The sequence below is a fragment of the Lepidochelys olivacea genome, assembly GCF_965140295.1.
Source record: "Lepidochelys olivacea isolate rLepOli2 genome assembly, chromosome: 23".
NCBI classification, from domain to species: domain Eukaryota; kingdom Metazoa; phylum Chordata; order Testudines; family Cheloniidae; genus Lepidochelys; species Lepidochelys olivacea.
The window spans coordinates 15,161,246-15,277,414 of record NC_140433.1 but is presented as its reverse complement, the minus strand read 5'-3'; the positions used below and the strand labels follow the sequence as shown (position 1 = coordinate 15,277,414).

The 116,169-nt window shown below is 67.4% G+C and overlaps 6 protein-coding genes across 9 annotated transcripts; all 6 read right to left on the bottom strand.

Annotated features, from left to right (window-relative positions):
* Window positions 1-18,729: 18,729 nt before the first annotated feature.
* On the bottom strand, window positions 18,730-29,843 carry BGN (biglycan). The gene is made up of 8 exons (XM_084612296.1): window positions 29,685-29,843; window positions 24,277-24,524; window positions 23,962-24,074; window positions 22,071-22,284; window positions 20,481-20,591; window positions 20,014-20,107; window positions 19,463-19,601; window positions 18,730-18,944 (listed from the first exon to the last, which is right to left on the bottom strand). The coding sequence occupies exons 2-8, from the start codon at window positions 24,515-24,517 to the stop codon at window positions 18,747-18,749; spliced, it is 1,110 nt and encodes a 369-aa protein (XP_084468422.1). The 5' UTR covers window positions 24,518-24,524; window positions 29,685-29,843; the 3' UTR covers window positions 18,730-18,746.
* Window positions 29,844-38,296: 8,453 nt separating this feature from the next.
* LOC311511884 (extracellular matrix protein 2-like) lies at window positions 38,297-45,294 on the bottom strand (the record flags this gene model as incomplete). Of its 2 annotated transcripts, XM_084612813.1 has the most annotated exons (9): window positions 38,297-38,542; window positions 38,984-39,310; window positions 39,433-39,572; window positions 39,952-40,109; window positions 41,179-41,299; window positions 41,506-41,621; window positions 43,102-43,323; window positions 44,509-44,766; window positions 45,069-45,294. In XM_084612813.1, the coding sequence occupies 9 exons, from the start codon at window positions 45,292-45,294 to the stop codon at window positions 38,371-38,373; spliced, it is 1,740 nt and encodes a 579-aa protein (XP_084468939.1). In that variant the 3' UTR covers window positions 38,297-38,370. The 2 variants fall into 2 exon arrangements, with proteins under 2 accessions (XP_084468939.1, XP_084468940.1); XM_084612814.1 differs by lacking the exons at window positions 41,179-41,299; window positions 41,506-41,621 and having other exon boundaries at window positions 45,069-45,258.
* A 3,059-nt stretch (window positions 45,295-48,353) lies between these two features.
* On the bottom strand, window positions 48,354-60,170 carry LOC311511585 (protein bicaudal D homolog 1-like). The gene is made up of 9 exons (XM_084612295.1): window positions 60,135-60,170; window positions 58,847-59,110; window positions 57,214-57,426; window positions 54,823-54,975; window positions 53,987-54,397; window positions 51,263-51,946; window positions 49,976-50,127; window positions 49,626-49,818; window positions 48,354-49,082 (listed from the first exon to the last, which is right to left on the bottom strand). The coding sequence occupies exons 2-9, from the start codon at window positions 59,057-59,059 to the stop codon at window positions 49,077-49,079; spliced, it is 2,025 nt and encodes a 674-aa protein (XP_084468421.1). The 5' UTR covers window positions 59,060-59,110; window positions 60,135-60,170; the 3' UTR covers window positions 48,354-49,076.
* Window positions 60,171-61,733: 1,563 nt separating this feature from the next.
* TKTL1 (transketolase like 1) lies at window positions 61,734-73,168 on the bottom strand. 3 transcript variants are annotated; one of them, XM_084612643.1, is made up of 14 exons: window positions 72,787-73,168; window positions 71,886-72,003; window positions 71,026-71,139; window positions 70,148-70,245; window positions 68,076-68,267; window positions 67,872-67,999; window positions 67,137-67,330; window positions 66,847-67,011; window positions 66,622-66,778; window positions 66,271-66,401; window positions 65,589-65,672; window positions 63,502-63,598; window positions 63,307-63,426; window positions 61,734-62,607 (listed from the first exon to the last, which is right to left on the bottom strand). In XM_084612643.1, exons 1-14 carry the CDS (start codon window positions 72,891-72,893, stop codon window positions 62,435-62,437), a joined length of 1,878 nt encoding a protein of 625 aa, XP_084468769.1. In that variant the 5' UTR covers window positions 72,894-73,168; the 3' UTR covers window positions 61,734-62,434. The 3 variants fall into 3 exon arrangements, with proteins under 3 accessions (XP_084468769.1, XP_084468768.1, XP_084468767.1); XM_084612642.1 differs by having other exon boundaries at window positions 72,825-72,984; XM_084612641.1 differs by lacking the exon at window positions 65,589-65,672 and having other exon boundaries at window positions 72,787-72,991.
* Window positions 73,169-80,473: 7,305 nt separating this feature from the next.
* On the bottom strand, window positions 80,474-94,361 carry LOC311511897 (red-sensitive opsin; the record flags this gene model as incomplete). Its single annotated transcript, XM_084612829.1, has 6 exons — window positions 80,474-81,492; window positions 84,749-84,988; window positions 86,236-86,401; window positions 88,523-88,691; window positions 91,088-91,384; window positions 94,253-94,361. 6 exons carry the CDS (start codon window positions 94,359-94,361, stop codon window positions 81,376-81,378), a joined length of 1,098 nt encoding a protein of 365 aa, XP_084468955.1. The 3' UTR covers window positions 80,474-81,375.
* A 9,240-nt stretch (window positions 94,362-103,601) lies between these two features.
* Window positions 103,602-109,280, bottom strand: LOC311511555 (blue-sensitive opsin). Its single transcript, XM_084612239.1, has 5 exons — window positions 108,807-109,280; window positions 108,307-108,475; window positions 107,399-107,564; window positions 104,218-104,457; window positions 103,602-103,914 (listed from the first exon to the last, which is right to left on the bottom strand). The coding sequence occupies exons 1-5, from the start codon at window positions 109,189-109,191 to the stop codon at window positions 103,786-103,788; spliced, it is 1,089 nt and encodes a 362-aa protein (XP_084468365.1). The 5' UTR covers window positions 109,192-109,280; the 3' UTR covers window positions 103,602-103,785.
* Window positions 109,281-116,169: the final 6,889 nt, after the last annotated feature.

Sequence of the window (116,169 nt, the reverse complement as noted above, 5' to 3'; positions counted from 1 at the left end):
ACCCAGCTAACAGGTAAGGTCCAGGGACTCTCATCTTCCACTCTCCTCGCCTTCCCGCCCTGCTGACGAGACACAGCCATCAGCTCACAAGGCTGCCTAGGCTCATCCAGACTTTCCTTACCCAGCACCTTGCCACTCCCAACAGATGCCCTGCCCTGCCTGTGTCTCCCCCCACTCAGCTGGGGCTCAGCTCCCACTGTGCTCAGCGCTGCCCTTGCTGTCCCAGTGGGGGTAGGCAGTGAGCTCCCTGCTTTCCTCACTGCATCAGAGCCAGCGTGAGCCCCCTCTCCCGTGTGCACGGGGGGCAGGGAGCCCCAGGGGTCTGGTCACAGGCAGGCAGGTAGCCTGGGCCTAGCGGCTCCTCCCCGCTGCCAGCCAGGTCATCTGCATTTTCACTGACCATTTCCCTCTCTGCCGATTGCTTCCCTGGAGTCAAATTCAAACCCTTGGCAGTTACCAGAGCAGGGCCCGGATCTTGTCCCAAAGAGACACAGTCACCCCACAACAGGGTCTGGCAGCTGGTATCCTGGAGAACCCCAACGACCAGCCAGCCCCACCCCTCCTGGGTCTGCACAGGGATCTGGGCCATAGGGAAGGCGAGGGGCTTCGTCCCTGGGACCCTCACCCAGCTCACACAGCCTCCACCTTCCTGGGTCTGACCTCGGAGCATTCAGCCTCCTCTGCCCCTCCGGGCGCTTCCCACAGCGAGTCCACCCAGGCGGGGTCCTGGGGAAGCCAGAGGGTCCTGCCCCCCAACTCCGCAGCCAGACGGGACTCTCAGCCAGCCAGTAAAACAGAAGGTTTATTAGACGACAGGAACACAGCCCCCAACAGAGCTTGTGGGTACAACCAGGACCCCTCAATCATATCCTTCTGGGGGAGCAGGGAGCTTAGACCCAGCCCTGGGGTTCCCTGTGTTCCTCCACCCAGCCCCAAACTGAAACTAAACCCCCCCAGCAGGCCCCCTCCTGCAGCCTCCGTCCACATTCCTGGGCAGAGGTGTCACCTCCCTCTCGTCCTCCCACTCCTGGCTCAGGTGACAGGCTCTCAGGTCTCCCCTCCCCAGGGCACAGTCCCAGGTCAACACTCCCCCCCCCCTGCTGAGTCACATCCTCACAGAAGCTCACACAACTTCCACCATGCTGGAGCTGACCTCGGAGATTCAGCATCCCCGTCCACACTGTGCACTTCCGCCCGGGCGGGCTCCTGGGGAAGCCAGAGGGTCCTGCCCCCCAACTCCGCAGCCAGACGGGACTCTCAGCCAGCCGGGGAAACAGAAGGTTTATTAGACGACAGGAACAGGGTCTAACACAGAGCTTGTAGGTGCAGAGAACCGAACCCCTCAGCCGGGTCTGTCTTGGGGGGCAGGGAGGCCAGAGCCCCATCTGGGCCCCCCTCCATTTCTCCAGCCAGTCCCAAACTGAAACTCTCCCACCCCTCCTCTGGCCTTTGTCCCTTTCCCGGGCCAGGAGTCACCTGATCTCTTTGTTCCCCAGCCCCTTCAGTCGGCACCTTGCAGGGGAGGGGCCCAGGCCACCAGTGGCCAGGAGACAGGGTGTCGGCCATTCTGCGTGCAGACCCCATCATACTGGCCCCCTAGGGCTCTGCGAGAATCACCCCCCTGATCCCACCACCTAAATACTTAAGAAAGGCCTAGGGGAAACTGAGGCACCCACCCAGTATTCAGAGAAAACATTAAGAACAGTCCAACTTCATCACAGCTCCTCTGCGCCCTCTCCCGGGGACTCTCACGTGCGAGGGCAAAGTACAAGAATTTCTGCCCCTTGCAGGGGGAGACAGAGGAGGTGGAGGAGCTGGGTGGCTCCATCAATCGCCGTGAGCCCCCGATGGGACGCGGCTGCGACACGCCAAGGGAAACCGGGACGTTCGAGTGCCATGCCTGGAACCCCATGTCTGAGACCAGCCCAGAGCGGGCCGGGTGCAGAGAACGGCGGGGCCGGGAGCCGATCTCCCGAGGGGGGGTTCCTGGGTTGGGCTGAGAGGGGCTGGCCGCCCCCCAGGGATACGGGGGGGGAGTTAAGGAGACGCTGGGATAAACTGGCCAGGGACCCGCCGAGGCCAGGACCGGGAAGGCCAGGATGGGGAAGACAGGTCTGACCCTCAGCAGACGGGGGAGGGGGGACAGATGGACCTAGGGCAGGTTAGGGAGGGGACAATGCAACAGGAGGGTCTGGGAGAAGCTCCCCCGCACGGCCCAGGACCCTTCCCCCCAGTGCTCCAAGCTGGGAGGTTTCCCAGCTGGTTGGTTCAGTTCCATTGGGAAACCGCTCGTAACCCCCACTCTGCCCACCACCCCCAAATCCTTCCAAGGGCTTTGCTAGGCAGCCCCATGGAGAGAGGCTATGGGAACACAGCCCCCTGCCCCAGCCCCGCCGGTGCCCCTCACTCCCGACCCGCAGCCCCTGCCAGCCCGGCCCTGCCCCCCAACGCCCCGCCAGTGCCCCTCACTCCCGACCCGCAGCCCCTGCCAGCCCGGCCCTGCCCCCCGCAGCCCCGCCGGTGCCCCTCACTCCCGACCCGCAGCCCCTGCCAGCCCGGCCCTGCCCCCCACAGCCCTGCCGGTGCCCCTCACTCCCGACCCGCAGCCCCTGCCAGCCCAGCCCTGCCCCCCCCCCAGCCCAGCCGGTGCCCCCCACTCCCGACCCGCAGCCCCTGCTAGCCCGGCCCTGCCCCCCGCAGCCCCGCCGGTGCCCCCCACTCCCGACCCGCAGCCCCTGCCAGCCCGGCCCTGCCCCCCGCAGCCCCGCCAGTGCCCCTCACTCCCGACCCGCAGCCCCTGCCAGCCCGGCCCTGCCCCCCACAGCCCCGCCAGTGCCCCTCACTCCCGACCCGCAGCCCCTGCCAGCCCGGCCCTGCCCCCCGCAGCCCCGCCGGTGCCCCTCACTCCCGACCCGCAGCCCCTGCCAGCCCGGCCCTGCCCCCCGCAGCCCCGCCGGTGCCCCTCACTCCCGACCCGCAGCCCCTGCCAGCCCGGCCCTGCCACCCACAGCCCCGCCAGTGCCCCTCACTCCCGACCCGCAGCCCCTGCCAGCCCGGCCCTGCCCCCCGCAGCCCCGCCGGTGCCCCTCACTCCCGACCCGCAGCCCCTGCCAGCCCGGCCCTGCCCCCCGCAGCCCCGCCAGTGCCCCTCACGCCCGACCCGCAGCCCCTGCCAGCCCGGCCCTGCCCCCCACAGCCCCGCCGGTGCCCCCCACTCCCGACCCGCAGCCCCTGCCAGCCCGGCCCTGCCCCCCGCAGCCCCGCCAGTGCCCCTCACTCCCGACCCGCAGCCCCTGCTAGCCCGGCCCTGGGCTCCCCCCAGCCCTGCCGGTGCCCCCCACTCCCGACCCGCAGCCCCTGCCAGCCCGGCCCTGCCCCCCGCAGCCCCGCCAGTGCCCCTCACTCCCGACCCGCAGCCCCTGCTAGCCCGGCCCTGGGCTCCCCCCAGCCCTGCCGGTGCCCCCAACTCCCGACCCGCAGCCCCTGCCAGCCCGGCCCTGCCCCCCCCCAGCCCTGCCGGTGCCCCTCACTCCCGACCCGCAGCCCCTGCCAGCCCGGCCCTGCCCCCCGCAGCCCTGCCGGTGCCCCTCACTCCCGACCCGCAGCCCCTGCCAGCCCGGCCCTGCCCCCCACAGCCCTGCCGGTGCCCCTCACTCCCGACCCGCAGCCCCTGCTAGCCCGGCCCTAGGCTCCCCCCAGCCCTGCCGGTGCCCCCCACTCCCGACCCGCAGCCCCTGCCAGCCCGGCCCTGCCCCCCGCAGCCCCGCCAGTGCGCCTCACTCCCGACCCGCAGCCCCTGCTAGCCCGGCCCTGGGCTCCCCCCAGCCCTGCCGGTGCCCCCCACTCCCGACCCGCAGCCCCTGCTAGCCCGGCCCTGGGCTCCCCCCAGCCCTGCCGGTGCCCCTCACTCCCGACCCGCAGCCCCTGCTAGCCCGGCCCTGGGCTCCCCCCAGCCCTGCCGGTGCCCCTCACTCCCGACCCGCAGCCCCTGCTAGCCCGGCCCTGGGCTCCCCCCAGCCCTGCCGGTGCCCCTCACTCCCGACCCGCAGCCCCTGCTAGCCCGGCCCTGGGCTCCCCCCAGCCCCGCCAGTGCCCCTCACTCCCGACCCGCAGCCCCTGCCAGCCCGGCCCTGCCCCCCGGGGCTACATTAGACGGCGGGGCGGGGCCGGGCCGGGCCGGGGCAAACCCCAGAGTCCATCGCACCCTGTCCCCGGCGGGCAGAGCGCTCGGCCTCTCCTCCCCCACGGACCCCGCCGTCGCTGTCACTCACGGCGCAGCAGCCAATGGGAGCCGCGCAGGGGCCGCCCTGAGCCCGCCCCCGCCCCTGCAGCTGCGAGTGCAGCCGGCCGGAGCAATGCGGCAAAGCCGGGGGTGGGGGCGACGAGACCCCCCCGCGCTCCAGCCACGGACCCCCCCCATCCGGCCCCCCGGCTCCAGCCACGGAGCCCCCCATCCGGCCCCCCGGCTCCAGCCACGGAGCCCCCCCATCCGGCCCCCCGGCTCCAGCCACGGAGCCCCCCATCCGGCCCCCCGGTTCCAGCCACGGAGCCCCCCCATCCGGCCCCCCGGCTCTAGCCACGGAGCCCCCCCATCCGGCCCCCCGGTTCCAGCCACGGAGCCCCCCATCCGGCCCCCCGGTTCCAGCCACGGAGCCCCCCCAAATCCGGCCCCCCGGCTCCAGCCACGGAGCCCCCCCATCCGGCCCCCCGGTTCCAGCCACGGAGCCCCCCCAAATCCGGCCCCCCGGCTCTAGCCACGGAGCCCCCCCATCCGGCCCCCCGGCTCTAGCCACGGAGCCCCCCCATCCGGCCCCCCGGTTCCAGCCACGGAGCCCCCCCAAATCCGGCCCCCCGGCTCCAGCCACGGAGCCCCCCCATCCGGCCCCCCGGTTCCAGCCACGGAGCCCCCCCAAATCCGGCCCCCCGGCTCTAGCCACGGAGCCCCCCCATCCGGCCCCCCGGTTCCAGCCACGGAGCCCCCCCAAATCCGGCCCCCCGGCTCCAGCCACGGAGCCCCCCCATCCGGCCCCCCGGTTCCAGCCACGGACCCCCCCAAATCCGGCCCCCCGGTTCCAGCCACGGAGCCCCCCCATCCGGCCCCCCGGCTCCAGCCACGGAGCCCCCCCATCCGGCCCCCCGGTTCCAGCCACGGAGCCCCCCATCCGGCCCCCCGGCTCCAGCCACGGAGCCCCCCATCCGGCCCCCCGGTTCCAGCCACGGACCCCCCCCATCCGGCCCCCCGGCTCCAGCCACGGAGCCCCCCCATCCGGCCCCCCGGTTCCAGCCACGGAGCCCCCCATCCGGCCCCCCGGTTCCAGCCACGGACCCCCCCCATCCGGCCCCCCGGCTCCAGCCACGGAGCCCCCCCATCCGGCCCCCCGGTTCCAGCCACGGACCCCCCCAAATCCGGCCCCCCGGCTCCAGCCACGGACCCCCCCCATCCGGCCCCCCGGTTCCAGCCACGGAGCCCCCCCATCCGGCCCCCCGGTTCCAGCCACGGACCCCCCCAAATCCGGCCCCCCGGGCTCCAGCCACGGACCCCCCCCCATCCGGCCCCCCGGCTCTAGCCACGGAGCCCCCCCATCCGGCCCCCCGGTTCCAGCCACGGACCCCCCATCCGGCCCCCCGGTTCCAGCCACGGAGCCCCCCATCCGGCCCCCCGGTTCCAGCCACGGACCCCCCCCATCCGGCCCCCCGGCTCCAGCCACGGAGCCCCCCCATCCGGCCCCCCGGTTCCAGCCACGGACCCCCCCAAATCCGGCCCCCCGGTTCCAGCCACGGAGCCCCCCCATCCGGCCCCCCGGTTCCAGCCACGGAGCCCCCCCATCCGGCCCCCCGGTTCCAGCCACGGACCCCCCATCCGGCCCCCCGCGCTCCAGCCACGGAGCCCCCCCAAATCCGGCCCCCCGGCTCCAGCCACGGAGCCCCCCCATCCGGCCCCCCGGCTCCAGCCACGGAGCCCCCCCATCCGGCCCCCCGGTTCCAGCCACGGACCCCCCCAAATCCGGCCCCCCGGCTCCAGCCACGGAGCCCCCCCATCCGGCCCCCCGGTTCCAGCCACGGACCCCCCATCCGGCCCCCCGGTTCCAGCCACGGAGCCCCCCCATCTGGCCCCCCGGTTCCAGCCACGGACCCCCCATCCGGCCCCCCGGCTCCAGCCACGGAGCCCCCCCATCCGGCCCCCCGGTTCCAGCCACGGACCCCCCCAAATCCGGCCCCCCGGTTCCAGCCACGGACCCCCCATCCGGCCCCCCGGTTCCAGCCACGGACCCCCCCAAATCCGGCCCCCCGGCTCCAGCCACGGAGCCCCCCCATCCGGCCCCCCGGTTCCAGCCACGGAGCCCCCCATCCGGCCCCCCGGCTCCAGCCACGGAGCCCCCCCATCCGGCCCCCCGGTTCCAGCCACGGACCCCCCCAAATCCGGCCCCCCGGCTCCAGCCACGGAGCCCCCCCATCCAGCCCCCCGGTTCCAGCCACGGAGCCCCCCCATCCAGCCCCCCGGTTCCAGCCACGGACCCCCCCAAATCCGGCCCCCCGGTTCCAGCCACGGAGCCCCCCCATCCGGCCCCCCGGCTCCAGCCACGGACCCCCCCATATCCGGCCCCCCGGCTCCAGCCACGGAGCCCCCCCATCCGGCCCCCCGGTTCCAGCCACGGACCCCCCCAAATCCGGCCCCCCGGGCTCCAGCCACGGACCCCCCCCATCCGGCCCCCCGGCTCTAGCCACGGAGCCCCCCCATCCGGCCCCCCAGTTCCAGCCACGGACCCCCCCATCCGGCCCCCCGGTTCCAGCCATGGAGCCCCCCAATCAGGGCCCCCGGTTCCAGCCACGGACCCCCCCCATCCGGCCCCCCGGTTCCAGCCACGGACCCCCCATCCGGCCCCCCGGTTCCAGCCATGGAGCCCCCCAATCAGGGCCCCCGGTTCCAGCCACGGAGCCCCCCAATCCGGACCCCGGGCTCCAGCCACAGACCTCCCCCATCCGGCCCCCCGGTTCCAGCCACGGACCCCCCCAAATCCGGCCCCCCGGTTCCAGCCATGGAGACCCCCAATCAGGGCCCCCGGTTCCAGCCACGGAGCCCCCCAATCCGGACCCCGGGCTCCAGCCATGGACCCCCCCATCCGGCCCCCCGGTTCCAGCCACAGAGCCCCCCAATCCGGACCCCGGGCTCCAGCCACGGACCCCCCCCAATCCAGCCCCCCGGTTCCAGCCATGGACCCCCCCCAATCCGGCCCCCCGGTTCCAGCCATGGAGCCCCCCAATTAGGGCCCCCGGTTCCAGCCACGGAGCCCCCCAATCCGGACCCCGGGCTCCAGCCATGGACCCCCCCCATCCGGCCCCCCGGTTCCAGCCACGGACCCCCCCAAATCCGGCCCCCCGGCTCCAGCCACGGAGCCCCCCCATCCGGCCCCCCGGCTCCAGCCACGGAGCCCCCCCATCCGGCCCCCCGGTTCCAGCCACGGAGCCCCCCCATCCGGCCCCCCGGTTCCAGCCACGGACCCCCCCAAATCCGGCCCCCCGGGCTCCAGCCACGGACCCCCCCCATCCGGCCCCCCGGCTCTAGCCACGGAGCCCCCCCATCCGGCCCCCCAGTTCCAGCCACGGACCCCCCCATCCGGCCCCCCGGTTCCAGCCATGGAGCCCCCCAATCAGGGCCCCCGGTTCCAGCCACGGACCCCCCCCATCCGGCCCCCCGGTTCCAGCCACGGACCCCCCATCCGGCCCCCCGGTTCCAGCCATGGAGCCCCCCAATCAGGGCCCCCGGTTCCAGCCACGGAGCCCCCCAATCCGGACCCCGGGCTCCAGCCACAGACCTCCCCCATCCGGCCCCCCGGTTCCAGCCACGGACCCCCCCAAATCCGGCCCCCCGGTTCCAGCCATGGAGACCCCCAATCAGGGCCCCCGGTTCCAGCCACGGAGCCCCCCAATCCGGACCCCGGGCTCCAGCCATGGACCCCCCCATCCGGCCCCCCGGTTCCAGCCACAGAGCCCCCCAATCCGGACCCCGGGCTCCAGCCACGGACCCCCCCCAATCCAGCCCCCCGGTTCCAGCCATGGACCCCCCCCAATCCGGCCCCCCGGTTCCAGCCATGGAGCCCCCCAATTAGGGCCCCCGGTTCCAGCCACGGAGCCCCCCAATCCGGACCCCGGGCTCCAGCCATGGACCCCCCCCATCCGGCCCCCCGGTTCCAGCCACGGACCCCCCCAAATCCGGCCCCCCGGCTCCAGCCACGGAGCCCCCCCATCCGGCCCCCCGGCTCCAGCCACGGAGCCCCCCCATCCGGCCCCCCGGTTCCAGCCACGGAGCCCCCCCATCCGGCCCCCCGGTTCCAGCCACGGACCCCCCCAAATCCGGCCCCCCGGCTCCAGCCACGGAGCCCCCCCATCCGGCCCCCCGGTTCCAGCCACGGAGCCCCCCCAAATCCGGCCCCCCGGCTCCAGCCACGGAGCCCCCCCATCCGGCCCCCCGGCTCCAGCCACGGAGCCCCCCCATCCGGCCCCCCGGTTCCAGCCACGGAGCCCCCCCATCCGGCCCCCCGGTTCCAGCCACGGACCCCCCCAAATCCGGCCCCCCGGCTCCAGCCACGGAGCCCCCCCATCCGGCCCCCCGGTTCCAGCCACGGACCCCCCCAAATCCGGCCCCCCGGGCTCCAGCCACGGACACCCCCCCATCCGGCCCCCCGGTTCCAGCCACGGAGCCCCCATCCGGCCCCCCGGCTCCAGCCACGGACCCCCCATCCGGCCCCCCGGCTCCAGCCACGGACCCCCCCCATCCGGCCCCCCGGCTCCAGCCACGGAGCCCCCCCATCCGGCCCCCCGGTTCCAGCCACGGACCCCCCATCCGGCCCCCCGGCTCCAGCCACGGAGCCCCCCCATCCGGCCCCCCGGTTCCAGCCACGGAGCCCCCCATCCGGCCCCCCGGTTCCAGCCACGGACCCCCCCCATCCGGCCCCCCGGCTCCAGCCACGGACCCCCCATCCGGCCCCCCGGCTCCAGCCACGGAGCCCCCCCATCCGGCCCCCCGGTTCCAGCCACGGACCCCCCCAAATCCGGCCCCCCGGGCTCCAGCCACGGAGCCCCCCCATCCGGCCCCCCGGTTCCAGCCACGGAGCCCCCCCATCCGGCCCCCCGGTTCCAGCCACGGACCCCCCATCCGGCCCCCCGGTTCCAGCCACGGACCCCCCCAAATCCGGCCCCCCGGTTCCAGCCACGGACCCCCCATCCGGCCCCCCGGTTCCAGCCACGGACCCCCCCAAATCCGGCCCCCCGGCTCCAGCCACGGAGCCCCCCCATCCGGCCCCCCGGTTCCAGCCACGGAGCCCCCCCATCCGGCCCCCCGGTTCCAGCCACGGACCCCCCATCCGGCCCCCCGGCTCCAGCCACGGAGCCCCCCCATCCGGCCCCCCGGTTCCAGCCACGGACCCCCCCAAATCCGGCCCCCCGGTTCCAGCCACGGACCCCCCATCCGGCCCCCCGGTTCCAGCCACGGACCCCCCCAAATCCGGCCCCCCGGCTCCAGCCACGGAGCCCCCCCATCCGGCCCCCCGGTTCCAGCCACGGAGCCCCCCCATCCGGCCCCCCGGCTCCAGCCACGGAGCCCCCCCATCCGGCCCCCCGGTTCCAGCCACGGACCCCCCCAAATCCGGCCCCCCGGCTCCAGCCACGGAGCCCCCCCATCCGGCCCCCCGGCTCCAGCCACGGAGCCCCCCCATCCGGCCCCCCGGTTCCAGCCACGGACCCCCCCAAATCCGGCCCCCCGGGCTCCAGCCACGGACCCCCCCCATCCGGCCCCCCGGCTCTAGCCACGGAGCCCCCCCATCCGGCCCCCCAGTTCCAGCCACGGACCCCCCCATCCGGCCCCCCGGTTCCAGCCATGGAGCCCCCCAATCAGGGCCCCCGGTTCCAGCCACGGACCCCCCCCATCCGGCCCCCCGGTTCCAGCCACGGACCCCCCATCCGGCCCCCCGGTTCCAGCCATGGAGCCCCCCAATCAGGGCCCCCGGTTCCAGCCACGGAGCCCCCCAATCCGGACCCCGGGCTCCAGCCACAGACCTCCCCCATCCGGCCCCCCGGTTCCAGCCACGGACCCCCCCAAATCCGGCCCCCCGGTTCCAGCCATGGAGCCCCCCAATCAGGGCCCCCGGTTCCAGCCACGGAGCCCCCCAATCCGGACCCCGGGCTCCAGCCATGGACCCCCCCATCCGGCCCCCCGGTTCCAGCCACAGAGCCCCCCAATCCGGACCCCGGGCTCCAGCCACGGACCCCCCCCAATCCAGCCCCCCGGTTCCAGCCATGGACCCCCCCCAATCCAGCCCCCCAGTTCCAGCCATGGAGCCCCCCAATCAGGGCCCCCGGTTCCAGCCACGGAGCCCCCCAATCCGGACCCCGGGCTCCAGCCATGGACCCCCCCCATCCGGCCCCCCGGTTCCAGCCACGGAGCCCCCCAATCCGGACCCCGGGCTCCAGCCACGGACCCCCCCAATCCAGACCCCGGGCTCCAGCCATGGACCCCCCAAATCCGGCCCCCCGGTTCCAGCCACGGAGCCCCCCAATCCGGACCCCTGGATCCAGCCACAGACCCCCCCAATCCGGCCCCCTGGATCCAGCCACGGACCCCCCCAAATCCAGCCCCCCGGTTCCAGTCACGGAGCCCCCCAATCCGGACCCCTGGATCCAGCCACGGACCTCCCCCAAATCCAGCCCCCCGGTTCCAGCCACGGACCCCCCCAATCCGGACCCCTGGATCCAGCCACGGACCCCCCCCAAATCCGGCCCCCCGGTTCCAGCCACGGACCCCCCCAATCCAGACCCCTGGATCCAGCCACGGACCCCCCATCAGGCCCCCGGATCCAGCCATGGACCCCCCCAATCCGGACCCCGGTTCCAGCCATGGAGCCCCCCAATCCGGACCCCGGGCTCCAGCCATGGACCCCCCCCATCCGGCCCCCCGGTTCCAGCCACGGAGCCCCCCAATCCGGACCACGGGCTCCAGCCATGGACCCCCCAAATCCGGCCCCCCGGTTCCAGCCACGGAGCCCCCCAATCCGGCCCCCTGGATCCAGCCACAGACCCCCCCAATCCGGCCCCCTGGATCCAGCCACGGACCCCCCCAAATCCGGCCCCCCAGTTCCAGTCACGGAGCCCCCCAATCCGGACCCCTGGATCCAGCCACGGACCTCCCCCAAATCCGGCCCCCCGGTTCCAGCCACGGAGCCCCCCAATCCGGACCCCTGGATCCAGCCACGGCCCCCCCCCAAATCCGGCTCCCCGGTTCCAGCCACGGACCCCCCCAATCCGGACCCCTGGATCCAGCCACGGACCCCCCATCCAGCCCCCGGATCCAGCCACGGACCCCCCCCAAATCCGGCCCCCCGGTTCCAGCCACGGAGGCCCCCAATCCGGACCCCTGGATCCAGCCACAGAGCCCCCCAATCCGGACCCCTGGATCCAGCCATGGACCCCCCCAAATCCGGCCTCCTGGTTCCAGCCACGGAGCCCCCCAATCCGGACCCCTGGATCCAGCCACGGACCCCCCCAAATCCGGCCCCCCGGTTCCAGCCACGGACCCCCCCAATCCGGACCCCTGGATCCAGCCACGGACCCCCCATCCAGCCCCTGGATCCAGCTTCTGCCCCCCCAAATCAGGCCCCCCAAATCCAGCCTTGGACCCCAAACAACCTCCTGGGTCCATCCTCTGCCTCCAGCATCCAGCCCCCCGCCAAGATCCAGCCCCTGGCCCCCAAACCAACCCACTGCCCCCCCAAGTGCCATCCTGTGCCAAGTGCCCCCCCAAGTGCCATCCTGTGCATCGCAATATCCATCCATCCACGGCCACCACAGCCCATGCCCTGCACTCAGACTCCTCTGGCCCTGAGGCCCCCGGTCCATCCATCCGCTGCCCACCCACTGAGCCAGCCACCTCCTGATCCCCAGACACCCCCCATCTATCTATCTATCCTCAGAAATATTCCTCTATCCATCCACCCACCCCAATACTTTCAACACCCTACATCCATCCATCATTTAGAGAGTCCAGTGGAGGGCAACGAGAAGAATTAGGGGGCTGGAGCACACGACTTATGAGGAGAGGCTGAGGGAGCTGGGATTGTTTAGCCTGCAGAAGAGAAGAATGAGGGGGGATTTGATAGCTGCTTTCATCTATCTGAAAGGGGGTTCCAAAGAGGATGGCTCTAGACTGTTCTCAGTGATAGCAGAGGACAGGACAAGGAGTAATGGTCTCAAGTTGCAGTGGGGGAGGTTTAGATTGGATATTAGGAAAAACTTTTTCACTAGGAGGGTGGTGAAACACTGGAATGCGTTACCTAGGGAGGTGGTGGAATCTCCTTGCTTAGAAGTTTTTAAGGTCAGGCTTGACAAAGCCCTGGCTGGGATGATTTAATTGGGGATCGGTCCTGCTTTGAGCAGCGGGTGGGATTCGATGACCTCCTGAGGTCCCTTCCGACCCTGATATTCTATGAGTCTATGATTCTATGATTTATGCATCTAACTCCTAAATAATCCTCCATCCATCCATCCACCTGCATACTTATCTGTCTGTTGATCTATCTGACTTTCTAGTGCTCATGCATACCTCTCTATCCATCCGTCCATCCAAGCCCATAAATTCCTATCTATGCATCCACTCATAGATCTGTTCCCACCCACTCTCCTGCATCTATCCATCCATCCATCTACCCCATATCCATCCATCTATCTCTTCCCATCCATCCATCTATCTCTTCCCATCCGTCCATCCATCCATCATCCATCTAACTGCTAAATACTGCTCCCTCCATCCACGGCCACCAAGCTGACCCATCCATCCTGCCTAAGTACACCCTATTTACCGTTCCATCCCACCATCTCCACCTCTCTCCCCACCCAATATACCGCTCTGTATTTATCCCTCCAGCCATCCCAGCCCAACAATTCCCAACTCATCCATTCACCCCCACACCTCTATCCATCCATCAATCCAAATATACCCCTTCCTCCCTCCCTCATCTGTGTACCCTCATACTTAACTCCACCTCCATCCATCCCCCCATATTGCTATCCACCCATCCCCCATACCTCTATCCATCCATCCATCCATCCACCCATCCACTGACACCATACTTATCCATCCATCCATCCCCCATACCTCTATCCATCCATCCATCCCCTGATCCCTTTATCCATCCATCCCCTCATTGCTCCATACCTCTAACCATCCATCCATCCATCCACCCATCCACTGACACCATACTTATCCATCCATCCATCCATCCATCCATCCATCCACCCATCCACTGACACCATACTTATCCATCCAGCCCCCATCCATCCATCCACTGACACCATACTTATCCATCCATCCATCCATCCATCCATCCATCCATTGACACCATACTTATCCATCCATCCATCCCCCATACCTCTGTCCATCCATCCATCCCCTCATTGCCCCATACCTCTATCCATCCATCCATCCACCCATCCATCCATTGACACCATACTTATCCATCCATCCATCCATCCACCCATCCACTGACACCATACTTATCCATCCAGCCCCCATCCATCCATCCACTGACACCATACTTATCCATCCATCCATCCATCCATCCATCCATCCACTGACACCATACTTATCCATCCATCCATCCCCCATACCTCTGTCCATCCATCCATCCCCTCATTGCCCCATACCTCTATCCATCCATCCATCCCCACACCTGTATCCATCCATCTCTCCATACCTCTATCAACCCATCCCTCCCTCCCTCCATTCCAGGGATTCTCTGAGCCCAGTGGCCAGAAAACAATGGGGTCTCATTTTGTGGCAGGCCCCCAGAGCCCTCTCCCCTCTCTGTGGCTTGCACTGGGGGTGTCGGGCTGAAGCAGACCCCCCACCCTCACTGACTGCAGGAGGCTTGTGCTGCAGTGGGGGTGGGGCGGGGAGACCCTCGCTGGCTAGGAAACACCGCTGCCCCCCCCCGCGGTTTTCTGCAGCTCCCCCCCCCGCACGGGCCAGGTGAGCCCCCCCGAGGGTGTCTCTGTTCCCTTGACACCCCGGCCGGCTTTGCCAATAATGCTCCGGGAACGACCCCACTGCGCGGGGGGGTGGGGGGGCCGCTGGCAGAGCTGGGCGCTGCGGGAGGGTGCGTGTGGGGGGGAATGACATGCAAGGGGGAGCAGGTTGGGAGAATTATGAACTGCGGGTGGGGGGGTCAATGCAACCTGCCGACCCTTGCAACAAGGGGTTTCTGTCCACCCCCCGTCAATAATCGCTCCCCCCCGCACATTCCTCCCTGCTCTGCCCCCCCCCAGCCCCCTCCTGCAGGCAGCTCTGCAGTGAACAGCCCATCCCCCCCAATACACAGCATCTCTGCACCGGACACGGAATATGGGCGCTGCGGGGGGGGGATTTTCTCCACCGTCCCCCCCTCCAGCCCCTGCAGATCCATCCATCCTGCCAAGCGAGGGGGGTCCCCAATCCGGGACCCCCCCCAATCGCATCCGAGAGAAGCATCGAGAGCTGGCTACTTACCAGGCCATGCTGCAGCCGGCGCGGGGCGGGGGGGCGGGGGGGAGGCTCCCGGCTTCCCCACGGCCGTGGGGCGGGGTCCTGTGTGGGGCCGAGGGCGCGGCAGGCTCCGGGATCCCCGACTGGCTTTACATGGTGCAGCGATGGTGCGGTCCCCGGGGCTGGTCCAGATGCTGAGGCGGAGATGGGGGGGGCGGGGGCGCGGGGGGAGGAGCAGGTGACAGCGGCAGCGGAGAGGCCCGGTGCTTCCTCCTCCCCCCGCCCCACCCAGAAGGGGCCCCCGTCCCCCCCCGGAAAGAGAGGGTAGGGACCCCCCAGGCACTCCCGGCGCTGGGCCGGGGGCGGGGGGGCGATGGGAGGAAGGATGCTGCAGGAGGACTGGAGGCATCGCACCCCCCCGACAGCAAAATAGCGCCCCCTAGTGTCCGACACTGACCGCCAGGGCAGCCCCCCATCAGCCTGGGACCCAGGGCACCCCCCATTAACCTGGGACCCGGGGGACCCCCCCATCAGCCTGGGACCCAGGGCCCCCCATTAACCTGAGACCCAGGGGCCCCCATTAACCTGGGACCCAGGGGACCCCCCATCAGCTGGGACCCAGGGGCCCCCCATTAACCTGGGACCCAGGGGACCCCCCCCTTCACCATGTCAAGTGCGGCGAGCTCCCCGCTCTGGAGAAAGAAGGGGCCTTGGGGCACCCCAGAGACGGACACAAGGACGGGAGCAGAGGCCTCCGTGAGCGGCAGCCCCGCCTGGGACGGGGGACGGGGCAGGGGGAGCAGAGGGGGCAGATCCCTGAAGGGGGGAAGTTGGGAAATGAAGGTGGGAGGCGGATAGGAACTGGGAAGGGACCATGGGGCAGGACAGGTGTCGACGTATGGACAGACAGACAGGGGTGTGTGCGGCGGGGGGGTGGGTTAGAGAGCGATCGGGATAGGGGGCAAATGGAGGGAGGGAAACAGGGCTGTGGGGGGAAGGACGGATGGGCGGAGGGGGGATGGAGGGATGGAGGGGGGGATACAGGGCTGTGGGGGGAAGGACGGATGGGTGGAGGGGGGATGGAGGGATGGAGTGAGGGATACAGGACCCTGTGGGGATGGAGGGATGGAGGGAAGGAGACAGGGCTGTGGGGGGATGGAGGGATGGGTGGAGGGGGGATGGAGGGATGGAGGGAAGGATACAGGCCTTTGGGGGGATGGAGGGATGGATTCAGGGTTGTGGGGGATGGAGGGAGAGATACAGGGCTATGGGGGATGGAGGGATGGAGGGAGGGATACAGGGCTGTGGAGGGAAGGACGGATGGGCGGAGGGGGGATGGACAGAGGGATACAGGGCTGTGGGGGGATGGAGGGAAGGAGACAGGGCTGTGGGGTGATGGAGGGATGGATACAGGACTGTGGGGGGAAAGACGGATGGGCGGAGGGGGGATGGATACCAGGGTCGGGCTGAGCCGTCCATGGCTCCAGGCCGTCTCCTGGCACCGGGCTGGGTCCGGGCCGGGTGCAGAGGCCCGAGGAGCCGGGTTCTGTGGGTCCTGGGGCCGGAGCCGGGTTCTCCCAGCCTGGGGCGCAGGCGGGCCTGGGGCCGGAGCCGTCCGGCTGAGCAGCCGTGGGGCTGGGCGGGGGGCGCTGTTCCCTGGCAGGCAGGGACGGGCTGTGAGGAGTGGGATGGGGGCTCTGTGGGGGGCTCTGTAGGGGGTTCCGTGGGGGGCTCCCTGGGGTGGGGGGCTCGGGGAGGCACTGTGGGGCGGGGGGCTCGGGGGCGGTCTCTCTCTCTTTCTTCTGGTCCCAAACCCCGGCACCCGGCTCCATCTGCCCTTCGCGCTGGTTGCAATTTCGATGCTCGGTTCCCCCATCCCAGCGCCCAGGCCCCCCATCCTGGAAAGGTGGGGGGCTGGATGCCATCCATGGAGACCTGCCCCAGCCGGCCTGGCCCGCCCTGGGGCCGGGAGGGAGCCACACCCCCCCAGAGAGGCCAGGCCCCTGCCCCACTCCCTGCCCCCCAAGTCGGCCAGTCCCACCCTGGGTCCAGGGGGGGAGGCGTGCCCCCCAGAGGGGCCTGGCCTCTGCCCCCTCCCGCAGACCCAGCCACGCCATGCAGGGGCGCAACAGAATCCGACGCTAAATAACTTTTATTCGCCGCTGTTCTCGGCGTGTCTCTTGCACACTTTACACACACACAGTCACTACCGCCGGGGGGGGGCTCGGCTCGCAGCTCGGGGGGTGAACTCTGAGGATGGCAGGGAGGTGCTGGGCACCCCGTCCCACAGGTACCCGGCCGTCCGGACCCCATCTTGGGGGGCGCCCCCTCTCCACGGCCCGGCAGGCCCTGGCCACCGCTGCCCCAGCCAGAGGGAATCGGGCCTTGACATGGCTGGATCAGGGCCCCAGCTGGAAGAAGGGAAAACCCAGGAGGCCGAAAGTTGGTGCAAAGCAGGAAGTTTCCTGTCCCCGCGGGTCTTTGAAGAAGCAGGGCTGTAAATCCGCACCCCCCAGCAACAGCTGCCCCCCATGAGTTCCGTGGCCACCCCCGTGGGGGCCATTCGGGGCGGGGGGCCAGCGGTGCTCTGCTCTCACAGGGGGCTTGCGAGGTGAGCGCTGCGGAATCGCACGGGAAACGTTTGCACTAATTCGTGCAGAACGGAGCGAGCTTTGTGTGCAGAGGGTTTGCCACATGGGGGCCGGGGGATTATTTTGCACCAGCTTTGCACGATCTCCTCTTGTCTTTTCCACGTTTTTGCCTTTGCCAGATTTTCACAAGCCGCTTTGCGCATTTTGCACGATCGGCGGCCCTGTTTTCTGCAATATTTTCAGTGACCGTTTGTGACGTTTGGGCCAGAATTTGCCATTATGTTTCTTGTCAATGGTTACAGGCTGGTTTTAATATTTATTTCACCAGCTGTTTTCCGGTTTCTTCATGACTTTTGGGGGTGCCATTTTGTGCAGATCTTTGAGAGTTGGTGCAAGTTTGAAAATATTTTTAAAACCAATGTTTGCCCTTTTCTCTGTGACGTTCTTGGGTTTTATCGCCAAGTTGTCACTGGTTTGCAAAACTGTCAAGCATTTTCACACACATGCATTCACTGTATTCAAGACTTTCTTCAAGCCATTTGCCATTTCCTGCGTGACAGCGTGAGCCATTCCCCCTTTCTCATCCAAATTTCTACGTTTTCTTTTGCAATTTTTCCAATGACTTTTTTGCAAAATACTTTTGTACTTTACTGCAAAATTTAATTTTTCGGAGGTAAAATTTTCTTGGATTTTCACTCACAATTACGGGGGGGGTTGGTCTGGTTCTTGTAGCGAAGCTCATGCATGTGTACGCAAATGTCCGATGCACTTTTTGCACTTTTCTTCCTGACTTTCCTTTTTTTCAATCTTTTCATGCAAACGTGGCAGGACCTCTTTTGCAAAATTGTTACAATTTCCTCCATGACGCTTTTAGGGCAAAATATTCATGCAAATGTGTGTCCCCAAAATGTGCAATATTCTCCGTGGCTTTGGCGTGCCAATTTCCTGGCCGCTTCTCAGCAATTTGCAAGGAAGTCAGCCAGGAAAATTCCCCTGCAGGCTGGTGAAGGGCTTTGGGTTTTGTTGCCACAATTGTGACAAATTTTCTCCATTTTTCACCCTCCATTTTCTCCCTGATGGTTTCAAGATTTTCTTTGTCAATTGGTTTGCAATTCTCTTGCAAGATTTTGTCACCTGCGGGGGCCTTCCCCCGCCCCCGCCCAAGTTGCAAAATTGTAACTGGTTTGGGGCCAAACCCTCAACCTTCCCATCCCGTTTGCATGACTTGGGGGGCAAGCGGTCCCGGGGGTGCTTGGGGCGGGGGGAGTTGGGGAACTTTCCAAGGATTGGCAGTAAGATCCCAGTGGCCCCGATCCTGCCGTGCTTTGAAACTACATGGCCGGGTCCCCACCTGCCCCCCAGCCCTCCGTGGGTCACCGAGTCGATGCCAACGGGACAATGCAGAGCTGCTGTGGGGGGGAGCTGAGTTAGAGCCGCTCCCCGTGGCACGGAGCCCCCCAGCATGGCAGGTAATGGGGCCACAGTGCTGGACCCAACAGGCCTCTGGTTTCCCCACTCCCTGCACCCCCAGGCCCCCTCCTGCCCCCTTCTATTCCCCCTACAGCTCCCCCAGCCCCCCTCCCCACTGCACCCCCACCCTGCCCCCTCCCCACTGCACCCCCACCCTGCCCCCCTCCCCAGCCCCCTTATTTCTTGTAGTTGCCGAACTGGAGGGCCAGGCGGCCGGTGACGCAGCGGAAGGTGGCCGGCTGCACCTCCCAGTAGGGGACTGGGTTCCCGAAGAGGCTGATTCCACTGTAATAGGCTCGCTTCACCCCGAACCCCACGGGGCAGAAATCGTTCACCCCCACCTGCGTGATGTCATTGGCGTGCAGGTATACCACCTGGGGGGAGGGGAGACGGGGGGTCAGGCAGCACCCCCAGGCCCCCCACCCATCACCCCCCCAGACTCCCTATCACAGCCCCCAGACCCCCATCATACCCCCAAACCCCCATCACAGCGCCCCAGCACCCCCGTCTCATCACAGACCCACAGACCCCCATCACATCCCCCCAGACCCCCCATCACAGCGCCCCAGCACCCCCGTCTCATCACAGACCCACAGACCCCCATCACAGCCCCCCCGAACACCCCAACCCTCCCAGCCCTACTCCCCAGAACCCCCAGCCCCCTCAACCCCTCACAACCCCTCAGATTCCCCCCACAGCCCCCCAAAACCACAGAGCCCCCCCCCATAAACCCTCTAATGCCCACCTGGGGCAAGGGATAGTGGGGGCTGAATAGGAGAGTTTAGCCAGCCCCCCTCAGAGCCCCCAAACCCCCCATCAGAGGGAGCCAGGCTTGTGGGAAGGGAGAGGGAGATTTTCCCATAAGCCCCTCTGCCCCCCGTGTCGTTCCCACCTGCAGGAAGCGGAGGCCGGGCAGCCCGGGGGGCACGCGGGAGAGCCGGTTGTGGTCAAGGTGCAGCTCCCGGAGCGCCGGGACGAAGGTCAGGCTCCTGTTCTCGATCATCCGCATGGCATTGTGCCCCAGGCCCAGCCTGCGGGAGAGTGGGGCATGGACGGACGGACGGACGGAGCGGGGGGTGCCTGCGGGCTGGGGGCTGGGCAGAGGGGTGGGGTATCTACGGGGTGGGCAGAGGGGGTGGGGGTACCTGGGATGTGGGGGGTCGGGTGGACGCAGACGAGTCACCTCACTTCATGCCGTGGGGCTCTGTGGCTCCCTCTAATGACTGGACCATGTGAAGTTACCTGGCCAGCTTCCCGTAGCGGATCGGGGGGGGCCGGGGGCCGTTGGGGGGCTGGGGGCAGTTACCTGGCCAGCTTCCCGTAGCGGATTGGGGGGGCCGGGGGCCGTTGGGGGGCTGGGGGCAGTTACCTGGCCAGCTTCCCGTAGCGGATCGGGGGGCCGGGACAGTTGGGGGGCTGGGGCCGTTGGGCCGGGGCCTTTACCTGGCCAGCTTCCCGTAGCGGATCAGGTCTTCCTGCTCAATGGCCTGGATTTTGTTGTGGTCCAGATGCAGCTCGTTCAGGGTCTCGGGCAGGTCTGGGGGGCAGAGAAGGGGATCAGGGGCTGGGAGCCAGGGCAGGTGACGTGACGGCCGACTCAGGAGGATCCCAAGGGTGGGGGAGTGGGGGGAGCTGGGTTCGATCGGGGGGGATTGCTGGGGGGCCACAGTGCAGGGGGGCTCCGAGGCCCTGACCTCCAGCTCTCCCCACCCCCCAGGCAGAGTGGTGAGGGGCCTCAGCACTCCGGGGAGTGGGGGGTCCCGGCCAGAGTGGGGTGTCTCTGGACCGCGGAGTGGGGGGTCCCAGCCATGGAGGGGGTGGCACAGGGGGTCCCCAGACACCATGGGGCCAGCCAGCGGGCTGGGGGGGCTGTGGGGCAGATGGGGGGCTGGGAGGGGCTGGGGGGTCACCTTTGGGGATCCCCGTCAGCTTGGCCTCTGAGATGCGCAGGTAATTCAGCTTCAGGCCGTCGAAGGCGCCAGGTTCAAATCCGCTGTTCTCCAAGGGGTTGCCCCCCATCTCTGGGGGCAGAGAGACCGGAATCACTCACAGCTCATCCAGCCCAGGGGAACTCTCCCCCCATGGTCAGGGCCAGGTGCTGGGGGGCACAGGGGGTGGGCAGTGGGGCAGGGGGCGCTCTCCCCAGGCTGTCGGGGCGGGCGCTGGGGGGATGGGCAGCAAGGCAGAGGGTGCTGGCGATCAGGATTGGGCCCCTGGGGGGCTGGCAGGCGGGATGCAGGCGCGATGGACCCATGGGGGGCTGGGAGGCAGGATGCAGGCTGATGGGCACATGGGGGGGCGGGATGCTGGGGTAGCTGGGCCCCTGGCAGGATGGTGGGGTGACAGGCCCATGGGGGGCTGGCAGGCAGGATGCCGGGACGATGGGCTGGGAGGCGGGATGCTGGGATAGATGAGCTGGCACGTGGGATGCCAGGGGATGGGCCGCTAGCAGGCGGGATGCCAGGGTGATGGGCTGGGAGGTGGGATGCCGGGGTAGATGGGCCCCTGGCAGGCAGGATGCCAGGGTAGATGAGCTGGGAGGTGGGATGCCAGGGTGATGGGCTGGCAGGCGGGATGCCGGGGTAGATGGACCCCTGTCAGGCCGGAGGTTGGGGCGATGGGCTGGCAGGCGGGATGCCGGGGTAGATGGGCCCCGGCAGGCGGGATGCCGGGGCGATGGGCTGGCAGGCGGGATGCTGGGGTAGATGAGCTGGGAGGTGGGATGGCAGGGTGATGGGCTGGCAGGCGGGATGCCAGGGTAGATGGGCCCCTGGCAGGCGGGGTGCCGGGGCGATGGGCTGGCAGGCGGGATGCTGGGGTAGATGGGCCCCGGCAGGCGGGATGCCGGGGCAATGGGCTGGCAGGCGGGATGCCGGGGTAGATGGGCCCCGGCAGGCGGGATGCCGGGGCGATGGGCTGGCAGGTGGGATGCCGGGGTAGATGGGCCCTGGGCAGGCCGGAGGTTGGGGCGATGGGCTGGCAGGCGGGATGCTGGGGTAGATGGGCCCCGGCAGGCGGGATGCCGGGGCGATGGGCTGGCAGGTGGGATGCCGGGGTAGATGGGCCCTGGGCAGGCCGGAGGTTGGGGCGATGGGCTGGCAGGCGGGATGCCGAGGTAGATGGACCCCTGACAGGCCGGAGGTTGGGGCGATGGGCTGGCAGGCGGGATGCTGGGGTAGATGGGCCCTGGGCAGGCCGGAGGTTGGGGCGATGGGCTGGCAGGCGGGATGCCGAGGTAGATGGACCCCTGACAGGCCGGAGGTTGGGGCGATGGGCTGGCAGGCGGGATGCTGGGGTAGATGGGCCCCGGCAGGCGGGATGCCGTGGCGATGGGCTGGCAGGCGGGATGCCGGGGTAGATGGGCCCCGGCAGGCCGGAGGTCGGGGTGATGGTCTGGCAGGTGGGATGCCGGGGTAGATGGGCTGGCAGGCGGGAGGCTAGGGTAGATGGGCCCCGGCAGGCCGGAGGTCGGGGCGATGGGCCCGGCAGCCCCGTCTCACCGATGCAGTTCATGTTGTTGAGCCCCTTGAAGACGTCCTTGGGCACCTTGCGGATCTTGTTGTCGTGGATGCGCAGCTCGACCAGGGAGCGCGGCAGGTTGGGCGGGATCTCGGCCAGCTGGTTCTTGGAGATGTAGAGCTTCTGCAGCCGGTGCAGGGGGCTGAAGGCCTTTTCGTGCACCCGCGAGATCTTGTTGTTCACCAGCACCAGGGCCTGTGGGTGGAGGCGCACAAGGGTGACCAAGCCAGCAAGGGCTGCAGTACCAGCCTCTCCCAGCAGGGGGTGCTGCGAGAGTCACAGAGCGCTGGGGGGGCGGGGCAGGGGTACGCTGTCGATGCCAGGGGGCGCTGCGGGGCCGGGCCAGGCCGTGGGGACAGGGGGGGCGCTGTGGGGCAGGGCCGGGCTGTGGGGGCAGAGGGGGCGCTGCGGAGCCGGGCCGGGCCGTGGGGAGGCGGGGGGTGCTGTGGGGCAGGGCTGGGCCGTGGGAGCAGGGGGGGCGCTGCGGGGCAGGGCCGGGCCGTGGGGGCAGGGGGGGCGCTGGGGGGCCAGGCCGGGCCGTGGGGAGGCGGGAGGGCGCTGGGGGGCCAGGCCGGGCCGTGGGGAGGCGGGGGGGGCGCTGGGGGGCCGGGCCGTGGGGAGGCGGGAGGGCGCTGGGGGGCCAGGCCGGGCCGTGGGGAGACGGGGGGGTGCTGGGGGGCCGGGCCCTGGGGGACGCTGGGGGGCCGGGCCGGGCCGTGGGGGCAGGGGGGGCGCTGGGGGGCGGGGCTGGGGGGCGCTGGGGGGCCGGGCCGTGGGGGCAGGGGGGGCGCTGGGGGGCTGGGTCGGGCCGTGGGGAGGCAGGGAGGTGCTGGGGGGCCGGGCCCCGGGGGACGCTGGGGGGCCGGGCCGGGCCGTGGGGGCAGGGGGGGCGCTGGGGGGCGGGGCTGGGCTGGGGGGCCGGGCCGGGCCGTGGGGGCAGGGGGGGCGCTGGGGGGCCGGGCCGTGGGGAGGCGGGGGGCCGCTGGGGGGCTGGGCCGGGCAGGGGGGGCAGGGGGGGCGCTGGGGGGCGGGGATGGGCCGGGGGGAGGCGGGGGGCGCTGGGGGGCCGGGCCGGGCCGTGGGGAGGCGGGGGGGGCGCTGGGGGGCGGGGCTGGGCCGGGGGAGCGCTGGGAGGCAGGGCCGGGCCGTGGGGAGGCGGGGGGGCGCTGGGGGGTGGGGCTGGGCTGGGCCGGGCCGTGGGGGCAGGGGGGGGCTGGGGGCCCGGGCCGGGCCGTGGGGAGGCGGGGGGGGCGCTGGGGGGCGGGGCTGGGCCGGGCCGTGGGGGCAGGGGGGGGCTGGGGGGCCGGGCCGGGCCGTGCCGTGGGGAGGCGGGGGGGGCGCTGGGGGGCCGGGCCGTGGGGGCAGGGGGCACTGGGGGGCCGGGCCGTGGGGAGGCGGGGGGGGGCGCTGGGGGGCGGGGCTGGGCCGGGGGGCCGTGGGGGTGCTGGGGGGCCGGGCCGTGGGGACAGGGGGGGACTGGGGGGCCGGGCCGGGCCGTGGGGAGGCGGGGGGGCGCTGGGGGGCCGGGCCGGGCCGTGGGGAGGCGGGGGGGCGCTGGGGGGCGGGGCTGGGCCGGGGGGGTGCTGAGGGGCCGGGCCGGGCCGTGGGGGCAGGGGGGGGTGGGGGGCCGGGCCGGGCCGTGGGGAGGCGGGGGGGCGCTGGGGGGCGGGGCTGGGCCGGGGGGGCGCTGGGGGGCCGGGCCGGGCCGTGGGCGCAGGGGGGGGCTGGGGGGCCGGGCCGGGCCGTGGGGAGGCGGGGGGCGCTGGGGGGCGGGGCTGGGCCGGGCCGTGGGGGCAGGGGGGCGCTGGGGGGCCGGGCCGGGCCGTGGGGAGGCGGGGGGGGCGCTGGGGGGCCGGGCCCCGGGGGACGCACGTAGAGATCCTGCAGCCCCTCGAAGTCGCCGCGGCGCAGCTCCGTGAGCCGGTTGTTCTGCAGATCCAGCAGCCTCGTGTCGGGGGCGATGTCCTTGGGCACCGAGCTCAGGCCTGGGGGGAGACGGGGGGTGAGGCGGGTTCCCCCCGCGAACCGGGGCTCCGAGACGCCCCTGCAGGGGGGAGCCCCACCGTCCCCGTGCTGGCCCCGCTCCGCGCCCGGCGCTGGGGGGAGAACCCAGGAGTCCTCGCCCCGGGGGCCCCCCCGCCCCGCCCCCCCCCAGCTGTGGGGCGGGAACCCCGGCGTCCGGCGTACCCAGGTCGGAGCACTGCACCACCCGCAGGTGGCAGCGGCAGCCGAAGGGGCACAGGCCCCCGTAGGCAGGGACGACGTCCTCGAAGTCGGGGGCCCCCGAGGTGGGGAAGACGCCCGAGGCCTCCTCCTCGTCCCGCTGCGCGGCCCCCTCGTCCATGGCGAAGTCCCAGAAGGCCGGCTGCTCGAAGGGCCGCGCCCGCGCCAGGCCCAGCAGGGCGGCCAGCAGCAGTGCGCGCAGCATGGCGGGGCTGGGGGCGAGAGGGGGCACGGGGTTAGGGGCGGCCTGGGCGCGGGGGCTGCTGATACGGGGCCCGGGCTGCGGCTGGCTCTGGGGTGGAGCAGGGGGCAGCCCCGTGGGGCCCTGCGCCCAGCAGGCGAAGGGTCCCTGGGGTGAGCCAGGGCTGGGCCGCGACCCCACCGCTGCGGCCGGGAGAAAACAAGCTCCACAATGACAGGCCGGACTCCGGGGCCACAATTAGAGACTCCACAAGGGACCAGCCCCGAGCGCCGGGGCGGCTGGCATGGCTCTGAGCAGCCGCCCACAGACCCCACTGCCAGGGGGAGAGATGGGGGGGTGGGGGGCGGCTGGCACGGCTCTGAACAGCCGCCCACAGACCCCACTGCCGGGGGGAGAGATGGGGGGGCGGGGGGCGGCTGGCACGGCTCTGAACAGCCGCCCACAGACCCCACTGCCGGGGGGAGAGATGGGGGGCGGGGGGCGGCTGGCACGGCTCTGAACAGCCGCCCACAGACCCCACTGCCGGGGGGAGAGATGGGGGGCGGGGGGCGGCTGGCACGGCTCTGAACAGCCGCCCACAGACCCCACTGCCGGGGGAGAGATGGGGGGGCGGGGGGTGGCTGGCACGGCTCTGAACAGCCGCCCACAGACCCCACTGCCGGGGGGAGAGATGGGGGGGCGGGGGGCGGCTGGCACGGCTCTGAACAGCCGCCCACAGACCCCACTGCCAGGGGGACAGATAGGAGGGGGGAATAGAGGGGGAGAAAGCTGGCTACAGGGTGTGCAGGGACCAGACCCCCCGCAAATCCTCACCCGCGGCCCCAGCACTGAGTCCCCCATCCTGGAGCCCAGTCAGCTCTGGGAGGGGAGGGGGTCTGGTGGGTCAGAGTGTGCGGGGGGCTGGTAGCCAGGACTCCTGGGTTCTGTCCTGAGAAGTGGGGTTCATCCCCCCACCATTCTGTGCCTCAGTTTCCCCCGCCATCTGGGAGTGAGAGGGGGCTGTGTCTGGGCCGAGGGGAGGGGGCCGCTGGCTGGGCAGACGCCAGTGGGGAGCGGTTACCTTGGGAAGGGAGCCGGGCATGACGCCACCTGCCCATTGCCTCGCTTTTTCCATGCCCCCCCACCCCCCGCCACCCGGCCGCGGCCACGGAGGGGTTCCCAGGCAGGGTTATGGGGGGGCACAGCCCCAGGAAGGCCAAAGGGCAAAGCAGAGACAGTGCCCCCTGCCGAGCCCCCCACAGCACGGCGCCCCCCACGCCCGGCCCTGGCTGCCGGGGAGAGCCTGGCTCCCTTCTGCCCAGGCCGAGCTCCCCACGGCTCTGGCTGTTTGTTGGCTTTGACTCGGTGCCGGGGCTGGGGGGGGACTCAACTCACGTTCCATGGGGCAGCAGAGGGGAGCGGGGGGCAGGAGGCACGATTCAGGCCCAGCCCCAGAGCGCAGCAATCGGGGCAGGGCCCGGTCCAGAGCTCAGCTCCCCCAGCGCAATCCGGAGTCACTCCTGATTGCGCTGGGGGCAGGACCGGTTCTGCTGCTCTGTTCGTCCGGAGGATCCTGTCCCAGTCCAGCAGCTCGGGCCAGGACTCAGCTCCAGCTCCGGGGATGCAGCCAGCAATTACAGCCGGCTGCTGTCCCCGGCCAAACCCATGCGGCCCCCCAGCTCCATGCCCCCCCGGTGCCCACAATAGAGCCTTTGTCCCCGCAGCCGAGGCGTGTTTGCGCTCAGCGGCCGGAGCGGAATAAGGGGGTCACGCCTAGGGGTTTGGAACCGGCGCGGGGCTGGGGCCGAGCCAGGGACTGGGCTGGGCCCGGCAGGCCACAGAGTTACTGCCACGGGGCAGGGGGGGAGGCGGGGCCTGTGCCCACGGGGGGCGCTGGCTCCCATCCAGCCCCAGGGTCGCAGTCTGGGAGGGTCACTCAACTGACTGCAGGGGGTCAAGGCTGGATCCTGATTTCAATAACAGAACCCAGGTGTCCGGGCTCCCAGCCCCCCTTGCTCTGACCCACCAGACCCCCCTCCCCTCCCAGATCCGGGGAGAGAACCCAGGAGTCCTGGCCTCCCACCTCTAACCACCAGCCCCCACTCCCCTCCCAGATCCGGGGAGAGAACCCAGGAGTCCTGGCCTCCCACCTCTAACCACCAGCCCCCACTCCCCTCCCAGAGCTGGGGAGAGAACCCAGGCGTCCTGGCTCCCAGCCCCCCTTGCTCTAACCCACCAGCCCCCACTCCCCTCCCAGAGCTGGGGAAAGAACCCAGGAGTCCTGGCTCCCCCCTGCTCTAACCACCAGCCCCCACTCCCCTCCCAGAGCTGGGGAGAGAACCCAGGCGTCCTGGCTCCCAGCCCCCCTTGCTCTAACCCACCAGCCCCCACTCCCCTCCCAGAGCTGGGGAAAGAACCCAGGAGTCCTGGCTCCCCCCTGCTCTAACCACCAGCCCCCACTCCCCTCCCAGAGCTGGGGAGAGAACCCAGGCGTCCTGGCTCCCAGCCCTCCTTGCTCTAACCCACCAGACCCCCCTCCCCTCCCAGATCCGGGGAGAGAACCCAGGAGTCCTGGCCTCCCACCTCTAACCACCAGCCCCCACTCCCCTCCCAGATCCGGGGAGAGAACCCAGGCGTCCTGGCTCCCAGCCCCCCCGCCCGACTAAGATCAGGGCCCCATTGCGCAGGGCGCTGCATCGACCCCCGGGGGAGACATCCCCATCCTGAGAGCTGAACGGGCAAACGCAGGGTCATTGTCCGCAGTTCCCAGCTGCAAGCACCATGTGACAGCACCAAGGAGCCTGGGCTGGCGCCGGGAAAGGAACCCAGGCGTCCTGGTCGGGCGTGGAGAACAGATTCATCCTGGGTTCGACTCCGGGTACAGGGCCAGGGCTGCCGGCCCAGCAGATGCCACCTCACCAGCCCTTCTGCCAAGGTCTCCTGGGGGCTGTCGCTGGAGTGGGGCTCCATGGGCATGTCTATAGCCATTGGGAAAGGGATGGAGCAGCAGGGAACCCAGGAGTTCGGGAGTGCCCAGCACACGGGCTGCCTGGGAACACTCCTTAGCACAAGCCCTGCCAGGACTCCTGGGTTCTCCCTTGGCTCTGGGAGGGGAGGGCGGTCTAGTGGTCAGAGCAGGGGGCCTGGGAGCCAGGACTCCTGGGTTCTCTCCCCAGCTCTAAGATCTAGGAAGGGGGCTGACTCGGGCGCACACCGATCCTGTGACTCGATTGGTTGGTCTCTGCTTGAAGCCAACCAAAGGGCTGCAAATGGAACCCAGGAGTCCTGGCTCCCCCACACCCCCTGCCCCACTCTAACCACCGGACCCCACTCTCGTGAGAGAACCAAGGCAGCCTGTGATTAAACCTTCCTCGCTGCCCCCCTGAAATGTCCCCTCCGGTGCCCCCAGCTCCGGGGGCCGGCAGGGGCACTTTCCTCTCAACCTGTGGCCACGCAGCCTCAGCACTTGCCACCTCCAGCCCCCGTGTCTCCGCTCCACCAGGCCTCTGCCAGCCGTTGGGTTCCCACGTGGCACCGTACCCTGATGCCACTGGGTGGTGGGTGGCCTAGGCAGCCCCCCTCTCCAGTAGCCAGGACTCCTGGGTTCTCTGTCCAGCTCTGGGAGGGGAGCGGGGTCTGGTGGTTAGAGCGGGGGGGGGGGCCTGGGAGCCAGGACTCCTGGGTTCTCTGCCCGGCTCTGGGAGGGGAGCGGGGTCTAGTGGTTAGAGCGGGGGGGGGGGGCTGGGAGCCAGGACTCCTGGGTTCTCTGCCCAGCTCTGGGAGGGGAGCGGGGTCTGGAGGTTAGAGCGGGGGGGCCTGGGAGCCAGGACTCCGGGGTTCTCTGCCCGGCTCTGGGAGGGGAGCGGGGTCTGGTGGTTAGAGCGGGGGGGGGGGCCTGGGAGCCAGGACTCCTGGGTTCTCTGCCCGGCTCTGGGAGGGGAGCGGGGTCTGGTGGTTAGAGCGGGAACTTGGGAGCCAGGACTCCGGGGTTCTCTGCCTGGCTCTGGGAGGGGAGCGGGGTCTAGTGGTTAGAGCGGGAACCTGGGAGCCAGGACTCCTGGGTTCTCTGCCCGGCTCTGGGAGGGGAGCGGGGTCTGGTGGTTAGAGCGGGAACCTGGGAGCCAGGACTCCTGGGTTCTCTGCCCGGCTCTGGGAGGGGAGCGGGGTCTGGTGGTTAGAGCGGGAACCTGGGAGCCAGGACTCCGGGGTTCTCTGCCTGGCTCTGGGAGGGGAGCGGGGTCTAGTGGTTAGAGCGGGAACCTGGGAGCCAGGACTCCTGGGTTCTCTGCCCGGCTCTGGGAGGGGAGCGGGGTCTGGTGGTTAGAGCGGGAACCTGGGAGCCAGGACTCCTGGGTTCTCTGCCCGGCTCTGGGAGGGGAGCGGGGTCTGGTGGTTAGAGCGGGAACCTGGGAGCCAGGACTCCTGGGTTCTGTGCTGCAGTGGGGTGACTCCGGATGACCAGCGCTGGATCTGGGATGTGATCCACCCTCTCCGGTCCAGAAAGCATCAGTCCAAGACAGCTTGTTTGCCGGCTGGGAATCCCTCCCGCTCGTTCCCCTGAGCGCCAGGGACAGAGGAAAAACCGACAGATCCTGTTTTCCATCCCCTCGGCGCCTGCCAAGACAAGCCAAGCTGGGAGCGCAGAACATGGGGCACAGAGGGGAACGTACACCCCCAAGGCAACAGTGCAAGAAGCCAGGAGTCCAGGGAGCTGCTCTGTGAGGGAATCGCCCCCCTGCACTGAGGCTACAGCCCCCACCCCGCACCAAAAAAACAACAGAACCCAGGAAACCAATACCAGGGAATTTCCCCCCATGAATGGGGGCTGACGCCCCAGAAAAATAGAACCCAGGAGTCCTGGGACCTGATGCTGGAGGAATCTCTCCCACTGGATTGCGGCTGCCCCCCTGCCCCAATACAGAACCCAAAAGTCCAAGGAAGATGTCTGTTTTGGGACAGGTGAGGAGCCCCTACTCCACCCTCCCCAAAAAAATAGAACCCAGGAGTCCTGGAAGCTGATACAGAGGGAATTCCCCCCCCCCCCACCATGGGAGATATGCCCCCCCCCAGAACCCAGGAGTCCAGTGAGCTGATGTGGGGAGGTCTATCTGCTTTGGGAGTGCTCCGTGCCCCGAAAAGTCACTCCAGCTTGCTGGGTCCAAAGCCGCCCCTGTCAGCGCCAGAGCCCTACCTTCGGGGGGATTCAGGTGGGGAATGCGGCTGTTCCCGGGGGTGTCTGCTCGTCTCCCCTTCCCGCAGGCTGGGAGCAGGACAGGACAGGGCGGGCAGCGCTGTGGGTCTGGCTGGGTGGATTCACTCCCTGGGAGCGGGATGCCGGATGCGCACACACAAGCCAGGCCCACATCTGGATCCCATCAGCCACCTGCCAAAAAGCCAGAGGCCGGGAAAGTCAAACCCACACAGAGATGGGGGGGCGCTGTGGGGCAGGAGGAGCTGGGGGGATTCTAATCCCCATTTGGGGCTGCATGGGATCTATGGGGGGGGCAAAGAGCTGGGGGGAGACCTTGTATAGTTGCAGCTAGGGTGTCTGGGGGGTAGGGATGGACAGAGGGGTAGACAGAGGGGGGGTGTTTGATGAAGTGGGAACGTTCTTAATGTTTTCTCTGAATACTGGGTGGGTGCCTCAGTTTCCCCTATGCGTTTCTTAAGTATCTAGGTGGGGGAATAGAGGGCCCGTGTGATGCCATCTGCACAGAGAATGGCTGACAGCCTGTCTCCTGGGCCCCCCTCTGCAAAGGTGCCGACTGAAGAGTGTGACAAAGTGCGAATGTTCTCTCTGAATGCTGGGTGGGTGCCTCAGTTTCCCTAGGCGTTTCTCAAGTATCCAGGTGGAGGATCAGGGGGGTGATGGTCACAGAGCCCTGGGGGGCAGCGTGATGGGGTCTGCACCGAGGATGGCTGACACCCCGTCCCCTGCAAGGTGCCGACTGAAGGGGCTGGGGAACAGAGACCAGGTGGCTCCTGGGCCGGGAAAGGGTCAAAGGCCAGAGGAGGGAGAGAGAGTTTCAGTTTGGGGCTGGCTGGGGAAATGTGGGGAGGCCCAGATGGGGCTCTGGCCTTCCTGCCCCCCAAGATGGACCTGGCTGAGGGGTCCTGGTCTCTGCACCTACAAGCTCTGTGTTAGACCCTGTTCCTGTCATCTAATAAACCTTCTGTTTCCCCAGCGGGCTGAGAGTCCTGTCTGACTGCGGAGTTGGGGGGCAGGGCCCTCTGGGCCCCCCCAGGACCCCACCCGGGGGGAACGCGCTGCGGGAAGCGCACAGTGGGGCAGGGGAGCCTGGAGGCTTCGGGGCCAGACCCAGGACGGTGGAAGCTGGGGCAGCGTCTTGCCCTGGGGACAGTTGGTGCCGAGAGAGGAGGGTCCCCAGAGTCCTGCCCGGCTTCGCGGGGAGCAGGTCAGAGCATGGCCCAGGGACCCCGTGACAGGATGGAGAGACGGATGGATGGAGGGGCGGGGGATGGACAGACAGATGGAGGGGGTGAGGATGAGAGGGGTTCTCTTGGTTTTGTCAGTGGTTTGCACACCGAGGGGATGACTCAGTTTCCCTGGGTGTTACGGGTTTAACGAGGGGGTGGAGAGGGGGTTTGTGGGGACACAGGGCCAGCAAGGGAACATGGGACCCCCGGCCAATGGCCTGGGGAGTGGAGACCCCAGCGACTGGGGACCTGGAGCCTTAGCCGGGTCTGGCCGGGGGGGACAGTGGGCTGCGGAGGGAGGACCCCGGTGACCGGACCAGCCGGGTCCAGCCAGAGGGGCCAGAGGACAGAGGAGAGGGGGCCCCAGTGACCTGTTTACCTGGAGAGAAGACAATGGATGGGGGGGGGGCTTGGGGGAGGTGGCATCAGATGCCCCGCTGGGAAGACCGGAGGGTGGGGGCTCAGAGAGGTGTGGCTCCAGGAGGTGGAGGGGCTGGACCCCCGAGAAGGGCTGTCACAGTGAAGGGGGTTCCCCCCAGGGACCATATGGGGCCGAGAGTCCGCACGACCTGTGAGTCCGTGACAGAGGGGCAGGGGGATGGACAGACAGATGGAGGGGGTGGCTCCTGGAGGGGAGTGGAGGCTGGTGGTTAGAGCAGGGGGGGCTGGGAGCCAGGACTCCTGGGTTCTTTCCCCAGCTCTGGGAGGGGAGCAGGGGCTGGTGGTTAGAGCAGGGGGCTGGGAGCCAGGACTCCTGGGTTCTTTCCCCAGCTCTGGGAGGGGAGTGGGGCCTGGTGGGTTAGAGCAGGGGGCTGGGAGCCAGGACTCCTGGGTTCTCTCCCTGGCGGGGGTTGAGGGCTGTTTTGCTCCCGCCTAGTCCCGTGTCTTGTCCCGTGTCGCGCTCTCTGATCTGCCGGGCGTCTTCGGCTCTGGTCACGGGGGGCCGCGGGCTCAGCTGGCCAGGACAGGAATGTGGGGAGAGGATGTGAGGCCGGGGGAGCGAATTCCTGTGCTGATCTCCGGCCTGAGCCGGCGTCTGGCCTCAACGGATTTGCCCAGCCCCAGCTCGGGGTGGTGCGGGGGGAGTGGGGCCTAGTGCTGAGAGCAGGGGGCCTGGGAGCCAGGATTCCTGGGTTCTCTCCCAGTTTGAGGAGTGGGGGCTGGTGGTTAGAGGTGTCCTGAGCACCATCTCCACCCCCCCCACCCTGGAGCTTTGGAGATAAGACACATTCCTCAAATACCAGCGGAGGGGGGACTCCCCCAGCCCCCTTCCCGCCTGACCCCCCCTCAGCCCCTCACGGCAGGACCTGATGGGACTCGCACCCAGATCCTCCTCTGGGATAATCCCACTGTGCAGGGCAGCAGAATCCCCGGCTCCTCAGGCCCTGAGATGCAGCCCCCTCTGGGGTGGGGTGGGGTGGGGGGGCTGGTTATACAGGGACTCCCGGGAGTGCAGCCCCCTGCTGCTGATTGTGCCCCTACTCAGGCCCCCAGCTCTCTCTGGGGAGCATGTCCCCCTCCCCATGCTGTCCCTGCCCCCCGCTTTCTGCTGACGGGGCCAGAGCCGGCAGGGGGGAACCAGCCCTTTATCCTGCCTAGGGGGCTTGGATCCCCTGGCCTTACGTAACCGCAATTGGGGGGCAGCTGGGCCCTGGACGCCAGCCTTGATCTGGGGTGGGATCCAGCCAAGCATGGGGCGCGTAGGGTAGACCATCCCTTGTGTGGCTCCCCCCCACCTCTCCAGCCAGCTGCTCTGTCCCTCCCCTCAGCCCTGGGCTGCTCCCCCCCATCCCTGCCCCCCAGCGGGACCCAGGCCGGCCGTGTTTTCACAGCTGCAGCCGGTACATGCCTTCCCCATCACATCAGCCCCCCATGCTCCACCCCCCTTCGCCCTCGCCCGGGGCGGGGGCTGGTGGCACCCCCTAGGCAGGACCCCTTTGTCTCAGCCCAGCCCCCGGCTCCACCCCAGAGGGGCCACATCTCCACACTGGGACCCCAGCTAACTGGCCCCATGCCCCACCCCATCAGACCAGGCCAGGGGGAGGCGATATGGCCTGGCCAGGGAGCTGACGACGCATCGAGTGTGCATGGCCTAGAGCCCAGCCCGGCTATATATAACCCTGGGCACGGCCAGCCGGGCCAGCCGCCGCAAAGCCGCACCCACCCGCCGGGACGCTGGCAAAGCCAGGGGTGGGGCGGGGCCGATTCCTGGGGTCCCTTCACCAGGCACCAGGACACGGCCCCTCTGCGGTGGGGAGGGGGGTGGTTATCGGGGGACACCTCACCCGGTGCCGGCATGCGGCTGGCTCTGGGGTGGGGCAGGTTATCCGGGGACCCACTCGCCCGGTGCCGACATGCGGCTGGCTCTGGGGTGGGGCAGGTTATCCGGGGACCCACTCGCCCGGTGCCGACATGCGGCTGGCTTGGGGTGGGGCAGGTTATCGGGAGACCCACTCGCCCGGTGCCGACATGTGGCTGGCTCTGGGGTGGGGCAGGTTATCCGGGGACCCACTCGCCCGGTGCCGACATGCGGCTGGCTCTGGGGTGGGGCAGGTTATCTGGGGACCCCTCACCTGGCCCTGACTGCGAGGGGACAGCGCCCACCACCGAGCCGCCTGCTCCCCAGTGCCCCTCCCGTGCTCCCGGGCAGGCAGCGGTGGGGGCATCAGCCATCCTGGCGCTAATTTGCCTTGACAGGTCCCAGCAGCTGGTGCTGCGGCCACACCCGGGGGTGCCTGGGGGCCGGGCGCAGGCAGGTGATCCTAATGGGGGCAGACGGGGCAGGTCAGGGGCCCAGGGAGGGGGGATGTGAGAGCCTGGCCATGGGGAGAAGCGAGGGAGGCCCTCAGCAGTAGGGGTGGGAAGGGAGTGCAAGCTCCCCTCCATCCCCCCAGCTCCTCCCATCCCCCCAGTTCCAGCCACCCCCCCCCATCCAACGCTTCCCAACTCCCATTATTGGGCCATGAGGAGCTGGGGGGACTGGCGGGGATGGAGGGCTATGGGGGGCTGGGGGCTCAAGCTAGGGGAGGGGGCAGTGCTTGGGGGCACTGGGGGGCAGGTCCCTGGATCCCGTATTTGGAGCACCGGGGGGCTGCGTAGGGTGGGGGGCTGGCCCCAGCGCTGTCTGCCTCGGACACACTGCCCCTGGCCCATTCCTGCAGATGGGGGCTCAGCAAATGCCCCCCCGAGCCACATCGAGCCAGGAGGAGCCCCTGGGATAATGCCCAGCTGCCCCCCCCCCACTAATCACAGGCACTTCCTGTTGTGGGGCGGCTGGGGGGCAGCTGTTGTGCTTGGCCGGCCCGGGGGCCGCTGGGGCTGGCCGCCGTGTTTATCTAACCCCGTCCTGCTGCAAATTGGAAGCAGGCAGGGCGCGGAGCGAGGCCAAGACGGGGCCGCACCCGGGGGCTGGCTGGGCAGCACCAGCGCCTGGCTCTGGGGTGGGGCGGGGGGCTGGTTACCTGGGGACCCCTCGCCTGGCGCGGAGAGGCAGCTGCCTCTGGGCTGGGGCGCAGGGGCTCTTGACCAGCCCCACAACAACATTTTAACCCCTCACCGTGGAGCTGCGCCTATACCTCCAGGCCGAACCCGGATAGGGGCCCCTGCCCGGCCTGCTGCCCCCCAGGGGGCAGATAAAGCCGAGCATGTCCCTGGCTGCAGGTGGGGCAGACAGAAAAGGGGCAGGGAGCCGTCTCCGTCTGCTTCGTGGTGCCTTGTGCCCTGGCACTCTTGAACGCCAGTTTGCCCAGAGATTGTAGGCATGGTGGCACCGGGCGAGGGGTCGCTGGTTAACCAGCCCCCTGCCCCACCCCAGAGCCCCATTCCCGAGTTGTAGGGAAAAGCCTGGCGCTGGGCAGGGACACACCCCCACGCCCACCCCTGCCAGCCTGGGAGAACAGCAGTGCTGGCCGGACGATCCCCCAGGCCAGGAAACTGAGTCCCGGTGCCGTATGCAGCCCCAGCAGCGAAGCCGGGCACGGAACCCAAGCGTCCGGGGGCCTGGCCCAGCCTGCAAACCCCTGTGACAAAGTGGGAATGTTCTTAATGTTCTCTCTGAATACTGGGTGAGTGCCTCAGTTTCCCAAGGCATTTCTCAAGTATCCAGGTGGGGGATGTGACGAAGTGGGACTGTTCTTGATGTTTCCTCTAAATATTCTGGGGGTGCCTCAGTTTCCCCTAGGCAGTTCTTAAGTATTTAGGGGGTGGGTAAGAGTGTATGATGGTTACAGAGCCCTAGAGGGCAGGTGTGTGCAGGGGTCTGGACACAGACAATGGCCGACACCCTGTTTCCTGGCCACTGATGGCCTGGGCCCTTCCCCCTGCCAGGTGAGAGCTAAAGGGTTGGAGAACAAAGGGATCCGGTGACCTCCTGTCCGGGAAAGGGACAAAGCCAGAGCAGGGGGGGCGGGAGAGAGTTTTTCAGTTTGGGGCTGGCTGGGACATGGAGTGAAGGGCAGACGGGGTGTCTGGCTCACTGCCCCCCAGAATGGACCCGGCTGAGGGGTCTCGTTCTCTGCACCTACAAGCTCTGTGTTAGACCCTGTTCCTGTCGTCTAATAAACCTTCTGTTTCCCCGGCTGGCTGAGAGTCCCGTCTGGCTGCGGAGTTGGGGGGCAGGACCCTCTGGCCCCCCCAGGACCCCGCCTGAGTGGACTCGCTGTGGGAAGCGCCCGGAGGGGCAGAGGAGGCTGGAGGCTCCAGGGTCAGACCCAGGAAGGGGGAAGCCGGGGGAGCTGTGTGTCCTGCAGACAGGCTGCTCCCCGAGAGGAGACTCCCCCAGAGTCCGGCCCGGCTTCGTAGGGAGCAGGTCAGAGCATCGCCCGGGGACCCCGTGACAGGGAGATCAGGGGGGTGATGGTCGCAGAGCCCTGGGGGGCAGCGTGATGGGGTCTGCACAGAGAATGGCCGACACCCCGTCCCCTGCAAGGTGTCAACTGAAGGGAACAAAGAGACCAGGTGGCTCCTGCCCCGGGAAAGGGACAAAGGCCGGAGGAGGGGTGGGAGGTTATAATAAACCTTCTGTTTTCACGTCTGACTGCGGAGTTGGGGGGCAGGGCCCTCTGGCCCCCCCAGGACCCTGCCCGGGGGACGCGCTGCAGGAAGTGCCCGGTGGGGCAGGGGAGGCTGGAGGCTCCGGGGCCGGACCCAGGACGGTGGAAGCTGGGGCAGCGTCTTGCCCTGGGGACAGTCGGCGCCGAGAGGGGAGGGTCCCCAGAGTCCTGCCCGGCTTCGCGGGGAGCAGGTCAGAGCACGGCCCGGGGACCCCGCGACACCCCCCTCGCCCACACTTGGCACAAGTCCACATGTCGAGCCTCGGCCACCGCGCCCGGTAGCTCCGTTTATCAGCCAAGGAGACAGGAGTCTGGTTACAGCAGCAGGGGCCCCTCCCGCCTTATTCCCAGCACGCTGCCCCCCAGCACTAGCGGGGCAGGCCTGGGGGGGTGCTCCAGGGCTGCAGAGAGACCCCCCCTTGCCTGAGTGACAGACAGACAGATGGGGGGTGGGAGGGATGAATGGGGGTGGAGAGGTGCAGGGAGGGACGGACAGCTGGACATAGGGGCATGGATGGGGCAGCAGACGCTCAGCCAGCTCACCGAGCATGGCCTTGTGGGGGCCCCCCAGCCCCAGGGTCCTGGCGCCCCTAGGCCTGGCTGTGCTGCGGGGCCGGCCCCAGGCTGCGACAGGCCCCGGGTCCCGGCGCCCCTAGGCCTGGCCGCGCTGCGGGGGCGGCCCCAGGCTGCGACAGGCCCCGGGTCCCGACCCCCCTAGGCCTGGCCGCGCTGCGGGGCCGGCCCCAGGCTGCGACAGGCCCCGGGTCCCGGCGCCCCTAGGCCTGGCTGCCCTGCGGGGCCGGCCCCAGGCTGCGACAGGCCCCGGGTCCCGGCGCCCCTAGGCCTGGCCGCGCTGCGGGGCCGGCCCCAGGCTGCGACAGGCCCCGGGTCCCGACCCCCCTAGGCCTGGCCGCGTTGCAGGGGCGGCCCCAGGCTGCGACAGGCCCCGGGTCCCGGCGCCCCTAGGCCTGGCCGCGCTGCGGGGGCGGCCCCAGGCTGCGACAGGCCCCGGGTCCCGACCCCCCTAGGCCTGGCCGCGCTGCGGGGCCGGCCCCAGGCTGCGACAGGCCCCGGGTCCCGACCCCCCTAGGCCTGGCCGCGCTGCGGGGCCGGCCCCAGGCTGCGACAGGCCCCGGGTCCCGGCGCCCCTAGGCCTGGCCGCGCTGCGGGGGCGGCCCCAGGCTGCGACAGGCCCCGGGTCCCGGCGCCCCTAGGCCTGGCCGCGCTGCGGGGCCGGCCCCAGGCTGCGACAGGCCCCGGGTCCCGGCGCCCCTAGGCCTGGCCGCGCTGCGGGGGCGGCCCCAGGCTGCGACAGGCCCCGGGTCCCGACCCCCCTAGGCCTGGCCGTGCTGCGGGGCCGGCCCCAGGCTGCGACAGGCCCCGGGTCCCGACCCCCCTAGGCCTGGCCGTGCTGCGGGGCCGGCCCCAGGCTGCGACAGGCCCCGGGTCCCGACCCCCCTAGGCCTGGCCGCGTTGCAGGGGCGGCCCCAGGCTGCGACAGGCCCCGGGTCCCGGCGCCCCTAGGCCTGGCCGCTCTGCGGGGCCGGCCCCAGGCTGCGACAGGCCCCGGGTCCCGACCCCCCTAGGCCTGGCCGCGCTGCGGGGCCGGCCCCAGGCTGCGACAGGCCCCGGGTCCCGACCCCCCTAGGCCTGGCCGCGCTGCGGGGCCGGCCCCAGGCTGCGACAGGCCCCGGGTCCCGACCCCCCTAGGCCTGGCCGCGCTGCGGGGCCGGCCCCAGGCTGCGACAGGCCCCGGGTCCCGGCGCCCCTAGGCCTGGGCGCGCTGCGGGGGCGGCCCCAGGCTGCGACAGGCCCCGGGTCCCGACCCCCCTAGGCCTGGCCGCGTTGCAGGGGCGGCCCCAGGCTGCGACAGGCCCCGGGTCCCGGCGCCCCTAGGCCTGGCCGCACTGCGGGGCCGGCCCCAGGCTGCGACAGGCCCCGGGTCCCGACCCCCCTAGGCCTGGCCGCGCTGCGGGGCCGGCCCCAGGCTGCGACAGGCCCCGGGTCCCGACCCCCCTAGGCCTGGCCGCGCTGCGGGGCCGGCCCCAGGCTGCGACAGGCCCCGGGTCCCGACCCCCCTAGGCCTGGCCGCGCTGCGGGGCCGGCCCCAGGCTGCGACAGGCCCCGGGTCCCGACCCCCCTAGGCCTGGCCGCGCTGCGGGGCCGGCCCCAGGCTGCGACAGGCCCCGGGTCCCGGCGCCCCTAGGCCTGGCCGCGCTGCGGGGCCGGCCCCAGGCTGCGACAGGCCCCGGGTCCCGACCCCCCTAGGCCTGGCCGCGCTGCGGGGCCGGCCCCAGGCTGCGACAGGCCCCGGGTCCCGGCGCCCCTAGGCCTGGGCGCGCTGCGGGGGCGGCCCCAGGCTGCGACAGGCCCCGGGTCCCGGCGCCCCTAGGCCTGGCCGCGCTGCGGGTGCAGCACCACGCTGTGGTAGGCCCGGATGCAGGAGAAGGCCGTGGGCGGGATGCGCCGCGGGTCGATCAGGTTCTGCTCCAGGCGCATGGAGACCAGGCTGGAGTCCTCGGCCACCCGCGTGTCGCACACCGAGTTCAGCGGGACCTGCCTGCGGGGAAACGGGGTGAGTGGGGTGGGGGGAAGCCCGGACGCCTGGGTTCTCTCCCCGGCTCTGGGGGCCCAGTGGGGTGGGGGGGAAGCCCGGACGCCTGGGTTCTCTCCCCGGCTCTGGGGGCCCAGTGGGGTGGGGGGGAAGCCCGGACGCCTGGGTTCTCTCCCCGGCTCTGGGGGCCCAGTGGGGATGGTGGGAGCCCAGACGCCTGGGTTCTCTCCCTGGCTCTGCGGGCCGAGTGGGAAGCCCGGATGCCTGGGTTCTCTCCCTGGCTCTGGGGGCCCAGTGGGGATGGTGGGAGCCCGGACGCCTGGGTTCTCTCCCCGGCTCTGGGGGCCCAGTGGGGATGGTGGGAGCCCGGACGCCTGGGTTCTCTCCCCGGCTCTGGGGGCCCAGTGGGGATGGTGGGAGCCCGGACGCCAGGGTTCCCTGCCCTACCTGATGAGGTTGTGGCTCAGCCGCAGGACCTGCAGCCCCTTGAGGCCCAGCAGCCCCCGGGGCACGGCCTGCAGCTGGTTGTGGTCCAGCAGCAGCTCGGCCAGGGACCGGCCCAGCCCGGCGAAGGAGGTGGCGTGGACGCCCTCGGCCCGCAGGCGGTTGTGGGACAGGCGGAGGAACTCCAGCCCTGGGCGCAGGTGAGCGAAGACGTAGCCCGGGACGCGCTCGATGCGGTTGTGGTGCAGGGTCAGCTGGCGCAGCCGGCGCGGCAGGAAGGACGGCACGTGCACCAGCCGGTTGTAGGAGAGGTCCAGGGACTCCAGCTTCCTGCAGGGGTGGAGGGATGGGGTTGGGACACCTGGGTCCTCTCCCTGGCTCTGGGAGGGGAGCGGGGGCTGGTGGGTTAGACCCAGGACACCTGGGTTCTCCGGCACCGCAGGGTGACTCACGGCAGGTCAATCCAGGCCCGCGGCGCAATCCGATCCTCCTGGAGCTTGTTGTTGCTCAGAACCAGGACGCTGAGGTTCAGGGTCTTGTTGAGCAGCCCCTCCCGCACCTCCTCTATGTGATTGGAGTCAAGATGCAGCTCCTGGGGAAAGCTTGAGATTATAGCCCCCCACAGAGATCCCTTCCCCTTAACTCTGCCCATCAGAAACCCCCAGCACCTTCGCCTTAACTCTGCCTGCCAGAAACCCCCAGCACCTTCACCTTAACTCTCCCCCACAGTGACCTCCAGCACCTTCATCTTAACTCTGCCCCTCAGAAACCCCCTGCAGTTTCACCTTTACTCTGCCTCAAAGAGGTCCAACAAGTACCTTAAATCCACCCCAGAGAGACCCCATCCAGTCATCTTAACACTCCCCATAGACACTCTAACACCTTGACTTTAACTCTGCCCCAGAGAGCCCCCCCAGCACTTGAAGGCTGCCCCATGGAGACACGGGCTGGGGCGGGGGGCTGGGGCTGACCTGCAGGGAGGGGGGCAGGCCCGAGGGGATGGCCCGGAACCGGTTCCGATCCAGCCGCAGATAGATGAGGCTGCGCAAAGGTTTGAAGGAGGTTGGGATCACGTTCCCGTCATGCAACTCGTCCCCTTCCAGCTCCAGGGTCAACAGCTTATAGAGCCCTGCCAAGAGATGGGGGGCCTCGGGGTAAACCCCCAGAACACCCCTGCCCGAACTGGGGGAAAACCCAGGAGTCCTGGCCCCCCGTCCCCCTGCTCTGACCACCAGACCCCGCTCCCCTCTCAGACCCGCGGAGAGAACCCAGGAGCCCTGGTGTGACAAAGTGGGACTGTTCTTAATGTTTTCTCTGAATCCTGTAGGGGTGCCTCAGTTTCCCCTAGGCATTTTGTAAGTCTCTAGGGGGTGGGATAAGGCAGGGGGTGTAATTGTTGCAGAGCAAAGGGCCAGGGTCCATAAATGGCGACACTCTGTCTCCTGGCCACTGGTGGCCTGGGCCCTTCCCCCTGCCAGGTGAGAGCTAAAGGGCTGGAGAACAAAGGGATCCGGTGACCTCCTGGCCCGGGAAAGGAACAAAGCCCAGAGGAGGAGGGGCTGGAGGGAGTTTCAGTTTGGGGCTGGCTGGGACATGGAGTGAAGGGCAGACGGGGTGTCTGGCTCACTGCCCCCCAAAATGGACCCAGCTGAGGGGTCCGGTTCTCTGCACCTACAAGCTCTGTGTTAGACCCTGTTCCTGTCGTCTAATAAACCTTCTGTTTTACTGGTGGCTGAGAGTCCCGTCTGAGTGCGGAGTTGGGGGGCAGGACCCTCTGGCCCCCCCAGGACCCCGCCTGGGCGGACTGGCTGGGGGGAAGCGCCCGGAGGGGCAGAGGAGGCTGGAGGCTCCGGGGTCAGACCCAGGAAGGGGGAAGCCGGGGGAGCTGTGTGTCCTGCAGACAGGCTGCTCCCTGAGAGGAGACTCCCCCAGAGTCCTGCCCGGCTTCGTGGGGAGCAGGTCAGAGCATCGCCCGGGGACCCCGTGACACCTGGCTCCCCGCCCAGCCGCTCTGACCACCAGACCCCACTCCCATCCCAGAACGGGGGAGAGAACCCAGGCGTCCTGGCCCCCGCCCCTTGCTCTAACCCACCAGCCCTGCTCCCCTCCCGGAGCTGCGGAGAGAACCCAGGAATTAGCTCATTACCAGGCGAGGGGTCCCCAGATGACCAGCCCCTGCCCCCAGGGGCTTGTCTCACCTCGAAAGCTGTCACTCTGCAGGCTCTCGAGCCCTTTGTCGTTCACTTTTAGCTCCAGCAGGGACGGGATCCTCGGGAGCCGGTTCCCATCTAGATTCAGCCGCTTCAACTTGGTCAGGTTCTGGGGGGGGAGAAACTGCATGGGGAGGGTCTGGTGGTCAGAGCAGGGGGGGCTGGGAGCCAGGACTCCTGGGTTCTCTCCCTGGCTCTGGGAGGGGAGGGGTCTGGTGGTTAGAGCCAGGGGAGCCTGGGAGCCACCTGGGTTCTCTTCCCAGGGTACTCTATGGGTGAGAACCCATCGGGAGTGGCAGGGCTGGGTTCACCCACCTGGAAGGCCTTGGGGTGCAGGCCCCCGGAGTCCAGCTGGTTCTTGCTGAGATCCACCCACTCCAGGTTGGGGAGCCCCGCAAAGACCCCGCGCGGCAGCCGGGAGATCTCGTTGTCTGGGGGATGCGAACAGGCAATTAGCACCTTTCCTGGCTGGCTTCTTGCTTGGCCCCGGAGCTGGGGGGTGTCTGGGGATGGAGCCCGGATCCCGTGGCCAGGCAGGAGTGTTGTAATCATCGGGCCTGACCCCCATCCGGCAGGCCAGAGATCGGCCTCCCGTGAGCCCTAGCACACGTCAGCTGGAGACCCGCCTGCACCCCTCGAGGAACTGGCCAAGGTGAATGTGCCTCACTGCTAAAAATGGACCCCTCATCCCCGGCCCCAGCCCTGGCCCTGGCCCCTCATCCCCAGCCCTTCGTCTCCAGCCCTGGGGGACGGATGGACGGGTTCATGGGGGGGTGATGGATGGTTGGACGGACGGACGGGGCACGTGGCTGGGGACAGATGGACAGGTTCATGGGGGGGTGATGGATGGATGGATGGATGGACGGATGGGGGACATGGCTGGGGACAGACAGATGGGTTCTTGGGAGGGTGATGGTGTGACGAAGTGGGCCTGTTCTTAATGTTTTCTCTGAATATTGTGGGGGTGCCTCAGTTTCCCCTAGGCAGTTCTTAAGTCTCTAGGGGGTGGAGTAAGGGGGAAGGATCGTTACAGAGCCCTAGAGGGCAGGTGTGTGCAGGGATCTGGACACAGCCAATGGCCGACACCCTGTTTCCTGGCCACTTGATGGCCTGGGCCCTTCCCCCTGCCAGGTGACAGCTAAAGGGTTGGAGAACAAAGGGATCTGGTGACCTCCTGGCCCGGAAAGGGACAAAGCCTGGGGGGGGGGCGCGGGAGGGTGAGTCAGTTTGGGGCTGGCTGGGACATGGAGTGAAGGGCAGACGGGGTGTCTGGCTCACTGCCCCCCAGAATGGACCCGGCTGAGGGGTCCTGTTCTCTGCACCTACAAGCTCTGTGTTAGACCATGTTTCTGTTGTCCAATAAACTTTCTGTTTCCCCGGCTGGCTGAGAGTCACGTGTGACTGCGGAGTTGGGGGGCAGGACCCTCTGGCCCCCCCAGGACCCCGCCTGGGCAGACTGGCTGCAGGAAGCGCCCGGAGGGGCAGAGGAGGCTGGAGGCTCCGGGGTCAGACCCAGGAAGGGGGAAGCCGGGGGAGCTGTGTGTCCTGCAGACAGGCTGCTCCCCGAGAGGAGACTCCCCCAGAGTCCTGCCCGGCTTCGTGGGGAGCAGTTCCTGAGCATTGCCTGGGGACTCTGTGACAGATGGATGGATGGACGGATCAGGGACGTGGCTGGAGACAGATGGACGGGTTCCGGGGGGGGGTGATGGGTGGACGGACGGATAGGGGACATGGGGTGATGGATGGAAGGGGGATGTGGCTGGGGATGAATGGAGGGGGGACAGATATGGGTGGGGGGATGGAGGGAGGGGCGGTATGAGTGTACAGTGGATGGACTGGCTCTGCCCCCCATACCCGGCTGCTCCCCCACTGCCCGGCCGCCCAGTCCCCCCCCGGCCGCGGTGTTCTCACCTGCCAGGTAAAGCATTTTTAGCCCGGCGTCGCTCAGTGCCGGCACCTGCTTCATGTGGACGTTTCCGCAGGCGATGGCCGAGTCGGAGAGGAGGCAGGCGGTGGGCAGCGAGGGCATGATGGGTCCCCCCTCGGGCCGCGCGCCCGGCCGTGCTCTGCCCGCCTCCAGCCGGGTGGCATTGCTCCGCTGGGGGGGTGGCCCCTTCCCCAGCACCTGGTGCCCTGCGGAGCAAGGCAGAGGGTCATCCATGGGGAAGGGACCCCTGAGAGGGGGGCACCCTAGGGGACAGGATCGCCGGAGAGGGGGCACCCTGGGCAGAGCTGATTTTTGGGGTTCTGGCACTTCCAAAAAGCGTTTTTAAAATATCGTTTTGGCCCAAATCCAAAAACGGGGGGGAACGTCGGCAAATGGTGAAACGCCAGACTGGGCGAGGGGGGACGGCTGAGGTCCATGCGTCAGGCGGGGGGCCGGACTGGCCCCTGGCGAAGGAAATTCTGGCTTCTGGAAGGAAGAGAGAAGGCGGGTGCGAGGGACCGGGCCAGGAGCTGCTTCCCAGCTATTTACCTGGCGTCTTCGGCCACGCCACGCGGCTGGCGCGCGTTTGAACCGTTATAAAGCTTCTGCTTATCTGCCCCCCGTTGCCTGGCACCCCCCTTTTCTCCCCACAAAAGCTGAAATCGATAAAGGTGCAGAAGAACCAGCAGCGAGCTCCGAAGGATAAAGCAGGACAAAGCCGCCCGGGCCCGGCTCGCTGACTTTCTCTTCGTTTTCATCCATTTGAATGATCTCCATTGTGCAAACTGATGAGGGCAGGGCGGGGGTGTCACAATCCCGTGTTGAGACCCCCCGCGTCGTCTCGCTTTGCCTGGCTGGCCAGTTCCACGCTCAGCGTTGCTGGTTTACGTCTCCCCTCAGTGGTCACCAACACACACCAGACCCTTCCCGGCCTGGCTCCGGGACACCGGCCCACGGGCCCCACTCGGCAAACCCGCGCTCTCCCCCCGGCAAGCTGGCACCACCGCTACGCCGGGGGCCGGCCAGAAGTTACACCAGGCGTTCTGGGGGGTTGCAAGCCACCCCCTTGTAACACGAACGCAGGAGCCGCACTGAGGGTGGACACCAGCGGGGCCGGGGCCGAGGGGGGCAGTGGTTAGCGGGCTCAGCCCGCCAGCAGCTCCGGTTCTCTCTCCCACTCGAACGGCGCCAGCCAGCAGCGGGGGGGTTTGAACCCGGGTCGCCCGCACCCCAGCCGAGAGCCCTAAGTGCCAGGCAGGAGATGGCTGCGGGCGGCCTGGGCCTGCTGGGCGAGGGGCACTGGGGTAGTGAGAGCCCACAGCAGGGGACGTTCTGGGTAGTAGGGACCAGATCCCCCCCAGATGCCGGCCTCCCTCCCCGCTTCCCCCCACCTTTCCCAGCTCTCCTGGAGACCCCGGCGTCCTGGGCTGTGCCAACACTGTGTCTGCTGTTCCTGGCAGTGGCGGGGGGCTCCGACCTGGCCTTGGCACCCGGTGCCTTCCCAGCAGCTCTGGGGGGCCCCGTCTCCTCGCCAGGCAGGGACCCCCTCCGGGTCCCCAGGACCTCGGCCCCGTCCTGCCGCGCCTCCTGGGCCGCTTTCCCTCGCTCGGGCACCCCGCGGCGTCCCTCTGCCTTCCTCCGGCTGGGGCCTGGAGAGGGGAGGGGGTCAGCGAGGGAGGGGGAACAGAGGTGGCTGCGGGGGGTGTTGAGCCCTTCAGGCCTCCCCTCGCTCCAAGGGGTGAGATACAGAATAGGGCAGGGACAGCTGCCTGCCCCCCTCCAACCCTTCCCATCCGCCTGCCCCCTCTCCGTCCTCCTGCCCCCCTCCGTCCCTCCCCATCCGCCTGCCCCCCATCCCCACTCCTGCCACACACCCTCTTCTATCCCTCCATCTACCCCCACCCCTTCTCTCTGCTTCCCTAACCCCCCATCTACCCACCCTCAGACTCACCCTCCGTGGGGCTCAGTTGTGGGGCTGGATCCTGGGCACTCAGCTGCTCTGGGGAGCTGCCTATGAGGGCTGGGTCCTTGGTGAGGGGAGCAGATGGGGAGCTATGGTTTTTGGGGCCCAGAGCAGATGGGGGGCTCAGCACCTTGGAGGGCATCTTGGGGGCCCCCCTCCTGGCACCCTCGAGCTGAACCCACAGGAAGAGGGCCAGCAACAGCACCAGTTTCATGGCTGCAGCCAGCCAACTCCCCTGCCAGCAGCCGACTGCCGGATGGCCCAGCCCGGGGGCCCGCCCCCCATGCTCCCCCCTTGGCCACACACCTTAGCCCATAAACAAACCCCCCCCAAGCCGGATCCCCCCACGCCCCACTGCTGGTGTAAATCGGCCTTGACTCCTCCCCAGGCCCAGCTGCCATGGGCGCTGCAGGCTGGCAGGGATCTGGCCCCGGAGAGACAGGGCCCTTTTGTCCAGGGCCCGGGGAGCCTGGAACCGGCCCTCTAGCCTTGGCCAGGCCCAGGGGAATTGGGATGAATGGGCCCTCTGTCTGTCCGCACACAGCCAGCAACTGTCAGGGAACGGGCCCTGGGCCGCAGGGAGCCCCCTGTACACACTGGTCCCCCCTGGGGCCGGGCCAGGAACAGATCCCTGGCTGGGGTGAGCCGGCATTGACCCCGCATCGGCTAGGCCAGAAATGCCAGAGGGGGAAAGTGACAGCCAGAGGCCCCCACGTGGTTACAGACCACCCCGTTCTCTGACCCCCAAGAACTCCCAGAGCCAGGGCAGAACCCAGGAGTCCTGGCTCCCAGCCCGCTGCTGGCTCTAACCCACTAGGCCCCAGTCCCCTCCCATGCCTGGGGAGAGAACCCAGGCGTCCTGCAGGTGGAGCAGACACACTGGGCCCCTTGCGTTTACAGCAGGATTTCTGCTTTCAGGAGCAAAGTGCCATTAAAGTGACCGACAGACACTGCTGGGGGCTGCCGCAAGCCTGAGCCACCCGCCGCAAAGGGGGGAAGCTGCCCACAGCTGAGATGCAGCCACCTCTGGGGTGGGGCAGGGGCTCGGTTATAGGGGGACACCTTGCCCAGTGCTAAGACATGGCCCCAGCAGGGTGGGCACGGGGGCTGGTTATAGGGGGATGTCACGGGCTCCCAGGTCGTGCCCACTCTTGGCCCATGCGGTCCCTGGGGGGAACCCCCATCAGTGCAAGAGCCCTTCTCGGGGGTCCAGCCCCCCGCCTCCTGGAACCGCACCGCTCTGAGCCTTAGCATGTCTGTCTCTGCCGTGGGTCCCTCAAGGAGACCCCCGGGTCCTCCACTCCCAGAGGGAATAATGCCCCCACCCAGCTCCCCACCCCTAGAGGGAATAAGGCCCCTCCCGAGCTCCCCACGCCCAGAGAGAATAATGCCCCCCTGTTCTCTAGACTGGAGTGACACTCAGCCGCCATAAAGCAGCAGGGTTTATTGAGGGTCTGAACCCAGCATAGGAAACTCTCTGGGCCTCAGGCCTGGCCCGCCTCAGCCCAGCACATCCCAGTCTCCCCTGCATCCAGCTGGGCTCTGCCTGAACCCTCTCTCCAGCCCAGAGCCCCCCGGCTTCCCCGCTGGGCATCTGATCTCACCGGCCCCAAGCCCCCCCTCTGTCCATTGTCGCCTGGTAAACAGGGTTGCCTGGGCCCCTTCTGGCTGGACCGGTCACCGGGGTCCTCTCTCCGTAGCCCATTGTCCCCCCACTGGCCAGACCCAACTGGGACTCCCAAGCTGGGGCTGCCAATCCCCAGTCGCTGGGGTCTCCACTCTCCAGGCCATTGGCCGGGGTCCCACGTTCCCTCACTGGCCCTGTGTCCCCACAAACCCACTCTCCGACCCCCTTGTTAAACCCGTAACACCCAGGGAAACTGAGTCCCACCCCCTCTGCATGCAAACCACTGATAAAACCAAGAGAACCCCCCACTTTGTCACAGGGGACCCCATGCCTGACACTGGGACCGGCCTCTCCAGCTGGCATCACTTATACAGGGACTCCTTGCCTGGCACAGAGACATGGCCCCTCTGTCTGGGGCTGGTTATAGGGGCCCCTTGCCTGATGACAGGATAGCCCCCCAGTCTGGTTCTAGGGGGCCCACACCTGATGCTGGGATGTAGCCCCCCCAGCTGGGCTGGTTACAGGGGCCCCTGGCAGGAGGCTGGGGCAGGCCAGCTGGTGAGCAGTTGGACGTTATGTAAGACAGGAAGTGCAGCCAGTGAGATCCAGCTGAACAGTGATCTCCGCTCCCCCCCGCCCCCCCCCGGGGTTGGTGGTTAGAGTGGGGGGAGGGGTGCTCACAGTACTCCTGGGTTCTCTCCCCAGCTCTGGGGCCTAGGGAGCTAGAGCAGAAAGCGGGCTGGGAGCCAGGATTCCAGGTCATAGCCGCTGTGTAACCTTGGGGGAAGTCACCCCCCCTGTGCCTCAGTTTCCCTGCTCACCCTTACAATCCCAATGCAGGGGCTGCAGAGGGCCAGGTCAAGGGGAGCTGCGCAGCACCCACCCCTATAGACCCCCCAGTTGGGATCTGCACAGCAGCCAGCCTGACAGCACCCACCCACATCTCATTCATATTCCCAGCCAGGTTTGAGTCACTGCTTCCCCTGCCAAGGGCCCGTCTAGACCAAGCCAGCCCCAGGCGGGTCAGATTTTCATTTCCTCTCCAGTAAGCCAGGGGCCCAGGCAGGGGGGTGGAGTGGGAAGGCTGGGAGGCAGGACACCTGGGTTCTATCCCCACCTCTGCCACAGACCTGCTCTATGAGTGAGGGGCAAGGATGGCCTCCCTTGGGCCTCAGTTTCCCCCCCTTTGTCTACTCCAGGCCAGGAGCTCCTGCAGGCAGGGACTGTGCCACTCCCAGCCCAGGCAGGGGAGCCATGCAGCACCCAGCACAATGGGGGGCCCTGATCTCAGGCCCAAGGGTCTATAGGGGACCCCATACAACAAGAGGACTCCAAGCACCAGGAGTGGGAATGTAGCACTGCACACAGTGTGGGCCCTGACCCAGCTGTGGCATGGGAGGCTGGAGGCATATGGGGTGGTCAGTACAGGGGCAATCAGTGCAGCACCTGGCACTTCAGGTGGGAGGCCAAAGCAAAGACCCCCCCAGCCCCTGCTAAAGCCAGCATGAGGTGCCCTCACAGCCAGCCTGCCCCCCAAGCTCCCCCAGCCCATCCACTCTGATCCACCCCCATCCTACAGTCGTGGGGTGCGTGGCACGGGCCACACAGCGCCGTCGCCCACCCCCCGACCGGAGTTCCAGGCCCGAGAGGAGACAAAAGCTGTTTAATTAGAGGCAAAGTAACCAGGCCCCGGTCACGTGTCTGACCCTAGGGGATACACAGAGCAGTCCATACAGCGCATGCCCCCCCCGGGTACCCCCCCGGCACTCCCCTGAGATCGCCAGATCTAAGTGCAAAATGGTGCAGTGAGAAAAGGGGATACTGCCTCGAAAGTGCAGGTTGAGAGCGCCCCTCCCAGCCCCACACTGAGACGCCCCTGCCCTGTACATGTGTGTGCGTGTGGGGGGGTCTCTGAGCGCCAGGCCCGGCCCCACACCGAGACGCCCCTGCACTGTACGTGTACATGTGTGTGTGTGTGTGTGGGGGGGGTGTCTCTGAGCGCCAGGCCCGGCCCCTGCCCTGTAAGTGTGTGTGGGGGGGGCCTCTGAGCGCCCGGCCCGGCCCCTGCCCTGTAAGTGTGGGACCCTGAGCCACCCCCATGAGGGCAAGAGGAGGAGGAGGTCTCCCGCAGCAAGGCAGAGACACCGGCCAGTGCTCCGCCCCCAGCGGGCCAGCTGGCTACACCCTACCTAGCCCTGAGCAGTTAAGGCCCGGCAGCCGCCCACTGGCGGGGGCAGCTGCGGCAGAGGGCAGGGGTCTGTCGGCAGTTTGCAGCATTGAAGGCACGAGCAGTGAAGTGCGGTGCCGGTCCCGGGGCTGGCTCTGGTTGGCACCGATCCTGCATGTTTCTCTGCGAGGTCGCTGAGGTCTCAGTGCTGCGTGGGAAAAACCCAGTTACCCTCGGAGCAGAGCAAAGGGGATACCCCCACAACTCACGGCACCGATCCCTGCCCCGCAGGCTGGCACCGATATCAAGGGGAGATGGCCTGGCCACCTCACAGCTTAGCCCCACTGCCCCCTCCCTGCCTGGGGGGCAGAGACCAGCCAGGGCACAGGCCCCATGGCTGGACAACAGGTAGCCAGGGAGGTTTGCCTGAGTCTGCAGAGAGCCTGAGCCTGTCACTTGAAGAGACAGAAAGAGAGACCTCCAGGCACCTGAACTCCCACCCCAGCAAGGGGCTTTGTTGGGGGTCAGGAGCACAGGAGCCCATGCCCCCCAACTGCTGGGGACCCAGGCTGCCACCCTTGGGGGCAGGGGATGAGGGACCCCCTTCGGCCCCAAGGTCTGGAACAGGACCATGGCTGTGGGATGCAGCCAGGCCCTCCAAAGCCCCATCCTGGTTCTGTGCCACCTGGAGGTGCCCCTGAGAAGCCAGGAAGGGGGCAGGCTAACAGGCTGGGGCTGGCCTGTGCCATACCGCGGTGCTCCTGGTGCTGCGCGGTCTGGCCCGGGTGCCATGGGCCGGGCTCTCCAGGCTCTCCAGGCGCTGGGTGAGAGCCAGCTTCTGCTGGATGGCCATGCGCAGCAAGGAGCTGAGCGTCTTCTTCTCATCCTCCGCCACGGCCAGCTGCCGCTGCATCTCGTCCAGCTGGGAGACGTACTGGTCACACCTGGGGGACACAGGGGGTCAGGCTGGGGGTCACAGCCGCCCGCCCCAGCTCGGTCCCCTGTGGCTAGCCCTGCCCCCTAAGTAGCCCCGTCCCCACCCAGCAGTCCTGCTTCCTGGCAGGCAGTTCCAGCCCTGTGCCCATCGGGGGCTCCCCTCACCGGCTGGCAAACATGGCGCGTAGGGAGGAGAAGGTGGTGGCGTCCTCCTTCAAGGCCTTCAGCTCGCGGCGCAGCTTGAGCATGGTGTCCGACACCAGGGCTTTCTCCCCCTCGTACTGCCCCTTCAGCTTGGAGAGCGTCACCTCCGCCGTCTGGGAGGAGATGGGGGTGAGCCGGGTGGGCCCGTGCCCCCCCCCCCGCAACCCCACCCTCTGCCCTCTGGGGGAAACGGGAGGTGGGAGCTGGACGGGCCCGTGCCCCCCCTCCCGCAACCCCACCCTCTGCCCTCTGGGGGAAACGGGAGGTGGGAGCTGGACGGGCCCGTGCCCCCCCCCCCGCAACCCCACCCTCTGGGGGAGACGGGAGGTGGGAGCTGGACGGGCCCGTGCCCCCCCTCCCGCAACCCCACCCTCTGCCCTCTGGGGGAGACGGGAGGTGGGAGCTGGACGGGCCCGTGCCCCCCCTCCCGCAACCCCACCCTCTGCCCTCTGGGGGAGACGGGAGGTGGGAGCTGGACGGGCCCGTGCCCCCCCTCCCGCAACCCCACCCTCTGCCCTCTGGGGGGAGAGAGCCGGAGGGCCCATGCCCCCCCTCCCGCAACCCCACCCTCTGCCCTCTGGGGGGAGAGAGCCGGAGGGCCCGTGCCCCCCCTCCCGCAACCCCACCCTCTGCCCTCTGGGGGGAGAGAGCCGGAGGGCCCGTGCCCCCCCCCCAGCAACCCCACCCTCTGCCCTCTGGGGGGAGAGAGCCGGAGGGCCCGTGCCCCCCCCCTGCAACCCCACCCTCTGCCCTCTGGGGGGAGAGAGCCGGAGGGCCCGTGCCCCCCCCCTGCAACCCCACCCTCTGCCCTCTGGGGGGAGAGAGCCGGAGGGCCCGTGCCCCCCCCGCCCCCCGCAACCCCACCCTCTGCCCTCTGGGGGGAGCTGGGGGGTGAGAGCCGGAGGGCCCACGCCCCCACGCATCCGGACACACCCACAGACAGCTGTGGAGACAGGGGTGAGAGCCACCTGGGTCCGCAGCCCCCACCCCCACCCAGCCTCTGCCCTCTGGGGGGCGAGACCCGGACAAGCCCATGTCCCCCATGTACCCGGACACGCCCACAGCCCCCCCATACACAGAGCCTCTGCATCTCGGAGTCAGTTGGGCCTGCGCCCCCCACGCACACAGCTCCCACTGCAGCCAGTAAAGGAGACGGCTGACTGGATCCAGACAGGCTGCCCCATGGCCCCTTAAAGGGAGGGCTTAAGGTGCCCGGGGGCATGGACGAGCCCCCCGCAGCGCGCCCACCTGCTTGCTGGCCTTGAGCACAGTGCGCAGCGTGGCGATCTGCTCCCGCTTGGTGCTGAGCAGGGAGCGAAGCTTCATCACCTCTTCAGCCAGCACCTCCTTGTCCTGCTCCAGCTCGGCGGCTGGCGGGCCCTGCCCGGGGGGCCGCTGCCGCCACAGGACCAGCGCCCCCTGCAGGTGCCCCAGCTGCTCCCGCAGCACCACCGCCAGGCTGGAGACATTGAGGGGCTCCCCAGCGGGTGACTGGTCCTCACAGGGCCCCGCCCCTGGCTCCGGCTGGAGATGGGTCTTGCCCGCCGGCTCCCTCTTGCCCAGCAGCCTCCTGGTGCCGCGCCCGTCCCGGTAATAATCCAGCACCACCCGCTGCGGCGTCAGGCCACGCCAGGCGCAGACCTGGTGGTAGAGGGTGGCCAGTTCCTCCGTCAGCCCCAGCAGCTCCTCCTGGGCCTGGGCCAGCCGGGCCTGCAGCTCCCCTGCCAGCTTCCGGGAGGCCCGCAGCTGCCCCTCCAGCTGCGCCACCAGGTCCTGCCAGGGCTGGGGCTCCGGGGAAGCTGGCCTGGCCTTGAGCTGCTCCAGGAGGAGGCCATTGCGCTGCTGCTGATCTGTCAAGGCCACCCTGGCGCTGTCCAGCTGCCCCCGGGCCTCCTGCACATCAGCTGCCAGGGAGGCTTTCTCCCGGTCCACCTGCAGAGAGAGAAATGGCAGGCCTGTGAGCATGGGGTCTTGTGTGTTAGAGTGGCAGGGGTTGGGGGGCGGGGGGGCTGTGATGAAGCAGAACTGTTCTTAATGTTTCCTCTGAATACTGTAGGGATGCCTCAGTTTCCCCTAGGCATTTCATAAGTCTTTAGAGGGTGGGATAAGGCAGGGGGTGTAATTGTTGCAGAGCAAAGGGCCAGGGTCCATAAATGGCGACACTCTGTCTCCTGGCCACTGATGGCCTGGGCCCTTCCCCCTGCCAGGTGAGAGCTAAAGGGCTGGAGAACAAAGGGATCCGGTGCCCTCCTGGCCCGGGAAAGGGACAAAGCCCAGAGCAGGGGGAGCTGGAGGGAGTTTCAGTTTGGGGCTGGCTGGGACATGGAGTGAAGGGCAGACGGGGTGTCTGGCTCACTGCCCCCCAAAATGGACCCAGCTGAGGGGTCCTGTTCTCTGCACCTACAAGCTCTGTGTTAGACCCTGTTCCTGTCGTCTAAAAAAACCTTCTGTTTCCCCGGCTGGCTGAGAGTCCCGTCTGGCTGCGGAGTTGGGGGGCAGGACCCTCTGGCCCCCCCAGGACCCCGCCTGAGCAGACTCGCTGTGGGAAGTGCCCGGAGGGGCAGAGGAGGCTGGAGGCTCCGGGGTCAGACCCAGGAAGGGGGAAGCCGGGGGAGCTGTGTGTCCTGCAGACAGGCTGCTCCCCGAGAGGAGACTCCCCCAGAGTCCTGCCCGGCTTCGTGGGGAGCAGATCCAGAGCATCGCCTGGGGACCCCGTGACAGGGGCTGGGAGCCGGGACTCCTGGGATCTCTCCCCAAACACCCTCAGAGGGTTGAGGAAGGGGAGCAAGGGGTTTTGTGGATTAGAGCAGGGGGGCTGGGAGCCAGGACTCCTGGGTTCAATCCCCAATTTGGCACAGATTGGCTGTGACCTTTGGCACACCTCTCTCCCCTCCCCCCGTTGTTCAGGGACTTGGTGTGTGCGCACTGTGCCCGGCGCCAGTCTCCATGGGGGGGAAGGGGGCATACGGCACCCAGCACACGACGGGTGGGGCTCCCGGGCCGCGGCTCCGAGTGCTGTGCGGGGTCGGCAGGAAGCCAGAACGCAGCGTTGTGGCTACCAAGCACAAGGGCGTGTTGTGGAAAGCCCCAGGGGCTGGATGGTTACCGCACCTGTTTGCAGGGGCTCGGAGATCTGCTGGGTACCAGAGACAGCTTGGGGGAGGGGGCTCCGCAGAAGCCATGCCAGAGCTGGCACGGAGGCCTGGCGCAGCGTGAACCTGGCAGGGCCCAGGTGCAGCCAGCAAGCGAGACAAGATGCGCTCTGCGGGGGGCCTGCTGCTGCAGGATGTGGGGTGTACCAGTGGCTTCCTGCCTTGCTCCACCCCCTCAGCAAGGGCGAGGGCGCAGGCGAGAGCCAGCTGCGGGCGACGCTGGGGGACTCACTGCTCGGACCAAGCGCAAGGGATTCCCAGTTCACACCAGCTGGAAGCCAGCCCGGCTGACTTCAGTCTGTGACATTCCAGGGGCAAAATGGGTGGGGGCAGGGAAGGCTGCTTCCTGGTTACTGAAGTCTTAATGGCCTCATTAATGTGCAGAGAAGGGGTTGGCAATGAAGGGGTTAACTGATGACATTTCCCCCCCCCCGCAGCTGCTCCTGCCAATCGGGCTGCCCATTGCTGTGGCTGGGCCCCTCTTCACCCACCTAATGGGCTCAGCCCTTCATCCACTCCTGGATCTGAACCGGGCTCGGGTACAGGGCAGGAGACACCAGGCCACCCTCCCCTGGGAGCCCCTGGCACAAGACCCCCACCGCGAGGTGCTCAGCCGCCCCATACCCTGCCCTGAGCCTCCAGGCCCCCTCCCCCTAACACAAGATGCTCCGGGATCTTCCCTTACCCGGAACGGCTGGAACCCCGAGACCTGCCCCCACCTTGAGGCAGCAAGAAACCCCCATGCCCCCACCCACAACCTGGAGCAGGCCGCGCCCCACTGGCCAGAGCAGCAGGGAACCCCCCAGGCCCCGCCCCTGACCTGGAGCAGCTGCTGCCGCAGCTTGGGCACCTCGGCCAGGCTGAGCTCACTGAAGAGGTCGGCGACGAGGCTGGGCGCAGGGCGGGCGTGGGGAGTGGACGCCCGCTCCCCGAAGTCCCCCACGCTGGCGCTGCCATTGGCGAAGCCGCTGTCCAGCTCCTCATCCTGGCTTAGCTCCTCCAGGCCGGCCTGCAGGCTGCCCAGCGAGCCCGGGCGGCCCCCGGTGCAGGCCGCCAGCTCCCGCCGCAGCTCCCGCCGCTGCTCCCGCTCCACCGCCAGCGTCTCCAGCACCTCCTCCAGCTGCCGCTCCGCCAGCTCCCGCAGCCGCCCCAGCTCCTCCAGCTGGGCTCCGGCCAGCACTGCCTCCTCATCCCGGCACCGCAGCTCGTGCTTCAGGGCCTCAAACTCCACCTGCCGGGGGGGCGTCAGGACTCCTGGGGTCTCCCCTCAGCTCTGAGAGGGCAGTGGGGGCTAGTGGGTTAGAGCAGGGGGCGCTGGGAGCCAGGACTCCTGGGTTCTCTCCCTGGCTCTGAGAGGGCAGTGGGGGCTAGTGGGTTAGAGCAGGGGGCGCTGGGAGCCAGGACTCCTGGGTTCTCTCCCTGGCTCTGAGAGGGCAGTGGGGGCTAGTGGGTTAGAGCAGGGGGCGCTGGGAGCCAGGCTCCTGGGTTCTCTCCCCAAACACCCTCAGAGGGTTGAGGAGGGGAAGCAAGAGTTAGCACAGGCCACATAAGCGGTTTCCTCGCCCTCTCCTGTCCCAAGTGAGGCACAATCAGCCCCTCCAGCACAGGGGCCCCAGGCGATCTTCCCACCATCCCGAGAGGCTGGGGGTGAGGTACCTGGTTGCCCTTGAGCAGGGACACCTGCTTCTGCAGGGAGATGTTCTCCTCCTCCAGCTCAGCGCAGTCCTGCAGCTGCCGCAGCTCCCGGCTCTTGTACTGCTTCAGCTCCTCCCGCAGCTGGGCCTTCTCTGCCTCCAAGGCCTGGCACTCCTGGGGTAAAGGGGCACCATTAATGCCCCCAAGGAGCAGGAGAGGGCCCACCCAGGATCCCTGGGGGAAAGGAGAGAGCCCGGGGACCCAAGCTACGGCACAACCCACCTCAGGGGCATCGCGGGCCCCGAGTGCTCACTGGCCTAAGGGGGGAGTTTGGGGGGGGGGGCAGAGACAGAACCTGCTGTAACACTTGGTATGAATCCTGCGTGCTCCTCACTTTCCCCAGCTGGTAACTAGGTGGTGGGGAAAGGCTGCTCGCTCTCGGGGAGGTGGGAATGGCACCTGGCTGTCCCAGGTTTGGGGCCCAGGCCAACATGTAGACAATGGCAAATCCAATCACCGGGTGTGACGAAGTGGGACTGTTCTTAATGTTTCCTCTGAATAGTGTGGGGGTGCCTCAGTTTCCCCTAGGCAGTTCTTAAGTCTCTAGGGGGTGGGGTAAGGGGGTATGATGGTTGCAGAGCCCTAGAGGGCAGGTGTGTGCAGGAGTCTGGACACAGAGAATGGCCAACACCCTGTTTCCTGGCAACTGATGGCCTGGGCCCTTCCCCCCTGCAAGGTGAGAGCTAAAGGGCTGGAGAACAAAGGAATCAGGTGACCACCTGGCCCCGGAAAGGAACAAAGCCCAGAGGAGGAGGGGCTGGAGGGAGTTTCAGTTTGGGGCTGGCTGGGACATGGAGTGAAGTGCAGACGTGGTTGTCTGGCTCACTGCCCCCGAGAATGGACCCAGCTGAGGGGTCCCGTTCTCTGCACCTGCAAGCTCTGTTTTAGACCATGTTCCTGTCGTCTAATAAACCTTCTGTGTTACTGGCTGGCTGAGAGTCCCGTCTGACTGCGGAGTTGGGGGGCAGGACCCTCTGGCTTCCCCAGGACCCCGCCTGGGCGGACTGGCTGGGGGGAAGCGCACGGAGGGGCAGAGGATGCTGAATGCTCCGAGGTCAGACCCAGGAAGGTGGAAGCCGGGTGAGCTGTGTGTCCTGAAGACAGGCTGCTCACAGAAAGGCGACTGCCCCAGAGTCCTGACTGGCTTCATGGGGAGCAGTTCCAGAGCATCGCCCAGGGACTCCGTGACACCGGGCCATTTACTACCTAGCAACTAAGGACCACACACACCCAGCCACTGCAAGCAGCAAGGGAACCAAGAGCTATGGGGGGGAGGGGGGCAGGTGGGATGGGACAGAGGAGAGAGGGACAAAGCAGGAGCCAAGGGGACACCCTTTGGCTGGGCTCTGGGTAACCAGGCCAGACCAGGCCGTAACTTCCTGTTCTCTGCGCTAACCAAGGACCATCTACGCTGGGTCCAGACACCCAATAACCCCCTGCCGAGAGCCGCTGAAGGGGGCAGTGCTCTCTTGGGGTACAAGCCTCCCACAGGTCTCAGCGTAGCAGCCGTGTTAGTCTGTATTCGCAAAAAGAACAGGAGGACTTGTGGCACCCGAGAGACTAACCAATTTATTTGAGCATGAGCTTTCGTGAGCTACAGCTCACTTCATCGGATGCATTTGGTGCAAAATACAGTGGGGAGATTTCTATACAGAGAGAACATGAAACAATGGGTGTGACCAGACACACTGTAACCAGAGCGATCCCTTAACGTGAGCGGTTACCAGTGGCAGAGCGGGGGGGGGGCTTTTGTAGTGATAATCAAGGTGGGCCATTTCCAGCAGTTGACAAGAATGTCTGAGGAACAGAGGGGGGAGGGGGGGAATAAACATGGGGAAATAGTTTTACTTTGTGTAATGACCCATCCACTCCCAGTCTCTAGTCAAGCCTAAGTTAATTGTATCCAGTTTGCAAATGAATTCCAATTCAGCAGTCTCTCTTGGAGTCTGGTTTTGAAGTTTTTTGTTGAAGTATTGTCACTTTTAGGTCTGTAATCGAGTGACCAGAGAGACTGAAGTGATCTCCGCCTGGTTTTTGAAGGTTATAATTCTTGACGTCTATTTATGTCCATTTATTCCTTTACGTAGAGACTGTCCGGTTTGGCCAACGTACATGGCAGAGGGGCACTGCTGGCACATGTCACACTGGTAGACGTGCAGTTGAACGAGCCTTGGTAGCGTGGCTGATGTGATCAGGCCCTATGATTAGCCTCCCACAGGCATCCCATTGAGGTGGGCTCGCTGCAGGGAGCGTCCAGCATGAGGCAGGGGTGCGGAAGGCTCCGAGGGTCAGTCCCAGGAGGCTGGGGAAGCCAAGGGGGAAAGAGGGCACAGGGGACCGCAGGGCACTCACCTGGCGCAGGCCCTGCAGGGCGGCGCGCAGCCGCTCGCTCTCAGCGCCCGCGTTGCTCAGCCGGCATTGCAGCTGCCTCAGCTCCCCCCGCTGCTCCCCCAGGCGGGCTGCGAGCTGGGCCTCGCTGGCTGCAGCCTCGCGCACCAGGCTCTCCTCCCGGGTCTCCCCGGCCACCGCCGCCCGCCGGTGGCTGCTGTGGTACTCAGCCAGGGCCTGCCGGACGCAGGGCAGAGAGAGGTGACTGGGGAGGAGGTGTCCGTCACGCGACATGCTCTGCAGAATGCTGGGTGCAATGGGCATACACAGGGCACTGGGCCAGGGGACGTGGGGGGCTCCCCCGGCGGTGCCCAGGCTGACCCCATTCTGGGCACACACACAGGGCGCTGGGCCAGGGGACGTGGGGGGCTCCCCCGGCGGTGCCCAGGCTGACCCCATTCTGGGCACACACACAGGGCGCTGGGCCAGGGGACGTGGGGGGCTCCCCCCGGCGGTGCCCAGGCTGACCCCATTCTGGGCACACACACAGGGCGCTGGGCCAGGGGACGTGGGGGGCTCCCCCCGGCGGTGCCCAGGCTGACCCCATTCTGGGCACACACACAGGGCGCTGGGCCAGGGGACGTGGGGGGCTCCCCCCGGCGGTGCCCAGGCTGACCCCATTCTGGGCACACACACAGGGCGCTGGGCCAGGGGACGTGGGGGGCTCCCCCCGGCGGTGCCCAGGCTGACCCCATTCTGGGCACACACACAGGGCGCTGGGCCAGGGGACGTGGGGGGCTCCCCCCGGCGGTGCCCAGGCTGACCCCATTCTGGGCACACACACAGGGCGCTGGGCCAGGGGACGTGGGGGGCTCCCCCCGGCGGTGCCCAGGCTGACCCCATTCTGGGCACACACACAGGGCGCTGGGCCAGGGGACGTGGGGGGCTCCCCCCGGCGGTGCCCAGGCTGACCCCATTCTGGGCACACACACAGGGCGCTGGGCCAGGGGACGTGGGGGGCTCCCCCCGGCGGTGCCCAGGCTGACCCCATTCTGGGCACACACACAGGGCGCTGGGCCAGGGGACGTGGGGGGCTCCCCCCGGCGGTGCCCAGGCTGACCCCATTCTGGGCACACACACAGGGCGCTGGGCCAGGGGACGTGGGGGGCTCCCCCGGCGGTGCCCAGGCTGACCCCATTCTGGGCACACACACAGGGCGCTGGGCCAGGGGACGTGGGGGGCTCCCCCGGCGGTGCCCAGGCTGACCCCATTCTGGGCACACACACAGGGCGCTGGGCCAGGGGACGTGGGGGGCTCCCCCCGGCGGTGCCCAGGCTGACCCCATTCTGGGCACACACGCAGGGCGCTGGGCCAGGGGACGTGGCGGGCTCCCCCCGGCGGTGCCCAGGCTGACCCCATTCTGGGCACACACACAGGGCGCTGGGCCAGGGGACGTGGGGGGCTCCCCCCGGCGGTGCCCAGGCTGACCCCATTCTGGGCACACACGCAGGGCGCTGGGCCAGGGGATGTGGGGGGCTCCCCCCAGCAGGGCCCGGGCTGACCCCATTCTGGGCACAGGGCGCTGGGCCAGGGGACGTGGGGGGCTCGCCCTAGTGGTAACTGGGCTGACCCTGTTCTGTGCCTGCCAGCCCCTTACCTCCTTCATTTGGGACAGCTCCGAGCTCAGCCCCTCCAGCTGCCCCTCCAGCTCCCCGCAGCGCTGCTTGAGCTCCCCGTTCTCCTCCAGCACCGCCAGCCCGTACTGGGCGGCCTGGACCTTCTCCTGCGTTGCCTCCTGCAGCTCGGCCGCCAGGCGCCCCACCTCCGCCTGCAGCTGGGCCAGGTCTGCGGGCGCTTTCACCAACTCCATGGTGGGCACCGGGCGGCAGGGCTGGGTCCCGGCGGGGGGCAGCGGGCATGCCTGTGGGCAGGGACAGGCTGTAACCTCCTGCAGACACCACACCCCTGTGCCCTAGCCCCCTCCCGTATGTGGCCCTGAAGTGGGGGGAGGGCATGGAAGGGGGGAGATGCAGACCTACCACTCCATGGGGAGGCAGGAGGGTGCAGGGGGAGGGGCAGAGGGGGCCCCCCCAGGAGCGGAGGGAGGCGACGAGGGGGGAGGGGCAGAGGGGGCCCCCCCCCGCAGAGGCAACGAGGGGCAGAGGGGCCGGGGCGGGGCCCCCCCAGGAGGGGAGGGGCAGAGGGGGCCCCCCCGGGAGCGGGGGGGAAGGGCGGCGACGAGGGGGCCCCCCCGGGAGCGGGGGGGAAGGGCGGCGACGAGGGGGGAGGGGCAGAGGGGCCCCCCCCAGGAGCGGGGGGAGGGGCGGCGACGAGGGGGGAGGGGCCGGGCGGGGCCCCCCCCAGGAGCGGGGGGAGGGGCGGCGACGAGGGGGGAGGGGCAGAGGGGGCCCCCCCAGGAGCGGGGGGAAGGGCGTCGACGAGGGGGGAGGGGCAGAGGGGGCCCCCCCAGGAGCGGGGGGAAGGGCGGCGACGAGGGGGGAGGGGCCGGGCGGGGCCCCCCAGGAGCGGGGGGAGGGCGGCGACGAGGGGGGAGGGGCCGGGCGGGGCCCCCCAGGAGCGGGGGGAAGGGCGGCGACGAGGGGGGAGGGGCAGAGGGGGCCCCCAGAGGAGCGGGGGGAAGGGCGGTGACGAGGGGGGAGGGGCCGGGCGGGGCCCCCCAGGAGCGGGGGGAAGGGCGGCGACGAGGGGGGAGGGGCAGAGGGGGCCCCCCAGGAGCGGGGGGAAGGGCGGCGACGAGGGGGGAGGGGCAGAGGGGGCCCCCCAGGAGCGGGGGGAAGGGCGGCGACGAGGGGGGAGGGGCAGAGGGGGCCCCCCCAGGAGCGGGGGGAGGGGCTAACGGTCCCCGCGAGGCGGTTGGCTCTGTGGCTCCCCTCGCGCCCGGCGCCCCGGACCGGCGCGGCCGCCCCCTGCCCCTCGGCGCTCACCCGGCCTCTGCTCCGCGGCCGCCGCCCGGCCCGGCCCCGCCCCCGCCTCTATATACGCCCCGCCCCGCCCCGCCCCGTTTGAAATTCCTCGCGCGCCTCACGGAGCGCACGCCCCGTCCCTGTTCTGATTCGCCGGGCAGCACCTCATCCCGCCCCCTTCCCCCTCTTCCGATTGGTCGCTGCCTTTCTTTCTCTCAGCCGATAGGCCGAGCTCTTAGGTAGCCCCGCCCCGCCACGCCTTGCGTGCTTGGCCGCCTTGCAGCCTCTACAGCACCTCCTTCTCATTCGATTGGACGAGCTCCGTCTAGCCACGCCCTTCCTCTCTCCGGGGTCTCTGATTGGTCGTTTTCTCCCATCCTTCCCCCCTAACCCACGAAGCGCGAGGCTTCCCCAGGGCTTCGTCTCCTGATTGGCTGGAGCTTCCCTTCGCCCCTCCAGAGCCGCCCATTAGTCGTAGGAGGTCGAAAAGCTCTGATTGACAAGGCCAAAGCCAATGGGAACGAACCTCCTTGGGGCTGGCCCTCTCTGCCATTGGCTCAGAGATAGCCTGAGGGGCCCGCGCTTCCCTCTGCCGCCCTGCGGTGGGGGGGCAGGGGAAGTGCCGCCAAACATATCCCCCAGGAAACGCCCCCCGCCCAGGGGCTGACGGGAGCGACGCCAACGGCCCTGCCCCAGGGGCTGACGGGAGCGACGCCAACGGCCCTGCCGCAGGGGCTGACGGGAGCGACGCCAACGGCCCTGCCCCAGGGGCTGATGGGAGCGACGCCAACGCCCCTGCCCCCGGGGCCGACGGGAGGGGCGCCGAGCGGCTGCCCTGACGGCCCCCCTTGGCCCGAGCGACGCCAACGCCCCTGACCCCGGGGCCGACGGGAGGGGCGCCGAGCGGCTGCCCTGACGGCCCCCCTTGGCCCGAGCGACGCCAACGCCCCTGACCCCGGGGCCGACGGGAGGGGCGCCGAGCGGCTGCCCTGACGGCCCCCCTTGGCCCGAGCGACGCCAACGCCCCTGACCCCGGGGCCGACGGGAGGGGCGCCGAGCGGCTGCCCTGACGGCCCCCCTTGGCCCGAGCGACGCCAACGGCCCTGGCTCCGGGGCTGATGGGAGCGACGCCAACGGCCCTGCCCCAGGGGCTGATGGGAGTGACGCCAACGGCCCTGCCCCAGGGGCTGATGGGAGCGACGCCAACGGCCCTGGCCCCGGGGCTGATGGGAGCGACGCCGAGCGGCTGCCCTGACGGCCCCCCTTGGCCCGAGCGACGCCAACGCCCCTGACCCCGGGGCCGACGGGAGGGGTGCCGAGCGGCTGCCCTGACGGCCCCCCTTGGCCCGAGCGACGCCAATGGCCCTGCCCCCGGGGCCGACGGGAGGGGCGCCGAGCGGCTGCCTTGACGGCCCCCCTTGGCCTGAGTTATGTCAACAGACAGCCCTGCCCCCGGGCCGCATGGGAGTGAGAGGAGCACTGAGGGCCCCCCTAAGCATAAGGCCGGGCTGAACCTCTCACGCAGGGCCTGTGCGGGCCCTGAACTGCTCTATCCAGGAGCCTGCTGAACAGCAGCCAGCCCCCTGCTCTGCTTCCCCTCACAGAGTCACACCAAGCCAACGCCGTTAAACCTTTTATTTAGAAGCGTAGGTGAAGGGAAGCCGCCCTGTTGGCGCGGCAGCAGGCCCCGTAAGAGAAATGGGTTTGGTCGTTTCGAACACTGACCGAGCCAGGGGAATGGATCACGCCAGAACGTTGGGGTAGCAGCTGAAGACACGGCGCTGCTGCATTAATGGGGGTCTCCTTCCCCAGGAGCAGAGCAGAAACAGGACCGCCCAGAGCAGAGCGCAGCTATTGGACGAAGCCTGCACCGCACCAGCTTCAGGTAGGACAGGTACCGCTTGGTCCATCGCAGTGCCTGTGAACACCTACTCCCCACTATCTACCCCAGGGCAGAGGCGCCCCTGGCCATGGGGAGAGGGAGCCTCGCCTTGCCCTGAAGAACCCCTGCCCTGGTGGCTGATGGGAGCCATGGCAGGCCGTGCTTAAGCTACTCATGGGTTAGCAAGGAATGTCTACTCCCTCGGGGGAGTGGCTGGAAGTTGCTCAACCCACGCTGCTAGAGAAATAACCAGCGGGACTTGGGCAAGTGGGTGAGTCATGTCCCAGCCCTGGGGGGAGGAGGAGGGGGATCACAAGCCCCGGAGACCTGATCGTAGCAGTTTCGGTCACATTGAGCAGGAAGTTAGTAGAAAGAACAGAGGTGGGAGTGGAGGACAGAAAAGCAACTGGTTCTCCTCGCCCTAGACATGGACGGAGCGTTAGTTGGCAAAGGTGCTCTTCACAGCTGCTATGATGTTCTTGGCGTTGATCCCGAAGAGGTCCAGGAGTTCGGCCGGTTTGCCACTCCGGGGCACACCAGACACCGCCAAGCTTTGGAGCACTATGCCAGGCTCCCCGGACACGGCCGCGGCCACTGCTTCCCCGAGCCCACCTAGCAAAGAGACAGAAGGGTCACACTACATGGGACTAGCTCTCCTTTCCAGAGGTGTCTCGGTTGCTTAAAATGCGCTAGTCACAGCCCCTCCGTGAGATGTGTCACTTGGTCAGGACAGGCTTGCAGGACACCTGGGTTCCATTCCAGCTCTGTCACCAGGCCCTGGCTTTTCCCAAGCCAGCCCTGTGACCCAGGAGATCCCTTCCAGTCCTTGCCCAGACAACCTGTCACAATGCAGCTTCCTGGCAGATTCTCCCCCCACCCTCCCCTTGGGATTCTGTTCCAGACCCTCCCTCTGATGGCTGGAAACCTTAGTTCCAGTGTCAGTCGATCCTTGGCCAAGTTCACGCCCCTTTGTTCTTGGGCCAGCATCCTCCTTTGGTTTCAACAGCTCTTCTCCCGCTGTATCCAGCGGGCGCCCAGACCTGTCCGGTTTGTAATTTAGGCTACACAACGCAAGCTGTCAGTCCCCTCTGCCCCATCCCAACCCTTCTCTGCACCCATCCCAGCAGAGATTCCTCAACACCCTAGTCTTGCTGGGGTTGCCCAGCGCTAAAATGGGAAATAACCCTCCTACTCGGGATTCCCCAGCTATCCAAGGCTGGCTTCGGCCCATGCTGGGAGCAAGCAGCCAGCCGGCCATTGCTCCCCAATCCTGCACAGGCGTTCGGGAGCCCCCGGCCAATAGCCTCCTACCCTCTCTGTAATGATCCTCCACAGTGATGATGCGCCCTCCAGTAGCCCTGGCACTGGTGATTATGGTGGCTGCATCCAAGGGCTTGATGGTGAAGGGGTCGATGACACGGATGCAGGTGCCTGGAAGGGACAGAGGGTCAGAGGAGGAAAGGGGCGGAGGAGCGAGCTCATGGCCATCCCCTGACTGCTGGTTACCTTGCTTGGCGAGCTCGTCAGCAGCAGCCAGGGCCTCATGCAGCGTGACCCCGGCTCCGATCACCGTGACCCTGTCAGCGTCACTGTTACGCACCACCTGGGGACAGAGACGTGAGTTACCAACACTGGAAGGCCAGACCCATTCTTGCAGCCAAGGGTCAGGCCTCCCAGTCCTTCCCTTCCCTTGACAGGTGGGTCCCTGCACTCCCTCAACCCACTGGCTTAGCAGGCACCTTCCCCCTCCTTGCATTAAAATCTTTCTTTGGATCTGCTCACCAGACCCTACTCCCCTCCCAGAGCTGGGGGGAGAACCCAGGAGTCCTGGCTCTCAGCTCTACCCACCAGACCCCACTCCCCTCCCAGAGCTGAGGATTTCTGGCTGAGACTTCATGGAGTCTCCTGCCACGTAGTGGCAGATTCATGGCTATCACAGTCACCGGGTCTGGTCTCTGCCCTGGCCTGGGGCCAGTCTCCCGGGAGTGACCCCTTTAGCAAACCGGGCCCCAAGGCCCCACATAGTTGCACCGGGGGAAGCCCATGGGTCTTCGGCACCAGTGCTCCCTGTCCCTCTCCGGAGAGAGTCCAGCCCAGCCAGCCCCCTGTGGGAGGCTGGTTCAGGCCGCCCGGCTTCCCAAGTGTAGGGACAACCACAATGGCCACCTTTGCAGAACAAGGAGCCATTGATAGGTCACCTGGCCAAGCTGCTGCCCTCAAGGGCCACCCAAGCTGAGATTGCTCCTGGCCTTAGCTCCCTCTTTCCCCCATTCTGCCCAGGGGAGGACTCCAAATCCCTCCCAAGGGCAGCCCTTTTCCCTGTCACCCAACCCCTTCCCCCCTGGCTCTCCAGCCCTGTTCCCATGCCCTGCCTGCTCCAGCCCGCCGCCCAGGTCTTGGAGCGTTTCTGGCTGGAGTCCCACTTGATTTTCGGCCTGGTCTGTAATGGCGCAGCCAGCTGCTGACGCCTGCCCACCCACAGCTCGTTCTGCCCTGGGAGCAGGCCTGGACTAGGTCTACACGGAACCCACTACAGCAGGCCAGCGTAGACACTCCCTGCTGCACTGGGAGGGGCTCCCCACCACTGTGGTAAATCGCCCTGCCCCGAGAGGAGGTCTCTTCTCCGGGCCACCTAGCTGCGTCTGCCTGGGGACATGGGTCAGCCCAGCTATGGAGAGCCGGGGGAGGGGGAGATTCCCCCCCGCCCTGAGCGACGTAGCTGGGTTAACGTGATTACCTAGTGTAGACCAGCTGAGCTCTTCCCCCCCCACTGGGTCGCCATGGAAGGCGGAGAAGGAAACAGGCATGCACAGGAATCATGTTACAGATGCTGCCCAACACACCAGCAGGGGCTGGCACGGGACACCTCTGTCCCGCTTGACTGGACTCCCCTGGGCTCCAGAGTCCTGCCAGACACCGCTGCCCTCAGCACGCTCACCCCTCCTTTAAAAACTAACCACTTCACGCTCCCACCCCGCACAGGAGCAGCTCAGGAACAGAGTGGAGCCCCTTTCTGCTCTGGCCCAGGGCCGGACTGGAACCCAGCATGCCTGGGCTCTCTGCAACGACCTGCCAGGTAACCTTGTGCCTCAGTTTCCCCTCCCACCCCACCTCTAGGCTGTAACCTCTTTGGGTCTCTCCCCAGTTCCCTGTGCCCCCGATCTCCCTCAGTCCATAGCCTGGGAACCCTTCGCCCTGAGGCATTTGGGAGGCAGCTTTGCCAGCGTCCCCCCACAACTGGCCTGGGCAGACAGGAGCGGGGCCAGTTCCCTGCACTGCCACAGGCCCAGAGCGGAAACAACGCCACCCACCCCCGTAGGGTTGTGCAAGAGAAGCACCCAGAGGCTGGCAGAGCAAGGACCCTGTGCTGTGCCAGGTGCTATCTAGACCCCCACCCCCCACTGGACTGGGCACTGCCCAGACAGCTCCTGGCACCCCGGGGCCCTGAGCTCCACACACGCCCTGCCCCCTCTCCCAGCATCGGGTGAGGCCCCGTCCCCAGAGAGCCTCCAATCCAGACAGGGCAGGAGGAAAACGGAGGCACGGAGTGAGGCCACCATTCAAGGCCCCCCACATTCCTCCCAGCCCCTTGCCTTGGCCTGGCCAATCTCAAACTTCTCCTCCGGCGGGTAGACGACTGGGGTCTCTGGGCGGCTGGTCCGGATGAAGCAGATGCCCTAGGGAGCAGAGGTGGCGGCCGAGGAGCCAGGCAAGGCAGGTCACAGGCAGGCTCAGAGCTTTGTGCCAACAGGCAGCTGTGTCCCTTGCTGACCCCCAGCCACGGTGGGGCCCTGTGATCCCACACACAACCGGGCAGGTCACCCAGGAGGCCGATAGACCTGGGCTGGGTGACCCAGCAGAGCTTTCAGGCCGAGCCATCGACAGCCGCTCCCCCCGAAACGCGTGCAGCACCCACCCAGGACAGCTGCAGGATTCCCAGCATGCCGTCAAATGACTGGCAAAGGGACCCTACAAGGGGAGGAAATCCAAGGTCGCGCAGATCCGACGATAGAACCCAGGAGTCCTGGCTCCCAGCCCCCCTGCTCTGACCCACCAGACCCCCTCCCCTCCCAGAGCCGGGGAGAGCACCCAGGAGTCCTCCCTCTCTCTCGGGGGCAGGCGAATCGAGGGCGGGATAACTGGCATGGCCAGGCCCAAGGACAAGGAGTCCACCATCGGTGCCACCCAGAGCCAGAGCCCACAGCTGGCCCCTGAGGACGCCCCACAGACCCCACTCCTGAGGCAGCAGCGCAAGGAGCCCCCCAGAGCCGTTACCTTGGTGTTGGCAGCCAGGCAGACAGCGCGTTCAGCAGAGACGGCGTCGCTGGGGTAGAAGACAGTGCAGCCGGGAATGGCTCGGAACATGGCTATGTCCTCCAGGGCCATCTGCGAGGGGCCGTCCTCCCCTGTGGGGAGCCAGGAGAGGAGCCGGGCTAGAGAGCAGGCTCGCTCGGCAGCACTGGGGGCCGGCGGCCTACTCCCCTGGCCACGCAGCCTCCCGGAGCCCTGACACCTGGGTTCCGCTCCCAGCCCTGCCACCAATCTGCACGTGGCCCTCCGGCAACGCAGCCAAGGCGCCAGGGCCTGGGGGGTTCACAGGGCAGCACAGCGTCCCCCCATGCCTACCGATGGAGACCCCGCAGTGGGAGCCACACAGGTTGAGGTTGGTCCGGGAGATGGCGCCCATGCGGATATGGTCGAAGGCCCGGGTGAAGAAAGCAGCGAAGGTGCTGGCGAAGACCACGGCCCGGTCCCTGGCGGCGCAGCCCAGAGCCACGCTGACCTGGGGGGATAGCGCATGAGAGCCGGCCCCAGAGAAACCCCCCGCCCTCCCCAGCCCCCAGCCCTCACCATGTTCTGCTCGGCGATGTAGCACTCGATGTAGCGCTCGGGGTGCACCTGCTTGAACAGCTCGGAAAAGGTGGAGTTCTTGGTGTCACCGTCCAAGGCCACCACACGCTCGTTGGCACCACCCAGCTTCGCCAGGGCCACGCCGTAGGCCTTCCGCGTGGCCACCTGCAGGGCGGGAGAGCGTCATTTCCCTCCCCTCTGGCAACCCTGGGAGGCTATGACGGGGTCAGTCCAGACCCCCTTCCCCTAGCCCCCTGCTCTCCCAACCCTGGGTGCCCCCCTTCCCCCACCTTGTCCCCAATGGCGTATTCCGGCGGCGAGGGCATGCAGATGCCGGCGATGCTGATCTGTGGGACGTCCTCAATGGGCGGCTGCGGTACCAGCACCTCGTGGGTCTGGATCCGGCTCTGGATGGCACCGATGATGGACTCCACCTTGTCCTTGGGCATGGGCTTGCCATGCCAGTTCTCCGCATCCTCCACACCTGGCACAGAACCACCCCCGGGGAGTGAGCAGAAGTGAGACAGGACTCCTGGGTTCTCTCGCCCACTCAGAGAGGAGCAGGGTCTGGTGGGTTAGAGCCAGGGGAGGCTGGGAGCCAGGACTCCTGGGTTCTCTCCCCCGCTCAGAGAGGAGCAGGGTCTGGTGGGTTAGAGCCAGGGGATGCTGGGAGCCAGGACTCCTGGGTTCTCTCCCCCGCTCAGAGAGGAGCAGGGTCTGGTGGGTTAGAGCCAGGGGATGCTGGGAGCCAGGACTGCTGGGTTCTCCCCCTGGCTCTGAGGGGAGCAGGGTCTGGTGGGTTAGAGCCAGGACTCCTGGGTTCTCTCCCCAACTGTGGGAGGGGAGGACCTCTCCTGAGGTCCCTACTCTGTCGCACCCCACAGTAGCTGTCAGCACGAGAGAAAGAGCCACCGAACACTCTCCCCGCCCCGGCACTCCTTCCCACCAGGCCTCACCAGCCAGGGAGCCAGCCATGGGGCCCCTGGCCAAGGCCTGCAGCACTCAGAGCCGAGGGGGACACTCACCAGGGATGCCCCGTCCCTTGTAGGTCTTGGCCACGATAGCCGTGGGCTTCCCCTTCACCTGGGCCGCCTGCCGCAGGGCCTCGTCCAGCTCCTCCACGGCGTGGCCGTCCACCACGTAGGTGTTCCACCTACCAAGGAGGGAGGGGTCAGCCGGCCCCAGGGCCACCCCCACCCCACCCACGGCCCCGCCCCCACGACACTCACCCGAAGGCCTCCCAGCGGCGGCGGTGCACGGCCGTGTCGTGGCACAGCGGCGCCGCCTCGCTCTGGCCCAGTCGGTTGACGTCCACGATGGCCACCAGGTTGTCGAGCCGGTAGTGGGATCCGAAGGCCAGAGCCTCCCAGACGGAGCCCTCCGACGCCTCCCCGTCACCCAGCAGGCAGAACACCCGATAGCTGGCCAGAGGGGCGGGATCACTGCCAGACCACGCCCCCGAGCTCCCCCCAGCTCAGAGAGGGCGGGGTCGCTGCCAGACCACGCCCCCGAGCTCCCCCCAGCTCAGAGAGGGCGGGGCCGCTGCCAGACCACGCCCCCGAGCTCCCCCCAGCTCAGAGAAGGCGGGGTCGCCGCCAGACCATGCCCCCGAGCTCCCCCCAGCTCAGAGAGGGCGGGATCGCCACCAGACCACGCCTCCCCGAGCTCCCCCCAACGCAGAGAGGGCGGGGTCGCCACCAGACCACGCCTCCCCGAGCTCCCCCCAACGCAGAGAGGGCGGGGTCGCCACCAGACCACGCCTCCCCGAGCTCCCCCCAACGCAGAGAGGGCGGGGTCGCCACCAGACCACGCCTCCCCGAGCTCCCCCCAACGCAGAGAGGGCGGGGTCGCCACCAGACCACGCCTCCCCGAGCTCCCCCCAACGCAGAGAGGGCGGGGTCGCCACCAGACCACGCCTCCCCGAGCTCCCCCCAACGCAGAGAGGGCGGGGTCGCCACCAGACCACGCCTCCCCGAGCTCCCCCCAGCTCAGAGAGGGCGGGGTCGCCACCAAACCACGCCCCCCCGAGCTCCCCCCAGCTCAGAGAGGGCGGGGTCGCCGACAGACCACGCCTCCCCGAGCTCCCCCCAGCTCAGAGAGGGCGGGGTCGCCGCCAGACCACGCCTCCCCGAGCTCCCCCCAGCTCAGAGAGGGCGGGGTCGCCGCCAGACCACGCCTCCCCGAGCTCCCCCCAGCTCAGAGAGGGCGGGGTCGCCGCCAGACCACGCCTCCCCGAGCTCATCCCAGCTCAGAGAGGGCGGGGTCGCCGCCAGACCACGCCTCCCCGAGCTCATCCCAGCTCAGAGAGGGCGGGGTCGCCGCCAGACCACGCCTCCCCGAGCTCCCCCCAGCTCAGAGAAGGCGAGGTTGCCGCCAGACCACGCCTCCCCGAGCTCCCCCCAGCTCAGAGAGGGCGGGGTCGCCGCCAGACCATGCCCCCGAGCTCCCCCCAGCTCAGAGAAGGCGAGGTTGCCGCCAGACCACGCCTCCCCGAGCTCCCCCCAGCTCAGAGAGGGCGGGGTCGCCGCCAGACCACGCCTCCCCGAGCTCCCCCCAGCTCAGAGAGGGCGGGGTCGCCGCCAGACCACGCCTCCCCGAGCTCCCCCCAGCTCAGAGAGGGCGGGGTCGCCGCCAGACCACGCCTCCCCGAGCTCCCCCCAGCTCAGAGAGGGCGGGGTCGCCGCCAGACCACGCCTCCCCGAGCTCCCCCCAGCTCAGAGAGGGCGGGGTCGCCGCCAGACCACACCTACCCAAGCTCCCCCCAACGCAGAGAGGGCGGGGTCGCTGCCAGACCACGCCTCCCCGAGCTCCCCCCAGCTCAGAGGGTGGGGTCGCCGCCAGACCATGCCCCTGAGCTCCCCCCAGCTCAGAGAAGGCGGGGTCACCGCCAGACCACGCCTCCCCGAGCTCCCCCCAGCTCAGAGGGTGGGGTCGCCGCCAGACCATGCCCCCGAGCTCCCCCCAGCTCAGAGAAGGCAGGGTCACCGCCAGACCACGCCTCCCCGAGCTCCCCCCAGCTCAGAGAAGGCGGGGTCACCGCCAGACCACGCCTCCCCGAGCTCCCCCCAGCTCAGAGAAGGCGGGGTCACCGCCAGACCACGCCTCCCCGAGCTCCCCCCAGCTCAGAGAAGGCGGGGTCACCGCCAGACCACGCCTCCCCAGGCCCCCCCACAGCCCCAGAAGGTGGGGGAGGGTCACAGCCGGGCCACGCTTCCCCCAGCTCCCCTCCCATGTTGCCAACCAGTTCTCCCCAGCCACCTACCCCAGGCTGAGGGAGCTCCCCCCACCCCAGGGCACTCACCTGGCCTTGTCAAAGTACTTGCCTGCGTAGGCCATCCCGCAGGCCGCGCCCAGGCCCTGCCCCAGTGAGCCCGTGGCTACGTCCACGAAGGGCAGCCTCTGGTGGGGAGAGTGGCCACGTGACAGCAGGGAGCCGTGGGGAGACCTCCACAGCCCCTCCCAGCCCCACCACTGGGGCACCCCTCAGGACCATTGATCCCATTATCAGCAGTCCCCCCGCTGCCCGCACTCCCAACTGTGGGTCCCCAGCTGGGATGGGCCCTGTGGCCTTCCACCCCACAGGGAGCAGAGAGGGAGGGGTAGTGTCACGGAGTGTGGGGGAGTCCAGGCCCTGCACCCCTCTTCCTGGGATTCACGGAGACTCTCAGCCAGCCGGGGAAACAGAAGGTTTATTAGACGACAGGAACAGGGTCTAACACAGAGCTTGTAGGTGCAGAGAACAGGACCCCTCTGCCGGGTCCATTTTGGGGGGCAGTGAGCCAGACAACCTCGTCTGCCCTTCACCCCTCGTACCCAGCCAGCCCCAAACTGAAAAACTCTCTCCCGCCTCCCCTCCCCTGGGCTTTGTCCCTTTCCCGGGCCAGGAGGGCACCGGATTCCTTTGTTCTCCAACCCTTTAGCTCTCACCTGGCAGGGGGAAGGGCCCAGGCCATCAGTGGCCAGGAAACAGGGTGTCGGCCATTCTCTGTGTCCAGACCCCTGCACACACCGGCCCTCTAGGGCTCTGCAACGACCATACACCCTTACCCCACCCCCTAGAGACTTAAGAACTGCCTAGGTGAAACTGAGGCACCGCCCACACTATTCAGAGGAAACATTAAGAACAGTCCCACTTCGTCACAGGTGGCGGGCTGGTATCCCGGGGAGCCCCACACTCACCGGGGTGGGGTGTCCCTCCAGGTCACAGTCGATCTTGCGCAGATTCAGCAGCTCTGGCTCCTTGAGGAAGCCAGCCTCGGCCCAGGCCGCGTACAGCAAGGGGGCAGCGTGGCCCTGTGGCCAGGGGGCAGAGTTAGACCCCAACTCCCCAGCACCTCCACGGTCCAGGCCATCCCCCCAAGTGGAACAAGAGGGGAGACTGCAGAGGGGAAGCCGCATGCCCATCCCCCATAGGCCAGCCACGGGGACCCCTCCCCCAGGCCAAGGGGGACCCCTCCCCGATCCCCCCATAGCCCAGCCACGGGGACCCCCCACCAATCCCCCCCGGTAGCCAGCCACGGGGACCCCTCCCCCAGGCCAAGAGGGGACCCCCCACCGATCTCCCCCATAGCCCAGCCACAGGGACCCCCCACCAATCCCCCCCGGTAGCCAGCCACGGGGACCCCTCCCCCAGGCCAAGGGGGACCCCTCACCGATCCCCCCATAGCCCAGCCACGGGGACCCCTCCCCCAGGCCAAGGGGGACCCCTCACCGATCCCCCCATAGCCCAGCCACAGGGACCCCCCACCAATCCCCCCCGGTAGCCAGCCACGGGGACCCCTCCCCCAGGCCAAGGGGGACCCCTCACCGATCCCCCCATAGCCCAGCCACGGGGACCCCCCACCAATCCCCCCCGGTAGCCAGCCACGGGGACCCCTCCCCCAGGCCAAGGGGGACCCCTCCCCGATCCCCCCATAGCCCAGCCACAGGGACCCCCCACCAATCCCCCCCGGTAGCCAGCCACGGGGACCCCTCCCCCAGGCCAAGGGGGACCCCTCCCCGATCCCCCCATAGCCCAGCCACGGGGACCCCCGCCCCACCTTGGAGAGCACAAAGCGGTCATTGCTGGGGTGGGCCGGCCGGCTGGCCCGGTAGCGCATGGCCTGGAAGAACAGCACCGCCAGGATCTCGGCAGCGCTGCAGCAGGACGTGGGGTGGCTGTGGGGGAGAGGGGGCAGAGTCAGCCGGCGCCCCCCTGCGGGATCCCAGCCAAGCCCTCCCCCAATCTGCTCCCGCCCCGCCCAGGCCCCGCCCCCAGCAGCCAAGCCCCACCCCTCCGGGCGAGGGGCGTGGCACAAGGCTTGAGCAGCCCCCCATGGAGTGACACTCGGCCCAGCCAATCAGAGCAGTGAGCAGCTCACTCCCCTCACTCGCCCCCACACCTGGAAGAGGGGCGACCCCCCCCATCCCCGCGCCCGACCTGCCGGGAGGGGGGTTAACCCTTGACAAACCAGCGTCCCGCCCCCACCCCAAGCAAGAGAAGCGCTCTGAGACTCCCCCCGCCCCCAGCGATTCCCGCCTCTTCCCCCCCAAGGGTAAATGCCCACCCATTAGAGGCTGGGCATACACCCCCACGTCCACCGATCCCCCCTTTGCAATGCCCCCCCCGGGGAGAGGGGCGGGCGCGGGGGGGCCCCCCCCGGGGAGAGGGGCAGCACCGAGGGGGCCCCCCCCGGGGAGAGGGGCGGGCGCGGGGGGGCCCCCCCCGGGGAGAGGGGCGGGCGCGGGGGGGCCCCCCGGGGAGAGGGGCGGGCGCGGAGGGGGGCCCCCCCGGGAGAGGGGCGGGCGCGGAGGGGGGCCCCCCCGGGGAGAGGGGCGGGCGCGGGGGGGGCCCCCCCGGGCAGAGGGGCAGCACCGAGGGGGCCCCCCCGGGGAGAGGGGCAGCACCGAGGGGCCCCACGCGCAGGCCCCGGCCCCGGCCCCGGCCCCGGCCCCGCTCACCCCGAGCCCGCCGCGCACGTGGCCCGCAGCGAGCGCACCCGCAGCCGGTTCGCCGCATCGCGCAGCGCCTGCAGCCGGGACGGGCCCGGCCGGGGCTCGCCGCTCATCGCGCCCCGGCCCCGTTCGAGCCGGCCCGGTCCGCGCCGAGCGTCCGCCCCGGGAGCGAGCTGCTGCCTGCGGCTCCCGGCCTCCCTGGGCGGTGCAGGGAGCTCGCGGGGGGCGGAGCTGCGCTTGGCCCGGGCCGAGAGCCGGATCCGCGGCTCCCTCCACACTCCTGGTCTTCCCTCGCCCCGTGTCTCCAGCACCCCCCCGTTCTGCTCTGGCTGAGCCCCCGTCCACACCTGGACTGACCCCGGGGCAGCTGCGCTCAGAGCCCAGCCCTGCCCCCGAGGCAATCTGGGCTGACTCCGGAGTGACCCCGGGGGAGCTCAGCTCAGAGCCCAGCCCTGCCCCCGAGGCAATCTGGGCTGACTCCGGAGTGACCCCGGGGGAGCTCAGCTCAGAGCCCAGCCCTGCCCCTGTGGCAATCTGGGCTGACTCCGGAGTGACCCCGGGGGAGCTCAGCTCAGAGCCCAGCCCTGCCCCTGTGGCAATCTGGGCTGACTCCGGAGTGACCCCGGGGGAGCTCAGCTCAGAGCCCAGCCCTGCCCCTGTGGCAATCTGGGCTGACTCCGGAGTGACCCCGGCAGACCTCAGCTCAGAACCCAGCCCTGCCCCCATGGCAATCTGGGCTGACTCCGGAGTGACCCCGGGGGAGCTCAGCTCAGAGCCCAGCCCTGCCCCGTGGCAATCTGGCCTGACTCCGGAGTGACCCCGGCGGAGCTGAGCTCAGAACCCAGCCCTGTCCCCGTGGCAATCTGGCCTGACTCCGGAGTGACCCCGGCGGAGCTCAGCTCAGAACTCAGTACTTCAGGGCGCAGATGCGTGCAGACTGAGCGCTCCCATGCGTGTGTGGACCCCACATGTGGCTGGGGCCCTGGGCTTTGCAGGCTCCAGGAGGCATGGGGGGTGGGCGTGCGGTGCTGGGGTGCTGGCATCATGCCCAGGGACGGTGTTAGCAGCTGCTTGGTGCCTTGGCAGGGGAGACGCGCCTCAGAGCCTCTGGGGTGGGGCAGGGGGCTGGTGACACGGGGACCCCGCCCGGTGCCGGCACGCAGCCCATCGGGGGCAGGGCAGGGGGCTGGTTAAATGCTTTTGGGGCTCTCTGGGGTGTATCTGGAATGTTCCTGATAGACCGACTCACTCCACTCAGGAGCCAGGGCACCCACACTGCCCCGAGAGCAGGAGTGATTCTTTTACCAGGGCGGGAAACTGAGGCGCGCACACGCATCATACAAATGTTACACAAAATTCCCAGTGGGTACAGCACCCCTGTGACCAAGTGGGAATGTTCTTAATGATTGTCACGGGGTCCCCGGGCGATGCTCTGACCTGCTCCCCGTGAAGCCGGGCAGGACTCTGGGGGAGTCTCCTCTCAGGGAGCAGCCTGTCTGCAGGACACACAGCTCCCCCGGCTTCCCCCTTCCTGGGTCTGACCCCGGAGCCTCCAGCCTCCTCTGCCCCTCCGGGCGCTTCCCCCAGCGAGTCTGCCCAGGCGGGGTCCTGGGGGGCCAGAGGGTCCTGCCCCCCAACTCCGCAGTCAGACGGGACTCTCAGCCAGCCGGGGAAACAGAAGGTTTATTAGACGACAGGAACAGGGTCTAACACAGAGCTTGTAGGTGCAGAGAACGGGAACCCTCAGCTGGGTCCATTCTCGGGGGCAGTGAGCCAGACAACCACGTCTGCACTTCACTCCATGTCCCAGCCAGCCCCAAACTGAAACTCCCTCCAGCCCCCCTGCTCTGGGCTTTGTTCCTTTCCCGGGCCAGGTGGTCACCTGATTCCTTTGTTCTCCAGCCCTTTAGCTCTCACCTCGCAGGGGGGAAGGGCCCAGGCCATCAGTGGCCAGGAAACAGGGTGTCGGCCATTCTCTGTGTCCAGACCCCTGCACACACCTGCCCTCTAGGGCTCTGCAATGATCATACCCCCTTATCCCACCCCCTAGAGACTTAAGAACTGCCTAGGGGAAACTGAGGCACCCCCACACTATTCAGAGGAAACATTAAGAACAGTCCCACTTCGTCACACCCTGTACCCCACCCCAGAGGTGGCGTGTCTTGGCACCGGGCAAGGTGTGAGGATGTGACGCAGCAGGGAGGGGGGAGTGTTGCCCTGGGACCGTGCCCTGGGGGTGGGAGACCTGAGAGCCTGTCACCTGAGCCGGGGGTGGGGGGGTGACACCTCTGCCCGGGAATGTGGACAGAGGCTGCAGGAGGGGGCCTGTTGGGGGGGTTTAGTTTCAGTTTGGGGCTGGGTGGAGGAACACAGGGAACCCCAGGGCTGGGGTCTAAGCTCCCTGCTCCCCCAGAAGGACTTGACTGAGGGGTCCTGGGGCTACCCACAAGCTCTGTTTTGGACTGTGTTCCTGTGGTCCAATAAACCTCCTGTTTTACTGGCTGGCGGAGAGTCCCGGTGAATCCCAGGAAGAGGGGTGCAGGGCCCGGACTCCCCCACACTCCGTGACACGAGGGGTCCCCATATAACTAGCCCCCTGCCCCACCCCAGAGGGGCCGCATCTCAGCTGAACACAGGGGTCCTGCGATGGCATGCCGCTCTCTTGGTTATTCCGGTTCTGCTTGGGTCAGGGGCACCAGGGCGTGGGGAGGGAAGGACTCAGCCCCTTTGGTCTGCCCCGGCACCCATGCCCGCTAGAGGGGACTCTGCCAAGGCACCTCCCCCACCCAGAGGGGTATATGCCCGGGTCCTTATCCCCCATGGGCAGCGGGCAGCGCCCAAAGGTCAGGGCCGAGGGAAGGGCCAAAGCCCTGGTGGTGCCACCCTCCATGTCCTCATCTCACTCACCAAGGGGGGCTGGGGGAGGCCCTCTGGGCGGCAGAGGGCCGGGACAGCGCCATGGCTGCATCCCCAAGCACCCCGTGCCCAGGAGAGGGTGAGCCGAGGCAGGTGCAGGATGGGAAAGGGCAGGGCACTGACCCATCCACCTTGCCCAGCGCTGAGACACGGCCCCGCTCGGGAGAGGTGCGCGGGTGGGTTATATGGGGACCCCTTGCCTGGGGCCAGGACGCGGCCCCTCTGGGGTGGGGCAGGGGCTGGTTATCTCAGGACCCCTAGCCCGGTGCAGGGATGCGGCCCCCCAGCTGAGGCTGCCCCTGCCCGGGGAGGGAGCGATTCCAGTGTTATTTGCTCTCAGTTCTCCAGGGCAGCTGGAAAATGCCAACTTGAAAGAGGAGGGCGCGTTGGCAGGTGCATTGTGGGATGGCGGGGGGACAATATGGGGGATTTGCTCACTCCCCCCTGCCCATCCCTCACTATCTGTGTCCCCTCCACAGGTGGACCCCAACTCCCCCCCAACACCCGTGGAGCCCCCCGATGCCAGCCCCGCCCAGACGCCCCCTCCAGAGCTGGCTGGCCAGGACGGGAGCCACGTTCGGAGGCTGATGGGCAGCAGGGGGCACCGCTGGCCCAGGGGGTCGCCCAGCACTGCCAGGTCCCACGCCTGGCGCCGGGCCAGGGCGCGGAGCGGCAGAGGCTGGGGCAGGGCCAGGGGGCCTGCCAGGCCTCACGGGGCCAGGAGCTGCGGGGCGAGGTGGCGATGCTGAAGGAAGGCCAGGAGGCACTGGGAGGCCGGTGGCTGGCAATGCAGGCGGGCTGGTGCCACGCACAGCACCAGGAGCTGGGGCAGCTGAGAGAGGAGAAGAAGAGGTGAGGAGGGGATCCGGGGTCAACCCTGCCCCCCAGCGCCCCAGACCTGGCACGCCCTGCCCCCCAGCGCCCCAGACCTGGCACGCCCTGTCCCCCAGTGCCCCATGCCGGGCACCGCCCTGCCCCCCAGTGCCCCAGGCCTGGCACGCCCTGCCCCCCTGTACCTCAGGCCTGGCACCACCCTGCCCCCCAGTGCCCCATGCTGGGCACCGCCCTGCCCCCCTGTACCTCAGGCCTGGCACCGCCCTGCCCCCCAGTGCCCCATGCCGGGCACCGCCCTGCCCCCCAGTGCCCCAGGCCTGGCACCGCCCTGTGCCCCCCATTGCCCCACACCGGGCACCGCCTTGTGCCCCCTATGATGTCGCACTCCTGGTACCGGTGCTGCCTATGCATTCCCTACCCATCGCCTCCTGCCCCCAGCCACTTCCACCCCACCCGTGGCCGCGTCAGACGAGAGGACAGAGCCAAATCCCCACGCAATCCCATCTGCACCACTGCAGCCTAATGGGATGAGCCAGCTGGAGCCCCCGGGGCACTGACCAGCAGTGTCCCCCCTGCAGACACCGGAAGCTGCAGGAGCAGATGAATGCCGCGATAAGGCTCACTGTGGAGAGGTGGGTACGCTGTGCCACAACGTGGCCTGCGTGGAGGAGAGGATGGCCTACAGCACCCACGAGAGAGCCAGGGACGTGTGGGTAAGGGCCGGGCACCGGGGGGAGGGGAGGTGTGGGTAAGGGCCGGGCACCGGGGGGAGGGGACGTGTGGGTAAGGGCCGGGCACCGGGGGGACGGGGACGTGTGGGTAAGGGCCGGGTACCGGGGGGAGGGGACGTGTGGGTAGGACCGGGCACCAGGGGGAGGGGACGTGTGGGTAAGGGCCGGGCATCGGGGGGAGGGGACGTGTGGGTAGGACCGGGCACCGGGGGGAGGGGACATGTGGGTAGGACCGGGCATCAGGGGGAGGGGTCATGTGGGTAGGGCCGGGCACCAGGGGGGCGGGGTCGTGTGGGTAACGGCCAGGCACCGGGGGGGCAGGGACTTGTGGGTAAGGGCTGGGTACCAGGGGGAAGGGTCCTGTGGGTCAGGGCCGGGCACCGGGGGGAAGGGTCGTGTGGGTCAGGGCCAGGCACCGGGGGGAAGGGTCGTGTGGGTCAGGGCCAGGCACCGGGGGGAAGGGTCGTGTGGGTAAGGGCCAGGCACCGGGGGGCGGGGTCGTGTGGGTAAGGGCTGGGCACTGGGGGTGCAGGGATGTGTGGGTCAGGGCCGGGCACTGGGGGGAAGGGTCATGTGGGTAAGGGCTGGGCACTGGGGGGCGGGGTCATGTGGGTCAGGGCCGGGCACCGGGGGGGCGGGGATGTGTGGGTCAGGGCCGGGCACTGGGGGGAAACGTCGTGTGGGTAAGGGCCGGGCACCGGGGGGAGGGGACGTGTGGGTCAGGGCCGGGCACCGGGGGGTGGGGACGTGTGGGTTAGGGCCGGGCACCGGGGGGAAAGGTCGTGTGGGTAAGGGCCAGGCACCGGGGGGAAGGGTCGTGTGGGTAAGGGCCAGGCACCGGGGGGCGGGGTCGTGTGGGTAAGGGCTGGGCACTGGGGGTGCAGGGATGTGTGGGTCAGGGACGGGCACTGGGGGGAAACGTCGTGTGGGTAAGGGCCGGGCACCGGGGGCAGGGACGTGTGGGTAAGGGCCGGGCACCAGGGGGAGGGGACGTGTGGGTCAGGGCCGGGCACCGGGGGGAAAGGTCGTGTGGGTAAGGGCCGGGCACCGGGGGGAGGGGACTTGTGGATAAGGGCTGGGCACTGGGGGTGCAGGGATGTGTGGGTCAGGGCCGGGCACTGGGGGGAAGGGTCATGTGGGTAAGGGCTGGGCACTGGGGGGCGGGGTCATGTGGGTCAGGGCCGGGCACCGGGGGGGCGGGGATGTGTGGGTCAGGGCCGGGCACTGGGGGAAAACGTCGTGTGGGTAAGGGCCGGGCACCGGGGGGAGGGGATGTGTGGGTCAGGGCCGGGCACCGGGGGGTGGGGACGTGTGGGTTAGGGCCCGGCACCAGGGGGCAGGGACGTGTGGGTAAGGGCCGGGCACCAGGGGGAGGGGACGTGTGGGTCAGGGCCGGGCACCGGGGGGAAAGGTCGTGTGGGTAAGGGCCGGGCACCGGGGGGAGGGGACTTGTGGGTCAGGGCCGGGCACCGGGGGGTGGGGACGTGTGGGTAAGGATGGGAGTCTCGTGACATGGGGGTAAGAGCTGGGCATTGGGGGCAGGGAGGGGTGGGTCAGGGCTGGACACTGGGGTTGGGGACCTGTGGGTAAGGACCTGGGGGGCAGAGACATGGGGGTAAGGGCTCTGCACTGGGGTTGTGTGGGCAACAGATGGTCACTTTCTTACTCCCCAGGGTCTTCCCCATGGTCAGCTCCCCAGGATCCATGGGTCGGGGCTGGGCTGCCAGGCCAGGCCCCAGAGCGCCCTGCCCCATGGCGGGAGTCCTCATCCATGGGCCGGGGCCCCAGACTGCCTGCCCCAAAAGGTGGAGCCCACGTTCCCCGTGGGCAGTGGAGCACAGCTGGGCCACCAGCCAGGGCAAAGCCCTTCATCCCCGGGACCCACCTCGGCCCCCCATCGCCCCACAGGAGGTGCTGGACGCTTTCCACACCTGCCTCTCCCAGCTGGAAGCCCAGCAGCAGGCAGCCCAGCTGGAGAAGCAGGACCGGAGCGGTGCCCCCCAGTGCCACCTCCACGGGCAGCTGGTGAACCTGGCCGTGGCCGTGGCCACCATCCTGCTGGTGTGCATCTCGGCCGCCTGGGCCTGCGGCCTGCCCCTGCTCCGCAGCCGCCGGCGGGCACTCTCCACGCTGGGCGTGCTGGCTCTGCTCTCGCTGGCCGGGCACTGCTGGGAGGGCACCTGCTGGTAGCCAGGGTCCGCCCCGCCCGCCGGCACCAGCTCAGCAGCCAGGCGGCCATCGTGGGATGGTGCAGGGAACCGGGCGTTAGCCGTGGCAGGGTGCATCGTGGGACGGTGCGGGGGCAGGCAGGGTTAGCTGTGGCCGGGTGCACCATGGGACGGTGCAGGGAACTGGGCGTTAGTCGTGGCAGGGTGCATCGTGGGACGGTGCAGGGAACCGGGCGTTAGCCACGGCCGGGTGCATCATGGGACGGTGTGGGGGCAGCCATGTTCACCGTGGCCGGGTGCACCATGGGACGGTGCAGGGAACCGGGCGTTAGCCGTGGCAGGGTGCATCGTGGGACGGTGTGGGGGTAGCCACATTCTCCGTGGCCGGGTGCACCATGGGACGGTGCAGGGAACCGGGCGTTAGCCGTGGCAGGGTGCATCGTGGGACGGTGCGGGGGCAGGCAGGGTTAGCTGTTGCCGGGTGCACCATGGGACGGTGCAGGGAACCGGGCGTTAGCCGTGGCAGGGTGCATCGTGGGACAGTGTGGGGGCAGCCACATTCGCCGTGGCAGGGTGCATTGTGGGATGGTGCAGGGAACTGGGCGTTAGCCACGGCCGGGTGCATCGTGGGACAGTGTGGGGGCAGCCATGTTCGCCGTGGCTGGGTGCACCATGGGACGGTGCAGGGAACCGGGCGTTAGCCGTGGCAGGGTGCATCGTGGGACGGTGTGGGGGCAGGTGGGGTTAGCTGTGGCAGGGGCCATCGTGGGACGGTGCAGGGAACCAGGTGTTAGCCGCGGCCGGGTGCATCGTGGTACGGTGTGGGGGCAGCTGCGTTCACCGTGGCAGGGTGCATCGTGGGACGGTGCGGGGGCAGGCGGTGTTAGCCGCGGCAGGGTGCATCGTGGGACGGTGCGGGGTACCGGGCGTTAGCCGTGGCAGTGTTAGCCACATTAGCATCGTGGGACGGCGTTAGCCGTGGCATTGGCAATCTTAGCTCCTCATCTGTTGTGAAAGGGCTACCCCCCAAATACACCCCCAGAATCCCAGCTGCTGCCCTGGCTGGCGATATGCCCCTACTAAAGGCAGCTCCACCCCCTGAATCCTGGACCCCCGCGGCACCCGTGTGGGCTCCTCGGAGAAAGCTGGAGAGCTGGGTACAGAAGTTACAAACCTTTATTGGCTACGGTACAGGCCGGCCGTGGCGCCAGCCCCGGTGCACCGAGGGGTGGCGCCTGGCTGGGCATTTGTCCGGTTCTCTGTCCCTGCGTTGCTAGCTAGGCTCCTTATCAAACACTATTTACAGGGGGGCTGGCCAGGGCTGGGGCCGGGGCACGGCCAGCCTGTGGGGGGTGGAACGTGAGCGGGGATGATTCTCCGTCGCTCCGCTCAGGTGCAGCCACCTCTGGGGCAAAGCAGCATCACCCCACACACCTGCCCTGCTGAGATGCAGCCACCTCGGGCGGAGGGACCTGTCCCCACACACCTGACCCCACTGGGACGCAGCCAGCTCCGGGGCAAAGTGTCCTCTCCCCACACAGCCGGCCTGGCTGAGATGCAGCCACCTCTGGGGTGGACCCAAACGCTCCCAGAACAGCTCAGGTTCCCTTTCCAGTAGAGCAATGACTTGCGCTCGAGGGGCGGAGCGACAGAGAATCATGACGGGGGCGGAGCCCAGGCAGCTCTTGTGGGGAGGTGGGGCTGTTGCTTTACAAAAGCTAAACTCTGCTGGCCCCTGCTGGACAGAAAGGGGCCTCACCCCCCCTCCCCCGTGTGAGGGCGGAGCCAACCATTGGTGGGGTGGAGTCTCCTGAGGAGGCGAGGCAAAGTGGGGGAGAAGAGACAGTACTTCATATGCTCAAGAGGGATCCATACTGTGTGGGGGGCGGGGGGGGGAAGAGTCCCATCCGTCCGTCCATCTGTCTGTCGGTCCGTGGGGGTCCCTCCTATGCCGGCGACACCGAGGAGTTGGAGACGGAGGAAACCTCGGTACGGGAGGTGGAGGAGAGCTCCGAGCCGTCGTCCACCTTCTTCCCAAACAGCTGCATTATGCAGTTACGGAACTGGGGGGAGAGATGCAGGGTTGGGGGGGGGCACGGCGCTGGGAGGTCCCCCAGAGGGCCGGGCAGGCAGCTGCTCCCGTCGTGAACCAGGTTCCCCATCTACTTCCCCCTCCATCCCTCCACCACTCACCTGCACCTTCACCCGTCTGTCCGTCCACCTGCACATCGACCACCCCTTCCTCCATCCATCCATCCATCGATCTACTTGTCTACTATCCCTTCATCCATCCACCCACCACCCCTTCATCCATTCATCCACCCCTACATCCACCTACCTGTCTACTGTCCCTTCATCCATCCATCCACCACCCCTTCATCCATTCATCCACCCCTCCATCCACTTACCTGTCTACTATCCCTTCATCCATCCATCCACCTACCCACTACCCCTCCATCCATTCATCCACCCATCCATCTATCCGCTATCCCTTCATCCATCCATCCACCTACCCACTACCCCTCCATCCATTCATCCACCCACCCATCCATCCATCTATCCGCTATCCCTTCATCCATCCATCTACCCACAACCCCTCTATCCATCTACCTGTCTACTATCCATCCATCCATCTACCCACTACCCCTCTATCCACCTACCTGTTTACTATCCATCCATCCACCCACCACCCCTTCATCCATTCATCCACCCACCCATCCACCTACCTGTCTACTATCCCTTCATCCATCCATCCACCTACCCACTACCCCTCCATCCATTCATCCACCCACCCATCCATCCATCTATCCGCTATCCCTTCATCCATCCATCTACCCACTACCCCTCCATCCATTCATCCACCCACCCATCCATTTACCCACTACCCCTCCATCCATTCATCCACCCACCCATCCACCTACCCACTACCCCTCCATCCATTCATCCACCCACCCATCCACCTACCCACTACCCCTCCATCCATTCATCCACCCACCCATCCATCCACCTACCCACTACCCCTCCACCCATCCACCCACCCACTACCCCTCCATCCATCCATTCATCCACCCACCCATCCACCTACCCACTACCCCTCCATCCATTCATCCACCCACCCATCCACCTACCCACTACTCCTCCATCCATTCATCCACCCACCCATCCATTTACCCACTACCCCTCCATCCATTCATCCACCCACCCATCCATCTACCCACTACCCCTCCATCCATTCATCCACCCACCCATCCATCTACCCACTACCCCTCCATCCATTCATCCACCCACCCATCTACCCACTACCCCTCCATCCATTCATCCACCCACCTATCCATTTACCCACTACCCCTCCATCCATTCATCCACCCACCCACTACCCCTCCATCCATTCATCCACCCACCCATCCATCTACCCACTACCCCTCCATCCATTCATCCACCCACCCATTCATCTACCCACTACCCCTCCATCCATTCATCCACCCACCCATCCACCTACCCACTACCCCTCCATCCATTCATCCACCCACCCATCCACCTACCCACTACCCCTCCATCCATTCATCCACCCACCCATCCATCTACCCACTACCCCTCCATCCATTCATCCACCCACCCACTACCCCTCCATCCATCCATTCATCCACCCAGCCATCCACCTACCCACTACCCGTCCATCCATTCATCCACCCACCCATCCACCTACCCACTACCCCTCCATCCATTCATCCACCCACCCATCCATCTACCCACTACCCCTCCATCCATTCATCCACCCACCCATCCACCTACCCACTACCCCTCCATCCATTCATCCACCCACCCATCCACCTACCCACTACCCCTCCATTCCTTCATCCACCCACCCATCCATCTACCCACTACCCCTCCATCCATTCATCCACCCACCCATCCACCTACCCACTACCCCTCCATCCATTCATCCACCCACCCATCCACCTACCCACTACCCCTCCATCCATTCATCCACCCACCCATCCACCTACCCACTACCCCTCCATCCATTCATCCACCCACCCATCCATCTACCCACTACCCCTCCATCCATTCATCCACCCACCCATCCATTTACCCACTACCCCTCCATCCATTCATCCACCCACCCACTACCCCTCCATCCATTCATCCACCCACCCATCCACCTACCCACTACCCCTCCATCCATTCATCCACCCACCCATCCATCTACCCACCCATCCACCTACCCACTACCCCTCCATCCATTCATCCACCCACCCATCCATCTACCCACTACCCCTCCATCCATTCATCCACCCACCCATCCATCTACCCACTACCCCTCCATCCATTCATCCACCCACCCATCCATCTACCCACTACCCCTCCATCCATTCATCCACCCACCCACTACCCCTCCATCCATTCATCCACCCACCCATCCATCTACCCACTACCCCTCCATCCATTCATCCACCCAACCATCCACCTACCCACTACCCCTCCATCCATTCATCCACCCACCCATCCACCTACCCACTACCCCTCCATCCATTCATCCACCCACCCATCCACCTACCCACTACCCCTCCATCCATTCATCCACCCACCCATCCACCTACCCACTACCCCTCCATCCATTCATCCACCCACCCATCCACCTACCCACTACCCCTCCATCCATTCATCCACCCACCCATCCATCTACCCACTACCCCTCCATCCATTCATCCACCCACCCATCCATCTACCCACTACCCCTCCATCCATCCATTCATCCACCCCCACATCCATCCATCCACTTACCTATCTATTATCCCTTTATCCATCCATCTACCCACTATCCCTTCTTCCATGCATCTACCCACTACCCCTCCATTCATCCATCCATCCATCCATCCACCTGTCTACTATCCCTTCATCCATCCACCCACCTGCTCTTTGATCCGTCTGTCTGTCCACCCATCCACCTACCACCCCTTCATCCATCTACCAACCTTTCATCCATCCACCCATCCTTCTACCCTTTCATGCACCCACTCACCCTCCACTATCCCTCCCTCCATCCACCCACTCATCTACCGATCTGTCCATCACTCCATCTATCCACCCATCCATCCACCCATGCCTCCCTCCCTCCCCCATCCACCTATCCCTCCAACCCCGACACACTGCTCCCCATACACGCCCATCCCTCCATTCATCCATCCATCCACTCACTTAACCATCCATCCCTCCAACCCCTCCATACACCCCCTCTGTCTATGGACCCCAGAGCCCAGGTGGCGTGCCTGGACCCGTCTCCATTTCCCCGAGTGCCGCAGGCCGTGAGCGACTCACCTGCCTGTTCATGAAGACGTAGATAATGGGGTTGTAGATGGTGGCGCTCTTGGCAAAGTAGGCAGGCAGAGCAGCCGCCAGCGGGTGGAAGGCGTAGCCAGGGTTGGCGGCAGCGAAGCAGGCGAAGAAGGTGTAGGGGCCCCAGCAGAAGATGTAGGCAATAATCATGACCACCACCATGCGTGACACTTCCTTCTCCGCCTTCTGGGTGGACTCCGATTCCTTCTGCTGGGCTGCCACCTGCCGGGGAGAGGAAGCCAGGGTGAGAGCAAGGCCTGGGGGTTGCGAGCTGCCAACTGTGACGAAGTGGGACTGTTCTTAACGTTTCCTCTGAATAGTGTGGGGGTGCCTCAGTTTCCCCTAGGTAGTTCTTAAGTCTCTAGGGGGTGGGATAAGGCGGGGGTGTAATGGTTGCAGAGCAAAGGGCCAGGGTCCATAAATGGCTGACACTCTGTCTCCTGGCCACTGATGGCCTGGGCCCTTCCCCCTGCCAGGTGAGAGCTAAAGGGCTGGAGAACAAAGGGATCCGGTGCCCTCCTGGCCCGGGAAAGGGACAAAGCCCAGGGGAGGGGGGGCGGGAGAGAGTTTTTCAGTTTGGGGCTGGCTGGGACATGGAGTGAAGGGCAGACGTGGTTGTCTGGCTCACTGCCCCCCAAAATGGGCCCGGCTGAGGGATCCTGTTCTCTGCACCTACAAGCTCTGTGTTAGACCATGTTTCTGTCATCCAATAAACCTTCTGTTTCCCCGGCTGGCTGAGAGTCCCGTCTGACTGCGGAGTTGGGGGGCAGGACCCTCCGGCTTCCCCAGGACCCCGCCTGGGCAGACTCGCTGGGGGAAGCGCCCGGAGGGGCAGAGGAGGCTGGAGGCTCCGGGGTCAGACCCAGGAAGGGGGAAGCCGGGGGAGCTGTGTGTCCTGCAGACAGGCTGCTCCCCGAGAGGAGACTCCCCCAGAGTCCTGCCCGGCTTCGTGGGGAGCAGGTCAGAGCATCGCCCGGGGACCCCGTGACACCACCAAGCTGTTAGTCAGTCAACCAACCATGGCAAGCTGGGCTTCTTCAGGCTGCAGTAGGTCAATCAGACCAGTGGGCAACCTCTTGGCCTGCCAGCCACCAAACATGGGCAAGTTAGACTCCCCACGTACCCCCTGGGGCTGGGTAGATCAACTAGGCTTATGAGAAGGCTCTTGGCCAGCCAGCCAACCAGCCATGATCAAGCTGGGCCTGTTATTGGGCCTCACGGGCTGAGGTAGGTTGGCGAGGCCAGTGGAATGCTCTTGGCCAAGCAACTATTGGCCAGCTGGGCACCGCACTGGGGTGTATGGGGCATGTCAACCTGGGCAATGGGAAGGCTCTTGGCCAAACAGCCAACCAACCAGAGGCACGCTGGGCTCCTTGTTGAGCCCCTGGAGTCGGTGTAGGGTTACTAGGCCAGTGGGAAGGCCCTTGGCCAATTTTGGGGTCCCCTGTGGAGGGTCTGGGGGAGCTCACCGTGCGGATGGCCATCCACACTTGCAGATAGCAGAGGACGATGACGCTGAGTGGGATGAAGCAGCAGGTGATCATCAGCACAATCATGTAGGACTGGACCCCCGGGTCTGAGCTGCCACTGAACACATCTGGGCCACAGGAGGTCTTCAAGCCATGGGGCCAGTACCTGGAGGGGGGTGGGGGCAGTCAGGGGAGGGGACACAAGTTCCCTCACCCCAACCCAACTTACAGTCACTCTTCCCCCTACCTATACTTCTCCTCCCACAATGCACTTCTCTTGCCCCGCACTTCTGCCCCAGACCTCTTCCCAGAGATACCCCACCCCCACCCTACAACCCCAATTTGGAGACATCTTCCCACCACAGCTCCACCCCAGAGACCCTACACACTGCTTCCCTCCAATCAGGCTGCTTCCTTCCTCCCTCTCACACCCATACCCCTGTCCCCTTCCATTTACCCCCTCCCTCCGCAGAGACCCCTCCATCTATCTAGCTGTGACGTTATAGACTTGAACTGGGACCATATAGAACATTGCACCAAGGTCCTGTAGTGGCACCAAATCTTGTATAAGGTGTGACGAAGTGGGCCTGTTCTTAATGTTTCCTCCGAATAGTGTGGGGGTGCCTCAGTTTCCCCTAGGCAGTTCTTAAGTATCTAGGTGGTGGGGTAAGGGTGTATGATCATTGCAGAGCCCTAGAGGGCAGGTGTGTGCAGGGGTCTGGACACAGAGAATGGCCGACACCCTGTTTCCTGGCAACTGATGGCCTGGGCCCTTCCCCCCCTGCAAGGTGAGAGCTGAAGGGTTGGAGAACAAAGGAATCAGGTGACCTCCTGGCCCAGGAAAGGAACAAAGCCCAGAGGAGGAGGGGCTGGAGGGAGTTTCAGTTTGGGGCTGGCTGGGACATGGAGTGAAGGGCAGACGTGGTTGTCTGGCTCACTGCCCCCCAAAATGGACCCAGCTGAGGGGTCCCGTTCTCTGCACCTGCAAGCTCTGTGTTAGACCATGTTCCTGTTGTCTAATAAACCTTCTGTTTTACTGGCTGGCTGAGAGTCCCGTCTGACTGCGAAGTTGGGGTGCAGGACCCTCTGGCTTCCCCAGGAGCCCCACCTGAGTGGACTCGCTGGGGGGGAAGCGCACGGAGGGGCAGAGGATGCTGAATGCTCCGAGGTCAGACCCAGGAAGGTGGAAGCTGGGTGAGCTGTGTGTCCTGCAGACAGGCTGCTCACAGAAAAGCGACTACCCCAGAGTCCTGACTGGCTTCATGGGGAGCAGTTCCAGAGCATCGCCCAGGGACTCCGTGACATAAGGTGTCTAAGACAAGGTCATGGTTGGCTGGTTAGGGTGATGCGATCTGGGGGCATGTATCCATTTTGTATTTAAAGTGATCAGTATTGGCTCTGTACGGTCTGTAGTTCAAACTTGTGCTGTGCTTCTGGGGGACACCACAGACCCGTTGGGGTCAGCTCTGCCTAGCCTGCTGGACGGCCCATTAAGGACCATCAGCGACACAACTGACCCACTGAGAGAAGGCAGACACGCCTGGGACTCAGCCAGGCAGACAGGGCCCTGCCTATGGACAGGACTCTGGGGTTTGTCCAGGCCATGGGCTGGGCAGCTTGTCCTTGGGACAAAGGAAGCAGAGGCCACATGGCAGGAGACTCTCACAGGCCCTGGAGACCCCTCCATCTTGTCGTCAGTCCTGCGTCCGGCCTCTGGAGGGACCTGGCTACACGGAAGCTCTGGACCAAGGGCTGAAGGACCCGTCCCAGCTGGGGATGTTCTCCAGAGACTGGACGGGAACCTGCAACCATCACGGCTGCAAGCCCGAACCAAGATCTTTGCCAGGACTGGATGTCACCGATTCCCTTTCACCAACTCTAGCGCTCATCTCGGTCTTTTTCCTTTTGTGAAGAACCCTTTAGATTTTAGATTTGAAGGGACTGGCAACAGCGTGATTGGTGGGTAAGATCTGACTTGTATATTGACCGGGGTCTGGGGCTTGGTCCTCTGGGATCGAGGGAACCTTTTCCCTTTTACTGGGGCATTGGTTTTCATAACCACCTGTCCCCATAACAAGGGGCACTGGTGGGGATACTGGGAAACTGGGGTGGGAATTGCTTGGGTGACTTGTGGTTAGCCGGTGGGGTGAGACCGAAGTCCTCTCGGGCTGGCTGGTCTGGTTTGCCTTGGTGTGCACAGAAACCCCAGCCCTGGGCGGTAACTGTCCATGTCCCCGCTCCTGGCCCCTCAATCCCCACCCTGGCTGCAATTCTGTCCCACGCCCACCTGCTCCAGCCGAAGATGGGGGGCGCAGTCCAGACGGCGGACCAGACCCAGGAGAAGATGATACCGGCAATGGCCAGCTTCCCGTCAAACTTGATGTTGCCAAAGGGTTTGCACACCACGAACCAGCGCTCCCAGGAGATGATAGCCAGCGACCACAGCGCCGTAATACCTGCAGGGGCACTGGGCTCACTGGGGGCCTGGGCCTTGCCCCTCCGCTGGGGGCCCAGGGGCCAGAGGGGAGGAGTCGTGTCTCTGGAGCCATGGCCGGCGAGGGGGCCCTGTGGACGCAGGGGAGCATGGGGCCCTGTGGCTGGAGGGCAAGGGCAGTGTGCTTTGGTTGGAGGCAGGGCTTCCCCTTGCCTCCAGCTTCCATGGGCGGGGGCGGGGCCGTGACTCCCCCTGGAGGGACAGGGCCGGGGCTCTCTGTGGGGGCTCCTGTGGGCAGGGCGGGGCCATGGTTCTCCATGGATGGGTGGGGCTGTGGCGCCCATGGATGAGCAGGGCCACAGCTCTCTGTGGATGGGTGGGGGCAGGGCTCTCTGTAGGCGGGTTCAGGGCTCACTGCGGCTGGGGTGGGGGTTCTCTGGGGGTGGGAGCTCTCTGTGGGGACGGGGTGGGGCAGGGCTCTCTGTGGGCGGGGGCGGGGCTCGCTGGGGCGGGGCTCTCTGGGGCAGAGCAGGGTGCGGGCGCTCTGGGGGAGGGGCAGAGTGGGGCTCTCTTGGGGTGGGGCAGGGGTGGGATGGGACTCTCTGGTGGCGGAGGTGGGGCTCACCGTTGGGGGGGAAGGGGCGGGGCTCTCTGGGAGTGGGATGGGGCTCTCTGTGGGGGCAGGGTGGGGCTGGGCTCCCTGTGGGCAGGGCCGGGGCGTTTTGGGGCGGGGCAGGGCGGGTCTCTCTGGGGATGGGGATGGGGCTCTCTGCAGGGGGCGGGGTTCTCTGTGGGAAGGGTGCGGCTCTCTGCGGGCAGGGCGGGCTGGGGGCGGGGCTCTCTGCGGGAAGGGCGGGCTGGGGGCGGGGCTCTCTGCGGGAAGGGCGGGATGGGGGCGGGGCTCTCTGCGGGCAGGGTGGGATGGGGGCGGGGCTCTCTGCGGGAAGGGCGGGGCTGGGGCGGGGCTATCTGCGGGCAGGGCGGGCTGGGGGCGGGGCTCTCTGCGGGAAGGGCGGGGCTGGGGCAGGGCTATCTGCGGGAAGGGCGGGCTGGGGGCGGGGCTCTCTGTGGGAAGGGCGGGGCTGGGGGCGGGGCTCTCTGCGGGAAGGGCGGGGCTGGAGCGAGGCTCTCTGCGGGAAGGGCGGGGCTGGGGCAGGGCTATCTGCGGGAAGGGCGGGCTGGGGGCGGGGCTCTCTGTGGGAAGGGCGGGCTGGGGGTGGGGCTCTCTGCGGGAAGGGCGGGGCTGGGGCGGGGCTCTCTGCGGGAAGGGCGGGGCTGGGGCGGGGCTCTCTGCGGGAAGGGCGGGCTGGGGGCGGGGCTCTCTGCGGGAAGGGCGGGGCTGGAGCGAGGCTCTCTGCGGGAAGGGCGGACTGGGGGCGGGGCTCTCTGCGGGAAGGGCGGGGCTGGAGCGAGGCTCTCTGTGGGAAGGGCGGACTGGGGGCGGGGCTCTCTGTGGGAAGGGCGGGGCTGGGGGCGGGGCTCTCTGCGGGAAGGGCGGACTGGGGGCGGGGCTCTCTGTGGGAAGGGCGGGGCTGGGGGCGGGGCTCTCTGCGGGAAGGGCGGGGCTGGAGCGAGGCTCTCTGCGGGAAGGGCGGGCTGGGGGCGGGGCTCTCTGCGGGAAGGGCGGACTGGGGGCGGGGCTCTCTGTGGGAAGGGCGGGCTGGGGGCGGGGCTCTCTGCGGGAAGGGCGGGGCTGGAGCGAGGCTCTCTGCGGGAAGGGCGGGCTGGGGGCGGGGCTCTCTGTGGGAAGGGTGGGCTGGGGGCGGGGCTCTCTGCGGGAAGGGCGGGGCTGGGGCAGGGCTATCTGCGGGAAGGGCGGGGCTGGAGCGAGGCTCTCTGCGGGAAGGGCGGGCTGGGGGCGGGGCTCTCTGTGGGAAGGGTGGGCTGGGGGCGGGGCTCTCTGTGGGAAGGGCGGGGCTGGGGCAGATCTATCTGCGAGAAGGGTGGGGCTGGGGGCGAGGCTCTCTGCGGGAAGGGCGGGCTGGGGCAGATCTATCTGCGGGAAGGGCGGGGCTGGGGCGGGGCACTCTGTGGGCAGGGCGGGGCTGGGCAGATCTATCTGCGGGAAGGGCGGGGCTGGGGCGGGGCTCTCTGTGGGCAGGGCAGGGCTGGGGCAGGGCTCTCGGCGGGCGGGGCGGGGCAGGGGCGGGGCTCTCTGCGGGAAGGGCGGGGCTGGGCAGATCTATCTGCGGGAAGGGCGGGGCTGGGGCGGGGCTCTCTGTGGGCAGGGCGGGGGCGGGGCTCTCGGCGGGCGGGGCGGGGCAGGGGCGGGGCTCTCTGCGGGAAGGGCGGGGCTGGGCAGATCTATCTGCGGGAAGGGTGGGGCTGGGGGCGGGGCTCTCTGCGGGAAGGGCGGGGCGGGGGCGGGGCTCTTGGCGGGCGGGGCGGGGCGGGGGCGGGGCTCCCGGCCGCACTCACCGCAGGCGGAGACGGTGTAGCCCTCGACCACGCAGAGCGGGTGGCCCAGCACGAAGTAGCCGGAGACCTGGTTGACGACGCTGATGGTGCTGGCGATCAGGGTCTCGCCTAGGTCGGCGACCGCCAGGTTCACCAGGATCCAGTTCAGCGGGTGCCGCAGCTTCTTGAACTTCCAGGTGGCCACAAGCACCAGCCCGTTGGTGAAGACGGAGGCCAGGACCACGAAGACCATCCAGACCGACACCAGGTTAAACACCCAGCGCGGCGCGATGTGGTAGTTGGGGCCTTCGAAGGGGCCTGGCGCGGAGGGCAGGGGTGAGGGGGGCCCCGCTGCCCTGCAGCTCTCCGCCCCCGCGCCCCGACTCCTCTCCCCCGCAGTACCCCAGCCCCCCGCGCCCCGACTCCTCTCCCCCGCGCCCTGACTCCTCTCGCCCACGGTACCCCAGCCCCCCGCGCCCCGACTCCTCTCCCCCGCACCCCGACTCCTCTCGCCCGCACCCCGACTCCTCTCGCCCGCGGTACCCCAGCCCCCCGCGCCCCGACTCCTCTCCCCCGCGCCCCGACTCCTCTCGCCCACGGTACCCCAGCCCCCCGCGCCCCGACTCCTCTCCCCCGCGCCCCGACTCCTCTCGCCCGCGGTACCCCAGCCCCCGCGCCCCGACTCCTCTCCCCCGCGGTACCCCAGCCCCCCGCGCCCCGACTCCTCTCCCCCGCGCCCCGACTCCTCTCGCCCGCGGTACCCCAGCCCCCCGTGCCCCGACTCCTCTCCCCCGCGCCCCGACTCCTCTCGCCCACGGTACCCCAGCCCCCCACGCCCTGACTCCTCTCCCCCGCACCCCGACTCCTCTCGCCCGCGGTACCCCAGCCCCCCGCGCCCCGACTCCTCTCCCCCGCGCCCCGACTCCTCTCCCCCGCAGTACCCCAGCCCCCCGCGCCCCGACTCCTCTCCCCCGCACCCCGACTCCTCTCCCCCACGGTACCCCAGCCCCCGCACCCCGACTCCTCTCCCCCGCGGTACCCCAGCCCCCCACGCCCCGACTCCTCTCCCCCGCACCCCGACTCCTCTCCCCCGCGGTACCCCAGCCCCCCGCGCCCCAACTCCTCTCGCCCACGGTACCCCAGCCCCCGCGCCCCGACTCCTCTCCCCCGCGCCCCGACTCCTCTCGCCCACGGTACCCCAGCCCCCCACGCCCCGACTCCTCTCCCCCGCGCCCCGACTCCTCTCGCCCGCGGTACCCCAGCCCCCCGCGCCCCGACTCCTCTCGCCCGTGGTACCCCAGCCCCCCGCGCCCCGACTCCTCTCGCCCACGGTACCCCAGCCCCCCGCGCCCCGACTCCTCTCCCCCGCGGTACCCCAGCCCCCCGCGCCCCGACTCCTCTCCCCCGCGCCCTGACTCCTCTCCCCCACACCCCGACTCCTCTCCCCCGCGCCCCGACTCCTCTCCCCCGCAGTACCCCAGCCCCCCGACTCCTCTCCCCCGCACCCCGACTCCTCTCCCCCGCGGTACCCCAGCCCCCCGCGCCCCGACTCCTCTCCCCCGCTCCCTGACTCCTCTCCCCCGCGGTACCCCAGCCCCCCGCGCCCCGACTCCTCTCCCCCGTGCCCCGACTCCTCTCCCCCGCGGTACCCCAGCCCCCCGCGCCCCGACTCCTCTCCCCCGCGCCCTGACTCCTCTCCCCCACACCCCGACTCCTCTCCTCCGTGCCCCGACTCCTCTCCCCCGCGGTACCCCAGCCCCCCGCGCCCTGACTCCTCTCCCCCGCACCCCGACTCCTCTCCCCCGCAGTACCCCAGCCCCCGCACCCCGACTCCTCTCCCCCGCACCCCGACTCCTCTCCCCCGCGGGTACCCCAGCCCCCCCGCGCCCCGACTCCTCTCCCCCACGCCCCGACTCCTCTCCCCCACGGTACCCCAGCCCTCCCGCGCCCCGACTCCTCTCCCCCGTGCCCCGACTCCTCTCGCCCGCACCCCGACTCCTCTCGCCCGCGGTACGCCAGCCCCCCGCGCCCCGACTCCTCTCCCCCGCGGTACCCCAGCCCCCGCGCCCCGACTCCTCTCCCCCGCGCCCCGACTCCTCTCGCCCACGGTACCCCAGCCCCCCGCGCCCTGACTCCTCTCCCCCGCGGTACCCCAGCCCCCCACGCCCCGACTCCTCTCCCCCGCGCCCCGACTCCTCTCGCCCGCGGTACCCCAGCCCCCCACGCCCCGACTCCTCTCCCCCGCAGTACCCCAGCCCTCCTGCGCCCCGACTCCTCTCCCCCGCGATACCCCAGACCCCCTGTACCCTGACTCCTCCCCCCATGGTACCCCAGCCCTCGTGCCCCGACTCCTCTCCCCCACACCCCGACTCCTCTCCCCCACGGTACCCCAGCCCCCCGCGCCCCGCCTCCTGCACCCTGACTCCTCTCCCTGTGGTACCCCAGCCCCCTGGGACCCACCTCCTCCCTCGTGCCCCGACTCCTCTCCCCCATGGAACCCCAGCCCCGCCGCGCCCCGACTCCTCTCCCCCGCGGTACCCCAGCCCCCCCGCACCCCGACTCCTCTCCCCCGCGGTACCCCAGCCCCCGTGCCCCGACTCCTCTCCCCCACGGTACCCCAATCCCCCTGCACCCTGACTCCTCTCTCCCGCAGTACCCCAGCCCCCCTGCACCCTGACTCCTCTCCCCCGCAGTACCCCAGACCTCCACGCCCCGACTCCTCTCCCCTGCGGTACCCCAGCCCCCCTGCACCCTGTCTCCTCTCTCCCACAGTACCCCAGCCCCCCTGCACCCTGACTCCTCTCCCCTGCGGTACCCCAGCCCCCCGCACCCTGACTCCTCTCCCCCACGGTACCCCAATCCCCCTGCACCCTGACTCCTCTCTCCCGCAGTACCCCAGCCCCCCTGCACCCTGACTCCTCTCCCCCGCGGTACCCCAGACCTCCACGCCCCGACTCCTCTCCCCTGCGGTACCCCAGCCCCCCTGCACCCTGTCTCCTCTCTCTCACAGTACCCCAGCCCCCCTGCACCCTGACTCCTCTCCCCTGTGGTACCCCACTCCCCGCACTCCAACTCCTCTCCCCGCGGTAGTCCAGCCCCCCTGCACCCTGACTCCTCTCCCCCAGAGTACCCCAACCCCCGCGCCCCAACTCCTCTCCCCGCGGTACCCCGGCGCCCTGTGCTCACCCCGCGTGTTGTTGCTGTTGGTGTAGACGAAGATGCTGTCCCGGGTTGTATCGTCATCATCGTTGCGCCGCCGGGCGGCAAAAACAGCCCCATCCCAGGCCTGCGTCATGGTGCCCCGTCCCGCTGCAGCCCCCCGCCGAGCCCCGCCGCGCTCCCCCTTCCCTGCCCTGCCCGTTTGGGTCGCTCCCTCTTCGCCACCTGCCGTGCCCGCTTGCACCCCTGTCGGTCTAGCGTCCCCCTCTCCCAGGCGCCCGCTCTACGCCCAGTTCCTGGGCAGTGCCTGCTTTATAGCCCACCCCCCCGGGGCGGATTACACCCCAGCCCCCAGAGCCAGATCCCCCAAAAGCTCTTGATCCTTTAATTGGGCTCCAGGTTTAGTCCCCCCTCCCCGCCCCAATCTCCCAGCCCCTCGCGCCGCGGCGCCAGGCGTCACGCGCGGTGACTTTGCCGGACACTTCAGGTGAGAGATCAGGGGGGCTGATTAGAGGGAGTCCAGAGCTAATCCCCTCTCAGCACGGCCCAGCCCAGCAATTTCCTAATGGCCCATTTTCCTAACTAGGCCAGAGACACCTGCCAGCCCATTGCCCTGCACAGCCAGAGCGACTGTTTGTCAACAGGCGAGGGAGGTGGGGAGACCAGCTTCTCGACACACCCCGTCACCCGCACCTCATCACATCCCCATCTCCCTCACACACCCCGTCACCTGCACACACATCCCATCACCCACACCTCATCACACCCCATCATCCTCACACACCCTGTCACCTGCATGCACCCCGGCATCTGTACGCACACCCTGTCACTCGTCACATCCTGTCACCTTCCCACATCCCATCAGCTGCACCTCATCACATCCCCATCACGCTCACACATCCCATCACCCGCATTCACCCCGTCACCCACACCTTGTCTCACCCTATGATCTGCACAGACCCTGTCACCCACATTCACCCCGACACCTGTACACACACCCTGTCACCCACACCCCATCACCCTCACATACCCTGTCACTTGCACCTCATCACATCCTGTCACTTTCACACAACTCATCACCTGTACTCCATCGCATCCTGTCACCTGCGTTCACCCCGTCATCTGCACACACACCCTGTCACCCACACCTCATGACATCCCCATCACCCGCATTCACCCCGTCACCTGCACACACCCCATCACCTCCACACACCGTCACCCACATTCACCTTGACACCTGTACACCCACCCTGTCACCCGCACCCCAACACCTTCACACACCCCGTCACCTGCACTCCATCGCATCCTGTCACTTGCGTTCACCCTGTCACCTGCACACACACCCCGTCACCCGCATCCCATCACACCCTATCATCCACACCTTATCACACCCCGTCATCCTCATACACCTCATCACCCGCATTCAGCCCATCACTTGCGCACACACCCTGCCAACCACACCCCACCACCCTCACACACCCTGTCACCTGCATCTCAGCACATCCTGTTACCCTCGCACATCCCATCACCTGCACCCCATCACACTCAACACCTGCACTCATTCTGTCACCCACACACCTCATCACCTGCCACTTGCCTCTCATCACACCCCATCACTCGCACATACACCATCACCCGCACCTTATTGCCTACACCATGTCACACAGCCACACTGTCACCCATAGTCTGTTGCCTACACTGTATCACCCACACCCGATTAACTACACCCTATCACCTACACTGTCACACACCCACACTGTCACCTGCAGTCTGTTACCTACACTACATCACACACACCATCACTTACACTGCATCACTCGCACACACCCTATTGCCTACACAGCGTCACCTATACAACATGACCCTCCCACTGTTACCTACAGAAAATCAACTACACCATGTCACACACACACCATCACTCACACCCTGTCACCTACACCGTGTTAGCTACAGTGACACACGCCATCACCTACACTCTATCATCTACACTATGATACCTCCAAGCTTCCCACACACCGTCAGCCACACCTTATTTCCTACACCCTGTCACCAACACCCGATTGCTACACTCTGTCACTCCATCCCATCACATGCACACACATCACCTACACCCTAACACCCATACCATGTCACATGCACCACATCCCACACACCTGCATGGCACCCTGTCGCTGTGCCCCATCATACGCAGCTATCATGCACACCCTCTCACTTACGTCATATCCCCCACACTTAATCACCCACACCCCATCACACACACACCATATCACCTCCACTGAACCATGCACACACCCCATCTCAGTTGCACTGTATCACTCACCTACACCCTGTCACCTACCCTCTCATCATGCACACACAGACCAACAGCCACACTCCTCACTTGTGCCATATCACCTTCACCAACAGCTATCCCTTGTCATGCACCCTGACTTCTCCATCCCATCACACGCACCCCAACAGCTACTCAATGTCACACACACTGTCAGCTACACCCTGCCACATGCTCACATTGGCCTACTAACATACCAGCCCCTAAACCACATTGGCTACACCCCGTCCCTTACCCCTCACCACACACATCATCACCTATACCACGTCACACACCCCAACAGTGACATCTACAGACCAACAGCTACACCCCATCCCATCTACACATATTGACATTTATGTACCAACACCCCCATACACCGCATCACGCCCTGAAACAATGTCCCATGAGCTACACACACTCACACTGACACCACATCATGCACATGTGGACAGTATCTCCACACGGACACCTGATCACACTCTGACCTGACATCTATACCTCATGACATGCACACATCTACACCCCATCAGGCAAAGACTCACCCCAACACCTACGCAGACACCCGCTCTCCAACACACACCGACACAACCCCGTCAACCTGACAACAACACCTTGCCACACACACAACAACCCAGTGCCAACACCTACCCTGCAACAAAACAGATACCCTGGGTATCTGGCTGGTGAGTCTTGCCCACATGCTCAGGGTTCAGCTGATCAAGGGGTTGGGAAGGAATTTTCTTCCAGGGCAGATTGGCAGAGGCCCTGGGGGTTTTTCGCCTTCCTCTAGAGCGTGGGACACGAGTCACTTGCTGGAGGATTCTCTGCACCTTGAAGTCTTTAAACCACGATTTGAGGACTTCAATAGCTCAGACATAGGTGAGAGGTTGATTGCAGGAGTGGGTGGGTGAGATTCGGTGGCCTGCATTGTGCAGGAGGTTGGACTAGATGATCATAATGGTCCCTTCTGACCTTAATATCTGTGAATCTATGAAAATCTTCACATATCCTGATACAATCCCAACAGCTACGCTCCAACACCTGCTGTGATGAAGTGGAACTGTTCTTAATTATCAGGGGGTAGCTGTGTTAGTCTGTATCCACAAAAACAACAAGGAGTCCGGTGGCACCTTAAAGAAGGTGCCACCGGATTCCTTGTTGTTACTGTTCTTAATATTTCCTCTGAATACTGTAGAGGTGCCTCAGTTTCCCCTAGGCATTTCGTAAGTCTCTAGGGGGTGGGATAAGGCGGGGGTGTAATGGTTGCAGAGCAAAGGGCCAGGGTACATAAATGGCGACACTCTGTCTCCTGGCCACTGATGGCCTGGGCCCTTCCACCTGCCAGGTGAGAGCTAAAGGGTTGGAGAACAAAGGGATCCGGTGACCTCCTGCCCGGGAAAGGGACAAAGCCCAGAGCAGGGGGAGCTGGAGGGAGTTTCAGTTTGTGGCTGGCTGGGACATGGAGTGAAGGGCAGACGGGGTTGTCTGGCTCATTGCCCCCCAAAATGGACCCGGCTGAGGGGTCCTGTTCTCTGCACCTACAAGCTCTGTGTTAGACCCTGTTCCTGTCGTCTAATAAACCTTCTGTTTCCCCGGCTGGCTGAGAGTCCCGTCTGGCTGCGGAGTTGGGGGGCAGGACCCTCTGGCCCCCCCAGGACCCCGCCTGGGCGGACTCGCGGTGGGAAGCTCCGAGGTCGGACCCAGGAAGGTGGAAGCTGGGTGAGCTATTTGCCCTGGCGACAGTCTGCTCTGCGAGAGGAGGCTCCCCCAGAGTCCTCCCTGGCTTCGTGGGGAGCAGGCCCAGAGCATCGCCCGGGGACCCCGTGACACCTGCTCAGACACAACAGCTGCACCCCATCAGACAGACACTTGCACACTATCACTGACCGCCAATGCAACCCTAGCACCTACACACTGACACGCCTACACCCCCTCACACACAACCCAACAGCTACAGGCCAACACGCCCTCGGACACACGGACATAACAGAGATACCCCAAAACCCGCCCACACACTCCCACATCCCCAAGACACCACAACGTACACAGCTAGCAACAGTACGTCCAAACGCATGAACCGCCCAACACAACACTGAGTTCCCTCTGTCTGCCCCCAAGACCTACACCTCATAACACAACCGCACCCCGAACAGAAACCCAACCCCTGGCCTCCAGTACCTCCGCTGCTTGTGTGCCCTCGCCCCCAGACGAGTGCCCACACACCCTGCTGCACTACACACATGCCCTGCTGACGCCCCCTTCCGCCTTGCAGCGCCCCCACCCCAATCCAGCCCCAGGGCGGGACTGGCTGGCTCAGGGGGGCGGGGAATGGGGCAGGGGCCTGTTCCCTCTAGGGGGCGCCGGCTCCCACCCGGCCCCAGGGCAGGGACTGGCTGGCTCCGGAGGGCGGGGAATGGGGCAGGGGCCTGTTCCCTCTAGGGGGCGCCGGCTCCCACCCGGCCCCAGGGCGGGGACTGGCTGGCTCCGGAGGGCACGGAATGGGGCAGGGGCCAGTTCCCTCTAGGGGGCGCCGGCTCCCACCCGGCCCCAGGGCGGGGACCGGCTGGCTCCGGAGGGCGGGGAATGGGGCAGGGGCCTGTTCCCTCTAGGGGGCGCTGGCTCCCACCCGGCCCCAGGGCGGGGACTGGCTGGCTCCGGAGGGCGGGGAATGGGGCAGGGGCCTGTTCCCTCTAGGGGGCGCCGGCTCCCACCCAGCCCCAGGGCGGGGACTGGCTGGCTCGGGGGGGCGGGGAATGGGGCAGGGGCCTGTTCCCTCTAGGGGGCGCCGGCTCCCACCCGGCCCCAGGGCGGGGACTGGCTGGCTCCGGAGGGCACGGAATGGGGCAGGGGCCTGTTCCCTCTAGGGGGCGCCGGCTCCCACCCGGCCCCAGGGCGGGGACTGGCTGGCTCCGGAGGGCACGGAATGGGGCAGGGGCCTGTTCCCTCTAGGGGGCGCCGGCTCCCACCCGGCCCCAGGGCGGGGACTGGCTGGCTCGGGGGGGCGGGGAATGGGGCAGGGGCCTGTTCCCTCTAGGGGGCGCCGGCTCCCACCCGGCCCCAGGGCGGGGACTGGCTGGCTCCGGAGGGCGGGGAATGGGGCAGGGGCCTGTTCCCTCTAGGGGGCGCCGGCTCCCACCCGGCCCCAGGGCAGGGACTGGCTGGTTTGTGGGCAGGGAAGGGGAGCCGTCAGCCCAAGTGGCTTGGGCAGAATCCGGTTAGGGTGAGGCGCGAATTGGGTCAGCCCTGGGCCCAGCTGTTATATCACCAGGGCGGGCGCGTGGGGGCCGCTGTAGATCAGGGCTTGGCGCCAACTAGGGCACTCAGCTGGGCGGGGGGGCAGGATCGAGGCTGGCGCTGGGAGTGGGGGGCACATCCAGGGCAGGAGCAATGACCCCCATGCTGACCCCCTTTGCCCCACATCTGGGGTTGCCAATGGGGGGCAGCCAGTGCCCAGCTCCCACATGGCCCCCCCACTCAGTTGCCCCCAGGGGTGTCAGACGTGGTGGGGCAAGGGGTGGGGGTGGGAAACCCCATTGTCCAGGGCTGGGAGAGCTACCCCCATCCCGTTCCCCTATAAATAGCCCCAATGGAGCCTTAATTGCTAATTAGGGCTAACGGAGGGATCAGGGAGGATTAAGGAGGGGCCAGTACCTCTGGGCACCCCCTCGGAGCGGGGGAGGGAGCGAGGACAGGACCCCTATATACCCCCAACGCAGGCATGGGGTGGGCATTGCTGGGCCCCTGGGAGAGCAACGCCCCCCCCCCGGTGCCCCTCTGGCCCCATCTCTTTCTCCTCTGCCCCGTCCTCTGCCTTCCAGTGCCCCCTACCACCTCCCCATGGGGCACACTGAGAACTGGAGTCCCCAATGGCCCTTCAGCTGGGGGCTCTGGGTTCTGCCCCTTCCCCACTGCCCCTCCTCTCCCCCCCCATGGCCCCTCACTGGCCCCCCTGCTCTTGCCCCTCCCTCCTGCACTAATCCCCCCAGGTGCTCTGTGCTCTGAGCTGATGGGAGGTGACACCACCCCCCGCCCCCCTAATCCCCGGATTTTCGGGTCGCTCCAGGGGAGTCTGATTAAAGGAAACTGGAAAGTTTAATCTCCCAGGTGCGGAAAAGGGGCTGCGCTGGGCAGGGAGCAGAGCTGGGGCACTGAGCAGACCTGGGGCCGGCACCTCAAAGCCCCCCGGGCACCCCCCAGGGCTGGAGCTGCAGGACCCAAGTGCACATGCGTGAGTCCTCGGGCACGGGGAAGCCAGAGCCCTTGGGCGGGGGGCTGGGATACTCGTGCCACACACCGGGGGGGCGCCTCTGGGATACTCATGCCACGCACCAGGGTTGGGTGTCTGGGATACTCGTGCCACACACCGGGGTGTGTGTGTCTGGGATACTCGTGCCACACACCGGGGTGTGTGTGTCTGGGATACTCGTGCCACGCACCGGGCGGGGAATCTGGGATACTCATGTCACGCACTGGGGGGGTGTTGGGATACTCGTGCCACGCACCGGGCGGGGGATCTGGGATACTCGTGCCACACACTGGGGGGGCGGCGGCTCTGGGGTGGTCATGCGCAATGTCTGTAGGTCGGGGGTCCTCGGCTGTGTGTTGCATGGGCAGCGTCTGGGTGGCTCCTCGGGTCCCAGACACGCATGTGATCCGCCAGGGAAGAGGGCGGGGTTGGGGGTGCTCTGGAGGGATAAGGGGTCAGGGCACTGGTGGATGGCAGTGTTATGGGGGCAGGGTTGCTGGATGGGGTGCTATCGGGTGGGGGATAGGGGTGGCTCTGTCCCCCCTTGCCATGCCAAGGGGCCATGGGGATGACTGAATGGGGTCTCCCCCTCTTCTCTCTCCCCTTTCCCATGAAGGAGTCAGGGGGCAGGCCAGGAGTCCCGCCCCCCAGGGCCGGGGGGCTGGAGCCGTGTCCAGCGCAGACAGATCACGAGGCAGATAAGTACCTGCGGAAGGGGGGCTGGGAGAGCCGGTGGAGCTGCCCAGGAAGGGGGCTCCAGGGGACTGGGTCAGGCATTGGGGGTCTCCGGTGCGTGGCTGTGGCCGGGTGGGGTGAATTGAGGTGGTGAGGTGTTGGGAACTGTGTGAGGGGTGCAGGGCACCAGGGCAGGTGCAGGGGGGTGGGGGGGCTGCGTGAGGGATGCAGGCGCTGGGGGGGGGAATGCAGGGGGAGGGGCTGGGTGAGGAATGCAGAGAGCTGGGGTGGGATGCATGACTTTGGGGGGTGGGGGGCTGGGTGAGGGGTGCAGGGCACCAGGGCAGGTGCAGGGGGGTGGGGGGCTGCGTGAGGGATGCAGGGCGCGGGGGGGGAGAATGCAGGGGGAGGGGCTGGGTGAGGAATGCAGAGAGCTGGGGTGGGATGCATGACTTTGGGGGGTGGGGGGCTGGGTGAGGGGTGCAGGGCACCAGGGCAGGTGCAGGGGGGTGGGGGGGCTGCGTGAGGGATGCAGGGCGCCGGGGGGGGGAGAATGCAGGGGGAGGGGCTGGGTGAGGAATGCAGAGAGCTGGGGTGGGATGCATGACTTTGGGAGGGGGGCTGGGTGAGGGGTGCAAGGGGTGGGATTTTGGGGGCTTGGGGGCTGGTGCCTTGCCCCCTATCTCTGGGGCGTTCGCCAGGAATTCCGCTAGTTCTGAACTATTTACACTTGAAAAAAGTTCACTACTAGCAGAACTCGGGTGCGCGCCCCCCAACATCACAGGGGGGCAGGGCACTGGGCGGGGTCAGAGGACAATGGGGGGCAGGGCACTGAGGAGACCTCAGGGGGTGGCTGGGCACTGCGGGGGATGGGGGACCATGACGGTGGGAGATGGGAGACAGCAGGGGGCCAGGACACCAGGGAGGAAATGGGGGACAGTGGGGGGGGCAGGGCACTGGGGAGAATGGGGGACTGCGGGAGGGGCAGGACACCAGGGGTCCATGGGGGGCAGGGCACTGGGAGGATGGGGGACCATGGGGAGGCAGGACACAAGGGGTCTGTGGAGAGCAGGGCACTGGGGAGAACAGGAGACCGTGGGGGGCAGGGACTCAGGGGGGCCAGGGGGACTGTGGAGGGGGCAGGGTACCAGGGGGCCGGGGGGACCGTGGAGCCAGGGGAGGGGCACTACAGCAGAGCACTGGGCAAGGTGGGGGGCTTTCAGGGGGCCAGGGGCCCCCCTTGTCGCCAGTGCCTCCCCCTGTCCTTGTGGCTCACAGCAAGGCCCTGTGTGGCGGGGTCCCCCCCGGGCAGGGCTCCCCACCACGGCTCCTGTGCTGCCCCCCAAGTGACCTCCCCACACGGCCCCCCCGGCTAATAAAAACCCTGGACACTGGGAACTGAAGCTGCATTTTATTTACCCGAGTGACGTGGGGGGGTGTAATTACAGCCCTGGGGGCTGTAATTAGAGCAGGGGGTAATTAATTACAGCCATGGGGGGTAATTAGAGCAGGGGGTGGGGTAATATCCAGGCTCATATTTACAATATACAAGTTGCGGGTGGGCCCCCTGCCAGGTCCGTCGCTGGGGGGCCAGGAGGGACCGTGGGGGGGCTCTGTCTCCTGTCACTCACCCCTCGCTGCTCTGCCTGTTGGAGGCTGGGGGGAAGGGACCTGGGTTCGACCCGGTTGGGGGCGCTGGGGGGGGGCTGCAAGGGGCTCAGACCCCCCCTATCTCCCCTGACTTATAGCTCCCACACCGGCCGAGCCCAGCAAGGGGAGCAGCCCCCAGCACGCCTGGGTCCCCCAGAGCATGCTGGGATACTGAGCTGGACTGTCTCTGTGGCGGAGCAGGGTATGCTGGGGTGTCCTGGGGCCCCCCCGGAGCAGGGCATGCTGGGATAGCTCAGGGGGGACCCCGAGCAGGGCACCCTGGGATAGCTTGGGGCCCCCCCACAGCAGGGCATGCTGGGTTATCTTGGGGGGGACCCTGAGCAGGGCATGCTGGGATAGCTCGGGGGGGTCCCCCCACAGCAGGGCACGCTGGGATATCTCGCCCCCCCACAGCAGGGCATGCTGGGATAGCTCGGGGGGGGACCCCGAGCAGGGCACGCTGGGATATCTCGGGGCCCCCCCACAGCAGGGCATGCTGGGTTATCTTGGGGGGGGGGACCCTGAGCAGGGCATGCTGGGATAGCTCGGGGGGGGCCCCCCACAACAGGGCACCCTGGGATATCTCGCCCCCCCCAGCAGGGCATGCTGGGATATCTCGCCCCCCCACAGCAGGGCATGCTGGGATATCTCGGTCCCCACCGAGCAGGGCCTGCTGGGCTACGCTGGGGACACCTGGCTGGAGGAGACGGAGGAGACCTGGGTGGCCTGCGAGGACCCCGAGACGTCGTCGTCCTCCCCAAAGGGGCTGCGGCCACAGAACACCAGCTTCAGCATGCAGGAGCGGAACTGCAAGAGGGGGGAGTCAGCGGGGGGCTGAGCATGGGGGGCACCCCACAGCCCCACTAACTGCACCCCTCTCTTTTCTGCCAGCTCACTTCCCGGCGCGTCCCTGATCCCAGCCCCCTCTGCCCCCCATTCCCTTCAGCCTGCTCCCCCCAGCCCAGCCCAGCCCAGCCTCCCCCAGCCCCCCATTCCCTTCAGCCAGCTCCCCCACCCCAGCCTAGCTCTCCATTCCCTTCAGCCTGCTCCCCCCAGCCCAGCCCAGCCTCATGCCGGCCCCCTGCCAGCCCCGCCTGGCGTGGCACCGACCTGCTTGTTCATGAAGACGTAGATGATGGGGTTGTAGACGGTGGAGGACTTGGAGAAGACGGCGGGGATGGAGGCCAGGTGCACGTCGAAGGGCTCCCCACGGTGCGTCACGACCCACAGCGCAAAGGAGGCGTAGGGCAGCCAGCACACCAGGAACCCGGCCACCATCACCACCACCATCTTGGTCACCTCCCGCTCGGCCTTCTGGGTCGTGGCTGACTGCTCCTGCTGCTTGGCCACCTGTGGGGGCAGGGAGGATTGGGTGGGGCACGCTCTCATGCAAGGGTACAGCAGCCATTGCCTGGGGCCCACCCTCATCTGTGGGGCACAGCAGCCATTGCCTGGGGCCTACGCTTATCCATGGGGGGCAGGGACGGCCATTGTGTGGGGCCCACCCTCATCCATGGGACATGGCGGCCATTGCCTGGGGCCTGCGCTCATCCATGGGACACAGCGGCCATTGCCTGGGGCCTGCGCTCATCCGTGGGGGGCAGGGACGGTCATTGCGTGGGGCCCACCCTCATCTGTGGGGCACAGCGGCCATTGCTTGGGGCCTGCGCTCATCCGTGGGGGGCAGGGATGGTCATTGTGTGGGGCCCACCCTCATCCATGGGACACGGTAACGATTCAGTGGGGCGTGCCCTCATCTGTGGGGCCGCTGCGGCCATATTGCTGGGACCCATCCGAATCGGCACGGGAGATGGACGGCCACGGCAGTGGGACCCACTCTAACCACATAGGGCCACAGCACAGGGACCCACCCTCATTCGTTGCAGTCAGCCATCTTGGTGGGACCCACCCTCATTCATGTTGGGCGGCCATATCGGTGGGACCCACCCTCATTCGTGTTGGGCGGCCATATCAGTGGGACCTACCCTAATCCGCATGGGGCAGCCATAACCTGCACGTGGACACGGACGGTGCAGGGCAGCCATGTCTGTGGCACCCACCTTTTAATCCATGTGGTGGTATGGAGCTCACAGGGTGTCCATGTTGGTAGGACCCGCCCTAATCCCTGTGGGAACATGGGCACCCACCCTAATCCACATGGGGATGCGGATGGCGCAAGGTGGCCATATTGGTGGGTCTCACACAAACCCACAAGGTTGGGGGGTGGCCAGGGAGGCTGTTGTGGGGGGAGGGACCTGCCTGTGGGGGTGAGAAGCAAATGCACTCTGTGCCACGGGGGAGGCACCATATTGGTGGGACCCCCCCCATATCTTTTGACGGCTCAGGGACAGCTGGGGGGGTGGGGGTGGGCAGAAGTCCACAGTTCTGGTGGGATCCACCCAAGCCCATTGGAAGGGAGGCCTGGGGGGTGAAGCTGGGGGGGGAAGAGGCATGTCCCAGCGCTGTTTGTCCCCCCCCGCACTGTATAAAGCTCCAATAAAGCCGGCTCCACCCAAACTCGCCCTGTCCCTGTCCATGTCACACCAGCTTGGTCCCCACCCCCACCACACGGCTGCCCCACCCCCACAGCCCCCAGCAGGGGTGCCACCGCCCTGGGATGGGGGCCAAGCCCCACATGCTGCCTGCTCCAAGGGCACCACATGGCCTTCCCAGCGCTGTGACCCCATGGAGTTCTCCGTGGCTGCAGGGCAATGTGGGGAGTCCCAGTGGAAGGGAAGGGCCCAGGGCAGTCCCCATGGTGGGAAGGTTGGGGGGTCCCCGTACTGATGGGAGGAAGGGGGTGAGGGTGTCCCTGTGCCAGTGGGGAGGAGGGTGGTGGGTGGGCAGGAATGGAGGGGGGACCCTATGCCCGTCAGGTGCAGAAAGGGTCTCTGGGCTGGCAGGAGTCAGGGGTCCCCTTGGTGGCAGGAGGGGGTTGGGGGGGGCCCAGTGGCAGTGGGGGCAGTTGGGGTGCTCGTGACAGCAGGATGCAAACCAGGGGAGGCTGCGGTGGCGGGGGCAGTCCAGGGGTATCTGTGCTGGCAGGAGTTGGGGGGCCCTGTGGCAGGGAGGCAGTCAGGCGAGCCCTTGGCAGCAGGAGGGACTTGGGGGGCCCTGTGCATGCAGGAGAAGAGTTGGGGGGTGTGATGAAGTGGGACTCTTCTTAATGTTTCCTCTGAATAGTATGGGGGTGCCTCAGTTTCCCCTAGGCAGTTCTTAAGTATCTAGGGGGTGGGGTAAGGGTGTATGATCATTGCAGAGCCCTAGAGGGCCCGTGTGTGCAGGAGTCTGGACACAGAGAATGGCCAACACCCTGTTTCCTGGCCACTGATGGCCTGGGCCCTTCCCCCCTGCAAGGTGAGAGCTAAAGGGCTGGAGAACAAAGGAATCAGGTGACCACCTGGCCCGGGAAAGGAACAAAGCCCAGAGGAGTGGGGGCTGGAGGGAGTTTCAGTTTGGGGCTGGCTGGGACATGGAGTGAAGGGCAGACGTGGTTGTCTGGCTCACTGCCCCCCAAAATGGACCCAGCTGAGGGGTCCCGTTCTCTGCACCTGCAAGCTCTGTTTTAGACCATGTTCCTGTCGTCTAATAAACCTTCTGTTTTACTGGCTGGCTGAGAGTCCCGTCTGACTGCGGAGTTGCGGGGCAGGACCCTCTGGCTTCCCCAGGAGCCCCACCTGAGTGGACTCGCTGGGGGGAAGCGCACGGAGGGGCAGAGGATGCTGAATGCTCCGAGGTCAGACCCAGGAAGGTGGAAGCTGTGTGAGCTGTGTGTCCTGCAGACAGGCTGCTCACAGAAAGGCGACTACCCCAGAGTCCTGACTGGCTTCATGGGGAGCAGTTCCAGAGCATCGCCCAGGGACTCCGTGACAGGGGGTCCCAGGGCAGCGGGAAGGGAGTTGGGGGACCCCAGGGAGGCGGGAGGGGACTCAGGAGGCCCGGGGCGGCAGGAGAGGAGTCAGGGGGGCCGGGGGCGGCAGGAGGGGAGTTGGGTGGCCTTGGGACAGCGGGAGGAGACTCGGGGGGGCCTGGGTGGGAGCGGAGTCAGGGGGAGTGGGGTGGGAGGGGAGTCAGGGGGCCCCAGGGTGGCAAGAGGGGATTCATGGGGGCCCTGGGCAGGAGGGTAGACGGGGTGGACGGGAATGGATTCAGGGGGCTGGAGCGGCAGGAGGGGAGTTGGGGGGCCCCAGAGCGGCGGGACGGGAATCCGGGGGGCCAGGGCGGTGGGACGGGACTCAGGGGACATTGGGGCAGCGAGAGGGGACTCGGTGGGCCCGTCAGGGGCACTCACAGCGCGCAGCGTCAGAAGCAGGCGGCCATAGGAGAAGACAATGATGCTGAGGGGGACCCCGAAGCAGAAGCAGAAGAGGAAGATCACGTAGGTCTCGTTGTTCCACTTGTTGTTGGTCGTGTACCAGTCGGGGCCACATGAGCACTGGAGCCCCTCGGGGATGTACCTGGGGGGGACACAGACAGCTGCCTGCCCAGCCCTGCTGGTGTCCCACACTTCCGACCCGCAGCCCCTGCTAGCCCAGCCCTGGGCCCCCCAGCCCTGCCGGTGCCCCTCACTCCCAACCCGCAGCCCCTGCTAGCCCAGCCCTGGGCCCCCCAGCCCTGCCGGTGCCCCTCACTCCCAACCCGGAGCCCCTGCTAGCCCAGCCCTGGGCCCCCCAGCCCTGCCGGTGCCCCTCACTCCCAACCCGCAGCCCCTGCTAGCCCAGCCCTGGGCCCCCCAGCTCTGCCGGTGCCCCTCACTCCCAACCCGGAGCCCCTGCTAGCCCAGCCCTGGGCCCCCCAGCCCTGCCGGTGCCCCTCACTCCCAACCCGGAGCCCCTGCTAGCCCAGCCCAGGGCCCCCCAGCTCTGCCGGTGCCCCTCACTCCCAACCCGGAGCCCCTGCTAGCCCAGCCCTGGGCCCCCCAGCCCTGTCGGTGCCCCTCACTCCCGACCCACAGCCCCAGCTAGCCCAGCCCTGGGCCTTCCCAGCCCTGCCGGTGCCCCTCACTCCCAACCCGCAGCCCCTGCTAGCCCAGCCCTGGGCCCCCCAGCCCTGCCGGTGCCCCTCACTCCCAACCCGGAGCCCCTGCTAGCCCAGCCCTGGGCCCCCCAGCCCTGCCGGTGCCCCTCACTCCCGACCCGCAGCCCCTGCCAGCCCGGTCCTGCCCCCCACCCCAGCCCTGCTCCCCCAGCTGACACCTACCGGCTCCATCCGAAAAGGGGGGGTGCAGAAGCCACAAGGCCGAAGATCCAGGTGAGGAGGCAGCCGATGATGGCGTGGGTGCCGCGGAACGTGAAGTTCCCCAGGGGTTTGCAGATCACCAGGAATCGCTCGAAGGCCACGACGGCCAGAGACCAGAGACTCACCATGCCTGAGGTGGAGCGGCTGAGAGCAACGGGGCAGCAGGGATCCCATCCCCCGACCACCTGCCTTCGACCCCAGCCCCCTGCTAACCACCCTGGGCTCCCCAGCCCTGCCGGTGCCCCTCACTTCCGACCTGCAGCCCCTGCTAGCCCGGCCCTGGGCCCCCCAGCCCTGCCGGTGCCCCTCGCTCCCGACCCACAGCCCCTGCTAGCCCAGACCTGGGCCCCCCAGCCCTGCCGGTGCCCCTCACTCCCGACCCGCAGCCCCTGCCAGCCCGGTCCTGCCCCCCACCCCAGCCCTGCCGGTGCCCCTCACTCCCGACCTGCAGCCCCACTCACCCCCCAGCGTGGCAGCAAACCCCTCAATCTTGCAGGCCGTGGGGCCCAGGGCGAAGTACATCTGGGAGAAGCTATAGAAGGCCGTGGTGGTGCCCACGGAGATCACCAGCAGGTTGGCCATGGCCAGGTTGACCAGGATGTAGTTGAGGTGGGAGCGCAGCTTCTTGTACTTGGCCGTGCAGAAGATGGTGAGGACGTTGATGGGCATGCCCAGCGTGATGAGCAGGAACATGAAGGCCGACATGCCCATGAAGATGACTGGGCTGCCCAGGTGTGTCTGCGGCACCAGGAACGGGCTCAGCGCCGTCAGATTCTTCGTGTCCAGAGGCACCGGGATGAAAAAGTCCTCCGGGAGGTCGTCCCGCAAGTCGCGGGTCTTGTGCATGGCTGGCAGGAAGGAGCGGCCGAGGCGGGCAGGGAGCCGTGTGGGGAGTTTGTGGGGTTGGATGCAGGGGTAGTGGGTGGATGGAGAGGCTACAGGATGGATGGAGGGTGTGTATGGAAGGAGAGACAGTGAATGGGGATGGATAGATAGATAGATGGGGTGTGGGGGGATGGATAGATAGAGAGGGGTGTGGGGCTAGATAGACAGATAGATAGGTAGAGGGGATGGATAGAGAGACAGAGAGGGTGTGGGGGGATAGATAGATAGATAGATAGATAGATAGATAGATAGATAGATAGATAGATGGGGTGTATGGGGATAGATAGATAGATAGATAGATAGATAGATAGATAGATAGATAGATAGATAGATAGATGGGGTGTATGGGGATAGATAGATAGATAGATAGATAGATAGATAGATAGATAGATAGATAGATAGAGGTGGTCTCGGGATGGATGGATGGACAGACACACAACCAGCCAGCAGCCGGGGCACCGGCAGGAAGGAGGGAACGCAGCGCGTCCCTGTGCCCACGCACAGCCCAGCCCTGTGTCACCGTGGCACCAGTGGGCCCCAGGGCGCTCAGACGGGCGGGGGGGCCATGGCGGGCGGCAACGAGTGGTGGAGGGGCCAAGAGAGGGGTCTTTTATACCCTAGGGAGCCGGGGGGTGCCCTGGGCCGTGCGGGGAGGGGCAGCAGGATCTGTCTTTGCCCTAGTTAACACTGGCTCCTTCCTTAATCGCCCCTAAAACTGGAAAGCTCAGCTGAGCCGGGCTTATCCCCCGGCAGCGCTGTGCCCAGCACAGCCCAAGGGCTGCAAAGATGGGCTTAGCCACGGAGTCAAGCAGCTTTGCCAAAGACTAATCACGCCCGAGCCCCGATTAAGCCCTGGCTTTGTGGGGGGAGATATGGGGGGTGACTCAGAGACCCACCGGGGCCGAACTACTAATAGGGCCCTGGAGGAGAAAGGGTTAATGGGAGACCCTCCAGGACCCCCCAAATCCTGGGACAGACCCTCCAAACCTCCACTCCCCAGCTCTGCCGGGGCCCCTCTCCCGACCTACAGCCCCTGCTAGCCCAGCCCTGCCCCCCCAAGCTCTGCCGGTGCCCCTCACTCCCGACCCGCAGCCCCTGCCAGCCCAGCAAAGCCAGGGCAGACCTCCTCCAACTGCGCCCGTGCTGGAGCCTCTGGGGGAGCGAACAAGAACAGAACCGTTATCCTGGGACCCACACGGCTCCCCCGCAGGCTCCTGGCTGTCAGAGGTCTGGGGTCACCCCAGGCAGGGGGCTGCGTGCCTGGCCATCATGGCTAGTGGCCAGCGCTGGACCTGTCCCCCGTTCCTCGCTGCCCCGCCTGCACAATGTCCTGTGGCAGGGGGTTCCACAGGCTGACCATGCTCTGGGTGGGCAGGTGTTTCCTCCTGTTCATGTCCTCGGGCGAAGCCTGGTTCGCACAGCGCGGGGCAGGGGCACCGACCACGGTCCATAACCTGCCAGCCCGCCCGGGGCTGGGAACTGCTGGGCCCATCCCCAGGGGTCTCCTGCAATGTGCCTGAGCCCAATGTGCTGAGCAGTCGGCCCCGCCCTGTGATGGGCCCTGCCCCACAATCTGCCCCACATTCCCACATGCCCGTCCTGCCCCACGATCCACCCCGCCCTATAATCTGCCCGCACTGCCACCTGCCCGCCCTGCCCCACGATCCACCCCACCCTACAATCCGCCCGCATTGCCACCTGCCCGTCCTGCCCCACGATCCACCCCACCCTACAATCCGCCTGCATTGCCACCTGCCCGTCCTGCCCCACGATCCGCCCCACCCTACAATCCGCCCGCATTGCCACCTGCCCGTCCTGCCCCACGATCCGCCCCACCCTACAATCCGCCCGCATTGCCACCTGCCCACCCTGCCCCACGATCCACCCCACCCTACAATCCGCCCGCATTGCCACCTGCCCGTCCTGCCCCACGATCCGCCCCACCCTACAATCCGCCCGCATTGCCACCTGCCCGTCCTGCCCCACGATCCGCCCCACCCTACAATCCGCCCGCATTGCCACCTGCCCGCCCTGCCCCACGATCCACCCCACCCTACAATCCGCCCGCATTGCCACCTGCCTGTCCTGCCCCACGATCTGCCCCACCCTACAATCCGCCCGCATTGCCACCTGCCCGCCCTGCCCCATGATCCGCCCCACCCTACAATCCGCCCGCATTGCCACCTGCCCGCCCTGCCCCATGATCCTCCCTGCCCTGCGATGGGCCCTGCCCCGCAATCCGCCCAGCCCCACCACCCACTGCGTGTTGCCACCTGCCTGCCCTGCCCCACGATCCATCCTGCCCCACGATCCACCTGCATTGCCACCTGTGACAAAGTGGGGGGTTTTCTTGTTTTTTCCTTGTTTTCCAGGGGTTTGCATGCAGAGGGGGTGGGACTCAGTTTCCCTGCGTATTACCGGTTTAACAAGGGGATGGGAGAGGGAGTTTGTTGTTACAGAGGACCAGTGAGGGAACTTGGGACCCTGGAGAATGGAGACCCCAGCGACTGGTGACTGGGGTCCAGCGGGCCAGCTGCCGGGTCTGGTCAGTGGGAGGACAATGGGCTGCAGAGAGAGGACCCAGTGTTCTGACCAGGCAGTTCCAGCCAGAGGGGCCAGAGGACAGAGGAGAGGAGAGGGGGCCCAGGCAACTTGTTTACCTGGAGAGAAGACAATGGACAGAGGGGGGGCTTGGGGCCGGTGAGATCAGATGCCCAGCGGGGAAGCAGGGGGGCTCTGGGCTGGAAAGAGGGTTCAGGCAGAGCCCAGCTGGATGCAGGGGAGACTGGGATGTGCTGGGCTGAGGCGGGCCAGGCCTGAGGCCCAGAGAGTTTCCTATGCTGGGTTCAGACGCTCAATAAACCCTGCTACTTTATGCCGGCTGAGTGTCACTCCAGTCTAGAGAACAGGGGGGCATTATTCTCTCTGGACGTTGTCACGAAGTGTGGGGGAGTCCGGGCCCTGCACCCCTCTTCCTGGGATTCACTGAGACTCTCCGCCAGCCAGTAAAATGGAAGGTTTATTGGACAATAGCAACACAGTCTAAAACAGAGCTTATGGGTACAACCAGGACCCCTCAGTCAAGTCCTTCTGGGGGGCAGGGAGCTAAGACCCCAGCCTTGGGGTTCCCTGCATTTGACCACCCAGCCCAAAACTGAAACTCTCTCCAGCCCCTCCTCCTCTGGGCTTTGTCCCTTTTCTGGGCCAGGAGGTCACCGGATTCCTTTGTTCTCAAACCCTTTAGCTCTCACCTCGCAGGGGGGAAGGGCCCAGGCCATCAGTGGCCAGGAAACGGGGTTTCAGCCATTCTCTGTGTCCAGACCCCTGCACACACCTGCCCTCTAGGGCTCTGCAACAACCATACACCCCTATCCCGCCCCCTAGATACTTAAGAACTGCATAGGGTAAACTGAGGTACCCCCACACTATTCAGAGGAAACACTAAGAACAGTCCCACTTCCTCACAGGCGTGGAGGCCCCAGGGGTCCAGAGCGAGTGGACTCCCTGAGGGGGCCCACGGCAGAGACAGATGTGCTAAGGCTCAGAGAGTGCGGCTCCAGGAGGTGGAGGGGCTGGACCCCTGAGAGAGAGTGGACCCCCGAGAAGGGCTGTCTCACTGAAGGGGGTTCCCCCCACGGACCACACGGGGCCAAGAGTGGGCACGATCTGTGAGTCTGACAGTGACACCACCTGCCTGCCCTGCCTCGCATTGCCACCTGCCCTGCCTGTCACAATCCGCCTCGCATTGCGACCTGCCTGCCCCGTCCCACTATCTGCCCATATTGCCACTTGCCTCACAATCTGCCCCGGCCTGCCCCACACCCCGCCCTGCCACCTGCCCCATGATCTGTTCCACCCCACGATCCGCCCCGCCTCACCATCCACCCTCATTGCCATCTCCCCCGCCACGGGACCTGCCCCACCCCGCAATCCATCCTGCCTCGCCACCTGCCCCATGATCTGCTCTGCCCTGCGATTGGCCCCACCCCACAATTGCCCCACCCCGCGATCGGCCCCACCTCGCCATCCAACCTGTGATTGGTGTGCCACCAAGCCCATGCTCCCCTCACAAGTTTTCTGCTGTCCTGGGCTCTGCACAGCTGGCAACATGCCACTAGATGGCACCATGACACCATGAATCCCGGTGCCACAGGGATAGGGGGCAGGATTGGGACTACATCTCCCAGGAGCCTTTGCAGGGGGGTAATTTGGAGCTGGAATCAGCATTTACTCCACTTCCACGTCTGCCAAGGTGCAGAGGCCCTGCCGCTCCATAGGGGAGCCATGGGCCAAATCCCCATTGGAGCTGGGGGGCGGGGGATCACCTTGAGGAGCCAGGATTAGGGCTAAATCGGGAGCTTGTGCTGACAGGGATTAGCGGGAGTGCGTGGGGCATAGACTGGGCTGAGCTTCCTGCCGCAAACCCCAGCCTACCCAAAGCTGGGGAAGGCCAGTGCTAGGCTAGCAGGGGCTGCAGGTCGGGAGTGAGGGACACCGGCAGAGCTGGGGGGCGCAGGTCTGGGCTAGCAGGGGCTGCGGGTCTGGAGTGAGGGACACCGGCAGAGCTGGGGGGCGCAGGTCTGGGCTAGCAGGGGCTCCGGGTCGGGAGTGAGGGACACCGGCAGAGCTGGGGGGCGCAGGTCTGGGCTAGCAGGGGCTGCGGGTCGGGAGTGAGGGACACCGGCAGAGCTGGGGGGCGCAGGTCTGGGCTAGCAGGGGCTGCGGGTCGGGAGTGAGGGACACCGGCAGAGCTGGGGGGCGCAGGTCTGGGCTAGCAGGGGCTGCGGGTCGGGAGTGAGGGGCACCGGCAGAGCTGGGCGGGGGCAGGGCTGGGCTAGCAGGGAGCTGTAGGTCGGGGAGTTGGGACTGAGTCTATTTGGGGCACCACCCTTCCATCCCCGCTGCACCATCCCCCATGGCACTGTGACCCCCTATTCCACATTCCCAGGCTCTGGATGGAGGGTTAGGATGCCACTATTAGCAGCTTTTGTCAGCCCTGGACTGGGGAGAGGAGGGGCTGGGCAGGGATCCAGCGAAATCAGGGCAGGATGCGTCCCCCACAGAAACTGAGGGGGGGTGTAAATCCAGGCAGCCCCGCCTTACGGACCCCTGGTCCAATCCTGGAGCCGACTGCCCCAGCCAGGCCCTGACACCCAGGACCCCGGGTGGGGAGATGTGAGAGAGGGAGGGTTATAATCCCTGTCCCCCCACCCCCCCGCAGGAACAGAGAGCACAGGCAGAAATTAAAGTCAGGGGGGATTAGCTCGCAGCAGCTGTTGTAAGGCCAATTAAAGCTCATCTCATCTCACCAAGCGCTTCCTGGGGGAGGGGGGGAGTGGGCAGCCCCCCCACCACACCCCTCACCCACCTGGGACAGGGGCAGGGGCTGGCTGGCTCAGGGGGACAGGGAATGGGAGACAGGGCCTTTCCCCTCTCGGGGGTGTGGGGCTAAAGGCTATCTGGGGCAGCTGCTTTGTCTGAGGACGCGGATGGCCGCCTCTGCTCTGACCCACCAGCCCCCATTCACCTCCCGGAGCAAGGGACAGAACCCAGGAATCCTGGCTCCCGGTCCCCACCCCTTTGCCCCAGAGGCACAAGCCTTAGCCAAGCATGGCCCATATACTAGTTTAGGGCCCAGGTTCCGATCGGGACTGGAGAGCCCTCTGCTGTTGGGCTTGGGTTATTACCGACCAGGCCAGGCACCTCCAGAAGGTTGGCGTCTCTGAGCTAGACAAGATGGTGTGTCGAGGCGTCTGTACAGGTGTCAGCGTCCCCGATAATCTGATCAGCGGGTGCCACAGACCGGGGGCCGGGTTTCCCGCGCGCTGGTGGGATGGCCTCAGCCACAGCCCCCCATAGCCATGGGTGGCACAAAATGGTGTCTGAGGCCTGCCATATGAGGTTGGGGGTTGGAGCTAGGTGCAGCAACATTTCCCTGCTGAGGCAGTTGGGGGCATGGGGCAGCTTTGGCACGACTGTGAGGCCTTGAGCTAGGGCTGATGGAAGGGACGGGGCAGAACTGTCATGACTGTGAGGCCGGTGCAGGTGGTCTGGGCATGACCCTAGCATCATGGGGGACTTGCAGAGCCCTGGAGAGGAGGGGACGTGGTGGAACGAGTGGGTGGCCATGGCTAGGGGGTGTGGTTGTGGGAGAGAGCAGCCTTGACGTGACTGTGGCTATATTGGGGGCCCCGGGACAGCCTTGGCATGATGGGGTGGCTACGTTGGGGGTAGCCGGGGCAGCCTTGGCGTGAGGTGCAGTCATGTTGGGGGTAGCTGGGGTAGCCTTGGCATGATGGGGAGGCCATGCTGGGGGGAACTGGGGCAGCCTTGACATGATGGTGCGGCCACGTTAGGGGGAGCCAGGGCAGCCTTGGCATGATAGGGCAGTCATGTTGGGGGGAGTGAGGGTGACCTTAAGTGTGACTAGACAGCCATGTTGGGTGGCCCAGGGGGCCTTAACATGACTGGGTGGCCACGTTGGGGAACCGGGCAGCCTTGGTGTGACGGGTGGCCATGTTGGGTGGCCCGAGGCAGCCTTGACAGCCATGTTGGGGGGAGCCGGGGCATCATTGGCATGACTGGGTGGGCATGGTGGGAGAAGCCAGGGCGACCTTGGTGTGACTGGGGGGCTCGGGCAGCCATGTTGGGGGGCCTAGGGAAGCCTTCTTTGACTGAGCAGCCACAGAGTGGGTGTGGCAATGCCCAGGCAGGGGTTGCTGACTGAGGTGGAGCAGCAGGGAGGTGCGTGAGAGCCACGAGCCCCGCCTGCGCCGGAAAAGGCCGCTGGAAGGAGGGGTGGCGGTGACTGTTGAGGTGAAAAACCGTTAAAACCGTTAAATTTCAAACCTCTGTAGTCTGAGGCCGTTCCCCGCCCCGTTTGGAAAGTGACCGATGGGCCGCGGGACCAATGGACGAGCAGACAGGCAGCCGGGGCCC

Excerpts from the sequence above, each read along its gene's own strand:
- BGN (XM_084612296.1), bottom strand. The coding sequence starts at position 24,517 with ATGCTGCGCGCACTGCTGCTGGCCGCCCTGCTGGGCCTGGCGCGGGCG. Across the intron at positions 22,285-23,961 it reads AGGGGCTGCAGGATCTCTAC|GCCCTGGTGCTGGTGAACAA; the intron begins GTGCGTCCCCCG and ends CTCCACCCACAG. Across the intron at positions 19,602-20,013 it reads CGCTACGGGAAGCTGGCCAG|GCTGGGCCTGGGGCACAATG; the intron begins GTAAAGGCCCCG and ends ACTCTCCCGCAG.
- LOC311511585 (XM_084612295.1), bottom strand. The coding sequence starts at position 59,059 with ATGGAGTTGGTGAAAGCGCCCGCAGACCTGGCCCAGCTGCAGGCGGAG. Across the intron at positions 54,398-54,822 it reads CCCTGCTCAAGGGCAACCAG|GTGGAGTTTGAGGCCCTGAA; the intron begins GTACCTCACCCC and ends CCCCCCCGGCAG. Across the intron at positions 50,128-51,262 it reads TGCTCAAGGCCAGCAAGCAG|ACGGCGGAGGTGACGCTCTC; the intron begins GTGGGCGCGCTG and ends ATCTCCTCCCAG.
- TKTL1 (XM_084612643.1), bottom strand. The coding sequence starts at position 72,893 with ATGAGCGGCGAGCCCCGGCCGGGCCCGTCCCGGCTGCAGGCGCTGCGC. Across the intron at positions 70,246-71,025 it reads TGGAGGGACACCCCACCCCG|AGGCTGCCCTTCGTGGACGT; the intron begins GTGAGTGTGGGG and ends TCTCCCCACCAG. Across the intron at positions 67,012-67,136 it reads AATACGCCATTGGGGACAAG|GTGGCCACGCGGAAGGCCTA; the intron begins GTGGGGGAAGGG and ends CCCGCCCTGCAG.
- LOC311511555 (XM_084612239.1), bottom strand. The coding sequence starts at position 109,191 with ATGCACAAGACCCGCGACTTGCGGGACGACCTCCCGGAGGACTTTTTC. Across the intron at positions 104,458-107,398 it reads TGCTTCTGACGCTGCGCGCT|GTGGCCAAGCAGCAGGAGCA; the intron begins GTGAGTGCCCCT and ends CTGCCCCCACAG. Across the intron at positions 103,915-104,217 it reads ACGTCTTCATGAACAAGCAG|TTCCGCTCCTGCATGCTGAA; the intron begins GTCGGTGCCACG and ends CCCCTCTTGCAG.